Raw genomic sequence first — 144,179 nt, 5'->3', positions numbered from 1 at the left:
AAGTACGCTATACAGGACGTAAGTATGATGTTCTATGGGAGAAGGATAAATGTGCAATTAATTTGGTCAGAGAACTACAAACTACAAAAAAGATCAACTTTTCCCCAAATCACATCATTTTATTGCTTATGTTATTTAAAAAGACAGCTCTTTACACAATGCCTAGCATATAGCTGGTATTCAAAAAATGTTTGCTGATGAAAATGTAACCAGGTTGATTTCTATGTGTGCCTATACTCTTTAGTTTGATCTGAAAACAGCTTTTACAGTTTATCAGTTCATGAATAACCTTTAGACTTCTTTCTATGTTTATATACATGAATGTGTGCACGTATGATATGTGCATATATGTGCATAAATAAAAGCTCAAGCAGCTGCCATTTAAAAGTTGTGAGCTGCTTCTAAGTCTCTCAGTGATGATGATCTGTAACTTTAGACAGATCTTCATTCTTAGCTGAATCTTATCAGTGGACTATTTTAATCATGTTTTATAAGTAGAAGGTAAAACTAGAGTCTCTAGGCTTGACTAAATAATACTCCAGGTATGCAGAATTCAAGGATATCAGAGAAAAGGTGCTTGAATTCACATTAGGAGATTGAGAGCTTCCATATATGAAAGAGATTGAAATTTATTCCCCATCTTTTAGGATTCAGTGCAAATAGAGTATCTCAGCAGCACTGTTAAGGTCCCAGCTGAGGCCATCTATCTGTAATGTATACTAAGGGTTCTGAAGAAGTCATTCAAGTTGACAAAAGAGATAGTCAAAGATTGATGAACTTGGCTCAATGACGGGACCTCAGTCATCATGAGAGAGGCTAGGTTTGGGCATATTAAGTGGCTGAAATTAGAAACCCTTCTCTCTCTCCAATCACCCAACCACTCTAGGTTGGGTGGACTTTAAGGAGGGTGGTCATATAATTTATCATTCAAATCCAGACATTTTTAGAGTGAAAGGGAATACTATTAACAATTTTTGCTTTGTTAAAAGTGGTTGTGTGAATGACTGTCAAAGAGATTTAAGAGTGGAAGCCCAGAACCAAATGGATGTGTCCCACCTTAACAGTTTATAGCACTAAGCATGGGTGAGATGCAGTTTTCCTCTCAACATCTTGAAGAATTACTGCAATTTAGTGAATGACCTGCATGAATGGCAATAGAAGATGTAGCCAGAGTCAAGCCCAGCGACATTGTTTCATCAAAGTGGAGAGGATGAGAATTTAATGCAAGAAGAAACAGCAGCAGTAAGTGGGGGATTTATTTGGAATGCCCTGTTTCAGATACCTCATGCTTGGTGGCTGACTTAAAGCCAAAGCAGCCTTTTCCAGGGCTACTCATTCCCTATAGTGGTTGTACAGTCCTCTGGCCTGTAGAGGTCAGGCCCATACTCATCCTGTAGGTCTCAGCACTTAATGTCACTCCTCAGGGATCTTTTCTCTGGTCTTTCAATATAAATTGAGTGCCTCATCATAATGTCAGCACAGTGGGGACAGATAAAACCACAGAGTAGATTATACTGCTTAGAAAGGATATGTAAAGTATGACATAAGAGAGAGAGAAAAACCCTGGAAAACACCAATATTTAAAGGGGTAGAGAGGAAAACAGAAGTTAAAGACTGGGGGCCAAAACTGTAATAGCTAACATTTTTGAGTAATAGCTATATGCCAGGAAACAATAAATTTCTTTTCACATATTATTTTATCGCTTTATTAAATGTTTATTTATGTAAGGTAAAGTGCCACATGCTGTTTACTTACTTGTTATCAAGCAGACACATTAGCTGTCGTGGAGCTTGTACTATCTGGGAAAGAAGGTATCAAATAACTATTTATACAATTATAACTGTGATAACATTATGACAGAGAAATAGAGGATGATACAAACACTGAAATAGGGAGCTTGACCTAATCTAATAAGTATGGGAAAGATTTCTGGAAAGAAGTGATATTAGAAAACTCCGGATAAATCAGGGATTGGTGAAGGAAGAGAACAACTTCAGTTTTTAAGGCACAGAGAGTTTGTGGATTCCCTGTGATACACAGGAGTAGATGGATGGATACATAACTGTGCAGCCCAGAGGACAGTTCCAGCTACAAAAATAAATTTAAAAATCATCAGTAGATAGATGAGAACTGAATTCATGACTATGGATGAAATCACCTGGTAAAGAATAGAGAATGAGAAGACAAGAGGGTTTCAAGACACTCTAACCACTTCAATATTAAATAAATAAGGATGAGTCAGAAAAGGTGATTGAGGGGCTTCCCTGGTGGCGCAGTGGTTGAGAGTCTGCCTGCCAATGCAGGGGACACGGGTTCGTGCCCCGGTCCGGGAGGATCCCAGGTGCCGCGGAGCGGCTGGGCCCGTGAGCCACAACTACTGAGCCTGTGCGTCTGGAGCCTGTGCTCCGCAACAAGAGAGGCCGCGACAGTGAGAGGCCCGCGCACCGCAATGAAGAGTGGCCCCCGCTCTCCGCAACTGGAGAAAGCCCTTGCACAGAAACTAAGACCCAACACATCCAAAAATAAATAAATAAATAAATTTATTAAAAAAAAGAAAAGGTGATTGAAATGGGGGGGGGGTGGCAGAGAGGAGAAAAACCAAGAGGGTATGGTACCCAGGCAACCAAGAGAAGAGAATGTTTTAAAGATCGGCAAGAGTATTGAATACTGTGAGTTCAAAAAGATGAGAATGAAAAATGTGCGGGATTTAATGACACAGAGCTTCACATTGTACTAGGAGAGCCACTTCAGTGGGGCAGTAGGACTGAAGATTTTTAATGCCATGGACTAGAGTGAGAGCTTAGCAGGTACTGTTTTCTATTTTATTCTCACATCTACCCTATTAGGAGGATACTATTATTACCACTATTTCACAAATGGCAAAACTGAGGTTTTGAAAGGTTAAGCCTCACAGTAAGTGGTAGAAGTAGAATGCAAACCCCAGTCTAGCAGATTCCAGAGACTGCACGATGGAGTAATGCCATGAAACCCAAGAAGGGATTTCAAGGAAGAGTTGGTAAATGAGGTAAGTTATGCAGTGAGGAAAGCTGAATGATAAATGAAAAAGAGTCACTGGACTTAGTAATTAAGAATTCAATAGAGAACTTCCCTGGTGGCACAGTGGTTCAGAATCCACATGCCAATGCAGGGGACACGGGTTCGATCCCTGGTCCGGGAAGATCCCACATGCCATGGACCAACTAAGCCCGTGCACCACAACTACTTAAGCCTGTGCGCCACAACTACTGAGCCCACACACCGCAACTACTGAAGTCCGTGTGCCTAAAGCCCGTGCTCTGCAACAAGAGAAGCCACTGCAATGAGAAGCCCGTGCACCGCAACTAGAGAAAGAATAGCCCCCACTCGCCACAACTAGAAAAAGCGCGTGTGCAGCAACAATGACCCAACGCAGCCACAAAATAAATAATAAATTTTTAAAAAAAAAGAATTCAATGGAGACCTTTATCAGAATAAATTCATTAGACTGGTGGTGTTGAAGCCTGACTTTAATGAGTTAAGAAAAAAAATGGACATAATGAAGAAATAAGTGAGGATAGACTACTCTTTAAAGGTACTTGTTTGTGAAGGGAAGAAGTGGGATAACGTCACGAGGAGACAGGGAAATGTGAAAGAATTCTAAGATGAAAGACACCTAAGTATGTTTACAGGCAGAAAAAGGAGACAGCAGGAGAGAAACTGGCAGTTCAACAGAGAAGGTGCTAATAGATGGAGTAATGTCCTATATGTGGCTTGAGGGCATGAGATTAAAAGCAATGTAGAGTGGTTACCCCAAGAGTGGAACACCTCCTTTTTTGAAGGCTAGAGGAAAGAGGGGAAGGACCTTCATGATTTAAGGCAAAGGAAGGGACAGCTGGCTTGATTTTCCCTTTGAAATAGGAGATTAGATTGTCTTCTGAGACTGAAAGGTGAGAGGAGCAGGCATTAGGGATTTAGGATATTGGTAATAATGGAACATGACATTGGTGGTGAGCGGGGGTGTGCTATTTAAATTAGATGGGGTTTGGAGCTCGGGGATTTAGAGCATGAGCCACCTGTCCTCCTTGTATTAGTGCCTTTACAATAAAGATGCATTCTCCTTCATTGCAAAATAAAATAAAATAAAAATAAAAATAAAGTAGTTGGGGTTTGAGGAAACCAGCAAAGAGCCCCTCCTACCTCCACATAGGTTTGAAAATAACTGAGAAATTGACATGTAAGTCAAATAAATGGAGATCAAAACGTTTGCTTTATTACTTTGGGAGCTATGTGAGAATATGCCTTAGATCAGTAGAAATGAAAAAAAAAGCTTCAGAATACCTAGAATCTCAGAATTAGGTCTACCCATCCAGTCACAGGCAGCCTGGACAACCTCAGGTCTTCCCAAGGAGAAGGACCTGCCCCTTAAAATTGACATCGCAGAAGAGCAATGCAGACTGTGCACGCCTTCTAGGCAGGCAAACACCAAGACTCAGGCGGAGGAAGATGTGAGCCATACATGCCCAGTCTCTTGCCCCAGAGTCACCAAAGAACAGAACAAAGGGACAAGGAGAGGTCACATGTGTTACCGCAATGAAGGGGATCAGAACAAGTCTCCCCAAAATGTGCCACTTTAGCATGTAGACTATTTTGAGCTGAAGGCAATCAAGACCCAGCAGATTCAAGAAAATCTTTAATCTCTCCCTTAACTGCCTAGAAGATTTAGATAGAAGGCCTGGTCCAGGAAAAGCACTATCACCAGAGATAACTACAAAGAATATGGGCTAGGTGTGGTTAGCTGGAGGGGAGCTCAGCTGGGTCTGGAAATCAAATTCCTCTCTGTGTTCCACTGGCTCTGCATGGCATGGCAAATATTTGTTTACCAAACATTTGCTCTTCCCATCTTCCTGTGAATTGTCTTCTTCCCCTTTGAAGTCCCAGACCCCTACCCCCTTCTCCTTAGCTCAGGATGGCATATAAGCCTCAGTTGTGTGACTGCCTGTGGGTCTCATATTCTTATGAGGCTTCTGTACGTATGTAATTAAGTTTGTTTTTGTCCTGTTAATCTGTCCTATGTTAATTTGATTATTAGATCAGGCAAAGAAGGGTAGAGGAAAAGATTTTCCTCCCCTGCAGTAATGAATGTTTCTCGGCCTGGAAACAAGAAACCTGGGAAATAAGTATTCTCTATTAACAAAACAGACAATACTGACTGTAGCCCTTTGCTTTCTTAAGGAGGAGAAAGTCCTACCCAAGAAACTGAGCTGGCCCAAGATAAAAGAAAAACTGTCATTTCAAAGCTTCTGATGGTGCTTCATGCTGCTAACAGTACAGAAGTTATGTTTAGCAAGCTTTTTGTTGATTTGTTTTGAATATGCAAAAGTAGATCTGGAGATAAGTTTGCAGTCACGGCTGCAGAAAACTGAATTGCTGTGAATGACAGAATAGGATGAATTTTTTTGATCTGGGGAAAGTCAGCAAAGAATAGAATGGAGAGAAGTAAAATGCAGAGCAGAGAGAGAGTTCAGAGAGGCAGAGGCAGGAATTCACAGCCAGAGACGTTCAGGGAAATCATAATCTCTACCCCCCTGCCCAGCACCAAAAAAAATTTATTTGCCCAAAATATTAGGAATTGTTTTGCGTTCCCATCAAATACGATGTGAGGTTAGAGGAAGGGGGTTGTGTCAACTTCAGTGAAATCTAACAGATAAAATAATGCCGGAGAGCTGGAGTACTTGGAGAATATTCAAGCACGGACACTCTCACTGCTTCCCCACCCTCACTGCTGAAATCACACATGTGCAGTAGGGTGCAGAAAGAGAGAGGGATCAGGGATGGGGCGAGCCTCGAAGATCACTGGGAGTCAGACATACTCAAATTTTGATAGCTGAAAAATTGTTCTTACGTTTTGACATTAAACATCCATGGAGACCTTGGAAAACTTGTTTCCTGGGGTGCGGCGGGGGTGCTGTTGGAAAAGGAATAAAACATGGGGGCCACTCTAGCTGATGTCTCTGAAACTGCCCCTTCCCACCTGTTCCTCTAGGCACACAGCCTGTTTCACTTAATTTATACATCATGACTTTCTAATTATTAACTAAAGTGCCTCACATGGGAGGTTTCCTTAAAAACTGCTTTAGAAACAGTTTAATGGTACAAGAATCTAAACTTAGCCTGAAAATTGAGTAGAAAATTAAAAGACAATAAATTGGTGTCCTTATCAGAATAAATGCTGTAACTGGATCTAGCAACAGTCACTGGCATCGGCATCCAAGCCACCGCCTCACATTGCTGGGATTTTTTTCCCCATGTATTCGAAAGAATAAAGATTTCTAAGATTTTTTTTTCTGCCGTTCCCATTTGGAAATGTTTGCATTTAAAAATAAAAAAATCTCCTGCCCAAAGCAGAAACTCAGAGCACTCATAACATCCATTTAAAATCTTTATGCACCAGTCACTGTGCAAAACCACTAGGTCTCAAAAGCACTCTCACTGCAAACTTTGAACTTCTCCTTTCCTTCTAAAAAAGTTTAAACATTCAGAACGCTGTGGCAAAAGCAAGTTAGTGTAACAGGAGGTTAAAGAACTTGCCTTCAAATTTCAGTTCCACCATTTATTATGTTATATGACCCTGGGCAAGCTACAAAAACTCACCAGTCAACATTTCCTCATTAATAAAACAGAGATTAAAATGGTATCTATTATACTTGAGGGGTTTGAGAATTAAATGGGACAATGCGTTGTGTCAATCACAGTTTATGCACGCCTCTTTTCCAGTGACTCAAGCTAAAACATTTATTGAATTCCTATTATATAAATCCCCGGCACCATACCAGGGTACCTTTATCATACAGAGATGAAGATGCAGATCTCTGAGCTCACAGCTTTGTTCTCTTCTCCACAACCTTTATGATACTGATAGGCAGGTTAATAACCACCAGACTCTCTAGTGGATCACCTATAAAAATAAATTTCAGATCATCATCATCATCATCCTACACATGACTGCCAGTTATATGTATGTGCCAGAAGTTTTCAGGAAATGTATTTGGTTACGTAAAGGAACGTACTTGAGAGAGTAATAAAGTTTAATATAAAAACAGTGGATACACACTGATTGGGCTTAATCTAAATATGAACTGAGAGTCTTTTTCTAAATGCTGGGACTGGGCTTCCCTGGTGGTGCAGTGGTTAAGAATCCTCCTGCCAATGCAGGGGACACGGGTTCGATTCCTGGTCCGGGAAGATCCCACACGCTGCGGAGCACCTAGGCCCGTGCACCACAACTACCGAGGCTGTGCTCTGGAGCCCGCGAGCCACACTGAAGCCTGTGTGCCTACAGCCTGTGCTCTGCAACAAGAGAAGCCATCACAATGAGAAGCCTGCGCACTGCAAAGAAGATCCAGTGCAGCCAAAAATAAAAAAATAAATTAAAAAAAAATAAATTTAAATGCTGGGACTTTACAGCTTTACATTAAAAAAAAATAACTGGCATTCTGTGATTTTTTTTCCTATTCAGCTAACGAATATTTTTTAAAAATACGTATCACAGTTCCTCTGATTTTTTTGTCTAAAGGGAGAACTCAAAGAACTTTCTAGCTCGCACTAGAAAGAGAATTTGGGGACCTATTCTATTTTGTCCCTTTCACCCCTCAGCCTCACCCTCATTAAACCTTTAACTGGAAACCTTTCAAAACTGATAAAATATGCTGTTAACATCCCTGAAATAAAAACAGTAAAGTGGTTCTCAAATGAAGGTAATGTGCCCAACCAACAAGGGTTTCACTATAATATAATTAAAAATAGTAACTCTTTCCCCCATTGTAGACAGGAAATCACTAGCAGAACAAGCACCAGCTTCAGATTTACTTCAAGATAACACATGAATGAGGTATATGAAAAGGTTTGGTTCCCTTAATGATTAACACATTTTATATTCCTTCAAATGTTGGAGAAATACTACGCAACATCTTAATGCCTTCTATAGTTCCTACACATAAAACATCCCTTTTCCTGACACAGAATTTCTTTCCATCTTTTTCTCCCTGCTCCTTTACCAACTGTATCTTATGCATGTTCCCAATCACTTTTGTCTTTCAGTGTGAGTGCTGCTGCGTGAGCAGGCAAAGGGAAGAAACCCTAAGATAGATATAATTTGAACATGTGAAGGAAGAACTCTCTGGAGAAGAAAATTAGATTCATAACTGGTATATGCAAGGGTATATGTGTATTATACACAACTGAGTGTACAAATATACAAAATGTAATATTTAATTTTGTGTTGATAGCAAAGAGTAAGCTCAAGTACCCATTGTTTGATATAAATTTTAAAGAAAGAAAAATCATTATTCTGCTCCTAAACATCAAAAGAATGAACCATTAATAAGCTGAAAGTCTGCTTGTAAGACAAAATCACAAGGTTTAAAGGAAAGGACTCAAATATTCACAAATCTTCTTACCTGTCTCTCTCTAGTCCCATGCATACTATTAGTGTTGCATTAAATACCATCTACTCTGTTATAATATGATCCTTATGTTCCTAAGACACTTTAGTTATCCAAATCCATGCTGTAAAAACAACTGTTTTAGTGGAGGAAAAAAGAGATTGGGAGCTAGAAAATTCCAGAGTCTTAATAACAAATTTAGCTTTCCTGCAGGACTTTCAGTAATAAAGCTGACTTTTTAATGGCTCTCAGGACATAGCTACAAATGGAACTTTCGATTCTTGGTAATTACCAACTTGCTTTAACATTATTGTACTAAGATTAACACAATATTTCTTAGATTTTTACAACTGATTGCCCATTGTTATAAAGAACAAATCTCAAAGCCAGTCAAATAAGCTGCTGCGAACCGAGAGTTTTTTTTACCCATACATTCTGGGTGCTAGTTTTTCATTATGATTTATTGCTTTATAAACTTATGCCCTATATAAGTCTTATTCCTTTATTCATCATTACTTTTTAAGTTTAAAAAAACTGGCATTTTTTTCTCAAAATAAGTATCAGCAAAAGAGTTAAAGTATAAAAACCATCAACTCACAAACAAAGTCTCTCCTTTCTCCACAATGACCACAGAATTTAAGAATATGACAGATATCTATATATGTGGATATTTTTAAGTGCATCTCCTGCTTTGGAGTAGGGAACAGGTCATATGATATCTACTCTCTCAAGGAGTAATCTGGAAATCATTACCACTAGAAATCTGGAAAGGTGTTAAGATATTTGTAATTTATTTTAAAATAATTCAGCAGAGACAGTGTGGTATTATGAATGTGCCAGCTAGTTTAAGCTTCAACTCTAAGGTAAGCAATCACTCTATAAAATTCAGACTACAAGAGAGTTAGCTGGTGTTATTTCAGAAAGGCCACACTCCAAGGTGGCCACTGCAGGCAATTCGGTTAGCCACATCTCAGTCAACAGCTGAGATTTTGTTAACTAGTGAAGTAAGCATCAGTGCTTACTTACTTATTTGTCTCACTAATTTACAAACCAGTCATTTCTCCAATAAATTATGAAGTAAGCATAATTTATTGGAGAAATGACTGGCTTGTTAATTAGTGAGACAAATGTTAGAAATATGCTCAAGGTATTCAAGACGTGGATTAGCTAAAATATTTTCATGACCCTTCAAACATACTTGAACAGAGACTGAGAATCTTGGAAGCTTCTGGCCTGCACCTTTATGGGTAATACTCAGGCTTGGTTCCTAAAGGACCTGCTTTGATCCCTTGGATCAGAAGGAATTCAGTTGCCTCATTCCTGTCTCTGTACTGATGGATGTGTGCTTTGAGCAAAACATTCTTGTGATAAGGTGGCCAAAGCATCTGAGAAGACACAGAGCTGGGACTCGTCAAGCTTACCAAACAAAGAATATCAATTGTTTTGTGCCTATTTTCTAAAGAATGTCTATTTAACAAATACTTGAATGTGTGGCAATTTTTTTTCCTGCAAATTGCTTTCATTATAACCTAGTAGCCAGGTTGTAGGGGAGCAACTTAGAACAGGTCCCAGTAAAAAGTGTTACAAGTGGTCATATGCGATCGAAAAGTTTATGTCCTGGTTCCCAAACTAAACCTTCTATGTGATACTGACTAAAATAAGGAACAATATTGATTCCTTTATTTCTGGTGAAAGTAGTTTAGGAAGAAAAAGGGATTAATGAGTTTCGAAAAAGTAGACAATATATAGTTACTTTACTGCAAAGAAATTCTTTTTAGACCCCAGATTTTTAAAAAATTTAAACTATTACTCTAGAGTAATCTTCTGATTCTTTTATTTGGATAATGATGATATTCTCAGAATAACAATTTATCCCATGAGTTAAGCAAAGAAATGGTGAACAGAGTAACATAGAAAAACAACCTGAGGAGTCACATGACAAAGCCAGAAGGTAAAAGGCTGATATTGTTTTCATTTTATTCTCAATCTTCAACATATCTCTTAGTTTCCAAATCATCTATAATCTAACACTTATAAGAATCAAGTAAGTCATGTAATTGTGTGAAACAAACTGGGTGTAATATTGAAGGACTTTGGCGAGCTAGAAAGCACATGCCTTATTCAAAGTAAAAAAGCTGCTCAGCTCCCATCAGTGGCAGCCAGGTTAACATGTGGGACAGATCATCCAGTTTTTCAAGAGAATCCAAAAATCCATATTTAATGTGAAATCTCTTAAACCTCATAGGTTTTACGATTAATACTGTGCAGTAGAGTATTGGCTGGATACTCTGGATTGGCTGCATTGGCTCTTTACATTCCAAAGAAAGATTGGCCTTTGCTTGGTTCCAAGAAGGTAACCTCTAAGCCCTTGGAATATCCCGCCTGGTAAGACTGCTTTGTTTACCTAAGGGCCTTGGACCACATCAGATAGTCTATGCTAACAATGTGATTTATGATACGGAGGTAGTGTCATGTGATATCAGCTTGACCTCTGGAGAGAATGGAGAATAAGGCCAGCCACATAGGCAGTCAGTCACACCTATGTGACCAACCAAGGAAAACACTAGACACCAAGGTTCAGGTAGCTTTGCTGGTTGGCAATATTCCAAGCAGGCTGTCATACACTGTTGCTGGAAGAATGAGCACTGTCCCCATGACTCCTGGGATAGAACAACTAGAAGCTTCTGCCTGATGTCTCCTGAACTTTGCCCTATGCACCTTTTTTCATTGCTGATTTTAATCTTTATCCTTTTGATGTAATAAAACTGTAACCATGAGTAAAACAGTTTTTCTTTGTTCTATAAGTCCTTCTAGTAAATCACACATTGAACCTGAGGGTGGCTTTAGGGACCCGCAAATACAGATACTAATTTTTAAAATACCAAAAGAAACCAACTATGTGAGCCATATTTGGGTGCAGACCACCAGTTTGCAACTTCCGATTCTAGTTCTAACCCCTCACAAGGCCAGTGTAAGAAATAACCAAATGCAGGTGATAAAGGAAGACACTAATGTATGAGTAGGTACAGAGGGGCATAGCTATTCATTGTTTGGCTTTAAGAGAAAGTTTAGGAAAGAAATTCTGAGGAATAATTGGACTGAACTCACTGGAAGTTAACATTTTATCTTCTTTGGGTAGACACTGGAAAAATGTCAAGTTTTCTGTAGACTGAATATAGAAATGGACATTCTATATTTAAGCCTGAAATTTGCCTCTAAGTCTTCTTCTGCATGTTGATTCATAAAAACAGATGATGTTACTATTTATGCCACTGCTGCTTAGTTGCTTCTTTCTAAGTCTTAGAAGAATAACAATCATAGTAACTCTATGATCCCTCAGTACAGCAGAATAAGCAAATCTAGAATCAATAGCATATAAAAAGTAAGAAATCAGTTTAGTTTGCCCAATTTAACAAATATTTCTTTAGCATCCAATCTTATTACAAGACAGATGTGAGGTTCCAGATATACAACAATAAATAAAACACAGTCCTTGCCTTAATAAATCTGGGGAAGCAGGAGGGAAGAAAATGTTCCTGTGGAGAGAGAAATACTAACTCAACTATAGAACACTATATATTCAAGTTTTTAAAATCTGCCCTTTCTCTTTTAGCCTCTGGCAATAAGTGAATGTTTTTTCTAGAACAATCTCAAAATCTAAAAAAAAAAGAAAGGTTCTGATGAACCTACGGGCAGGACAGGAAAAGACACAGACATAGAGAATGGACTTGAGGGCACCAATAGGGGGAAGGGTAAGCTAGAATGAAGTGAGAGAGTTGTTAGTTGTGGTCATGGTAACTCCTGGCATGAAAAGTATAATTGGTCACATAGTTGAGACAGTCCCCATATGCAAAATAAACCACTCCAACACCAAACCCCCTAGAAGCCCCCAGATAAGGTCCATTCAGACCAGGGGGACATATCCTGGGGAAGGTTTGCAGACTGATTTCACTGTGATGCTGAGAGTATCGGGCAATTTCAGATATCTCTTGGTGCTAGTAGACACATTTTCTGGGTGGATAGAAGCATTTCCTGCTAGAACTGAAAAGGCAGCTGAAGTGGCTAAAAGAAATAATCCCCAGGTCTGGGCTCTTAGGATCCCTACAAAGTGATAATGGTCCAGCATTTGTGTCTCAAGTGATGAAGGGGATAACAAGTGCCCTAGGCATAAAATGAACCTTGCACTCAGCCTGGTGACCCCAATCATCGGGGAAAGTAGGGAGATTCAATCAGACCTTGAAACTGGCCTTAGACAAACTATACCAGGAGACTCAAGAAAATTGGATTAAGTTGCTTTTGACTGCCCCAAGGGAAAAATTAAAGTGTGTTTGAATTCAGGTATGGTAGACCCATTCCCCAAGCCCAAGAGAAGGGACACCTTAACCCCCTCAAAATGGAACAACTCAAGTGTGCCCTCCAGGTAGGAGAAACCATGAAAGCCCTCACGGAATATGGTAACCACGTGCTGCCCACACCCACTGACCTGGCTTTCCACTCTTTCTGGTCAGGAGACTGGGTGAACCTAAAAACCTGGAAAACCGGCAGCCTGCAAGATCAGCTCACTCCTAAGGGGAAATGACCCCACTTGGTGACCCCAACCACCCATTCTGCCCTGAAGTTGCAGGGGATCACTTTGTGGGTACATCACACTCCAGTAAAGAGAGAACCTAAGCCCCGAACAGCGGAGAGACAACCTGGGGCAACAGATCCCCTGGACTACTCCTTTTTTTTTTCTGTGGAATCATTATTAATTTTATTTGCCACTCTTTATGGACATTGGTCCACTTCCATATGAAAAGTTCCACTTAACATTCTATAGAATGATGTTGTACTGCAAACCAGAGTAACTTACACAAGGGGAAAAATTACTCAAATCATGCCCCAAGATGTCCCCCAAGTATGTTTTTGTGTGTATAATTACAAGCGTCTATAACTCCACAAAGCTAGTTCCTTCTTAGATCAATGTAGTATCTTTAATACCCACACCTGACCATTCGGATCACCAAACTTTCAGAAGAGGTTAAAAAACAGCAACAGACCCCCTGGACTACTCCCTGTGAACCTTTCTCTGCTTCCGAAATACAACAAAAGTGTGACTAAGGATATTCAGGCCATCGCAGTGAGCCTTCACATCAGGCCACACAGGTCTTGTGCCTACAGGCGAAAGACCTAGATACCTTTATTTTTAGAATAATTTGTCACTTGACCATTATTTTCTGGCTGATATTTGGGCCATGTATTTTATTTTTTAATTTAATTTTATTTCTTTTTGGCTGTGTTGGGTCTTTGTTGCTGCACACAGGCTTTCTCTAGTTGCGGCGAGAGGGGGCTACTATTTGTTGCAGTGCACGGGCTTCTCATTGCAGTGGCTTCTCTTGCTGCGGAGCACAGACTCTAGGTGTGTGGGTTTCAGTAGTTGTGGCGTGCGGGCTCAGTAGCTGCGGCATGCGGGCTCTAGAGAGCAGGCTCAGTAGTTGTGGCTCAGGGGCTTAGTTGCTCCGCAGCATGTGAGATCTTCCCGGAACGGGGCTCGAACCCGTGTCTCCTGCATTGGCAGGCGGATTCTTAGCCACTGTGCCACCAGGGAAGCCCTGGGCCATGTATTTTAAATAGCCTGGTGTTCTTTGTCTCCAAAAGGTTAAACAAATGGTGGTCGCTCAGGGATGCAGACAGGGCTGAGGCCTGGGGACAAACGTCTAAAGGCAGCTGCGGAGAAGCTCTGTTCCTCTCCCCGCGGTTATGACGATGTCCCAAACCTGCAGCAAATAGTTACAGACGGGCCTGCACCCCTCAAGAATGAGGAGCAGGACAAAAGACAGAGGGGAGGTTTGTCACCGGCAAAGCCCATTAACAATTCCCGGGAAATAAAAATAGAATCTGAGTAATAAAATCTTACCTTTCTTTTCCCTTGTGTTTCGTCTAGTTTCATTTGCTTGTAGGGGGCCGTGGGCAGAGGCCTTGCCCCGACCCCTCAAACCAGAGTTCCTAGTGCAAAACCATTGTGCCCGACACTGCAGCTCAGCGGCCCATGTGCAAAAGCGCTGTGCATGACACAGCAATACAAGATGGCTGCGGCGGGCCGTGCGCAGAGACACTGCACCCGGCACTGCAATCTGGAACCTGAGCAGCACAGCTGCGCCTGCCTCGCTCGCGCGAGAACTCCACTCTCTCCCCTCCCCGCTGATGAGATCCACATAAAGCAGCCCCGCCCACGGCCTGTCGGGTAGAGCAGCGGGAGGGTATGTGCAGCGCGAGCTCACACCTCTCCGTTCTCTTACCAAGGAATGAAGCTTTCCTTTGCTTCTGACCGAACTCAGTCTCATTCTATTGCCTCAAACGACACTGGGCAGAGGGACTCTTATTGTGGACTTACTCAGGAGGGTCAGGACATAAGGACATAAAAGTAGAACAAAAGTCTCTAGCTTTACACGAAGTTATCTGCATATTTTGAAAACAATTTCACTATTTGGTGGGAATTCAAATGAAGGCGTACGCAAATTTAATACTCAAAAGAGGGAAAAACTGGCATCAGGGCATTCACGGCTTGCCAAGCTGAAAGAATGTTATTGAAGATTCCTTATATAAATGTTCCTCGACCTTTGAGTGAACCAACAGATCTTAAAAGTTGCATTAGCCAAAGCAATTCCCATAGCAAATCAAGTTTTTAGATGAATGCATCAGATTTTTTCCTCTGCAGTCTAAAGAGGAACCAGCCATCATCACAAGCAGCAACTTAACTTCCAGGTTGTTTCTCAAAGACCACTGGGAGTCTGTGATATAGAGTGAACACTGTCCCAGCTCTAAAGGGTTTCAAGTGGCTGATGGGAAGATGACTTAAAGCTGACTATAAGATTGCTGCCTGAAACAATTACTGCTCAAAACGTCCAGTCCCCACATTCCATGATGTTCTTAGAACTCTGGGGTGTAGATTTTAGGGCCCCAGATGATGTGGGTATTTTAAAATCCATTACAGAAATGGAATGTTTTTAAGATTTTTTAAAAAATGTTTAAAAAAATTTTTTAAGTTGCACTGACTATAGTAGATTTTTATTATAAGACTATTTACTAGCCTAGAAGAAGATTAAGAATCAATTATTGTGGAATTTGCAGAGCTTTTTCATTAATGCTTTGATCACATGCTTAAAAGGGAGCATCCCATTTCCCAGATTGTCTCTGTACTCCTTCCCTGTTCTACTATAGTGTAGCATGAGAATGCATGGTGCTTAGCATTTTCAAAAGCATTTAAATGTCTGTTTTTTCATTATTTATGAAAAGATATGGTCCATTTTATCTTTTTGTCTATCTGGATTTAAGAATGGCGTTAATAGAAAAAAACTTAAAAGTCATGCCAATTAGGTCAACTTTCTCCTGAGCTGTTGTTAACTGACAATTTAATGGCAAACATTTTCATTCAAGTAACTAGATTCTGAAGACAACCATTAAACTTCAAAAGAAATCAAAGAGTTCAGAAGTGCTGGGAACATAGCAGAAAAGCTATGATTTTGTTTATTTAAGGCTTTTACAAAAGAAAAGATAAACTTTGAAGTGCTGTAGAATTAACGGTGGTACTGTATGAGGGCTCTTAGAGGAAATGATTAACCACAGGCCAAAACTCACTTGCTCTATAGCACTGGCATTGCCATTGTTGTGACTTAAGTTAATTTTTTATTCTTTCTTCCTCCGTTGGATGTTAGCAATTGCTAAGAATGAATTTATTGAACAAACAAATACTCCAAATCCAAAATACTTCTTGGAGACTTCACCAAAGTAAATAATAAAACAAATGACTTTCAACATGATGGCTGCTCCTTCTGGTTTCTTCGTTGCCCCAGATAAGCAGAAGTCAGCAACTGGGCCTCTCCTTTCAGTGGCCTCCACCTAGCTGTTGCACCAATCCGGACAATAACAGTCACAGCAACTTCTGTCCACCCCACATTTGCTTCTTCGAAAAGAGAAGTAGTATAATGCAGTGGTTAATGGCTTTGGAACCAGGCAATCATGAACTCTGAACTTTAAAATTTTCTAGACCTCCTCTGATCCTCAATGTCCTCACCAGTGAAAGGTCTTAATAGTCCTATCTCAAAGGCTTATCAAGAGGATAAAATGGGATAAGGTTTGGGAAGGGCCTGGCAAATGATCATCATTCATGAATGGTAGCTGAAAATACACAGCCTCTCTTGTGAGTTTCTTCTCCTCTCCCTTTCTCCTTGCCCTGGAGACATACAGAAAAGGAAGTGTTAGAACAAGGCATGATGGCACTTGCTTTTTCTGATGCATCAAGTCCTTCCCCATGCTATCATCTGTTCTACAACTTACATGTTCAGGCTCTTCCACTCTCTCAGCCTTATCTCCTGCCACTTTTCTACCCCACAATAAACTTTTCTCTAACTGTCCAGCCAAACACTCCATGCATCTTCAAGCTCTATGCAAGATGTTTTCCCTGCTTAGAAGGCTCTTCTCAACCCTATTCCACCAAAGTCCTACTCATCCTTTAGTAGCAATATCACAGAACTTGAAGTACACCTCCATCAGCCTTCTGGGCTTCTTTCCCATCTGTACTCCCATAAGCACTTTGCACTCAGTTTGCTTAAATAAGTCATGGGTCACCTTGGATTTTAATGAAGAATTGCTATGTCTGTGTTTCCTAAAAGAATGTGAGTCTCTCCAGGGCAGGACCCATGTCTTATGCCACCAGTGTTTAGCCCAGTGTCTGGCACCTAGTGAAGGTATGCCTCATTTTATTGCCCTTCGCTTTATTGTTTCATAGATGCCGTGTTTTAACCAATTGAATGTTTGTGGCAACTATGCATCAAGCAAGCCTATCAGTGCCATTTTTTTTTTAACAGCATTTGCTCACTTTGTGTCTCTGTGTCACATTTTGGTAATTCTCGAAATATTTCAAACTTTTTCATTATTATTATATTTGTTATGATCATCTGTGATCAGTGACTTTGATGTTACTATTGTAATTGTTTTGGGGTGCCATGAACATTTCTTTAAGCCAAAGCCTGATCCAGAGCAAAGCCCTAACTCTCTTCAATTCTGTGAAGGCTGAGAGAGGTGAGGAAGCTGCAGAGGAAAGGTTTGAAGCTAGCAGAGGTTGGTTCATGAGGTTTAAGGGAAGAAGCTGTCTCCGTAAGATAAAAGTGCAAAGTGAAACAGCAGGTGCTGATGTAGAAGCTGCAGCAAATTATCAAGGAGATCTAGCTAAGATCATTAATGAAGGTGGCTACACTAAACAACAGATTTTCAATGTAGATAAAACAGCCTTCTATCGGAATAAGATGCCATCTTTCATAGCTAAAGAGAAGAAGTCAATGCCTGGCTTCAAAGGACAGGCTGACTCTCTTATTAGGGGTTAATGCAGCTGGTGACTTTAAGTAGAAGCCCATGTTCATTTACCATTCTGTAAACTTTACTGCCCTTAAGAATTATGCTAAAAAAAAAAAAGATTTATGCTAAATCTACTCTGCCTGTGCTCCATAAATGGAATAACAAAGCCTGGATGACAGCACATCTGTTGACAACATGATTTACGGAATATTTTAAGCCCACTATTGAGATCTACTGCTCAGAAAAAATTCCTTTCAAAATACTACTGCTCAATGACAATGCACCTGATCACCCAACAGCTCTGATGGAGGTGTTACAACAGATTAATGTTGTTTCCATGTCTCTTAACAAATAAAAATCCACTCTGCATCCCATGGATCAAGAAGTAATTTCAACTTCAAGTCTTATTATTTAAGTAATAAATTTCATAAGGCTATAGCTGCCATAGATAGTGATTCCTCTGATGGATCTGGACAAAGTCAACTGAAAACCTTCTGATAAGGATTCATCATTCTGGATGCCATTAAGAACATTTGTGATTCCTGGGAAGAGGTCAATATACCAACATTAACAAGAGTTTAGAAGTTGATTCCAACCCTCATTGATGACTTTAAAGGGTTCAAGTCTTCAGTGGAGGAAGTAACTGCAGACGTGGTAGAAATAGCAAGAGAACTAGAATTAGAAGTGGAGCCTGAAGATGGGACTGAATTGCTGCAATCTCATGATAAAATTTTAATGAATGAGGATGAGCAAAGAAAGTGGTTTCTTGAGATAAAATCTACTCCTGGTGAAGATGCTGTGAAAATTACTGACATGCCAACAAAGGATTTACAGTATTACCTAAACTTAGTTGATAAAGCAGCAGCAGGGTTTGAAAGGATTGACTCCAATTTTGAAAGAAGTTCTACTATGGGTAAAATGCTGTCAAACAGAATTACATGCTGCAGAGAAATTGTCTGTGGAAGGAAGTGTCAATCAGTGCAGCAAACTTCACTGGTGTCTTATTTTATGAAGCTGTCACGGCCACCCCAAGCTTCAGCAGCCACCACCCTCATCAGTGAGCAGCCATCAGCATCGAGGCAGGACCCTCCACCAGCAAAAGATTAGGACTCACTGAGGGCTCAGATGATGGTTGGCATTTTTTAGCAATAAAGTATTTTTTAATTAAGGTAAATATATAATTTTTTTAGACATAATGCTGTTGCACACTTAATACACTACAGTACAATGTAACATAACTTTTATATGTACTGGGAATACAAAAAATTGGTGTGACTTGCTTTACTGCTGTATTCGCTTTATTGCGGTGGTCTGGGACCAAACCTGCCATATCTCCAAGGTATGCCTGTATTAAGTAACATGTTTGTAATTAAAATGAATGGACATTCTTCTTTCCAGTCCCCCCATAAATCCCATCCTTTCTCATCTGCATCAAATCTCTTATAATCTGTATTGTGATGAAAACATGAAAGATGCAATATATATGTGTATCAAATCAATACATTTTTCACCTTAAACTTACACAATTATATGTCAATTATATGTCAGTTAAGCTGGAAAATATATAAATTACAAAAGAAAGTCACTGACACCCTGCCTCAGTTTGGCTCCCCCCAAAGCAGACTCTGAAACAAGGATTTTTAATGCAAGCAATTTACTTGAGAGGTGACCCCAAACACTGGAGGGAGAGTAGGGGAAAGGAGCCAAGGAAGATGAGGCAGCCAATATAGGTGAATTATCAGGCCAGTCCCATGTGAGTGACTGGGATGGTTCCCATGCGAAAAGAGTGTAAATGAATATTTTCTCACCCAAGGAGTAAAGAAGTTCAAGAACTCATCCACCAACTCCAACAGTCATTGGTGAGGGCTGCTCCTGGAGTGTCAATCCCCTGGTCCTTCCACCTGCCACATGCCCAGGCAAAGTAGACATCCTTGGCTTTGGAGAAAATACTGGGCAGATATGGCTGGTCTCACTGAAATAGTGAGGCTTGCCCGAGAGATAAGAGCAAGGCACATAGAGCAGCATATGCCTCAGACACTGACTCCCAACTGGAAACTTCAGTATAGTCCCATCAGCAGCCAGGCTGATTCCAACCCACTCTCAGAGTGACAAACATGAAATTTCAGTAGCAAAATTTTCCTTCCCAGAGATAGCCAGCCAACACTGAAAGAGTATAAAAAGTATTTTTACAACAGTTGCTCCTTATTTATAGTTTACTTCTAGGATCGTGGACTAGAAAAGTACGTAAATGGATCACCTGGAGAAGAATGTTGCTTGCAGACAGAGATGACCCTCTCATATCCTCAGCTGCTCTCAAGGGAAGGATTTACTCCTTTGATGATCCTCTCCAATATTTAAATTGTCCTTGACTTTGAACAATAAAAGTAGCTTACATTTATTGGATGTTTGCTGTGCATCAGGGTGCAGATTTGAGCCCATTTAATCCTCCCCACAACGTGATAAGGTAATTATTGTTATTATCTGTATTTTTCATATGGGAAAACTGAAGGTCAGATAATTAAGGAATCTGCCAAAGTTATAATCTGCTAGCGTTTGGAGATGGGACTCTTACCCAAGTCTATTTGAATCCAGTAATCATATCCTTAACTTATATTCTTTAAGTTCATTATCCTGTACCCTTAATAAAGAGAAAGATCTAGTCAGCATACTAATTCCATATTAATTGGTCTTCAAACACCCCTTACTTAGGTTAAATTACATCCGTTTCTTTAGCCATTTCCCATATATGATTTACATGTTTTTTACTCATGTATGTTTCTTTCTCCCAACCTCTGAATTTTCTCTCTCTCAATAAAATATGTCAAACTGCTCTGTATATAGACTACATCTATTTCCTGGCAAGTTCATAAATCACAAAACTATTGTTAAAAAATTATTTATAAGCATTTATGTTTAAATCTTAAGCTAGCTAAATAAAAGCATCATGAAATTACTCCCAGCTTAAAAAATCAGAGCATATGGGACATAAGGCAATTCTAAAGCAGAGCAAATTCATTACAATCTGCAGAATAACCAAACAGTGCTTTGGGTGGTGAAAGTATTCTGATCATGCCCATAAAATAGGTTAACAAGGACATTCATTCTTTAACCATTCAAGGAAAATTATGTCTTAAAGTTGATTTATGTTTGCAAAAGTGTAGCGAGTTCTTTCGGTACAAGATCTTTTCCAAGAGTCCTTAAACTGGCAAAATTTCTATTAATTTCATTTTGCTTCTTTGCAATCAGATCTAGGGCATACGATGTACATTGTGTGGTAAGTTTCAATTTTTCTAAAGTTTCACATTACTGTCACTCTGTGGGTCTTAAATTGCCCCAGTTTCCAAAAATGTAACTGTATATTAATCAAAATCATTAGTTTTTATATGCTATTTTTAACTCCTTACATTAATAGCCAGAATATAAGAGGTTTAATGAGGGGAAGCACACTCATGCTTACACAGCCCTGAATAAGAGATGCAGCCACTTGCCCACTTACGACTTGAGTGACTCTTGGTGCATATGTTGGCTTTCTCAGTTCGCCCCTCCAGATCCACCCTTCTCCGTTCTGCTTTGTGCCCTTATGATTGACCTGGGTGGATGCTATTGAGCTCCCTTGCCCTCTGCCTTTTACTTGGGTTTGTGCAATAGAGAGCATTTATTCTATATTTAAGTCAGTTTTTAACATATTACAGTGGTTTATTCATTCACTCATGCAATAAATATCTGCTGAGTATCTACTATGTGCTATAAAATATACTAGTCATTGGAGATCCAGTGGTTGCTATATAGAGTTTATATCTCATAATCTTAATATTTTCCCTTTTGAATCCCATGTTGAAAGTATTTTTTATTGGGCTGTATTTATTAAGTAATTTTCCATTTTAAAAATTAATCAAAGACCATCAGCAGATGAGTGGATAAACAGAATATGGCATATACATACAATGGAATATTACTCAGCCATAAAAAAGGAATGAAGTACTGATCCATCCTACAATGTGGATGGACCTTGAAAATATTAAGCTAAGTGGAAGAAGCCAGACATAAAAGGTCACATACTGTATGATTCCATTTATAGGAAGTACCCAAAATAGGTAAATCCATAAAGACAGAAAGCAAATTGGTGGCTGCCAGGGGCTAGGGGGAGCAGGAAATGAGGAGTGACTGATTTATGGGCATGAGGTTTTGTTTGGGGTGATGAAATGTTTTGTAACTACATACAGGGAGTGTTTGCACAACACTGTGAATGTAGTAAATGCCAATGAACTGTACACTTTAAAATGGTTACTTGTATGTTATGTGAATTTCACCTCAGTAAAAAGAATTAATCAAAGATAAATTTACTCAGCATTCTATCAGCAGAGGTAAGCAGAGATTACTATAGTAAGATGGGTTCATACCAGCTAAAAGCAAAATAAATAAATAGATAAATAAATAGATAAATAAATAAATAATTGATGCTTTAATTTGTCTATAAACTGAAATTTTGTCATTAACCAGGCAGCTTTCTAACTATTGGTTCTATATCTAAATTATCTTTAAACCAAGAAATGAAGAGAGGTTACACAAGCATGCCAGGCACTATCCCATGTTTCATTATAAATTTACATTATATTAACTTTCTGGTTGATATGATATAAATACTCATGGTAGTAATAAAAAGATGAAGAACTACAACAGTCACAACATCATCAACAACAATCATAACATCTAACATTTATTAAGTCTTTAGTATTGCCAGCAGTTGTGCTCAGTGCTTGACAAGCATCATTTCATTCACACTTCATACAGATGAGGTACTGTTATTTTCCTAATTTTTCAGATGATGACACTGAGACCGACAGAGGTCACAAAACTTGACCAATGTTAAAGCCTAGTAAAAACCAAAGCCAGGGTTTCATCAAGCAGTCTGTCTCCAGCAACCTAGGTGATTAACCTCTCTACTAAATTGCTAAAGCTTTACATAAAGCTAAATTACTATATATAAAGGTAGGTGTGCTAAGTTCTGTTTAGTCTCCCTGATGCCTTGTAAGTCAAGCACTAAAAAAACTGAGCACCCAGGCCAAAAGGTGAGGCCAGACCATGTTCAGTGGTAGCCCAGAGTTAAGTCCTAAAAAAGCCCAGACTTGGCATGTTGATAGTTGATATACCCAGATAATGTTTTCTATCCAGTTGTTCTTTAATCGTAAATACATGAGCTTTCAAAATATTGAGAATGATATACCCTGTGCCGCTTCCCTGGTGGCACAGTGGTTAAGAATCCGCCTGCCAATGCAGGGGACACCGCTTCGAGCCCTGGTCCAGGAAGAACCCACATGCCGCAGAGCAACTAAGCCTGTGCACCACAACTACTGAGCCTGTGCTCTAGAACCCGTGCTCCGCAACAAGAGAAGCCACCGCAATGAGAAGCCCATGCACTGCAATAAGAGTAGCCCCCGCTAGCCACAACTAGAGAAAGCCCATGCACAGCAACGAAGACCCAACACAGCCAAAAATAAAATAAATTAATTTAAAAAAAAAAACTAGGAAATTAAAAATTACCCCTTAATAAACATTTTTATTTAATAATTTACTTAGTGAATCACTAAAATATTAGACTGCAATATCTATAAATAGGTTCTTCAAGTTTAGACACATAAAAGTATGTCTATTAAGATATATTCAATTTTACAAAAAAGACAAGAGCAATGTGGGGCCTATGAAGATATAACACCCTGGTCAACTGTTCTGATCTGCTTTGCCCTATAAAGGAGAGTGTTGGCCAAGAGAAAAAACTCTGTACATGTTTTATTCAATTGACTTAACAGCAAAGTTCTATTATACCCATAGCATTGGTTCTACATGATAACACACTATTTTAAAAAGTAGTTGTAAAATAAAACCTCCACTTATTTAATCCTTAGGAGAAATAGGTCAGTATTATTACCAAGCATTAGTTTATTGAAACTTTTAAATTGCCAGACATGTGCAGCTGGGTTTAGGTTTTATTATAGAAAGCAATAACATAAAAATATTACCCCTCAATTCACAGAAATTAGAGCATGAAATCCCCACTTGGAATTCACTACAATCACTGCTATTACTATTTAAATGCACATTTCCCAAGTATACCTCACATCATGCTAAAGAAAGATTCAGAAGAAAGTGTATTGAACAACCCAGATATGTCATCATGCAAATGATTCTTCATCTGAAACTCACAAAGGAAAATACTGATTACTCAGAATGCTTGGGGAATCGAAGTTCTGATTAAATATTCTGGATTATAAGAAATACTTCTACATTTCCAGAGTGGTTAAGATACTCCCTAAGCCATGTTTGTGTTGAATTTACTGTATGTGGAAACACAGCAAAGCAAAGTAATGATCTCTCTGGGTTAAGAATTTTTCCAGTTTCTAAAATGATTCTTAATATTCTCACCATGATTCACGCAAAGCAGATACTCAAAAAAAAAAAATTCTGTCAACCCATCGGAGAGGCTCTGTGTTTTTTATTTTTTTATTTTTTAAAAAATTTTTTGGCTGCGTTGGGTCTTCGTTGCTGTGCATGGGTTTTCTCTAGTTGCAGTGAGCAGGGGCTACTCTTTGTTGCGGTGTGCCGGCTTCTCATTGCGGTGGCTTCTCTTGTTGCGGAGCACGGGCTCTAGGCCCGTGGGCTTCAGTAGTTGTGGCATGAGGGCTCAGTAGTTGTGGCTCGCAGGCCCTAGAGGGCAGGCTCAGTAGTTGGGGCGCACGGGCTTAGTTGCTCTGCGGCATGTGGGATCTTCCCGGACCAGAGCTTGAACCCGTGTCTTCTGCATTGGCAGGCAGATTCTTAACCACTGCGCCACCAGGGGAGCCCTCACTGGCTTCTTTTCATTGACTTCTTTACATCCAGTTTGTTTCTTCACGTGCTGGGAAAGAGTACAAAATTCCAAGTTCCTGCTTTGCTTACAATCTCCTTCTAAGAACAGCAGCCCTAAGAGACACTTCCTACAAAAAATTTGCAATGATTTACACCAGATATGCCTTGTGAAACTTCTACTCTGGCCTCAGGAAAGAGTGCCCAAGTTAAAGGTAAGTTATCGCACAGTTTGGATGTGGAGGAAGCCACCACGTCTGAAGTGGTTTGGTGAACCTTGCCAGGCCAGGAACTTCATCGTGGGTAATGACAAGAGACCACATCAGATTATTTTTTTCTTGACAGTACTAATTCCAGTCTTGGAAATTTGGAGATGCAAAGTAACTATATAGTTGAAGACTCTGTAGTCCCTTGAATCCTTGTAATAAAGTCTCATTACCTAGAATCACAACACACTAGCAAAAGAGGAGTCCTAAATAATATATACAGGTTACTTCTGATCAATAAATTTTTAATGATTAATCAATTTAAACATAATCAACCCAGATGTTATTATGTGAACAATATCGGGGCAGTGGAAAGAATACGGACTTTGGAATCAAAACGAAGTTTAAATCCAGATAACTTGACTTTACCATTAATAGAATATCAGGTAATATTAGACAAGTTATAAAGACCCTCACTGAGCCTCAGTCTCCCTTCTTTAAAATGGTCATAATAATTCTTACTTCACAGATTCTAACAAGGAAAGGAGCTAGTAAAAGGGGTCTGTCACACAGGTAGAACTCAAGAAATATTTTTTCCCTTCCCAATACTCCCACTTATTCCCCATTTTAACTTTTAGATGTATTTATGTTCCAAGATCCAACTAACTAACATTCCCACTGCCAAATTTAAAAAACAGCAGTTAAGTACAATTAAAGGGAGAATTCTGAAAGTAGGCAAAAATGTTGAGAGTTCAGAAAGGGAGGAAAGCGATTTTAAAATGGTAACATTATTTTTCAAATATTAATATTGGATTGTCTTTCTGTTCATTTTAAAAGGGATACTTAAAATCAGGTCACACTTTCCAAGTCTAACGAATGGAATTCAGAATGGGAAAACAGTCTCTGTTGTTCTATCCATTTCCATAAGAATCCAAGAAAATCAGAGAGAAATCAAAACATGACCAAAGAGTATGACATCTTAAAAACTTTCCCCCCCAACTATGTCAAACTTTTCATAAGCTCACCTTTGGTTTCAGCTAAAACTTTCCTATTTTGTCTAAATGGGCCCATCTGATTCCTCCAACTGTAAATTCTCTCATGTTCTCAGAACAGGATCTTGTCTCCCTTGGGCCTTCACTTTCCATTTAAATACACTCTGCTACTTTTCTCCAAAATCCCTATCACATATATTAGCTTACATGCAAGGAAAGCAAGCAGAGTTTCAAAATGGGCCAGGGGTGGCATTCTTAAAAATAACTCTGAGGAACAACACTCACTTCTCCAATAAAAACACAAGCAGAATTCAGAATAGTTAACTGTGGGATTTGTACATTTATCTTTTCTTTGAGAAGGTAAAATAAACACGAAAAATTCCATAAAATCCAAACCGAAGTCACCTGCCATCACCACCACTCTGTCCTTTCCAATAAACACTTGTTGGCAGAGGCAGGAGGAAAATCGAAGTTTCTTGCCTCTTGAAGTGACAAGCACATTCTTTCCTCATTCGCCAAGCTGCTTTTCTCCCTCCGACGCTCCAGCTGCTCTCAACATCCAGACAGTGTTCCCTTCTCCAGCCGGCCTCTGGCTCTAACCCTCGGCCAAGACTGCTTCTCCCTGAAATCTCTCGGTGACTCCAGCAGCCAGGACTTGGAAGACGAGTCCAAGCTAGTTTGGTTTCTGGCGGGGAGAGAAAAAAAAGGAGAGAAAAGGGGCAAAGAGATGAATGGGAAATACTGTACGTCAGCACGAGAGCTCACAACAATTGTGTTTGGACGATGCCTGATCCGTTGGTGCTGCCAAGTGGTGGCTGATGAGTCTCAGAGTGGTTTCCAGACTTTGAGGCTGTGGGATCTTTTTCCATTGTTGTTCACAGCCTGGGACCCCCCCAAGTTCTGCTGGGGAAAATAAAATATGCTCACAAGATAAGTATGTCTCTTATAACTACAATTTCTTTCAGCTATCATATAACTGAGAAAATCCATAGGACCACGGGGGTGGCAGGAGGGTGAATTTTTAAACCCATTCATTTATATAAATAAGCTCCACAAAAGACAATGTGAATTAATTATTCCTCAGAGATTATAAGGAGTAAATTGTTTATGTTTCTCCCAATTAACAATGTTCCTGCCTTGGCCATAAGTGTGATAGACGGAGGAGAAAAGGGATATAAAGACACATTTGTTCACTTCCAAACTGCAGGAAATCAACAATCAGAAGAAAAGGCAAAAACCTGCAATTATTTAGAAATTCTGGTTTTAAAAACGTCAAAGCTGTCCTATATCCAGACTATCCTGACTTGATAAGGAACCAAGAGTGAATTTTTTAACTCCACACATAGCTGTTAATCACTGTCTGCAGTGCTTCTTGAAAGTACTACACATTAACCTGTCATTACATTTAGAGATGTTAGCCAAAGTCTAACCAGCTGAATTAGTTAGAATATAGATTTGGCAAAGTGTGAAAAAGACCTAAAAACAGAGGTCCCTGTACAAAACAATTGTAGTTTTACTTGTCATTCTCATAACAGTATGACTGCACATGGCCCAGAGGCAGGAATTCTGGCTCTTTCTATTTGTTATACCATACCAAGGACATTTCTGACATTCACACGGTCCAAGGTGATCTTCATTCTAGCCAGTGGGAAGTGAAAAGGGGGGGAATAAAAGGGGAGAATCCACCACTTCCCTTTAAGAGCATGACTCAAAATTTTTACATATCATTTACACCTAATTCCCAGTAACCATAGCGTGGTTACATGGCTACTGTCTGAAAAAAGTGTTGTCTTTATTTTGGGCATCCATGTGCCAGCTAAATATCAAGAATTCTATTACTTTAGTACAGGAATTGGCAAACTATACCGTGGGCCAAATCTGGCCCACTGCCTGGTTTTAAGTGACCTACAAGTTAAGAATGGCTTTTACATTTTTGAATGGGTGAAAAAAGCCAAAAGAAAAATAACATTTCGTGATGTGAAAATTATGTGAAATTCAAATTTCAGTGTCCATAAATAAACTTTTATTAGAACATAGCCACACTCATTCATTTAAATATTGTCTACAGCTGCTTTCATGCTACAAGGGCAGAGCTGAGTAATTGTCACAGAGACCCCATGGCCTACAAGGCCTAAACTATTTACTATCTGGCCCTCTATAAAAAGGGTTTTCTGACCCTGCTTTGGAAGAAAGAAAAAAGCAGGTATTGCTGGATAAGTAGCTAAGTCGGCAACACCAACGTGGTGAAATTGGGAATACAGGAGGGTGCGTTTTAAAAGAGGCTGTAAATGAGTTTTATTTCTTTCAAAAACTTTAATTGTTTTGTTATCCTTTTATACATTAAACATTACTCTGAAACTTAGTGGTTTAAACAGTAAACATGTATTATTCAGTTTCTATTCAGGGTCAGGAATTCAGAAGTGGCTTATCTGGGTGGCTCTGGCTCAGAGCCCCTCGTTAGGTTGTAGTTATGACGTTGGCAGATGCTGCAGTCTCACCTGAAGGCCTGACTGGGGCTGGAGGACCCCTGCTGGATGGCTCACGCACATGTCTATCTGCAGGAGGCCTTGGTTTCTTGCCATGTGGCAGCTAACTTTCCCACAGTGAATCATCTGAGAGAGAGACAGAAACAGAGAGAGAGAGAAAGAGAATTAGCAGTTAAGTCACAGTGCCTTTTATAGCCAGTCTTCAAAGTTTCACAGTCACTCCCATTATATTCTTTTTATTAGAAGAGATTCACTAAGTCCACTCCAGTCTATACTCAATGGAAGGGGAATTAGTTTCCCTCCATCAAAGAGAGAAATGTCAAAGAATTTGTGATTATTTTAAAACTACCACAATAGTATTTGAGGGGGAAAAAAATCACCTGTCTTCAGCTAATGCTAGGGAGGTGAGTCTGCTGATTATAAAATAATTGAAGTTAGTTGACCAGGAAAAAAGAATATTAAGTCTTACATTATAGATGGCAATAAGGTCTCTTGTCTACTCCAATCAATTGGTCGTAGTTACCTGGAGTACTATGTTTTGTTTTGTTTTGTTTTTCCTGGAGTACTATGTTGAGAAGGAATCTGATTGATAGCTATCAAGTCCACATATTTTCTGTCACTGGATTTTTATAAATCTCAAAATTCCAAACAATGAAAATTTGGAGAAAAAGCAGTATGTGAGGCATGTTCAAATCTCCAGAAAGCTAATAAAGCCATGGCTCTTGGACAGCTTTCCCAGGGTGTTTCTCTGGCGTACTGGTTTCTCAGGAGATTTCCTCTCTTCATTAAGCCTTCCTTCCATCAACAAGTATTTATTGAGCATCTATGTGTTACACAGGTACTCTGGCCATCAGAGATAAAGTAGAGAACAAAGTAAATATCCCACTCTCACGGTAAAATAGGAATTTCTGTCTTCTGTAAAAAGTCTTAATTTTTTTCCCCTTTTCCAAAAATCATATGTCTTATTTCTGATTATTATTTAACTGCATTAGACTTTCTAGGTCAACACTAAATAATAGTGGTAATTTTACATGTTTCTGGTCCCTGTATTATAGGGTTTCCCAGAGTATCCGTCACATATTTCCAATGGGTATTAATTGACGTAACTTGGAAGAAGGGTTTCATAATCACACAAAAGATTGGGAAATGCTGGATTAAACAAAGTTGAACAGATTTCTCTACTGTAGGCAACTTTAATGGACCTTGAACCACCAGGAAAAGAATGGTATAACACTCTGTATTTCCAAAAGTACTTGAGTTTAAAATCCTGTGTGTTTTGTTTTGGCTGGTTTGTGCAGAATGCTTATTCAGGTGGTCTGACAAATGTTGCTGGAGGGAATCCAAAGTCACTGTTTCCTTATCTCCCTTTCAGCCAATCAGTTCTCTTATGTTTGTCTAAAACCTTAGAGTTCACTGCAACACAAAAATGTCCACTATCACAGCCATATACAAATCCTAACTGGAAAGTAAATAAATAGTGGCAATTATTCTCATAGAGTAATTCTTTAATATCTGAGTATTTTAAAGCCCTACAAGTATTTTTAAACACATAATTTATAATTATAACTATATACAATGTTTGCTCACATATACATTTATGTAAAGATATGTGTGCGAATGTGTGTGTGTATATATACACACAATTTGCCAAAACAACTTTCCAAATTGCCTGTAAATATATATTTATTAAGTGCACACAATGTGTCAGACACTTTGGCATTAAATACAGTGATGAGCAAGAGGAAATACTTTACAAATGTTAACTCATTAATGTAATTAATAGCTCAGAGGCTTTGAGAACAAAAATCCTTAAACACATCATTATCGTAATGGATACTTTATAAATAAAAATATAGGTTACAAAAAGAGACTATATCAAGGGCTTTGCATCATTTAGGATTTGTGTGCACCGGATGTAACAGAAATCTGATGACAGTGGCTTAACCAAACAGCCTCACATAATTTGCCTCACATAAAACGAAGTACAGAGAAGAGTGGTCCAGGGGTTCCATGGTGTCATCGGTGCCCCAGGATCCTACTTCTTTTTCACTCCCCCATTCTCATTATGTAGCTTAATTCCTCATCCTTGCTGTGAGATGGTCTCAGGTTGGCCATTACCTTCACCCTCACTACCTGCTTTCCAGGCAAGAATGAGAAGGAAGAAAGAGCAAAGGGGCAGAACCTAGCAGGTTTTGTTAATTATTTCATCAGCTGAAAATGTCATGTAGTCACCCCTAACTGCAAGCAAGTCTGGGAAAGTATTTTATCTGGACCCATGGACGCACTGAGCGAAATTCGGTTTCTGTTAAACACAAAGAAGAAATGAATGAATATTTGTTAGTCTACTTGCCCTGTCTTTTCCAGACTCACCTAGTTTTGTCAGAGTCAGAGAGGGCTGAAGCTAATAATAATAATGTTTTAAAATAGATACACTTGTTTCTTTCTACATCATCTCCTAGTTATCATACTTTTAGCCTCCAAATACCTTTACACTAGCAATTTACTTTTGTCATAAACACAAACTTTCATGGAATGCCTACTACTTCCCTTGAATAGCAATGAAATAAATGTGTAAAAAATTTTCATTAAATGTTTGAAATTTTCAGCTTTACTATGTTAAGAAATGGTGGCTTGCTTCTACTTTTATTTGAACTGTTTCTGCCAGCAAAAATAATTGTTCACATTAGCAGAAGCAAAACATTTGCCAGCATGAAAAAGCACTGTATAGAACAGCAGCATACTGTAACACATATTTTCTTACTCTCACAAATCTACTTTAAAACCTTAATTTTTTTTATAGCTATGGCCTCAGGACTTCAGAATTTTCTTTTTTTTTTTTCAACTTTGTAGCACATAAAAGTACATGTGTGAGCTTACAGTGCCAAGAAAAGTTTTCTTAAAGTTATTCCATTTCTACTTGGAATTCTGGCTTCATTTCGCACAGACTATGCCGAATGTCTTCTTATATAGAACACGGAAATACATTATTATAGTCACTAATCTCTCTATTGATGTCTTAAATTCCTCATTGACTCTCCTTGACACCCAAAGAGCACTTTCCATTCCTTTATTCCTTTTTAATCTTCTTCTATTTTTTAGAATACTAATTCCATGTTACCAACTTTCTAATATTTATCTTCTACAAACGGCTGGTGGAATAGATACTGGGTAACTCTCATTTTTAATAAATCTATAGGTCCATTGAACCCAAGAGGGTTCCTAGAAACCAGATTCCTCCAGATGTAATGAACTGAAATACCACCTATGAAAAATCTATTTTAAGTTACCCATAAAACTGCATAGCTCCCAATATCCAACCATGGAGAAATGGTTTTTTATACATAATATGATGAACTAGTATGTTGCCATGTAAAATGATAATAATAAAGGCTATGTGGGACTTCCCTGGTGGTGCAGTGGTTAGGAATCTGCCTGCTAATGCAGGGGACACGGGTTCGAGCCCTGGTCCAGGAGGATACCACATGCCGTGGAGCAACTAAGCCCGTGTGCCACAACTACTGAGCCTGTGCTCTAGAGCCTGTGAGCCACAACTACTGAGCCCGCACGCCTAGAGCCCACGCTCCGCAACAAGAGAAGCCTCTGCAATGAGAATCCCACGCACTGCAACGAAGAGTAGCCCCCCCTCGCCGCAACTAGAGAAAGCCCACGCACAGCAATGAAGACCCAACGCAGCCAAAAATAAATAAAATTTTAAAAAGTAAAATTAAAAATAAAAAAAGTATGTAACAACATGGGAAAATGTTTATGATTTAATATTAAGCAGACTGCAACCTGAGGAAAACGGGAACAGAGAAAAATTAGAAGGTAATATGCAGTAATGAGAATAATTGTGGAAAAGGGCCTATAGTATATTTTTCTTCGGTTCCTTAATTTTTTCTGTACTATCTGATTATTCTTCAATGTGCATGTGTTATTTTCACAATTATAAAAAGGGGAGTAAAGATAATTTTTAGTGAGAATCTGGTGTCCTAGCACCTTCCTCTTCTGTACTTTTCCCTGTCTTTCGGTTCCTCCTTGAGATGCTCAGCAACCTCCTCTGTCTCCCAAATGCCTCCCTCGGCCACTTCCCTGAACAAGGGAGCCCCCACCGGCCCACCCCGCATCACAGGCCTTTCCCACCTTCAAAAGCTCAGCAGCCTGTCTGAGTCCCATTTCCACTGGCCCTATTTACTGGCTGGGTGCCTTTTAACTGTCCATTTCCACTTGCACACTTTAATAACCTACATGAGATTCAGTTCCGCAGCTGTAAAGGGTGATCATCCCTCTTCTTAGGATCACTGTTCGGATTAAAGAAAGTGACAGATATAAATCACTCAAACTGTGGTGCCTGTCACAGAGTTGCCCCCATTACACAATACCAATGACACTATTCATAACAGCACTAACAGTATTCCTCCCAAATGCATATATATGCATTTAAAGAAAGTTTTGGTCAAAAGAGCTTTCAAGCAAAAGGACAGACCCATGAAAAAGTTGTTTGAACCAGAGCCAATGGTAAAGAGCGTTAAGTTTGGAAGGAGAGATTCAAAGACATGAAGGGCTTGTACTCGATCCTCCAACTAGCTAATAGCAGAACAGAGACAAGAACCCCAATCTCTGGGGTTGCTGGGAGAGTGTGGTGCTCTCCACATTGGAACACCCCCATCAGTGCTCGGTGCTTGGATGACTTAAAAATAGTCCAGCTGTCTGCTTAAAAGAAATCCCTTCTTTCTTTTTCCTCATTGATATTTATCTGTCAGACAATCCCATGGCTCCATGGACCTCGGACCACCCACAAGAACAACTTCCTTTTTGCCTTTGGCTGGTAGCACATATGAATTGCTAAGCCTTTCTTAAATCTCTAGGCGAACTTCTAATTCTCATGAGACACATATTTCCTCCAAAGAACTCATTACATAAAGGGCCATCCCCTCTGTAGGGCTCTTTCCTGACTGCTGCTCACAAACAGTTCAACGTGAAAAATTACAACCACTCCTAACTTCATCCTCTTAGTTGCCTCTGTCTATCCTCTGGCCTTAATTTTAAGGTAAGATTACCATCGGGTTTTTTCCAACTTTTTGTAGCAAGATTAGGAGGGAAGGGGTGAGTTTTATTGGACACTGAGAGGAAGGTTCCTATAACACCCACATAAAGAGGTAATGTGGGAAAGCCAAAGCAAGCAGAGGGATTTAAAACCAGCTGGAATACAGCCGGGAAAGAAGTTAACACCCCTAGGCTTTCCATGAACTTTTCTACCATGAATCCTAAGCCAAAGGATCTTTCATGATCAGAAATTATTTGGAAACCTGGTTTCAAACTCACTGGAAAGATGATACAAGAAATGCCTAACAGGGAAGGTTTTACTTAGATTAATTGATTAATTAATGACCACATAACAACTCAAGCTTACTTTGTGCATGTAAAGGTATGAGTAATACCCAAAACCACAAACTCAGGAGCAATAAAAGACGTTAGGTTGAAAGCTCTACATTCAAAATTATCCTGATTTTCCTCTAAGCAACTAGGGAGATGAAAATAAAGAAATCAACAGGAAAACTCATAAATCTGTGACTCTGGAAGGAGAGGGTCACCACTCTACTGAGAAGACAGGTACTTTCCCTGGGTCCAGTAGGAATTGCTTTCTATGATGTGCTGGGAAGTGAATCCAGAGTAGAAATGTCCTTTTCAACTTGTGTCTGGACTCACCTACCTCTCCTGCTGGCTCACCCACACATTACCACTACCTTTACCCATGGTGAGCTCCATACGCCAAGCCACCTTGGAAGAGTATTATGCTTCTGATGGACCTAACCAGCCTCCAAGCAGTTCTCCAACCAAAGATGAATACCCAGGGACTCAGCTGGACTCCCAAATTTTATTGACTTAGAGCCTGAAAAAAACAAAACAAAAAAACCCAGAGAACATACAGAATTATCAAGGTTCTTGGTCAATTATCTGGCTATGAGTTAGCAATTTCTTTCCTCTAGAATTCTAACTTTCTCCTTGTTATGGGTTGAATTGTCACCCCCCTCCCCCCCGCAAACTCATATGTTGAAGTTCTAACTCCCAATATGTTAGTATGTGACCTTATTTGGAAATAGGGTTGTTGCAGGTGCAGTTAGTTAGGTTAAGATGAGGTCATGCTGGAACAGGGCAGGCCTCTATTCCAACATGACTGGTGCCCTTATAAAAAGGGGAAACTGAGACACAGAGACTGACAGAGGGAAGATGAGGTAAACACACACAAGGAATAGCCATCTGATAACAGATTGGAGTGATGCATCTGCAAGTCAAGGAATACCAAGGCTTGCTGGCAAACAAGAGAAGCTAGAAGAGGCTAAAGATTCTCCATTATAGATTTAAGAGAGAATACGGCCCTGCTGACACCTTGGTACCAGGCTTCTAGCCTCTAGAACTGTAAGACAATCAATTTCTGTTGTTTTAAGCTACCCAGTTTGTAGTACTTTGTTATAGCAGACCCAGGAAACTAATACAGGGTTCTGTAACCAAAATTTGTTTAATGATCTATCAACTGATTAGTTAAAGAATTGGAAAGTAGCTCACTTTGAAAAACATTTGTTACCCACTTTAGAGTCATCCACTGTCTCAATTTCTGGGAGGGATTCCAACAAAGACTCACCAAAACTTCTCAAATAACTATTAACTTTACCTTTTACTCTTACTTAGAGCCTCCTTGTTTACAGCACTAAAGTTAGATAAAACCAGGGCAAAACTGAAATACTGAAAAGAACATTTTACCTGGAGAAAGCTGAGTAGACACAGAACGGTTTTCCTGATCATTCTGAGGGAGAGTCCCCCATTTTCAGAATGGGAAGGTGACGAGGAAACTAAGGCTCAGATGAAGCAAGGCCCTTATCTACTGTTAAACAACTAGTGAGGAACAGAGCCTGTCTCCCCCACCCCCCGTCCCCCAAAAAACTAGGGCAAAACCAACCCTAAATATTAGAAATCAAATGGTTTCGTTTTCCCCTCCCCACTGGCTATGTTAAGGTATAATTTTTTAAAGACTAATATCATGACTCACACAAATATAAAGTTAACACATGTCAAAAATTTTATTAAACTGATTAATGAGGGCACCAATAATATGTAAAAAAAATACTGCTTCAAAAGAGAATTCAAATAGACACTAAAATGGATTTGCTAATAGATGCATACAGTGGAATCAATTATATCTTCACTGGCCAAAATTTCTTTGCATTTGAACAGGAATCACTATCAGTTTTCTAGAACTAAGTGTTGTAAAAAGGCAATGTGTTGTTCAAAGGCAATGATTCCTGTTCTGAGTAAGAAATCCACAAATTTATGACCTAATTTCTGCCCTTTGGAAGCTTGAACACCAAGGATATGGGTGCCAGAAATAAGGAGCACTGGAAATGAAGTTCAAAGACCCTTTAGCTTGTACATGAAGCAGGAGAAAACTGTAAGTATAGGATGGTACGGACAGAGGACAGGGAACATAAGGACAAGAGTTAAGGGCCGGGTGAGGCTTTCTTGATTGTGTGCATTTGAGAGGGAAGTGATGAAGACAGAGACAGAAATGGAGAGGCGGAGGAAAGAGGAGGGCAATTAATTACTCAGTATCTTTCTTTCTATTCTCAGGCTTAACAGTCAACAAACAGCAATTCTACGTTGCTTCCCATGTGAGTACCTGGCACATAGTCAGAATTTAGCACAGAAGATACAGACAGACACAGATATATAAAGACACGTGGGGATAGACAGGGAAGAAGTATAAGATCTTAAGGGAAAATATAGCTACTCCAAAAACACTTTTTCAAATTTGTGGGTGAACCCGGTTTCATGGACTGATAATTGTCAAACCTGGATACTTAGAAAGCAAGGTCAAAAGTTACCAGACAAAGAGCTAACTATGTCTCTTCCTCTTTCTCTTTTTTTAAATAAATGTATTTTTTAGATTTATTTATTTATTTATTTATTTTTGGCTGCGTTGGGTCTTCGTTGCTGCAAGCCACCTTTCTCTAGTTGCGGTGAGCGAGGGCTACTCTTCGTTGAGGTGCGTGGGCTTCTCATCGCGGTGGCTTCTCTTGTTGCAGAGCATGGGCTCTAGGCGCGCGGGCTTCAGTAGCTGCAGGACGCAGGCTTAGTAGTTGTGGTGCACGGGCTTAGCTGCTCCTCGGCATGTGGGATCTTCCCGGACCAGGGCTCGAACCCGTGTCCCCTGCATTGGCAGGTGGATTCTTAACCACTGCGTCACCAGGGAAGTCCCCTCTCTTTTTCTTATTTTATTTGTACTTATACATAAATAATGCTGCACCAAATAGGTCTGTGTACATAAGTGTTTCCATATATTAGATAACTTTCTTATAAACAGTTCCTGAAATTAGAATAACTATGACAAACTGTATGAAATACAAGGAACTTTTACACATATTGAACCAACTAAATTTCCCTACAACAGTGCAGGAAGTCCTATTATCTCCTTTACATGAATGAGACTCAGTTTAAGGTTTTGGCTAAGTGAAAAACAACGCTAGGATGTGACCTTATTCAATAACTAATCATGTCCTTTCCCCCAAACTGCATGGTACTAGCTTCTTAGTTCACTCTGTCTCCATTTTGGAGGCCTTGAAAGTGATAAATGCGTGTGGTGGGGGTAACTTTAGCCTGGAAAATACCAAGGCAGTGAAGTGGTCAGAGCTAGCTCCAGGTGTTAACCGGAAGTTCTAATTTGAACGGTTCCATATCTTTGATTAGTTAAGATTAAGAAACAAGTATCTTACAATAAATTCTCTCTGTTGGTAGACATTATTACTCAAAATACAGTTGGAGAAAATTGCTTTAAATCAATATTAAGTCAAGTTGCATGCATTTTAATGGAAAATAAAGGCTTTAACTTAGGATTGAAAAGCAAAGTATAGCATCTGTCAGGAGATTTTTTTTCTTTTTAAGTGGGGACAAGGGGAACTCTTCTGGAGCCCTGAAGTCATCTGAGTGAGGCTGACTCAAGCTTCTCAGCTTGTCAAAACTATTAAGATTTATGGAAGCTGCTTTTATTCCACAAGGACTTCTGTTTAATAGGTTGTGGGTGAACCCATTACACATGAATACCATGGCCTCATGATTCTTGTTTCCTTGTGAAAGTGTGTTTCTTGCACTGAATCATCCTGTAATTTGCTCCACAGGGTTTCCATCTGTTTAGATCAAGTGTGAAAAAGAATTGCCTGAATCACATACTTAATTTGGTGCAATGAAAACGCATATGGCAATGTAGCAAAGACATGCCACAGACTTTACATTCAGGCATACAGGGGAGAAATGCAGCTTCGTCTTATTTTGAAACTGATCTAATCTCCCATGCCACTTAAAGGCATCTGCATCTCTTCCTGTTTAACTATTTCTACCAGGTTAACTCTCTTTTAGGTAAGTTTTCTGCCTTTTTAGAATATTTCATCTTCCCCTCTCTCCTCTCCAATGTCTGAAAGTATAAGGGAAGTCATGTGATTTTAACCACCAGAGGAAAGTGGGCTTACATTCCTCACCTGTAGGTCTTTATGCCTTTTCTCGATACCTGGGTTTGGGAATGTAGCTGGATATGGTTTGGCCCCTGGGCATTTTATGATGACGTCTACTGAAATGTGGCTGGTCACTCCTAGCCCTACGGAGCAGACACCCACTGGTGAAGTCAGTGGACACAGCCATTGGTTTGTTCTTAGCAAGTCCCCACATGTTGCTGCCTCTTTGTCCTGAGCCCAGTCTCCAGGCCTTTCATTTCCTTCATATCTTCTACACTGTGGAACCAGGCACAATACCTCTGGTTCATTTCTCTAGACACCATTCTCCACTTGTGTTTCTTTCCTTCTCTCACCATGTTAGATGTGGCTCAAGCCAAAAGCAAAGCTTTGCATAAAGACCTGTACAAATAAACCAGACACTCTGTGATTCCCTCATACCTATCCAGACGGCTTTATGGGCATCCCTCAAGAGTCAAATCCAAAGGAGAGGATAACAAGTTTACTTGCATCTGACCAACTTGCCCTACTTTCTCCTCTCTTCAAATATTTCATACTTTCGTGAGCTCTAACACATATTATTTCATATTTTAACATTATATGTATCTTCATAGATATGTGCAAGAAATTCTCTGGGACAAATACCCAAGAATACGCTAGGCCACAGGGTGTAACAACAATGAACATGCCACTTCACAGACCCACAAGAGAACATAGTATTTATCACTACATATCCTGACCAACACTTTGCATGTGCATTTCTAATGTTTGTGTTCTGATAGCTTTAACATGGTGCCTCAGTGTTTCTTTAATTTAATTTCTCTGATTACAGCATTTGAGGACTCTCTTTATGAACTTGTTAGCCATTCAGACTTCACTCTCTACATTGCCTTTACATACTGTCAACCCATTTTTTCCCTGGGTTTCTTGTCTTTTTTTTGTTGATGTTGTTGAGCTTTTTGTATGAATATTTTTCTATTAGATTTACAAGATTTAACTTTCACAATGATGTCTTTAACTCATGCAGAATTGCCTCTGTATACAGTGTAAAGTAGGGATCCAAATTTCTCTTCGAGTGAAAATTTTCCCAATGCCACTAAAATAATCTGTTCTTTCATTTTCTAATATGTCACTTTATCTGTCAGCTGTGTAAGTCCCCCATATATACAGTTTAATTTCTGAGTCTTTATTCTATTCCACTGATCTATTTGTCTGTTCCATAACCAATAATGTGTTTTTTAAACCATATAATTGTCAAATGTCTTAATATCTGATATAATAAACTTTGTCTTTTCTCTTCTTTTTCAATTGTGGCTTACCTATTCATGGACTTTCATTTTCCCAAACAAATTTTAGAAGAGTTTTTCAAGTTCTTCAGAAATATAGATGGAATTTTGACTGGAATTGTACTGCATTTATAGATTCATTTGAGGAAAATTGACATCTTTACTACATTAAATTGGCCTGTTTATTCAAAACTTTTCTTATGTCTTTAATAGAGTTTTAAATATTTCTCCACAAAGATATTGGCTTTCCTTTTTAGGTTTGTTCCTAGAAATTTATTCATTTTGATTGATATTATACATAGCATCTTATTTCAATTATATTTTCTAGTTGATAGTTGCTGGTATAGGAAAATATTACTGACTTTTACAAGTTGGTCTTGTCCCCAAAACTTTCCTAAATTCTCTTTATAGTGCTAATAGTCTTCTGTTAACTCTGTTGGAATTTCTATGCATATGATCATTTCACCACCAAACTAACACTACACAACACTAACATTTAGCACTATGTTGACTGGCACATAGTAGGCATAGAGGAATATTCTCCCCTTTCCCTCAGCCCATACACTCAAAATCATTCATAATTGATAGTGAGAAATTTTTTAATTGAAATAAAAAAGAGCTAGTTGCCACAATGTGAAAAATTGTCTGCAATTCTTTTTCTGTTGCTTAGCTTAAGTTTTCTTTTATTTTTTTTTGTTTTCAGATTTTGAACTATTTGAATTTATTTATTTCATTGCTAGAACTTTAGTGGTTACCCTTATAATTTCCACATGCATAATTTGACTTAAAATCTAGAACAATTTATCTCTTCCTCCTGAATAATAAAAGGTTTTCAGAGTTTTTCATTCCAATCATATTCTTTCTATTTTACACATTATTATTGTCTGGTATTTTATTTCCACTTGTGTTTTACCTTCAAAGTAGTCAGTATTACTTTTATTATTTTACAGTTAGTGATTATTTAGATATTCTTTTATTTACCAATTTCTTTTTGTCACATCGCTTCTTGCTTCTCATTCCTTCCTTCTACTTTCAATGTTTTAATTCCTTTAAAGTGTGTCCTTCTCTTATCGATTACAGAATGAAATTCAAACTCTGTGGCTTAGCACTAAGACCCTCTATTGTCTGCTCTTCCCTAGCTCTCATTTCTTTTGCTTCTCCCAGGACAGCATGTTAATGCCACTGTTTGTAGATGACCACACCCCATGTTACCCATTTTCCTTATTTTTGAAACTGCTACCTGGCCAAATGCTCAGTACTGTGAACTACACTAGTAATTGCAGTAGGTGAACTACACTCCATTTAGGCAGGGGTTTTGTTTTGTTCATTGCTGTATTTCTAGTGCTTGGAACAGTACCTGGCATGTAGTCAGTATGTGTTGAATAAATGATTAAAGGATTGAATCAATAAACGTAAATACAGGAAAAAAAATAAAGTGTGTCCTTGAGTAATTTTTTCAATGAGAATGAATAACTAGTAAATTCTTTCAAGATTATTGTTAAATGTCTTCATTTTACCTTTGCCCTTAAATGATAGTTGAGTTGGGTATACTAGATTGTCAACTGTTTTCTTGAAAAATATTTTCCTTTTTTCTTCTGTCCTCGATTGTTGCCACTGTGAAGTCTGTTGCAAATCTAACCTAATTATCTACCTTTGTAGATAATGCTTTTTCCTCCCTGTTAGTGTTTCAGGTTTTCTTTTATGTTCTGTCTTTAGTGTTATGCAGTTTAATTATGATGTGTCCAAGTGTAGATTTAGTTATTTATTTACTTAGTCTTCCTTGGATCTAAGTTAACCACAAAATTCAAGGTTGAGCTGATTATTAACCTGCTCTACAGAAGTCCAATTAAAACACTGACATATGAAGAGGTAGCCTAATGAATGTACTATCAAGTCGTTCCTGTCTGGAATATTGTCTATTTAGACCTCATTAGCTTTCCACACTGCAAAATTATGTGAATTAAGTTACATGCTGGTTACATGCTTTTGGATGTTATCAAGGTTCAACATTATCCATATATATAATGTTTTTGTATTGTCTATAAATCATAGTTGAAAACAATATATATAAAACTAAGAGGTTAACAGTTCCAAACTTCTCTACCTCAACCCTCAGATATTAATCATTCTCTCCTTCCATCCTGGCTCTGAGAAACAGAAGAATCTTTCCCTTTCCAAGGTTCACCCACCTTTTCTTCCACTATCTCTGACACTTGGCTCAGTAATTATACCTTCACTCCAAGCTCATTTAAGTCTTTTCCATTCCACCCACTCATTTTTTTGCAGGTAAAGAAATTTCAAGTTTCACATTTTCTAAAAAATAAAAACTTTCCCGTATTCTTTCTTGTCCCTCCAGCTAATAACCTCTATTTGTCACCCTCACAGCCAAACTTCAGAAAGGAAGGAAAGGGGCTTTCCTGGTGGCGCAGCGGTTGAGAATCTGCCTGCCAATGCAGGGGACATGGGTTCGAGCCCTGGTCTGGGAAGATCCCACATGCCGCGGAGCAACTGGGCCCGTGAGCCACAATTACTGAGCCTGCGCGTCTGGAGCCTGTGCTCCGCAACAAGAGAGGCCACGATAGTGAGAGGCCCGCGCACCGCGATGAAGAGAGGCCCCCGCTTGCCGCAACTAGAGAAAGCCCTCGCACAGAAACGAAGACCCAACACAGCAAAAATAAATAAAATTAAGAAGTGTTGTAAGAAAGGTTTAATTTAAAAAAAAAAAAAAAGGAGGGAAACCTCTCTTATACCCTCCCGCTTACCCACATACACCAATTTCATCCTGGTTCTGCCGCAATTAAGCTTCTTCTAGCACCACTCACTGAAACCTCTCCAGGCAAAACTACTAACACTTCCTGACCTCTAAAGCCAAAGGAGTGTTTTTGTAACCAATCTTATTTGGATGCTATAAGGCTTGGACATCTTTGCCTGATTTGTCATTATTGACTTTAGGATTATCACTCTCTCAGAATTCTCCTCTGGCTTTTCAGATTGCTCCTCCTTGGATTACTTTTCATACTGTACCACTATTCCTCTACTCCCCTTTAAATGGAGGAGAACTATGGGGTATTCCTGGTCCTCTTCTCATACCCATTTCCATGTCTTCAGCTAGTACTTATAAAGTGAAGACTCTGAAATATCTCTCTCTAACCCTTGCCTCCATCTTGAGCACAGATCTAATTTCCAGTAGCATGTTTGACATCTTCAGCTGACTGCCCGACAGCACCTCAAACTCACTGTGTCCAAGTCCTTTTCTTTTTCTTTCAAACTTTCTCTTTCTCTTATATTCCCTATTTTGATAAGTACCACTGTCATTCACTGTTCAAATTTAAAACAGAGTAATTCTCTAGTCTCTTGCTATCCAGGATGTTCTGTGATGATGGAAATACTCTGTGTCTATGCTGTCCAATATGGTAATACTAACTACTTGTAGCTACAGAGCACTTGAAATGTGGCTAGTATGACTGAGGAAATGAATTTTTACTGTATTTAATGTTGATTAATTTAAATAGCCATGTGTGGCTGCCCTATTGGAAAGCACAGCTCTAGCCCTTCGTCTCACCTAAATTACTTTTGCCATCAGGACACATAGATTCTATCCCTTAAATTTATCTTGAAGAGATCCTTCTCAAAGCAATCCCTCTTTTCTATCTCCGCCGCTACCATTTGAAAACACCAACCTGATTATGTCTTCTCCCTGTCCCAAATGTCTTCACTAACCTCACATTTTATATTTTATATAAGATAATATCTGAACTTCTAGCTGTAGCCTATAAAGACTTCCACGATCCGGTCCCCCAGCCACTCTCATCCACACCACTCTCCCAGCACCCTCTATAACAAGCATACTCAGCTCTTTGCTCTTTCCCTACATGCCCAGTAATACCTCCAAGCTTGTTTACACTCTGTACTTCTAAGTAGTTTATACTCTCTCTCTCTCTCTCTCAGTTCCATGGATTTTTACCTAAACTAAAGGGACCAGATCAAATGCCACCTCCTTCCTATATTTGTTTGTATATCTGTTTCTTTTTCCTCCAGAGTAAGGACAATGTTCTATGGAACATTTTCACTCTCATATGTGAATGAGTGAGTGAATGAATGAATGAATAATAAAATTTCAAACAATTCCTTCTATAATTAAAGGCCAAAAGTGTATCACCTGAAAAACTTGAGTGCTTCCTTTTTTCAGATAGCTGAAATTATAAACCTATAGTTTTTTCTTATCTCTATAAGTCATCTATTCTCATATGTATGAAAACAGAGCTTTCTTTATTTTTCCTAACTGAATTTAGGCAAATAACATTACATCTCTAGATTTATCACTTATTATCCCTATAACACAATCCCTCTAAGTCCCAACTTTCCCATCTGAAAAATGGGGATAATTGTGTGGAAGCAGGAAATGGTGGAAAAGGGAAAGAGAGAGAGAGAGAGAGAGAGAAGGAGGGAGGGAAGAAGGAAGGAAGGAAGAGAGAGTGAGAGGTGGGGAGGGAGGGAAGAAGGAAGTATGCAGTAAATCCTCAGGTGGAGGTACTGATACTTTTCCAGGCCTCCCCAGGTGATCACGGGAATACACAGACACCAATGATACTACTGATTTAGAGTGAAGTTTCACCAGATCTAAGAAGCATCCCACTTTTTAATTCCCTCTGTGAAGAAAGGTGAGTTGTAGGTCAATTCCCAGATAACCCTGGGTGTTCAATCAGAACTTGGGTCTCAGACATACCTGAAAACCAATTCCCCAATCTATGCCTGACTACACTTTTACATGGATGGTTCTAATTCTGCATTTGGTCTGCAGACCCTAAATATAAATTCATTTCTCTACAATAGTAGTCTATAACTGATAGGATTTTCATGAGGATTCAACGAGATCTTAATGTGCTAATCCTTTCAAAGTGTTTAGCACAGCGCCTCACCCACAATAAGGGCTCAAACGTAATAGTTATGATTATTATTTATGGGATTCAATAATTTCGCATGTTCTGAAACTGCAATAATTTTGAGTGCCAAATCATAAATTTCTTCTGCTCAAGTGCTGGGAAGTCAGACTGGAAAGGAACTAGTAGCTAAAATATGTATATGCTCAGCACTTATCAAGGTTGTATTTTTGTTCGTGTGATTATTTGATTCATATCTGTCTCCCTCACTAGACTGTATTCTCCAATTACAACTGAGCCTTGTCAATTTTTGGTTGTCCTTGGATCCCCAGCACTTAACAAAGTGCCTGGCACATGGGAAGCACTTGATAAATATTTGCTGAAATAAGTTGTTCACTTATTTGAAAACATTCCAGGTACTATGCTAGAAATTTGGGAGACAAAATGTCTCAGAGAAGGTCTTCTGCCATCAATGAACTCTAATCTAGTCAACAAGTCCCTAAATCAAACCGATGATTATAATGGAGCAAAGCACGTGTTATGAGAATTGTTCACATGGAGTGCTGTGGGAAAATATAAGAGGGGCATCTAACCAGTCAGGAGATGGGGAGTTAGGAAAAGGTTTCAAGAGGATGTGACAGTTGAGATAATCTCATAATAGTCAAGAAAAAGACAAAGAGCAGTCCAAGGAGAGCAAGAAGCATAGAAATGAGAAAGAGGAAAGGCAAGTTTTTCTGTTTAATTGGAGAAGGATCTGCAAGAAAACAGTGGCAAGAAACAAGATGCAGAAGTAGGGAGAAATGAGAACATGTGTTGTGAACCATGTTAAGGATTTGAATTTAATTATGAAGGCAATCTGGAGACACTGGAGGATTTGAAACAGAGAGAGATGGTAACTGGAAAAATGAGTGGACTGGGCTAGGTCTCTAAAGTGTCTTCCAGTTGTAGAAATCAGTGATTTAGAAATTTTGAATGCTAAATTTAATACTCAAATACAGTAACTGTATGTATTAGAAGAGACTAAACTTCTGTAACAAGCAGACTCAAAATGTACGGACAGCAGAGGTTCATCACATGCTCAGATGGCAGCCGAGGGCAGGTGCTTTGATTACCTTGTGGAGGAAAGATAGGATCTGCTCCTAACAGTCATTCTAGGCTAACAAACCTCTGCCATATTCAATGCATGGCTTCCAAGCTCACTCTGGTCTCCACATCACCATTTCATCCTTTGTGAATGGGTTATGGCATGAGAAGCACCCTATAGGAGGCTTTATGAGTCAGGTCTGGAACTGGCACAGATCACTTCCATTCAGTAGGACTCACTGGCTAGAACCAAATCACATGGCCACTCTAACTGCAAAGAAGGCTGGGAATTGTAGTCTAGCTGTCTGCAAAGGCAGTCTTCACCACACTATTCTAGCTTAGAATTTGGGGTACATTTGTGTTCCCTTTCCCCTAGATGGTTTTATTTTCTATTTTAATCATCTTAGAGTTTGTGTATTTCATTGTAAGATAGCTCAAATTCATTTTAAAAAATGCATAGTGAAAATTATAAATAAAGCAAAAATCATATAGTTGGTGAATGTCAACAAGACTATATGGTATTTTACAGTTCATAAAGGCCTTTCACACTCTTTAGTTTGTTTTTTAAAAGCAACCCTTTGATATAAGCAGGAAACGTTACCACCATCGTTTAAAATATAAGCATGACTCAGAGAGATAAATGACTAACCTGAGGTTGTCCAATTTCACTCATTCTAACAGTTATTTACATGTAGGAAATATTTAATTGTCCTTGAAATCCATCTAAAAATGTAAAAGTATTTTTTTCAAATATTAAGAACTATCAAAAATAAAGGACATATTCATCCAGAACTCATGTTGAGGTCTATTTTGAAACACTTAGATTCACATAAATCAGCAAAGCTCACCTCAACCACCTATACAGAAAGGACATTGAAACATAACCACTCGTAACAATACTGCAAACAGACTCCATCTGTGAGCTAGCTATCTTCATGCTATAGAAAAAAAGAGTTTGCAAAAGAGACAGAGAGAGAAGGCACTTGAAGCATAGATTCTGGCACTTACTTTGTTAAAGGTTTTAGATGGCGTGTATTAGTTTCCTAGGGCTGCCATAACAAAGTACCACAAAATGAATGGCTTAAAAAACCATATATTTATTGTCCCGCAGTTCTGGAGGCTAGAAGTTTGAGATCAAGGCGTCAGCAGGACCACACTCCTTCCAAAGGTGCTAGAGAAGGATCTGTTCCAGGCCTCTCTCCCAACTTCTGCTAGTTCTTTGGCTTTGAGTAGCATAACTCCAATTTTCACAGAACTGTGAGACCATAAATTTCTCATTTGCTCACCTTTGGCTTGGATTTAGTCAATGAGACAAAGGCTTACATATTAAGGAATTAACAACCTACAAGAAAATGAAGAGAGCTTTCCTAAGCCCAAGAAGGAGTTGGAAAATGAGGCAACAGAAAGAAGCCAACAAAAAATTCCAAATGCTCAGGCCATGTAATGTTTGCCCTTCAGAACATTTTACCAGCATTTGGCCTGCTGTCCCCCACCAAGCCTCCTCTGGAAAGTGAACAATGTGTCAACCTCCCACATCTATGTAAGTTTCCCACTTGTCTCCCCTGAGCAATATTCTTCCCATGAAGTCATGTACAGCTCCTATCATTATTCCAAATGACTTTTCAATCCTTCTGACACCTAGCTTTTATGTATTTAAAGGATGGGCCCATGAAAACTAAACCAAACAAAAGATATAGTACAAAGACCTCAGCTGTTCTACAGAAAAACACTTTTGCAGTTCTTCTTTCCTTTTCCCAGTCCAACCCAACTTTCCCACCCAACCTTTTCTAATACCACCTCCCCCGCCAAAAAAAGGAGAATAGACAGTAAAACATCTTCACTATTCACCAGTGGACTGGGAAGGTATTCTTCCTTTAAAGCTCATGCCCAGTACCTGGCACACTGAACACTCTGTTGTTTCATTTTTCTGACTGCCTTAATCACACTTGCCAGGCTAACCTCTGTGGACTGCAAGACTTAACAATTAGAGGAGGTGGGGGTTGAAGAACAAGGAGGAGGAGGAGGAAGAGGAAGAGGAAGAGGAAGAGGAGAAGGAGTTGAGAAAGGGGGAAGGAGGGGGAGAAGAAGAAACAAAAAACCAAAAAGAAACAAAAATCTTTTTCAAAGAACACCATCTTCAGAGAAAACATCTGATAGGACTTGCACCTTAAACTTCCACCCACCTACTCACCACTCCAGGATTCTTTTCCCCAAATTTAACCTGAGATGGAATCACCTCTAGTCCAGACTGAGGCAAGTTTGGCAGCTTCAAGGGTTGAATGATGAAAATTTAGTAACAATCTGCTTTTCTCTGCAAATTGCTAAGGCAACGGTGTTCCTTAGCCAATTCAAAAATCAAGTGATGCCCAAATAAACTACAGCACATTCTCGTCTAGGCCTTTTACCCAGTAGCCAAAGCAAGGTGCAGCCAGAGGCTGCTGGTCTTGCCTGAGTCTCCTGCTGAAACAGTCCTACCATGAGATTGGCATTCTGGGGTGGTTTCTTCTAGAAAGGGATGGGAGTTGGGGCAAAAAATTGTATGGTGATAGGGTAAAAGGAAGAGGAGGGAGACAAGAAGAAAGTAACTGTTTGTACAACGTGGTGCTACCATGAATGTGGTCATAACAGAGGTCAAATTGGGCATCGGTTTTACAGGATTATCATACCCAGATGAGAACAGGCTGAATTCATTATTAATCTGCAAAGAAGATCTTCCCTGTGATTTTTATTTCAATTCTCTTCCTACTCCCTCCCTTTGGTTGAATGGTACCATGAATAATTGTATTAACCCCAAACCAGGGTATAATTAGCCTCTCTCTCAGCTTCCACAGTCTATCACAAGTCTTGTCAATGAGAGCTCCTAGATAGGTCTCTTTCAGACACATCTGTTTTTCTGCATAGCCACTGCCACTAGTATAGCTCAAGTCATCACCATCTTCTTTGCCTGGATTAATGGCAATGGATTCTTATCTCTCCCTCTCCCCTCACACATACTCTTCTCTTTCCAATCTATCCTGTAATCAGGATGATCTTTCTTAAATGCAAACACAAACACGTCACTCCACTGCTTAAAACTCTTCATGGCTCTCTGCTTTTATATTAAAGTTCGAACTTTCATCATGACTTTCAAGACCCTGCCTCCATGGCTTCTGCCCTACTCTCTAGCTTCTCCTCTTTTTCCTCCAAGTGCTCTATGCTCCATCCATACCAAACTCCTTGAGGTTCCTCTAATGCACCCTGTTTCTCCCCTGTGCCCCTCCTTGCCTCCCACCCACCCTTTCAGTTCTCTTCTGGCCTCTTGGGATCTTCCCATCCTCCCCTCCTTCTTCTCCTTCCCCACTCCTCCTCCTCTTCCTCCTTCTCCTCTTCTTTCTCCTCCTCTTCCTTCTTATTTTCATCATTTGCTAACTCCTACTTACCGTATAGTCTTCAATTGTGATTTCACTTCATCTGTAAAAACTTATTTGCCCCTGTGCCTTGCAAATCTGTGTTAAGTGCTCTTCCCATAAGCTTCCTCAGAACTGTCACTTTCTCCTTCGATAGAGTATAACATTCTATATTATAATTGCTTGGTCACTCATCTCTCTCCTGTTCTCCCCACCTGCCCCCCAACCCAGGACTACATACCCCAAGATCAAGGAGCATGTCTGTTTTGCTCACCATGACCCTAGCACCACACAGAGAGCACATTATAAGTGATTCAATCAGTCAGTCAATTAAAATACTCCATGCTGCAGTGGTGGAGGTAAGAAAAGTCTTTGGCTCATGCATTGCTTCCCAAGTCTTCCTATTTAATCCTTGTGGTTATACTTCGGCAAAAGGCAAATTCATTGCCTTTTCTGCCTTTCACTGCATAAAAAGCAACCGTGGGATAAAAGATGAACACCACCAACAAAAACACTTACTTCCCTACACAGTTGTTAGAAGACTCAGATAATTTTTTAACAAGTTATGGAGGCTTGATCCTTGCTTTAGACTCTTCTCAAGCTTAAATTGTTAGTGATATCAGATCACAGTTGGTTGGACCAGAATTCCTGAATCCTCAAACTCCTTCCATAACCACAGCCATCCCTAGGGGTTCAGGACCAACTTACCCATTAGACCCAGTAGTAACCCCATGCCTAGGGTCCACAATAGGTTTAGAAGCTCACGAAAATGTTTTAATTTATTTTAGAAGCAGAAGGAAAATAAACTCAGAGGTCAAAAAAATATTTTAAAATATAATATTTATCTTTATACCAACATAAAACATAATTTTCAATACTTTTTATGGAGGAAGGGGATAAATTAAATCAACAGTGCCAAATGCCCATGAAAATCATAACTTTAGTCCTGCTAAGTGCCTGGAAAATTGTATGTGCACAGAAGACAAGGCTAAGGAATCAAAATCATCTCACTATCTTGGAGCCTTGATGGAGCCCTTAGTCTTGGTGAGAAGGTTGAATCCCATGGAAGATTCAAGGATTGTTCCTGTGCCTCTGACCTGTATGATGAGCCAGCTGAGGTTTCTCTCACCCTTTTTCTTAGGTTTTTACAGGGACTATAGGCAATCCACCAAAGGAAACTAGAATATGTTGCCCCCAAATCTGCCTCTTTAACACAAAAATTCTTTTTTCAAAATGTGAAAAGTATTTAGCAAGAATAAAATGCACCCAACGGCAACATTAAAAACAAAGTAAACTAAATTTACAGAAAATATGGGCAAGCCTGTCTTTTTTTTTTTTTAATATTTTTTTTTGAATTTTATTTAATTTATTTTTTTATACAGCAGGTTCTTATTAGTTATCCATTTTATACATGTTAGTGTATATATGTCAATCCCAATCTCCCAATTCATCACACCACCACCACCACCCCTGTCACTTTCCCCCCCTGGTGTCCATACATTTGTCCTCTACATCTGTGTCTCTATTTCTGCCCTGCAAACTGGTTCATCTGTACCGTTTTTCTAGGTTCCACATATATGCGTTAATATACGATATGTGTTTTTCTCTTTCTGACTTACTTCACTCTGTATGGCAGTCTCTAGATCCATCCATGTCTCTACAAATGACCCAATTTCATTCCTTTTTATGGCTGAGTAATATTCCGTTGTATATATGTACATCTTCTTTATCCATTCGTCTGTCAATGGGCATTTAGGTTGCTTCCATGACCTGGCTATTGTAAATAGTGCTGCAATGCACATTGGGGTGCATGTGTCTTTTTGAATTATGGTTTTCTCTGGGTATACGATGGGCCAGCCTGTCTTGACTCCCTCTTGACCCTTCTAGGCAAATGAGAACTTCCTGAGCAGGCAGAGCAATCCACACAGCAGATGGCTCCAGTCCAAGCCAATTTACACAGGTCAGAATTTCCCAGTCCAGTGCTTTTTCTGGGCTATGATGGAAGAGATAATGTAGATATGCAACCACATGATTTACTATCTACCCTGCCTTCAGCCAGAGTCAGGAAAGAAACATTGCTATGTGCAGTGCTATACCCAGAAGCTTTCAAGCTCAGGGATATTTAAATTTTTTTTTTTTTAATTGAAATCCTTTCCCTTTCATGACCTCATCCTTTGCCTTTAGCAAACTCCTCCCCTAACTTTCCCAGAAGTAGGAGTTGACTTGAACACATATTTCTCTATCTCCAATTCTTACTTCACTCACTCTATGATATTGCTAGCATGGGAAGGGGGCCCTGTTGCCAGGGCAACCAGTAGTACGTAAGTTCAGCCTCAGTTGGATCCTCTATTCTAACTGATCAAATTCCAACTATGCTCTTGACTCATCTCAATTTTATAGACATAAGAAGGTAAAATATTTCATAATTCCCCTGACATATATTTTATCTATATCTTCATAAGATCCTGCTGACCTGTCTCTTCTCCTGAATTCATTAATTTAACTCATTTATTTCTACTAACCAGAGATGATATTCAAAGTATTTAAAACAGACATGGCATGAAAAATACATCAGAATGGATGTATTCACCAAATCAGAATGTATACTAGCTGTAAACAGGAACTGAACCAGAGCATACTAGCCACCAACTGGTCCAGTCTATAACTAAACTTGATACCTTTCCTTCCTGCTATCAAAGAGACTTCTCATCTGACCAGTTACTGTATACTTAATGTCCTAATTGCCCACCATCACATACAACTGAATAAGAATTTGATGTGAAATTCATCCGTGCCTTTTATGTCAATTCATAGTTACGATAATTTAAAAAAATTAGTTTAGATATTCCCTTCATAGGAAGAAAGATACTGTGTTAGAAGGTGGAGAAGGATGTTAAAGGCACTGTATGTAGGAAGGAGAAGGAGGATATCAGAAAGTACATAATCACTTCCTAGCTGAGGTAGGAGTGGTCCCATATAGCAGTCAGCAGTGTTGTTCCTGAAATGCTCCGGTTCCCCCTTACAGGTATGTGGTACAATTGCACTTCTCAGCCCCATTCTGCTTGGGTAGGGCCAAATAACTACTTCTAACCAAAGAGTTGTGGGCAGACATGATGTATGTCACTTCCAGGAAGAATGCTGAATTATTGCTGCGACCCCAAAGAGCAACTAGCAACCTTCCACATTCTAGCTGCTATTTCAACTTTGATCCCAGAGGGAGGGTGACTTGCATTAGAGACCTCCAGCTGACTCACAATGAAAATGTAGTGTGAGTAAAAAATAACCTTTGTAGTCTTAGACCATTGAAATTTTTGGCTTTGCTTGTTACTGAGACACACTTTAAGCTATCCTGACTGATATATTTTAGTTTTAAGATCTTATCATTAGAGGCTCCTGTTTAGTGCCCTCATTCTGAGACACCTACTTCAATAGTTTTTTTTTTTTTTAAACATCTTTATTGAAGTATAATTGCCTTACAATGGTGTGTTAGCTTCTGCTTTATAACAAAGTGAATCAGTTATACACATACAATATGTTCCCATATCTCTTCCCTCTTGCATCTCCCTCCCTCCCACCCTCCCCATCCCACCCCTCTATGTGGTCACAAAGCACCGAGCTGATCTCCCTGTTCTATGTGGCTGCTTCCCACTAGCTATCTATTTTACATTTGGTAGTGTATATATGTCCATGACACTCTCTTACCCTGTCACAATAGTTTTTAACGTCCATAAACTCCCTCATATTGTAAACAAAATTTAGGAAGCTCGTGAAGAACGTCCAGGGTGTTCATTAAATTCTCCAAAATGTGTGTGTGTGTTGTTTAAGAAACCTTTCCCTACATCAAGATCATAAACTTACTAAACGGAAAATGAGGAGTGCTAAGTTCCAGCTGAGCATGGTACTTCACTGGTTTGGAAGTCTCAGATACGTAAACAAATCTAAATTTCATAAACAAAGCAATGAACTTTTAAATATGAGTCATGATGTCTATAAATTGGCAAAGAAATTAAGAAGGCATTTTAATGATTCTTTCAATATTCAAGCTTTGAATGAAAATGAAGAATGACCATGAAATAGCTTTAATTCTTCAATATAGTACAAAACAGCAAATACAAATAACAGCTAATTAAAGTAGTGCAAATGATTATGGTTATCCTGCCTTTCATTTGCTAATGATATTTCACATTTCAAAAAAATTATTTTGAGTCCTAAAATATTTGTGTACTAAAGCATTCTTTTTCTTGGGCTGAAGGAAGCAATTTAATGTTGACAGAAATTGGTTTGAGAAGAGTATGCAATTTAAATTACTGACTCTGAAAAGTAATGGTTGGTTGTTTTCTAAGAAAGCTGACACAAAGGAGAAAGCCCTGAGTGTTGAAAATAAAAACATATTTGGGACCAAAAAAAAAAAAAGGGATCATAAACTTATTCTCCTACGTTATCTTCTAGGAATTTTATAGATTGCTTAAACTTTTTATATGCAATGATGATCAAACTCAGATACATCTTATTCTACTCTCAAGGTTTCTATGTGAAACAGTATGAAGCTGGCAAATCTGTGTGAAGACTCTTCAATAACCACAACTTTTCTCCTCAGATGGACCCAGTGCTTGAAGTCAGAAGCACGTCACTCCATGAGTTCACACACATCACTACCTGGCCATGACCCTGAGGGGAACTGGGCAACCTGGACAACACCCTCTCCAGACCACGGGCCTGCGGCGAGGCCTACAAACACCCTCCGAACCTAAATGCAAAATACAGAATCCTCTGTCATAGCATGTGAAGGGTACCACCCTTCAATCACAGCAGGGCAGTGGGTGTAAACTATAAAATACAAGCTTCCTCGTATTTTCAAACATGTAAGGGAGTCATTGCATACATGGAGAAAGCTTTCATCTGGAGAAGCTTATGAAAATGTAAATGTTCAGAGATCCATCTAGAAGAAGTAGAATCAGGTAAGTTATAAAATATAAAATATGTAAATATTACTTCACTGCAAGATTGGTTACTAAAATCTGCATTCTGTAAATGTACAACCAGGCTGATATTTGGACTGACTGGGTCACAGGCAGTCAGCCAACAGAATGGAGAAATCTCCTGACCCCTTGGAATCTACAAAGAAAATTGTCTGTTTACGTAACTAAGCTGTAGCAGTATCTGATTTTGCATTCTGTAGGCAACAGATACCAGATAAAAATTTGAATTTATTCATGATTAGACTACTAATAACACCATTATAAATATTACAAAAATGTCCAACAGCAAAGGAGCATTAGAACAGAGGAAAACAGAGGGAAAGATCATGTTCCCACTATGGTCAAAAACCTGTTCCGTATTTCCTTCAGAATAAAAGCCTAGATCTTTACGGTGGCCTACACCGCCCCCGCCATCTGGCCCACTTTACCACTCTGAGCTCATCTCCCCTGCCTCTCTGCTCCAGGCACTCACCTCCTCACTGTTCCTCAAATATGCCAAGCATGCTCCTGCCTCAGGGCCTTTGCAAAGAGCGCTCCTGCTGTCTGGAAGCCTCTTCCTCAAGGTGTACACAGGGTTGCTCCCTCATCTTCAAGTCTTTGCTCTAAAGTCACCTTCTCAAGGAGGCCTACCCTAAAAACATAAACCACATAATTTGTTACAGTTAGTGTTTATTGTCTATCTCCCTCTGCTAGAGCCACGGTCAAGGACGGGGACTTTTTCCAGCTGGTTCATAGATTATTCCTAATCACCTAGTACAAGGCCTGATATATAGAAAATACTGGATGATATATTGTTGAATAATTGAAAAAGCAAATTTAATTTAACCATATAAAAAGACCAAAGTGAGTAATCTGGAAGGAAAAATTCAAGAAATTTGATGTGATTTAATAATTTTTTCAAGTGACAGAAAAATTAAGTACATCTGATTAACACTTCAACAGGAGAAAGGTGCTTTTCCAAACTGACATCAGAGAACTTCAGAAAGATATGGTATATATCGAGAGAGGTTATCTATATTAGCTTTTGAATATATTTAACTTAATCTGACTTAAAAATAATTGCATTATAGATTACTTTAGCACCTCAATATGTGTTAAAATTATAATTAGAATCTTATTTTTAAAGAAATAATCATGATTCTTTTATAATGCTGTATTTTACTTGCAGGGTTTTCACTCAGGGACTCACTAGCTGCAGAATTAGTGAAAAAGTCTTGCCCGTCACCTGACATTTCCTCTTCATAACCCCAGATGTCGGGATCTTTCTATGACAGATCAATTTAGGAAGTGCAAAATCACCACATTTACTTAAGAAGGATGCACATAAGCATGATGGAGGCTGATTTTGCAGAGCTGAAAAGATGTAACCTCAACCTTTAAGAACCTATTTAACCACACTGCTCCAAAGAAGCTTTTGGATACTACAGTTAAATGTTGAGCTCCCCTCTGTGTCTGGGAAAAGCCATCCAACAATTTCTAGAAAAGCAGACTGGTGGTTGGAAGCCTTCAGTAATAAGAAACAATTTTCTTATTGTTTTGTCTTATTGTTTGTCTTATTTGTCTTATTGTTATTGTCTTCCGGGAAGATCCCACATGCTGCGGAGCAACTAAGCCCGTGAGCCACAACTACTGAGCCTGTGCTCTGGAGCCCGCGAGCCACAACTGTTGAGCCCACGTGCCACAACTACTGAAGCCTGCGCGCCTAGAGCCCGTGCTCCACAACAAGAGAAGTCATTGCAACGAGAAGCCTGCGCACCGCAGTGAAGAGTAGCCCCCACTCGCTGCAGCTAGAGAAAGCCCGCACACAGCAAGGAAGACCCAACACAGCCAAAAATAAATTAATTAATTAATTTTTAAAAAAAGCGAATGGTTATTCATATCCCGTGTGTGTAAGCTTGCTTCATGAGGGAAAGAACTATGTCTTCTGTATCCCTGTATCTCATGTATACATGGTTGGTTTTCAGTAAATGGTTGTTGAATGAATGAATGGTTCAAAAACAAAAGAACTAATAACTGTTCCCTAGGTTCAGAGTGGGACTACAGCTAAGTGCTGAGCACCTATTTCTTATCATTCTAAGCACACATATTTTACTTTTTCCTGTCTTTTTTTTTTTCATTATTAAACCCCATAAATGTTTCTTGAATTTTTTTCTGAGCTGCTTACTTTTATCTTTTTGCATAACTTAATTCTTTTATCTTTTCATTCATCCAACAAATATTTGTTCATCCTGAGCCAAACTTCCTACCTCAGAGATAATGAAAGAGCAAATGCCTTGGAAACAGACATATGGACCTATACTCATTCCATCAACCTCTTAAGTGTCCTCAAGCAAGCTGCCTAACCTCTCCCAGCCTCAGCAACTACATATGTTATCTAGAATCATACCCATTGAAGTAGATTGTTTGAGGGCCAATTGAGATCATATATGTATATAGTAGGCAATTGATAAGCGTTCATTGTCTTCTATGCTTCCATTTCCTACTAAAAGGTGGGAAATTTAATGACTGATGAGCAAATCCAATTTAAACTCCCAGAAATTAGAAAAGGTCAGTCTGAGAGATTCCTTCCAATGGCACAGACTATGCTATACGTCATTGAGACTCCACTTTGTTTCCCTCTGTGAACACAGAAGGACTGCAATTCTCAGACCACCTTTTAGTCAGTGGGTTATGTGGCCATTAGAATGTAGAAAAAGTGACATTCACCACTTCCAGACCTAGTGCCTAAAAAAATCTTCCAGGCCTGGCCCCTAACTGAAGCCCCAATGCAGAGAATCCAAGGGAGGACTCCAAGACCTTACATGATATAGAGGCATAGAAAAGAAGGAATCTAGGGCTCTAAACTACTGCGTGGACTAGACCCTTCACCCCCAATGACCTGCAAAAAAGTATGACACGTAAACTGCTCAGTTTGGGAGTTGTTTTGTTTTTACAGCAGTTAGCCTATCTTGAATAATTCATCACACAAACCACCACTCAGTCCTAGAACTGAAAACCTGGAAACAGATTAATAGTTTATCACTAAATTTGAGAGCTGAGACTGGGTCTTAACTTCTTGGTACCCTACTCGACACTTAGCACAATGCCCTAAATAAATCAGTTGCATATTAACAATGTGTGAATTGAGTACTGCCACAAGATAGGATTAAATATACTTATATATTTATACTTACACACATACATATTTTAAATAACATCCACCCTGTACACTGTAGCTATTTTAATTTAAAATATAAAGCTTTTTTCCTGAAATCATTCCAGTTTAGGAAACAATCAAGATATGATGACAATTAAAATGGCAATTAGAATATACCCCTGTTTCCCCAGGTCACTTATAAGAGGAGGGCTAGGGTAAGAAGGAGGCAGTTATAGGGACAATCAAGTGAATAGGTAAGAATCCTAGTTGTGTTTGAATAGTAAGCTCTGAGATTTCAAATCCCTAACACGTCTCTGTCTCACTGAGTCCTGGAGGGGTCAGGGGTCATTTTCTCCTTGGATTATAGTCTCCAACCAATTCTGTTACTGCTACTGTTACTTCCATTCTTTCTTCCAGCAGCCTTGCTTGTACCACTGCTGGCCCACTTTTTAACAAATTCTCGTATCTCACCTTTGATGAATTTCTCTTTCCATCACACAAGCAGCTATCTGCAAGTGTACAAGTATTTGTTTGACAACTAAAGTACAGATTGCTAGTTCAATTTTTATGGTCCCCTCCCTGATGGAACGTGGGACACATTCCCCCACAGCTACACTGGAGAATGTTTTTTAACTGACATTCTCAAAAACATTTCTCCCCCATAACAATCAAACAGTATTCCAAGCTTTAGGGCCACTTGTCAGCTATCTCCAGGTGAATTTCCTACCTAGAGGTGATATTTTCATCAGAAACCAGCAGTAACTATCTGTCTCTCTTTACTGTTTAAATGCCCTAATGCCAGTGGCCTGGGTACCTGTTAATCCCTAAATACTCTTCCCACTCTTTCTTAATGTAAATTTTGTTAAGTATATCGTATATTCAGAAAGATACATGCAGCACAAGTGTCCAATTCAACGAATCTCTTCACTGCTGTTAATCAGTAGGCCACTTAGTTAGCTGGCTTTTCCCAGAAGTCTTCAAGAAGCCTCTGAAAAAAGGAATTTTGATAACAGTCCCTGATATCCTAACATCTTTGATGTGAGCAGGAAGATTCCCCCACCCTTGTCTACTGCCACTCACACATACTCCTACATGCTTTTGCTCCATAAATAACAAACTAGAGTTAGCACTGGTAATATGTCATGAAGAAAATCTGAAGGTTTGATATCTAGTTTACACCCTTGCATATACTGATTTTGATAAAGTAGCACTTCTTATTTACACAAAAGCATCTCAGGGATGGAACACATATTGACACCGTGAACAATACTCTGAAGAAGAGAGATTTGCATGCTTCACTGGAGTCATATTTATGATGGATTCGAGACAACTCTAGAAATGGTGGGGGAAGGTGAGGAGTGGAGAAACTGGCCTCACATCAGACCAAGGAATCCTTTCGAGACTTCCCCGGTGGGGCAGTGGTGAAGAATCCACCTGCCGATGCAGGGGACACGGGTTCGAGCCCTGGTTTGGGAAGATCCCACATACTGCGGAGCAAGTAAGCCCGTGTGCCACAACTACTGAGCCTGTGCTCTAGAGCCCGCAAGCCACAACTACTGAGCCCACGGGCCACAACTACTGAAGCCTGCGTGCCTAGAGCCCGTGCTCCGCCACAAGAGAAGCCACCACAATGAGAAGCCCGTGTACCACAACGAAGAGTATCCCCTGCTCGCTGTTACTAGAGAAAGCCCGTGCGCAGCAACGAAGACCCAACGCAGTCAAAAATAAATAAATAATTAAAAAAAAAAAAAGAAATCCTTTCATGTCTCTATCCACATATTCACCACATGCTGTGCTCCCTCTCACCACCAGCTTCAAAAATCAAGAGGTAAACATACTGGATTTACACCTGGATATAAATTTCCATATAATCAAATCTTTCCTGCGTTCTCAAGCATATCCAAAACATGTTCTTATTTAAATGCCATAAAAAAAAATGGAAATTATTTCAAAAGGTGGCATTCTAATGTTCTTAAGAAGACAACTATGCCCACATTGAATTCACAGGAAAGGGGGGGTAATGGACGAAAGAAAAAGCATTCTTAGAATTCTTCTTTCATCCCACAAATCATTTCCTCTTTTTTAATACTCCAATTTTGGATTTTATTAAAACATCAGCTTTTCATTTTCCAAAACTATCCATGAACTTGGTCTGTCTTATCTATAATCCTACAACTGTCCATCTATCTTCAGACAGAACTAAAACTCCTATTTAAAGAATGCTATGAAAATTCCTTTTTCTCCCATTCATAACTAAACACACACACCACCCTACTGCAGCTGCTTTGCTGCAGTTGGCTGTGCTGGAATTTCTTAACTTATTCACACTACTGCTGCAGGGTCTGAAAGTATGGGTGATATGAGCACCTGGGGCTCTAAATGACTGTCCTCTTCCAACAGGAATATAGACATGCTGAAATTATTTAGACGTCCCTCACATGTTTATTTCACTGCTCTTGGGTGGAGTTAAGTGAAGCCTCTTCACCCATATATTTTATTGTAAATTTTCATGAAAAAAGGAACTGTCTCCTGACACAAGTAATCCTGTTTCAGCATTATTTAGGTCTAATGATGAAACATGCCCAGTGGGCCTGGAGTAATCTAGTAAAAGGCCAGATGACAGGAAAGGATGGTAGTACACCCTGCGAGCAAGCAATTATCTGAATCTATAAGCCACAGTCAGCACTCTTTTTTTTTTTTTTTTTAATTTTTTATTTATTTATGGCTGTGCTGGGTCTTCGTTTCTGTGTGAGGGCTTTCTCTAGTTGTGGCAAGCGGGGGCCACTCTTCATCGCGGTGCGCGGGCCTCTCACTATCGTGGCCTCTCTTGTTGCGGAGCACAGGCTCCAGACGCGCAGGCTCAGCAATTGCGGCTCACGGGCCCAGCCGCTCCGCGGCATGTGGGATCTTCCCAGACCAGGGCTCGAACCCGTGTCCCCTGCACTGGCAGGTGGATTCTTAATCACTGCGCCACTAGGGAGGTCCCAAGAAACCCTCCATATTCTGTTTAAATGAGCAGAATAACTAGGCTTGCCTGCTAACCCACCTCATTTAAGAAATTTGCCCTGGGACTTCCCTGGTGGCGCAGTGCATAAGAATCCGCCTGACAATGCAGGGGACACCGGTTTGATCCCTGGTCCGGGAAGATCCCATATGAGGTGGAGCACCTAAGCCCATGCGCCACAACTACTGAGCCTGCGCTCTAGAGCCCACAAGTTACAACTACTGAGCCCGCGTGCCACACCTACTGAAGCCCGCGCGCCTAGAGCCCATAGTCCACAGCGAGAAGCCACCGCAATAAGAAGCCTGTGCACCGCAACAGAGAATAGCCCCGGCTCACCACAACTAGAGAAAGCCTGAAAAAATAAAAATTTGCCCTTTTCACAGATTCTGCCACCTCACTAGCCATAGTTCATTGTTTTTTTATTTTATTTTTTTCAAGTTTATCAGATGACTGTTTTCTGCTTCCTTCCTGATGGCTTAACTGGACTAACAGCAGGCATCTGACTGAAGAATGATCTACTTCAGGCTAGCTGGTAATCTATGACTGACGACCTTACTTGAACATATGAGCTGAGCCAACCATATTTCTCAATCAGAAAGGTGCAATTGGTAAACAGAGAAAAACTGGTTTCATTAACTATGAATTGAATCTTTGAGGACCGTATATAAGATGAGATTACGAAGAAGCCTAGGTGTAAAGAGAGTAAGATAAGAAACAGACCATGAGTGAGAGATCATAAATCCGCTATAGAAAGAGATAGAGTTGCTGTATTAAATCCTGGACAGTTCTGAAGATCACACTGCATAGCCTTAAAGTAAACACCATTTTCCTTGAGATTGCTTGGGTTGGTCTATATTCCTTGCTACGAAAAGAGCCTAATTATAATTTCTCTTCTAATCTCTAATTATTATAATTTCTTTAATTAGAAAAAAAGAAGCAAAATCTAAATCAGCATCATGTTATTAAATATGCTAACATATATTACAGATAAAACAGGTTTTAGAGGTTTTGTGGGATCCTATATAATCTTGGGAATCTGTTTTAGAAAAAGAATGTGAAACTACAAATACAAAATCAGGTACAGGACCTTGGCAGGGCCCCTTGCAAATAAGATTATCCTGAAACTGAAGCTTCAGTAAATCCACCTCAGTTCTGAAATGACAACAGGGTCCTGAATCCAAATTGAAAGAGCAGTGTGACTTACAAATGGAAAAAGTGCTCCTGCAGGAAAATTACACTGTACTTTCATGCTTCAGTTCAGTGTTGATTAAACTCTAGTAGATCATGAGATGAATGTGGTTGGTCATGACTAACGTAAAAAACTTTTTTAAAGGTTAAAGAAAACAGAATAGAAAATACCAGCATGCAACATATATTGTAAGGATAAGTATTGTTTTGTAAATATATTTCAATCACACACAGGTACATGTGTACTGAGTCACGATGTAAAATTAGTTTTTTCCCTAAAACACTGTAATGCTTTTTTACTGCTTTTTGATCCGACAACAGCTTTGTAAGACTGAATGTCAAAATGGCCCACTGACTAAATTTGCCAAGGCCTGAAACTCACAGACCAGAGCCAGTAATCAGTGCTCAATGCATGGGCTGGTTGAATGTTGGGAGGATAGACCTTAGCAGTTTGAGTGGGATAAGGGCCGAAGTGATCTCTGACCAGCCTGTATGCAGAAGGATCTCGGGCATCACCAATCTGCTGTTTGGGGGCCTCAAGGAAGGTTCTTTGCTTTCTTCCTTTTTTTTTTTTTTTTTTGAAGGAAGGGACCCATGTCCCCCACATCCCAACTTAATTTGCCAGAGTCCTAATACCATGTCCTGATGTCCTAAAGAGGGGGAGGGAAAAGAGAAGTGGAATGTATGGAGAAGTGTTGATAAAACCTGTTCAAGTACAGAAACCAGATACATATATTGTGAAAAATAAGTCATGCTTCTGTGGTTAGTTCTACAACAGCACCCAGAATGGCAATTTTTAAGAAAAATATATATACTAGAAACAAAATTTTAAAAGACTACCATAAATAAACAAAAATATGAAATTACACTCGTGTGAACAGATTACCTAAAGAAGAGTTAGAAGTCAGATGAAACAAACTAAATGGTCATTAAAAAGTATTAAGATTTACATTAGGTAAGGAAAATGCAAACTAGTTAAAAACTCAGTATTAAAGGTAAAAGTCTGAGAGTCTTGCCTGAATCATCCTAACAGTTGCAAAATGATGACTCAAATTATAATTCCTCTACATTTATGAGTTGTCATTATACTGTAAGGAGCAACATTCCCTCTTCTGCATTTTAAAATTTTATTTACAATCATTATGTACACATGGGTTCTTGTTTTATTCAATGAGCTGACATTATTCATTTTGATGGTCAAACTGTCCTCAATTTGGCTAGTGGGAGCCCCTTTCAAGCCGCCTCCTGTGTCCTTCTGACATGTCCCAATCATCTGAGCACTGAATTACTTTCTGACACTATAAGACTTTTGCAGGCTCCCCTTATACTTTCCCTGCCTGAGCTCAGCTATTTCCCCAGGAAGACCTAGTTTCTTTTAGTGAACTAAAATATTTAACAGACAGATCTGGGCACTGAATATGCTTACCGCTACTGAAAATTCATTGCTTCTAGGCCCTTTCAGTAGGCAGTGCTGGGGGGGTGGGGGTGGGGAAATGGCAATTTTATATGATTCAATGCAACACATAACATCATTTTAAAATTATGAGTTCAGGGACTTCCCTGGTGGCACAGCGGTTAAGAATCCGCCTGCCAAAGCAGGGGACATGGGTTCAAGCCCTGGTCCGGGAAGATCCCACATGCCGCAGAGCTACTAAGCCCATGCGCCACAACTACTGAGCCTGCACTCTAGAGCCCGTGCTCCGCAATACGAGAAGCCACCACAATGAGAAGCCCGTGCACCTCAACGAAACGTAGCCCCTACTCGCTGCAACTAGAGAAAGCCCGCTCGCAGCAAGACCCATCGCAGCCAAAAATAAATAAATAAATTTATTTTAAAAAATAATAATAAAAAAATAAAATAATGAGTTCGTATTGATCCTCTAATTCCAATCCAATTCCATAGGGTTCTTCCTTGCCTTACTCTACTCTACATTTCTCTCTTCTTACAGTGAGAATCCTGGATCACATCATCATCAATATTTTTACTTATTCATTTGCTCAACCTTACAATACACCCCATATAGCTTTAAAATTGTTTATCCATAACATTATAAAAAAACAAATGTCCTAAGTAGAATTGCAGATTTGTCTGAAGTTTATTTGTCTTTAGACTGAAGGGTATACAAAATACTACTGTCTTCAAGAGTTTTTTGGATTGTTTTTCTTTTAGTAGGTTTATGTTAATAATCTAAAATACAGATAGGTTTACTTGTTTCTATTTGCATTCAATTTTAGTGTTTTTCCCTTCATCAAGGTTGGTTTTGTTTTAAATTTATAAACATTAACATGGTTACAAAACTAAAACGATTATTTCTACTGAGGTAAGTGCTACTTCTTCCCCCCCCTTCCCTTATATTCTGCCTGAAAGTCTGATGAGGAATAAGAATTGTCTCAAAGCAACTCCCCACAGATTAATTATAAATTACAAAGGGAAAAATGACAACTTGACAGTGTAGAAATCTGTGAAACCAAGTGATCAAAGTTAACAGCACCATTAATAGCACAAACTGATATTTTATACCTTCTAATGTCAGTGAGAACAGTGCAATGTTGACTAATACTAATATTCGTGTCAAAAATATATAACTTAAACTTAATCATGAAGAAATATCAGAAAAACAAACTGAGGCATTTTACCAAACAACTGACCTATAATCTGAAAAAAAAAAAAAAAAAAAGCTTTCTTTGAAAGATACAGAAAGGCTAAGGAAACAGTTCCAGATTGTCTGAGACTAAAAGACATGGGAATTAAATGCAATTTGTGATACTGATTTGAATCTTGAATGAGAGGAAGTAATAAAGGCATTATTGGGACAAGTGATGAAATGTGAATATGGACTATACATTAGATAATAGTAACGTATCAATGTAAAATTTGCTGAAATTGACAACTGCACTGTAGCTGTGGAAGAGAATGTTCTTGTTCTTCCAAAATATTATAATCTGGAGTATTTAGGGGAAATCAGCTTGATATGTGCAACTAACTCTAAAATGATTCAGGAAAATAAAAAACCCTACAATCCCCTACACATACTCGACACACACACATACACAGACACACACTCACTCACTCATACACACAGGGATACATGGTGGGGAAAGGGAGGAATGTGGCAACATGTTAACAATTAGTGAGTGGGGGTGGGGGGATATACACCGGTTCTTTGTGCTACTCTTTAAAGACCCTAGAGATATAATCAAATGCAACATGTTTACCTTGACTGGTTCACGGTTCAAAAGGGGAAAAAAAATCTCTAATGTATTTCCTAAAGTAATAAACATTAATATCAGTAAGTATGTTTTATTTTATTTTAAAACATTCTCTGCTTCTGAGAATCCATTCTATTTTAAAGATTAACTACCAAAAAATTTCAGGTAACACATTTCAATAGCAATGATGTTACAATTTTAACATCTTTTCTCCCAATTCCTATTTTTTTATGAACATGAAAATCAAAGACTATCCTTATTTTTATATATAAATAGGTGAATATGAATCACCCATATGTAGATATTTTAAGGAAGATGTTTTTATTCCTATAACGGTTTAGTTTCAGCTCAACATACTCAGAAGACACTGATCCAGATCTGTTATATACTTAGGAATAAAAACTAATTTTAAGAGGAGTCAAAGAAAAAACTAAGCAGGTAAAATCATTCAAAAATTATGTTTCAGACTTTTTAATCACTGGCTATTTATAAAAACGTTCGCTCTTCTGTCACCATTCCATTAGTACATTTCTGAAACTATTAGAAAACAGGACTAACACTTACTGTTCATTATCATCAAACAGAAGAAAGACCAACAGTAATAGTAGATAATAGTAGTAATAGTAGATAATAGTAGACTAATAGTAATAGTAGATTATCTCGTTTACTCCATAAACTAATCCAGTGTGGTAGATATTAACAGATCAGAAAATTGAGGTTCACTGAAATGACTTGTCTAAGCTCACCTAACTGTTTATAATAGGATTTTGCTGACAAAGGCAATCTGGGGGGAAAATTACCTTGAAAAGTATCTAAACGTCAGTAAATTAACTGTTGTTACTGTTATTATTATTATCATTTAACATATGGTTATTAGCTACACTACAAACAGAGTTCGTTGGTAATCCTCAATATTTTACTTTTCTGGGTTTCTTTTTTCTTAATTGTTGTAACTTGCCCTAAAATCTCTTCAAATTCACCTCCCTAAAGGGAGAGAATCCTGAATTAGGATAAAGTACCAATTTTTTCTTTTTTTTGCTGCACCACGTGGCGCGGCTTGTGGGATCTCAGTTCCCTGACGAGGAATTGAACCCGTGCCCCTGGCAATGGAAGCTCGGAGTCCTGACCACTGGACCGCCAGGGAATTCCCCCCCTTTTTGGGGGCCAACTTTTAAAATAAATGTATTTATTTATTTTTGGCTGTGTTGGGTCTTCGTTGCTGTGAGCAGGCTTTCTCTATTTCTCTAGCTGCAGCAAGCGGGGGCTACTCTTGGTTGCAGTGTGCAGGCTTCTCATTGCGTTGGCTTCTCTTGTTGCAGAGCATGGGCTCTAGGCACGCGGACTTCAGTAGTTGTGGCTCACGGGCTCTAGAGCACAGGCTCAGTAGTTGTGGTGCACAGGCTTAGTTGCTCCGCGGCATGTGGGATCTTCCCGGACCAGGGCTCGAACCCGTGTCCCCTGCATTGGCAGGCGGATTCTTAACCACTGGCCACCAGGAAAGCCCAGACCAATTTTTAATACAGAGTGAATTACCTTCCATTCAATATATACCTATCAATCTTCCTTATAATAAACTAAATAAATAAAACAAATATCCATATTCCTCTAGTACACAGAAATTTATATTGCATTGAATACAGCTTTAAATAACTGAGGCTATAACCTTTCCTTATAAGCCAGATAGTTAAGACTAAAATGTCATAATCAGTTATTCCTTAGAGTTATATTTAGTTTCAGTGTTCTGTTAATAGCTTATGTTTAGATAAGCCAGGCTAAGTAGCTATGTTATACTATATTCACTTTATCTCAGTTATGATTCGTAAGAAATTTTCTAAAGCTTTTTCAAAGATGGGTAAAGTATCCTCAATGAGAACTGCTGTAAACTTTTTTTCTTCTTACATTCGTACTTTATTTTCATACTTCTCACTTTGTTTCTGGCATGTTTTTTATCACAGTCACTTTGAATTCTTTCTTAAACCACTTCTTTTCACTTAGGGACACCTGTACAAGGATAATTAATATTCCAAGTGACAGTCCTTGTTATTTGACAAACACAAGAAAAACTATAAATATGTAAATTCACTATATGCTACACCTTACTTCATGCTTTCACTGGCAATGTACTTTCATATGCATCTCTCAAATACTAATTTTTTTTTACTCTTTCATTCAGTTAACAAGTCTCTATTAACTGGGCTCTAACATTGTTAAAAGAAATTTAGTAGTTTAAAAAAAAATGGATTCTTATTAAAATTTCCTCAAGGTGAAAGCAATTTGATGCCTTTTTCCTCGCTAAATAAATAAATAACCACAAATAATAGCCTCACTATGGAATTCTCTTAATGTGAGTTGAATTCCCTATTGATGAATGATCTTCCTTGGTTTGAAAAATCTGATCAATGCTTCAAAGTCTGACTACAGTTAAAAACACACATCTGGTAATGTGAAATCAGTTGTATTATTTATGTAATAGATGAGATTTAAAGGTAGACCAAAAGCACATGATATTTATACTACTTTTAAGGCTACAAATCTTTCTTCTTGGGAGCTATATTCTCAAACCTGAAAGTAAATGTAAATCAATAGATGATACAACAAGATTTTTTCTTCTCAAAAAATGATCCCTCTTAGAAATTAACTTCAATATAATATGCTAGGTTTGATAGAGCCGAAGTTGATTCTAATACTTTAAAAACCTGGAAATTCTATTTAAAGTCCTCCTGATTTCAGATTGCCATGAATACAAATTACATTTTTATAGAATTTAAATTATTAAGAGATTTAAAACTTAAAAATTCCAAACTTTGAAAAACTTAAAACCTTTTGTTTTTTAAGGGAACATACAGACAAACTCTTCCTCTGGAACTACAGTGTATATTACTCACCATTTGATGCTGATGAACACGGAGTCAACAAACTAAGCGGGGAAATATGTTGTCTGTTCAAGTTAGCAGCTGTGGGTGCTCCTCCAAGGGGTGGCCCAGGTCCATACATTTGACCTCCTGAAAGGTTTGAGGCAAAGTTTCCCAAATGTGTAGAAGAAGGTGTTACAGAACCATATGGTGAGTCCATATTGACAATACCTATAATGTAGAAGAGAATCATAATTTATAATAGTTACCCCTAGGAGATATAATTAGAAAAACCTAAAATTCCAAGAGGTCCCTAATATATCCAAAAATATTTTAGATTATTAAAAAAATTTCTCCTTGCTTACTTCTTCCAGTCATTCCACTCATTATTTCCCCCTTTATTTTATAAAGATAGCTATAAAAAAGAAATTACCAAGGAAAACATTTTACATTTACTTTTAATTTTGACATTTTATTACTTATTATAGAATACATATAGATTTAATATTAACACTAGAATTTAAATAGGTTTGGTGGCCAAGGAGTTGTATAAAATTTTACCTTTAAAAAACGTATGGGGAAGGGAGGGATGAGTAGGCAAACCACAAAGGATTTTTAAGGCACTGAAAATACTCTGGATGATAGTATCATGGTTACTATACCAGACTTTCGTTCAAACCCACAGAATGTACAGCACCAAGAATGAACCCTCATGTAAACTACAGACTTTGATAAGGATGTGTGACTGTAGGTTCATCAACTGTAACAAAAATACCATTCTGGAGTGGGATGTTGGTAATAAAGGAGGCTATGCCTGTGTGAAGGCAGGGGGTATATGGAAAACCCCTGTATTTTTCTCTCAATTTTGCTGTGAACTTAAGAGTGCTACTAAAATAAAAAAACAAAAACAAAACCGAAAAAACCCCACAAAACTGAAAACAAACCAGAAAAAAACTATAGGAGAAAAAAAAAAAGATTGTAGCTATACTTTATAATAGAGAGATCTGACAATCAGCATCTTAACTAAGTGGCCATGCTTTCCATAGATAAGAGAAGGACAATCTGTCATTGAGTGCCTCCTGATACAATACAGTGTGAGATTCAAACATTACCTATCTGATGTTCCTGCTAGAAATGTTTAACCAGAATGGAACCACAGATTGAGAAAACGGGTGAATCTGAAAGGCAGGACATTCTTCAGTACAACTGGACTCTTCAAAGGATTCAATGTCAAGAAGAACAAAAGAAGATGGTGAGATGTTTTAGACTGTGGGAGATCAAAGAGACATAATAGCCAAAAGCAATGTGTGAATCTTGATTGGTTGGATCAAAAGGAGAGAAAAAAGAAACATACAGGCATAAAGGGTATATTTGGGATGATGGTACTACATATTGGGTGCTATTACTGAATTAATGTTAATTTCTAGGGTGTAGAAATAGTGGTATAGCTGTAAAGGCAAACATGCCTATGTTGACCTGAATCTAATACTTCCCTCTGATAGACTCTTAAGTTAAACTTCATTGCTAATTTTGGCTCTAACCAACTGTACACCCCAAAACCTTACCTCCCGATGGAGCACGTCTTTTTTCTATACTTTTCCACAAAACAAGAATTTACTTCTTTTTTCTCTAAATCTTAATTTTAGTCTTTCTTAACACATTACCTAGATTTCACATTTTTTGAAAAGTGAAGTATTTTCACTAAATTCCAACTTTACAAAAATGAAATATAAAAGCATTTCCAATTACTCCCCAAAATATACAAACAGCTCATGCAGCTCAATATCAAAAAAAACAAACAACCCAATCAAAAAATGGGCAGAAGATCTAAATAGACATTTCTTCAAAGAAGACATACAGATGGCTAAAATCACATGAAAAAATGCTCAACGTCACTAATTATTAGAGAAATGCAAATCAAAACTACAATGTGGTATCACCTCATACCGGTCAGAATGGTCATCATCAAAAAATCTACAAACAATAAATGCTGGAGAGGGTGTGGAGAAAAGAGAACCGGCCTACGCTGTTGGTGGGAATGTAAATTGGTACAGCCACTATGGAGAACAGTACGGAGGTTCCTTAAAAAACTAAAAGCAGAGCTACCATATGATCCAGCAATCCCACTCCTGGGCACATATCCAGAGAAAACCGTAATTCAAAAAGATACATGCACCCCAATGTTCACGGCAGCACTGTTTACAATAGCCAGGATATGGAAGCAACCTAAATGTCCATCAACGGAGGAATGGGCGAAGAAGATGTGGTACATATATACAATGGAATATTACTCAGCCATAAAAAAAGAATGAAATAATGCCATTTGCAGCAACATCAATGGACCTAGAGATTGTCATACTGAGTGAAGTCAGATAGAGAAAGACAAATATCATATATTGCTTGTATGTGGAATCTAAAAAAAGAGTACAAATGAACTTATCTATGAAACAGAAATAGAGTTACAGATGTAGAGAACAAACTTACAGTTACCAGGGGGTAAGGGGCAGGGAGGGACAAATTGGGAGATTGGGATTGACATATACACACTACTAGACATAAAATAGATAACTAATAAGAATCTACTGTATAGCACAGGGAACTCTACTCAATGCTCTGTTATGGCCTATATGGGAAAAGAATCTAAAAAAGAGTGGATATATGTATATGTATAACTGATTCACTTTGCTGTACACCTGAAACTAACACAACACTGTAAATCAACTATACTCCAATAAAAATTCTTAAAAAATAAAAAAATGAAAAAAATAAAAGCATTTCCAATGTACTAATTAGCATATGAAGCTTTTACAACCAAATTATATTGATTCTATTTAGTATTCAAGAGAAAGTGTTTCTGAAAGTGAAATATGAAAATATTTCAATCAACCCCCAGCAAGGAAATATTTACTGACCATGTTCTTTACATTATATTTATGTGTTATAGAAAGACGTAAAAATAACAATCAGTTCCCATTATATTTAGAAATTTTTAGTCCCAGAATGTCATCTCTTCAATAACACGTAACAAGTTGGCAACCTTTCTGTAAAGGGCTAAATAATAAATAGTTTTAGGCTGTCAGCAGAGCACGGAAGCAGCCATAACACAATATGTAAATGAATGGGCATAGATGTATTTCAATAAAACTTTTATTTATGAACACTGAAATTTGAATGCACTGTTTTTTTTTAAAATATTTATTTATTTATTTATTTTTGGCTGCATCGAGTCTTAGTTGTGGCACGCAGGCTTCTCTGTAGTTGTGGTACACGGGCTCCAGAGCAGGTGGGCTCTCTAGTTGCAACACCAGGACTTAGTTGCCCCGTGGCATGTGGGATCTTAGTTCCCCGACCAGGGACTGAACCCACATTCCCTGCACTGGAAGGCGGATTCTTAACCACTAGACCACCAGGGAAGTTCTGAATGTACTCTTTTTTGTGTCACATATTATTCTTTTTAAAAATAAAAAAAAATTTTTTTTAAATCTTACACAATTGTTATAACTCAATTAAAAAAAAACCACAAATGTAAAATCAGGTAGTATGCCATACTTGGCACATGGACCATAGTTTGTCTATCTCTAGCATGAAATTATCTTTATTTATTCTTATTTTGTTATTGCTTTAATGGTAGACTTTTTTTTTAACATCTTTATCGGAGTATAACTGCTTTACAATGGTGTGTTAGTTTCTGCTTTATAGCAAAGTGAATCAGCTATACATACACATATATCCCCATATCTCTTTCCTCTTGCGTCTCCCTCCCACCCTCCCTATCCCACCCCTCTAGGTGGTCACAGAGCACGGAGCTGATCTCCCTGTGCTATGCGGCTGCTTCCCACTAGCCATCTATTTTACATTTGGTAGTGTATATATGTCCATGCCACTCTCTCACTTCGTCCTAGCGTACCCTTCCCCCCTGCCCATGTCCTCAAGTCCATTCTCTACATCTACGTCTTTATTCCTGTCCTGATCCTAGGTTCTACAGAATCATATTTTTTTTCCGATTCTATATATACGTGTTAGCATACAGTATTTGTTTTTCTCTTTCTAATTACTTCACTCTGTATGACAGACTCTAGGTCCATCCACCTCACTACGAATAACTCAATGAAATTATCTTTAATTATTTGAAATATTCATATTAAAACACAGAGCTCAAAATGCAACTTGGTATCCTGGACACTGCAACAGAAAAAGAACATTATTGGAAAAACTGTGGAATCTGAATAAAGTCTGTAGTCCACTTAATTGTACTGTACCGATATTAATTTCTTAGTTTTAATAAATATATGGTGTTTAGGTAAGAATGTTTAATTAGGGGAAATTGCGGTAATTATAGAAGAACTCTTCTATAAATCTAAAAATATTTCAAAGTAAAAAGTTAAAAAAGAAAAAGCAGTCACTCAAAACCAGATCTTTAGATCCTCTTTAGATATCAGCACTGTCTAACAGAACTTTTTATGTTAATAGATGTGTTCAATATCTGGGCTCTCCAATATTGCAGCTACCAGCCATTATGTGCTTATTAAGGAAGCACTTGAAATATGACCAGCCTACAACCATCATGGAAAACAGTATGGGGGATCCTTAGAAAACTAAAAATAGAACTACCACATGATCCAGCAATTCCACTTCTGGAACTATATCCAAAAGAAACAAAAACACTAACTCGAAAAGATACCTACACTTCCATGTTCGTAACAGCATTATTTACAATAGCTAAGACATGGAAACAACCTAAGTATCCATCCATGGATGAATGGATAAAGAAGCTGTGGTATGTATACATATATGTATATATACCACACACATACACACACACAATGGTATATTATTTAGTCATAAAAAAACACACACACAAAAACACGAGGAAATCCTGCCATTTCTGACAAAATGGATGGGCCGTGAGGGCATTATGCTAAGTAAAATAAGTCAGACAGAGAAAGACAAAAACTGTATGATCTCACTTATATGTGGAATCTCAAACAAACAAACTCATAGAAAAAGAGATCAGATTTGTGGTTACTAGAGGTGGAGGTGGGGTGGGGGGGAATTGGAGGAAGGTGGTCAAAAGGTACAAACTTCCACTTACGAGATAAGTAAGGATTAGGGATGTAATGCGCAACATAGTAACGGCAGTTAACACTACTGTATGATACATGGGAAAGCTGTTAAGAGAGACTAAATCCTAAGAGCTCTCATCACAAGGAAAAATATTTTTTCCTTTTTCTTTTTTTTTAAAAATTGTATCTATAGGAGATGATGAATGCTAACTAAATTTACTGCCGTAATCATCTCACAATGTATGTAAGTCAAACCATTATGCTCTACACCTTAAACTCATATACAGTGATGTACATCAATTATATCTCAACAAAACTGGGAAAAATTTTAAAAATGGCCAGCTTGACTGAGTTGAATTTTTAATTTCATTAAATTTAAATAGCACATATAGTTAGTACCTACCCTATTGAACTATGTAGCTCTATATTTTTCTCATTATTTTTAAAACAAAAAACAGTAGGAAGTGAAATCAAATTTTAAAAATCTTTGGTAATTATTTTTTATTTGAACTAAAAACAAACTTCTGATGTCATTATCTTATTAAATTAAAATATGAGACTTTTCAAAAAAATTTTTTTTATTTATTTAGAAAAAATATTTATTTATTTATTTGGCTGCTCCCGGTCTTAGTTGTGGCATGTGGGATTTATTCCCCTGACCAGGGATCGAACCTGGGCCCCCTGCATTGGGAGTGTGGAGTCTTAACCACTGGACTACCAGGGAAGTCCCCTTTTCTTTATTTTGAGAGAGAAAAATATACCTGATGAAGAAATTTATTTACAGTAAATTTAAGATAAAAATCCATTACAGCTTCTAAAAAGATTTAAAAAGTAATAATGCCCTACTAGACACACTCAATACTCACAATAGCATTTGAATTAGTACTACAATCTGTCTATCTGACCCAGTCACAGAGTAAAAATATTAGAAAATAACCAAGAGTTTCAACATCATTTGTAGAAACGAGCAGCTGAAGAATGTCAGAAAATACAAACTTATCTGAGGGACTTGGAGCAGGTCTCTGTAATGGTGGTTTAAAACCTGGAGCTTTGGAAGTATCAGACTGATGTAAAGGATCTGAATTTGGCAAATATGAGGATTTTCCTGATAGCATAAATTCTGGTGTTGACTGAGATGAAACAACAGATCCTCCCCAGAAGGCATGAGCAGGAGTAGGGCTACTTTCACACAATGTGCTAAAGGGCCCAAATGGTAAGGGGGCACTGAAATTGGGAGCAATCGGCTTATTTGCTAGATGTACTGAATTTTGACAAGCACTTTGTGTACTTAAGGTCGAAGGTAGCTGGACAGAAGAGGGGACACTGTGAGGTCTTTTAATGTGTTTGACACTGAGGACTGCAACAGATGAATTTTGCACAGGAGCTGGATTCTTGTGAGGGGCAGTTGTGCCATGAGAGGGTGGTCTCATAGCAGGGGGTTCCATTTGAGGTGGAGGCTGGGAGCATCCCATTTGTGTCTGAGGCATAGGGTAAGTCACTGGGGCAGTAGAAGGCACCGCCACTGGAGCAGAACTTGTTGTTCCTAAAGGAGGAACAGTCATTCTAACTTCCGGGGGAGGAACCTGAGACTGCTGAAGAGGTGGTCTTGGCTCCTGAGAAACAGATCCCGGAGGTTGCTGCTGAGTAGAATGAACTGATGAACTCCCAGAAGAACTGCTGCTGTTTGGAGGTCTACTGTTGGTTGTTTCTACTATTGGTGGACTACCTGCTTCCTGTTCAGAGGAAGATGCCCCTTTATTTGGAGATGCTGTTCCACAATCCAAAGGGCTGTTTCTAGAAACCCCTCCTGGCTGGGCTGGTGGTGATGGGGAAGATGGGGATGATACTGGGTAGTGTTCTTTGGCAGTAGGCATAGGATATGTGGCATTTGTGGGTGCAGTGCTGTTGTTACTTGCTGTGGTGGTGACTGTTGTGGTGGTGGCATTGGATGCCTTCACAACTGTGACAAAAAGCTGCCTTCCAACAGAAGGTGAACTTGGACTGCCATTTGTAGATGTACCAGGCACCGTTGAAGCTGATGAACTGGTTGTAGTTGTTGGACTTGAAGTTACAGAACCTGCTGAATTCACCAGAGAACCACTGCTATTCTGATGCTATGGCGAGGCACCATGTGAGGCTTAGGCGAGTTAGTAGCTCTGGCAGGGCTCAAAGGCCTGACAGGAAAAGGACCCCAAGTGGATTGAGCTGGTGGAAAAGTACCTCCAAAGTGCGTCATGGGCAACCTTGGTGGATGGATCTGCTGGAAAGTCTGAGCAGCAAGCAAAGCCTGTGCACACTGTGGAGGAGGCTATGCTAATGGAAGAGAAACTGGAAGACCAGGCCTCGCATTATTCATGGGTTCTTAATGGTTTTGTGAGTAGATGCAGAAGAAATTGCAGGCACAGTGAGTGCTGCGGCAGTCTGAGATGTTGATGACAGAGCTACAGTCGCCATTTTAATTCCCATTAAGGAACTGTTAGCAGCAGTGGTGGTAGGTGCTGATGACCCAATTTTGGAATTTGCTGAGGAGCTTTTCAAACGATTCTTTGGAATAAGTTCATCAATTTCTTTGTCTGGATCCTTGATCAGAGCATTGATCAACTGAGTTGCTTGTCTTGTTGATTCAGTGCCACCCCTATAAGTTGACAAAAAAAAAAAATTAGGTCCAATTTCGCCTTTTTAATATGTAAAGCCTAAATTAATTCGTGTGTGTATGTGTATGTACACACATACAAAGAACAGATAAAAGTTAAGAAGCAATTTTCTGACTATTTTTGAGGTATTATGCAAACAAAGCAATAAACTGTCCTGACACACCACTATATTTTTCAAAGGAAAAGTAAATGACTTCTTTTCCAAGAAATTTAATTTCACTATTGTTTCCTCAGACTAAGCAATCATCTTCCTACCGTGAAATACATTCTAGACAGAAAAACCATTGCACTTTAAAATCCTATGTAATCCATATTGTTACCATGAAGTTAAACAGCTGATCAATATCAAAAGCAGTACAAATAAGCAAGACAAATAATACCACTGAGTAAGAAAACAGTATTTTATTTTAAATCCTGGTAGCTTAGATGACCCCATTTATATTTATTAGTGGTTTCTCTATTAGTAGAGTGATTATTGTAACTCTTTTGGACAGATGTCTCAAAATGAGAGAAGAATCCTGATAATGACAACCATGGCCATAAGGTCAAACTCCAGTCTTGGATGTTCAGGAAAATATTGGATTGAACGGAAAGCCTTATGGAGACCCTAAGGGGGAAATTACTTATAAAGGGTATATGCTTCCCCTCTTCTCTGGGTAAGGCAAGTTGTGACTACACCTATCCCAGGGGAGGGATAAACAAGATAGGAGAAGGGGATAAGTGCAAAACAGAGCTGGTTAATTGCCTCCTTCCTCTTGAGGCAGGCTAAAAAACTATCTGCCCCTCTACCACCGGGAAGGGCACCTGTCTCTCACAACCAAATTTATGATTTCTTAGAATATCATCTTTACTCTAAGGGTATTCGACATAGACATGTTCAAATATTCAATTTAAAACAAATATCCACTTCAGATTTAAATCTATTACTGAGCTCATATTCTAAGGATACAATCTCAGAATAACAAATCTCAAATGCTAATTTAAGAGAAAGATGGAAAACTACAGATTAGAATGTGTTAGAAACCCATTCCTTCTTAAAAAGAAGTTTTTAAGAATGTCATATTAAAATTTTTTATAAGGAAAAGATTATTCAAACCTTTGCCATACACACACAAAAGAAAAATTCCTTTAAAGCCCTTTGAAATACTTCACAAGATCATATGAATAAGAAAAAAAACTGTAAAGCTTATCTTAAACACGAATCAAATTCCCATTTAAAAAAGTATGCTATTAAATACAAAGTTCCATTGAAAACTCAAATGCTTATATATATTGATAATTAAGCTCTAGTGCAACAAAATACAAAAGAAAAAAACCGTAAGAGACAAAACTTTGCCTTATAGTTATTATCCGGTCTCCTGTCTTGTCTTTCTGCTGATCAATATCTATGTGTGCACCAGTGAACTCCCGAATAGCGTTAATATGACAACCTCCTCTTCCAATCACTCTGGATATCACAGTTGATGGAACAGATACTTTCTTTGACCTGTTTAACAGTTGCAAAAATAAATTAAGATAAATCACAAGTATCAGTGGTTGTACTTAAAATAAGAATTATTACTAAATTATGTGTCTGTAAATGCAGAATATTGTCGAATAAGCCTCTTCTACCTACTCTCACTCTAAGTGATAAAAGGCAACTAAGAGCCACAGAAAAAAGAGAAAGACAGAGAGAGAGTGAGCTTTACCACAGCTTCTCATCTCATTACCAAAAACTGTTTGCTTTTTTGACTTTCGTCCTTCATTAATATCTGTGAAGCACATACATGTAGATATACACTGTGTTAATGCAAATACTAATGGCAAATAAGACAGACAGGGGCTCTTGCCCACATATACTGACTATGTAGAAACCAAGTAAGAAAACTACAACACGATGTTGTAAGTGCTCTAATAGGGTATCATAAAGACACATTGCTTGGGGCATCTAATCTACCCTAAGGAGTCAAGAAAGGCTTCTTGTGGGTACCTTTGGGTATTTGACTCACATGATTGTTTTTATTCCCTAATACATAACTGAAAGGATGATACTAAAAATTCATTGCTGCCTTGCATTCTTCTAGAGGCATTAAAATGATTATCCACAAATATGGAAACTTGCTAAGGGATGTTTAGTTGTGTGAGGAAAGAGAAAAGCCTGCTGGAATTCCAAAAAAAGCAAAACCCACCTAACACAAAATTACATTACAATTTTAAACACTCAGATTCAGGAAAGGTAGATATAAATTTCTGACAAGTCTAAATTAAAGAGTACTTCTAAAAGAAAAACAGTGTAACTCTCAATAAAAAGAAGGAGCCAATTGTGCTTCAATGAATAAGTAAATTATTTATTTAGAATAGATTAACCATGAAATTATACATTATTTTTTTAAATGGTAAGGTATGATCCCTGCCCTTTTGTATACATAACTAAGTTACTTGATAATTCCTTTTTCCCTAAAGGACATAATAATCAGTCAGTGATCATTATTTTAAGTTAGTTAAGAATTTGCTTGCATACTACAATATAAAATACATGCAGGAAAACTGAATTCTCTTACTTTTGTACAGAGAGTATTCTGATGTTGTGATTTCAGTTAGTTCAAAAGAATGTGTGTGAGACAGAGAAAGAGATAAAGATAGAGATGGGGGTTGAGGGGAAGTGTTGGCCCAAAATAAGATAAAAAATGTACAGTACGTCTTGAGATTAACAGTAATAAGCTTGGTTCACTACAGATTTTGTTTTAAAACAATCAAAAGTTTAATTATTTGATGGAATTTCTGGAGAGTTCCTTAAAATAGGTTATTAAAGATTTATAATGGATCACATCCTTTCTAGGTCTTTGGTATCTTACCACCTTTTAGTTTCTGGGATGTTGTTTTACTTTTTAACACATATTATTTAAAAGTTCCAAGCAAAATACAGCAAACTATTTTAGTCCTAAAACCCTTGAAATAAAGGTATCCTATGATTTGAAGACAAGAGTAGTTTAAAACCAATACTTAATTCATTCTCCAAATATTTACAAGTTTGTAGTAGACACTACATATTGGGCTCTGAGGTTACAAAGCTGAACAAGACAATCTATCATCTCAAATAAATTAGTTCACTACCAAATACCAATACCCATGGGGGTCAAGCAGACACCACAATGATCTAACTTTTTATGTAAAATTTCCCAATTTTAAAAGTGTTAACATATACTTTTTTTTTTCCCTCTAAAATATAGTATAGGTTGTCTCTGTTGGCCAGATGCAGCCTTGGGCCACCAGTTTGTTTGCAATCTTTGGAAGAGTTAGGGGAATTTAACTGTAAGGTAAACTATGCTTCATTGTGAAATAGAGCACATATAAAAATGAGAAAAACAATCAAAGAAATAATCAGTCACCTTCTTACAACTTCTTTCCATCCTTCTTCCCTCTTTTGTCCACGCTTAGGACTTGCTACTGTTAATTTCCCATTTGGAGAGGAAAGGGGAGATGGACCAGATTTTGTGCAAGTGGAGAGAGAATTACTGGTCACTTCACTGATAGTCTCTGACAATCTTTAACAGGGAGGAAAAACACATTAAATATAGAAGAGATGTAGAATTTTTTAATGATAAAGGCAAACTATTATATGATTTGATTCTTTATTTTAAGAATACTATGATGAATAAATGAGAAATTTATTTTTCACTTTTCAATACTTAGCATAATATGAAGGGCCAATTTTAAGAAGATATTATCTAGAGGTCAAATTTAGCAGAACTGAAATACAATAATAATCCCTGAGAAACCATAATCAATACTCTTCATGGGTTCAGTTTAACAACCAAAATGAAGAAATTACACAGTAATTCTTTAATTCAAATGAAATCATGCCTTCTTTAGAGCAAAGACAAACCCTTATTTTGTCAGTTGTTCATCTGCCTGCTTTACTAAAAAATTCAGCAACAAAGTGTTTCATAATGATACTATAAATCATGAAAATGAAAATTGGAACTAACTTTACTGAAGCCTTGCCAGAAACAGATTTTCTCTCTTCCTTTGGAAACGTAACCAGAACTGATGGCTGCTTCTTGCTGGTCACAGTGGTGGTGACCAGAGCAGGTGAATGATTGTCACTCTTTCGGCTGCTGTTGCTGTTGCTACTTTCATCACTGCAATTGGAAATTCTCATGTTATCACTGTCTCCACTCTCGCTGGTACTGCTGCTCTTGGACTCTCCATTCACCTTCTCTGGCTGACTGTATGAGATTGGTAGTGGATCATCAAATATAATTTGAACATTTTCTGGAGTAATTTTATTTTTCCTGTTTTTCCTCTTTGAACTGGTTGTAGTTATGCTATTGTTTCTTTTACCATGGGAACCTGCCAAAGTGGTCCAGGTTGCAGATATACCTATGGTAGTAGTGGCTGTGGCACTTGGAGGCTCTGTCGAGACTGCAGGCTCATCTGTAGAAGTAGCAATACTGAATTAGCAAGTTCTAGCGTTCTTGGCATATATTTAGCTTTAAGCACTCGACAAAATAAACGCTGAATTTTCTTTACTACTACTATTAGATATAAAGTTATCAGTCATTCCAGCATTCACTGGTAATGAGATGGATATGACTGATCTATTCTCTCTGTCCCTAAGTTCTAAACAACGCATAGTAGGCAGTTATAAAAAATATTTCAGGGACACTTTGGGAAATATGAATATGTACTGTATATTACATATTATTACATAATTATTAAATGTGTTAAGTGTAATAATGTTATTGTGGTTATGTAAAATAATGTTCTTTTACTGGGAAACACTGCTCAAGTATTTAGGGGTAATTTCGTATGATGTGTACAACATATATAAGACTATTCAAAAAAAGAGAGAGGAAAAAAGATAATCAAATGTGCCAAAATGTTATATGAATCTAGGTGACTTACAGGTGTTCATTATACTAATCCTTAAACTTTTCTGTAGTTTGAAATTTTTCAAAATAAAAGGCTGTAGGAGGGGGAAATTAACACACACACACAGCATAAATATTTGGTGGTTTAATGACAATGGTTCTTTCTAACAATATCCTCATCTCAAATAATTTTTTAGTTAGAACCTTGTTAAAAATAATTCCCTCATTTAAGAAAAATCTGAATATGGTCTTGACTGTAGATGAAATTATGGAATTACTGTTAATTTTTTAAGGTATTATAAATGGTATTGCAATTATGTAAGCAAATGTCATTCCTTGGATGTGTGCTGATGTTTTATAGATGCAATGTCAGATGTGTGTAATTTACTTTCAGACGGCTTAGGAAAAAACTATGTATGTATATTTAGAGAAAAACATAAAGCAAATATAGTAAAATGTTTATTTTTAAATTAGGTGAAGGGTATTTCAGGTGTTTGTTTCATTATTCTTTCAACTTGTGTGTAGGTTTGAAATTCTTTATAATAAAAAGCTGGGAAGAAGTCAATAAATGAAAATAGCATATAAATACTTTAGGCCTTAGTAACGTAGAGATCTTTTTTCACCTTAAGTTACTGATATTTAAGGAAATATAATTTTGAGTAGAATGTATTACATGAAACAAATTAGATGGTTTAGAGAAAATACCTTCAACTTTATGCTTTTCTTTTTCTTGAGCAGCTTGGAGTTCAAAGTTTTCTTTATTTTTGGCTTCGATCTCCTCTAGTTTTCTTCTTTGTTCTTCTTTTTTCTTTCTTCCCTTCTCCTTTCTCTTTTCTCTTTTTGCAGCCAAAGCCAGCCTCCGGCTTTCTTCCCTTAACTGTTAAAGAATCAATAAAACAGAATTATAACACTGGAATTTACCTTGGAAAAAAGTTGTCACATAATGTCATTTTATCATTAAGAGTACTGGGATACCATACAATTCAAAGTCATCTTAGTTCAATTCATTGTTTGATCAAGATCATACTCAAATCACTGTAAAGAGAAAATAATATTTTTAAATGTCAAGATCAAATTAATGATAAAAGACAACCTAATCTCAAAATGGATGAATGTAAAGATATACATAACTTCATAATCACTACGGAAATATAAATTAAACTATCAAGCTACCATGTTTTGTTCATTAATTTGGGAAAATTCAAAAAGATATCAGGTAGCAAAAGTTTGGGAAAATTAATTCTTCCCTACACTGCTGTCAGTATAAACATTAACATTTTTAGAAAGGTAATTTGAAAGCCTCCTATGAAAATTACAAAGTGCTTATCCTAAGAATATATTCTATAATATGACTACCTCTAGTGGAAAAATATAGGCTCAATACTTTCCATTGCAAAGCTGATTACAATAGTAGTAAATGGAAACTAGGTAAATCCATGGGGTGGGGTCGGGGGTGGGGATAAATTAACAACAGTATACATTCACAGAATACTAGGCAGCCATTAAAAGTTATAAATGTATAGCTGGGAAAATGCTCACAATTTACATTTGCTAGGGAAAAAAAGGCAAATTGCAAATCAATGATCTCATTTATGGGGGGGCCAGTGCTTTATGTGAATCTATCCGTGGGAATTTAAAAAAAAAGGCTAAGAGGATACAAATCAAAGGCTTCCTAGTGATGACCTCTAGAGCATGGGCTTGGTCAAGAAGTAGCAGAAAGATGGTGACTTTCAATGTTACTTTATGTGACTGTACATTGTTTCTATTTGTTAAACTGGATACATATGACTTTCACAGTCAAAAAAACTAGGAATAAGTTTTAAAGTCCAATAACATCTCTTAATAAGCTATTTTAACTATTAAATTTTCCTCTTTGGCTCATAAAATGGTAAAATCATCTACAAACTCTTTTGTTTGCGTGTTCTCTAAATGACATTTTCAAAGTACATATTCCTTGATATAATCTAGCTTGCTATATATTTTGTGTGTATTTTAAATATGTGTCAAAACAATGATACACAGTTTATGGAAAATGTCACAATAGCCTAACTGCTGAAACCAGCCCGTAAAGACAAACTTATAAGCCAAATCAGACTTACTTTTCTTGAGAAAAAGTCTGACGTTTAATTAAGTCTCTAGCTTTTGCTAGACACTCCTCCTCCCTTTTGAAATAATCCCTGTTGGGTGCCTAAAAGGTTTTGCCCACCTTGAAAGTTTTCACACCCTGGGGCAACGCACCATAATTACATTCTCTTGGGTAAGAGATATGACCTTTGCTTCTGAAAAGGTAAATAATTAAGGAGAATCTATAGAACACCAGATACTTTCTCAAGCAGATGGATTTTAGGAAAGAACACAAATGGAAACTGGAGATATAAAAATTGTCTGCATAGTACCTACCCCCTAGAAATTTTTGCTGGTCTTCCAGAAGTACCCAAGTTTCCTCTGAAGACCAGTAAAGGAGGAGCTTTTGACCTTTCCAAAGGACTGAGAAGAAAACAGTAATTGGTGACCTTCACACCCTAGTTCACTACAAGGGAGGAGTACTATCTGATTGGTGAGTTTGAAAGAAGGAACTGAGCGTGTATGACTCAGCTCATTCAGCCTTGCTTTAATGTAGCTAAGATGCCTGTCCTCAGGAGCTGTACTTTCTACATCTTTGCCTGAGGTCCAGTGAGGGAGGCCTGGGGTTGATGTGTTTTGCTGACTTTCACGAAATAAATAGGTAAGTGTAAAGGGAATAGAAGGAATAGAAAGGGGGGTGAAGGGTGTGCCAGAGAAACATTTTCAAAGCAACTGTGGCTATAGATAGATACTAACCTCTCCAATTTAGAATCAGGAATCATAAAACTGATATTTTATCTATATCACATCTGTATGGACAAAAAAGCCTTGAGAAAGGTACAGGAAATAGCTTTAGGGGGATAAAAATAACAAGTGAGGTTTAAGACTTTTGGCTCAGCCAGATGAGTTATTAATTTTGCTTGATTTTAAAAATGTGTCCAGTGGTAAGAAGTAATTATGATTGGTATTCAAGGGGGGAAGAACTTTTAAAAATAGAACAACTAGAAAGCAGGCTTTCCTCTAAAACCATCTGGCCTTAGGGGTGGGTAGGGGTGATGGGCTGGGAGAGGTCTTAGTGTATAGGTGTGGCTGGGTCCTTAGGTATGAATGTGCCTCAGAGCTTACAGAGTTCAGTCAGTGGAGGCTGGCCCGCTGGCAACAGTCTGAATTATCAAATTTTAGAGTTTAGCTCTAAGGGATAAGTAGTTACTCTTATTTCTAAATTTTGAAGTTATAAGGCTGGTATTTTGATAATTTCATAGATCTTACTAACCCTTTAGACTCACTAAAAAGTGAGATACAAATTCAGAGGTCCTAGGGAAACAATTTCTTTCTGGGGGAGAGATCTCAGACTATGGCTGCAAAAGGACCTACAAGGTATGAAGCTCTCTAAAACTAAGCAGAATTTGACAAGACAGATACAGACTTAAGAGGCATTATTAGTTTGCAGGTGGTAGCTGAAACTAATAAATTAAAGGAAATCACCAAAGGTAAAAGGCTATAACAATGTGTGTGTGTGTGTGTGTGTGTGTGTGCGTGTGTGTGTGTGTGTGTGTACACATAAAGAGGGGGAAGGTAGTGGGGAGGGAATATCCGTTATTAAAAGGAAGACCAAATGAGACTTTTAGAAAGGCATATATCAGGCAGAAGAAGACAATCAGGAGAAAGCAGCTTCAATAGGAGAAGAGTTTCATAAAGGAAGGCAAATCGACATTGGTAAGTATCACAAAGTATCAGTAAGGACACAAGTATGAGATGTCTAATCTTATTCTGGATTTGGCAATAAGATGCCATTGGTGACCTCTGCCATAGTTAGTTCACTGAATTAGTGGAGAAGTAAGCAAATGGTCCTGGACGGAGAAATAAAAAGAAAAGTAGAGTCAACAAGACATAGATTATTCCCTTAAAATATTTAGATAAGTAAACAAAATACTAAATTTGAGGTAAGGTTTCATTAGGAGAGTTAACTTCATGAAGTTGTACAAAGAGGGTAGGAGTTAATGAAACAGCAGGCACTAAAGTATGGGAGAGGTGGTAATAACTGATACAAGATCCGAAAGAGAAAAGATGAAAATAGAGTATTTAAACCATGAGACTCGAGTAAGTCTGAAGGTGCAGGTAAACAGGGTTAGAAATTCAGCCTACATTCTATATTTTCTCACAAGGTACATGCCTAGACCTCATTTCATTTACCGGGGAACTACTACATGTTTGTGAACATGTGTGGGGGAGGGTAGAGGTTTTGAAGAAAAGAGTCAAATTGCAGAATAAATAACCTCATTGTGGAAAAGGAAAGAAAGAGCACTAGTCCGACTGATTTTTTTTTTCTGGCTGCAGGATCTTAGTTCCCCAACCCAGGCCCCAGCAGTAGTGAAAACACTGAGTCCTAACCACTGGACTGCCAGGGAATTCCCTAACTGGTGATTTCTAATTACAGATTCAGGAAACAAATTGATGTTTGAGAGTTAAGCTTTTTAAGATGAGAATTTAAGGATTTAGGGAGAGGCAGTCCAGACTAAAGAAATACCATGTGCAAATCTGTTTTTTTCTTTTTTTGGTCGCACCTCGCGGCATGTGGGATCTTAGATCCCTGACCAGAGATAGAACCCACGCCCCCTGCATTGGAAGTGCGGAGTCTTAACCACTGGACCGCCAGGGAAGTCCCCCATGTGCATATTTGGATACAGTTACGTGAATGAGATATGTGAGTAGAAAACCACAGTGAGTGAGGAGCCTAGAGAAGACAGGAAGAGCTGAATGTCTGAAATTTCCCATGCAGACAATGAAGACAGACTGAAGGATTTCGAGTAGGGAGTAAAGGCAATCTTATCTGTGTATCAGAAACTATGGGAACTGGAAAAGTTACATCGGAACAAAGAAGGATTAAACTGAAGGCAAAGATGACAGAGGCAAAGGTATTTATTTATAGACAGACTGTTAAGAAGCCTACTGCAATACTTCAGGCGAGAAGTGATAATTTAGGAGAGGATGGAACAGAAGACATAAAGAGACTGCCAAAGCTCAATTAAAGGTGATGATGATGATACTGATACCATTAATATTTAGTGGGTTAATATGTGCCAGATACTGGATTAAGTTACTTTACTACACTAACTTATTTGATGGATATAGAGAATGCGGAGCAAAGATAATTGAGAATCTGAAAACGACATCAAGATTTCAGTTATTTCTGAATAATCAGTAGTGGTATCAATAACAGAAAAAGAGATCAAGGAGTACAGGGGAAGGGAAGGGCAGGATCCAGCGAAAATTTTTTGATAACTATGTACTAAGCATGGTTCTAGTCTCTTAGGACTCAGCAGCAGACAAAATATCCCTGCCCTCATGAAGCTTACATTTAGTTGCTGGGGGAGGCACACAGATAGCAAACATAATACATTATATAATTTTTTAAAAAGGTGTTAAGTACAATGTAAAACAGGAATACTGGAGCAGAGGAAGAGAAGTGTGTATATGGGGACATGTAGGGGAACATGAAGGTGAAGTTTAAGTAAACATTTAAAAGATTTGAAGTAGAGCAGGCAAAGAGAACAGTCAGTATATAAGCTGTATGTTCAAGTAGGCCAGTCTGGTTGAGAATAATAGAAAATGACTTTCAGAAAGCATATCAGGAGACTTCATCACCTAAGGTCCCACGGGGCATTTTAAAGACTTTTTATCTTTTACTGTGAGGGAAATGGCACTGTAGGGTTTTGGGCAAAAGAGTGATTTGATTTAAGTGATATAGAGGATCACTCTAAGTGTTAAATAGAGAACAGACTGCAGAGCAATGATGGAATCAGGGAGACCAGATAAATGACTACTGTGGAAATACAGGTAAAAGATGATATTAATGACTTGAATCAGGGTGAGAAGTGATAAACAGTGACTAGGATCCTAGATATAGTTCTAAGGCAAAGGTAACTAGATTTTCCAACACAATGGAGGACAGAGAGAAATCAAGCATGATATCAATATCTTTAGCCGGAGCAATTACAAGACAGAGCTGTGGGTTTGGAGTGGGCAAAGATGAGGAGTTCACATTTGAACAGAAGTATGAGATGTCTAATTAGGTATCCAAAAGGACATGTTGAGTAGCTAGCTAGATATAAGAGACTGGAATGTAGGGAAGAGGTCTGGGCTAAAGATATAAATCTGGGATCAGCTAGATTATATTTAAAGGTAAGAAGCAGGATGAGATGACCAGTGGATAAAGAAGATCATGTAATAAGCTAAATGACTTGCCAACTCAGAGGGGAGAAGAGGAGGAACTAGAGATACAGAAGGAACATTCAGGAAGATAAGAGAAAAGCCAAGAGTGTGTAGTGTAATGGAGGCCAAGTAAATAGAGTACGTCAGGTGTTATTAGGCTTAGTACAATAAGGATAGAGACATAATCACTGGATTTAGCTAGTGAGAGTCCCCAAAGACCGTAAAGGCATAGTTTTGGTGGAGCTGTAGGAGTGAGAACGTGGTAGGAGTAGATTCAAGACAAAAAAGAATTGGAATACCCAAAATAGACAAGTTTTGCTGCAAATGGGAGCAGAAATGGGCTTGTAGCTGAAAATGGGGCGGCGGGGAGGTACGTGTTGGAAAAATCAAAAGTTTTTTTTAAGATTGGATAAAGAAGCTTATATGATGATGAGAATGATCCAGGAGAGGGGGGAAAATGATATAGAAGAAAAGAAAACTGCCAAAACAATGTTTTTGAGTAAGGGATGGCAGACAGAAAATATGATGTAGTTCACAAATGGAGGGATTGGTTACAATTAGTAATTGGTAGGAAATATATGGGTACAGGGCTTGGTGGGTTGGGAAGATGAGGTAGGGGAAGTCTCTGGCAGTTTTCTTCTGGTGCTTCAGTTTTCTCACGGAAGTAGCATGCAAGGTCATCAACTGAGGTTGAAGAAGAGGATGTACGAGAAGTCACAGGATAAAGGAGAAAGAAAGAATGGTCTAGAAGAGTGGGAGAATAAATTAAACTACTAGGGAAATATATAGTATGACTACTGGACAGCATTAAAGGGTTCACTGTCACACATTTAAAGTCAAATTAGTCATCAAGTTTGAATGCTTTTTTTTCCTTAGACAACTTTAGTTACTAGGCTTCAGTTAAGAATAAGGAGAAAGAAAAGAGTAAGGCCAGTGAAGGGTGGTACGAAAAATGGATCCTACAATTTATTGGTAGACAGAATGTTTTTAGGATTGCTGGAGGTAGAATTCTAGAGGGAGTAAAGCTGAAAAGACAAGATGTGATAATCAGAGAATGAAATATATGAAACTGAGATTGTGAGGTGGGCATATTAATAGCTTCAGTGGTGGCAAAAAACCCAACTGAACACATCTATGAGGAATATTTTAAAAATATACCATATGTAGCTCCCTAAAAGATTATGAAAGTTTACAAAGAGAAAAAACAATAAGTGATAAAGTAGAGGGGTAAAACATTAAAAATGCAGACCAATAATACCCACTATGGATTCTAACAGCCCAAAATATAACCTAGTTGTTAATGTCCTAAGAGAAGATGCAATCAACTGCCAGAGTATTCCACAGTTAGACCAGATGAACTGCTCTAGAGCAGGGACTCTTCCACATAGTGTTTGCTGCATAGGAGATAAGGGAATCTGATGAATATAATGAGCAGTATTCTCAGCAGCAATGTTTACAAACCTATTACCCAACATTTTCAAATTAGAAAGGTTGATCACAGGAGCATTTTCACACAAGCAGTAAGTTACCCGTGCAGAGCATCCAAGTCAGACCAGACAAGACCACTGCAATGATACTTCGAAATCAGAAAGGGTGGAGCCAGAATGTACTGAGCCTCAAAAGGCAAAACAGTGTATTTTTCCAGATGTAAATCATACATAAAAAATAGTGAACCAAACCCTATCTCAATCTGATCATTTTTTAAATAGAAATAGAAAGGGGCTGGAGTTCAGGAAAGAAGAGTCTCGTCCACAGTCTAGAATTCTATCTATGTAACATCCCCATTCAAAACTGTTTATAAAGTATCAGTGCATGCAGAAGAATTTGCATCTAATTAATTTATGATTAGGAATTAATACTGGAAAATATGCAATGACATTGAAAGAAGTTCCTTTTGAATTGCTTTAAACCTGAGGCTCTGCAAGCATGAACATCTAGGTTAAGAAAGACTGGCAAGAATTCAAGGAAACAACACTTACGTATTGCTGATGGTAGTAGGAAAATATTCTGAAAGTATCAAATTTAAAATATACTGACCCAAGTGAAGAAACTTACTCCATAAAAATAAAAGCACCAAAATATAAAGAAATATGTATAATGATATTTATTGCAACATTATTTGTAGTGACAAAACTGGAAACAAACCTACTATGGAGTATATTATGCAGTTATAAATCACTATCAGTTGACAATATTCTTCACTTATTGAGAGAGGGAAAAGCAAGTATTAGAGTAATATGTTCGCATGATTCTAATTTTTAAAAAGTACAGTTTTCATATACATGGATATTTATTTGTTCAACAAATGTTTACTAGCATGCCAGGCACCATTTTGTAGTTCACACAATCTAGTGGTAGAGAGAGACAAACAAGATAACTAAGTAAAATACAGTATTTAGAATGTTAGAAGATGAAAATAAAGAAGGGAAGAAGAGTAGGAAGAATGTAAAAGGGAGACTAAAATATGAGGCAAGTGAAGTGACATTCAAGGCAGAAGGCATAGCAAGAGCAAAAAGGATGGTCATTATGGATAGAGCAAAGTGACCAAGAGAAAGTAGTAAAATAAGATCAGACAGGTGTAAGAAGTGGTGTGAGTGGGCAGAACATGTAAGGTCTTAAAAGGCTTTAAAGGTTAGAAGTGAGGACTTTTAGTTAATTACCATACCAGGTTTTGAACTTCAGTTACCTTACAATGATGGCGTATGCTTTTCTTTTAGTTATCTTTGCATAGTTCACAGTTTAAACTGAACACATTATTGTAATAAAGAAAAAAGAAAAAAAATCATTGAAGTTGATTGAGAATAGACATGCACAATTGGACATTCCTAAAAGCTGCTTCTTGACTTTGTGATCCACAGGTATGCAGTAAATCTCTAAATGTATTTCATGTAATGTATAAACAACAAAGGTACGAAACAATTAAAGATTTTATTTAAAAACAGATATCTATGTCTCAGCTATAGAAAGGATGCCTTCTAAGATTTATAAAAATGCAAAAAGAAACAATATTATGAAATAACTATTACTTAGCGATTCTAACATCTAAAAACGAGAGAGTAATACAAAAACAGGATATTATAATATTATAAGGAGAAAGCACTAAAAGGTAGGTTGACTTCAATTAAGGGAGGAGAGGAAAGCAGGGAATTTAGAATAAAAAAAGTGGATTTAAATCTTAGCCTAGCTTCGGCAAGTTACTTAACTTCCCATAGATTCAGTTTCTCCATCTGTAATATGAGGGTAATAATATTTCTTACAGAGAAGACTCAAATAATACATAATCTGTCATACAACTTGGCCCTATTTCATTGCCTGGTATTTAGTAAACATTAAATAAATATTTGATGAAACTGAATATTAAAAATAAAGTAACAGTTACAATAATTATAACAATATCTGTTCTCAATGTGTTCATATTCAATTAAAACTTCAAAGTGGCCAAAAAAGCTAATTTTCATTTGATCAGAATCTAAACTAGAAAGTTGTTAAAATGAAGAACTCTGATTTTAAATATATTTTTCAGAAAATAATAGTGTATTTTCACATTGACTTTAGAACAAAATGTTTCAAATAATTCATATTTTCTTTATGTGAGATGAAATATATAGCTTAACAAAGTCAGTAAGTCTAATTAAAAAGAATGGACCTGACTCAAATGAAAAATGTTATATATACAATTGAACTGTGAACAACACTGTGCAGGCCCACTTTATGCGGATTCTTTAAAATAAATAAGTACTACAGTACTACATAATCTGTGGTTGGTTGAAATCCATAGACTTGAAACTGCAGATACGAAGGGCCCAAGTGTAAAGTTACACATTGATTTTCAACTGCATGGGGGTGGGGGGCCCCAGCCCCCACTATCACTGCATATCCTTTATAAATCTAAAAAGTATATGTTAAACTTCATAGCATTTTTAACCTTTTTAAAAAAGATGAAATATGGCGGAATATATATTCCATAATATTCAATACCAACCAATTCTTTTCCTACTATTACATTCTAGAGTACAGTTATTGATAGGAACAGAGAGTAAAGAAGCAGCTATGGGACTGCCCAAACTGTACATTGTTTGGCGTGTTTTATTCCCCATGGGAATAAATGGGAATGATACTGTAGTGTGCCTGAAAGAGAAAAATACAAGAGAAATCATCCATTTAAAAAGGTACGCATTAAGGGGCAGGAAAGGAATAAAGACGCAGACGTAGAGAATGGACTTGAGGACACGGGGAGGGGGAAAGGTAAGCTGGGACGAAGTGAGAGAGTGGCATGGACTTATGTATACTAACAAATGTAAGATAGCTAGTGGGAAGCAGCTGCATAGCACAGGGAGATCAGCTCCGTTGCTTTGTGACCACCTAGAGGGGTGGGATAGGGAGGGTGGGAGGGAGACACAAGAGGGAGGAGATATGGGGATATATGTATATGTATAGCTGATTCACTTTGTTATAAAGCAGAAACTAACACACTATTGTAAAGCAATTATACTCTAATAAAGATGTTAAAAAACTAATAAGATATACAATAAATTTCATGCATTTAAATTGTACAATTTTATAAAAATAAAATAAAATAAAATAAAAAGGTACGCATTAAACATTCCATCAACTGGTCGTATTTCACTAGTTGGTCATGGCTTGGTAGTGTATGCCTTCGTAGTGTATTTGGTACTTCTGATAAATCCGTTGGCAACAAGTTACAAGGTCTAGGATCAATGAAGTACAGAGTTGGATGGGGATTAAGAGAACAGTTGAGATAACTGAGCATTAGAGGCTAGGTTCCCTGACTTGCAGATCAATGCAATTCCTACAATATTATTTTGTTAATTTGATTATAAAGAAAACTATTTTAACGATATAATGATGTTTAAAATACTCATAATTCTCTCCACTACTTGAGCCAAACTTGGAGAGAAAACCATGTACATAATTTAAAGCAAAACCAAAACAAAACAAAAAACCACAGATTACAAATTAGGAGGAAGAGAAGCTGAAAGGAAAAAAGTAGGTATTTTTCATATGTAAAGGTTACCATTACCTTTTCCAAGTCTAACTCCTCTAATAAAATGCTGGCATTTTTGTTTGCTTCAGCAGCCTGTCTATCTTTGGCTTGTACTATCGACTCATACAAAGGTGACACTTCTTCAGCATCTCCTAAAATGAAAAATTAAGATGTTTCCAGACTCAAAAAATTAACGTTTAGAGATTCCTGAAAACATGAAAATATTAATTAAGGTACTTGAATGAACATAAGCAATAAAGATCAGTAGTAGGGCAAAACAAGAGTGCAAATAAAAACATAATTTAAATGGTATATTTTTAAAAATACATAAGCAAAGAGCTTCTATTGTTCTTCAAAATAATATCCATTTGACTGGTACTAAAATTATTTACTCCTGTAATTTGAATATGAGAAATCATACTGCAAATAGAGCTGCAATAATCTGTCAGCTGGTTAATGGGCTAAAGGAAAAGGTCAATGTCAACAAAAGAAAATGGGTTTAAACAATTTAAAATACTTATTTGGCAAGAACTGTTCTCAAATATTTAAGCTTTGTTGCTATAACTTCTTGTGCTAGAATCGTTCATAAAAAGCACGTATTTATAGACTTATCTCAGTGATTTCATTCTTAGAACATACACTTTTTGACAGGAAAGGGATATTTCCCTATGAAGACAAAAGCTTTATTTTTAATCTCTGCCCCCCTTCCATAAGGGGTATCCAGGAATATTAATTGTCATAAAAGAATCTAGAGGCAGGCAAGACAGTGGATTAGCTATGTTAAATAAAACTTATGGGAAAAAGCTGTTCACTATCATGTGATAACTGCTGAGAAAATGAAAGACATTTTTAGATTTTCAGAGGCATGTCTTAGGATTTTATTCAAATATTTTGATCTCAATTAGAATTCTAAAGGGATTTATTTTATTTTCCGTACTTTCCCTGCAAAATTCCTAGCAAATTCATTCTTAAACTGACAGTTACTCCAACTTTTATATTATGTTGAACATGTTAAGAGTTTTCTTGACCATAATTAAAAGTACTGTGTTAATTTTTGTTTAGGTCTAAAAAAAATCCACTGACTTGTTCCTCTCAGAAGAGATATCTGTCTGGATAGATTATAGCACTAATGAATAGCAACAAGAATTTGCTTTAGATTGTTTAGTATTTACATTAAAATTAAATTAGCTTAAGTACTATTTAAAAAGATAAAGTAATTCTAAAACAGAAAAAGTTTTATTACTTCATGAGGTAAGTAAATCATCTGAAGAGTTTCTTAAATATTATACTTCATTCCCAAATACTAGATAAATGAAAATTGCTATGTACCACACATTATTGCTCAAACTAAGACTTGTTTTATCTTAGTGTGGAATATACATATATATAAAAAGCCAAATGGGATCCCAAGCTCATATAATGGGCATGAATTTAATCAGTATATTACCTTATCAGTGATCGTTGCTATGTATCTCATACATTCAGAATCTGATGGAAACTGATTGACTTCTTTGCCTAAGTAGCGCACCACCTTCACATGATCCTAAAAAATAGATATTAATGTCAGACTGAAAACAGACTCTATCAGGATTCAGTGAATCTAGTCTGTCTTAAGTAAGATTCCATTAACATTAGTGCCACAAAATAAAGACTTAAATTGGGTATTATTCGCACTTTAAATGAAAAAGAGACAGGCTTTGGTTCTAATAAGTTAGATAAATCTACATTGTTCATTTTCATCCTACCCTCCAAAAAAAAATACAGAATAACGTGACCTAAAATTCTAAACCATTCTGAATTTAAAAAAACAATAAAGTCAGTATGAAGAAATGCAGGATATGTGTGAAAGAAAAGAAAAACCTCACCTTTTTTTTCTAGCTAATTCGTTAGAACTGAGCATCCTGTTTCAATTTTAAGCATTAAGAGAGCAGAAATAACAATTTTGTTCTTTCTTTGAGATAAAAACTGAATGCATAGCACTATACTACGTAGTGGAAAAGAAATAACATACACTTTCTTAAAGCTTGAGCGATGATTATATTATTCACTGTAACACAGTTCACTAAGTTCAAAATCTTTAGACCAGCCTTCAAGAGGCTCTCTACTTTCTCTAATCCACACTATTACTGACACAACACATATAAACAGATGAATAAACATCTGTTTATATTTAGTACATTTCCTCTATTGCATTTATTTCTTCCTTCTCATCCGCATCCTTTTGAACTATCCCTATCTTTTAATGAATAGCTTAAATGCCATTTGCACCTTTCCCTGATATCTCACCAACACTTCTACAGTATTTAAACTATTTATATGGGACAACTCATACAGCTACCTGACTTTGTGTGTGGATCCCTGATTATTACATTTTGTACAAAATGCAACAGTTGGAATCTGTACAATGTAATATGCCAACAATTACAGTTGTACATGGCAGGTACTAAGAAAATAAATAATGTAATGAATACAAAGAGTATAAAAGATAAGTGCCTTTCTTAAGGAGCTAAGTCTATTTGGAAACATGAGATATATGAATGTTAGATGTTAAGGTAATAACAATATATATTTGTCAAAATAAATGATAAAGATAATAATGAATTGTAGAATTTCTACAACCTTTAAGAGATTAGGTATCTCAATGTGAGCTCAAATGGAATGGGAAGAGTTTCTGTAGAAGGGGAGATTTACACTGTACCCAAAGAGTGAGTAATTTTGGAAGAATGAGGAAGGACATGGGCATTCCCAAGATGAGAACAAAGGTGCTATGAGAGACAGTGACAAAAGACCAAGCAAGGAGAAGACTCCACATTAGGGACTCAATGGGAGATGAGTTCTAAAAGCACTAGATTGGGCTTTGAATAACAAACTAAGATTGGATTTCAAAGGATTACAGAGACTGGGGAGACATGAAAAGGTACTTGAAGAGGATACTAACATAGTGAAATGGTTTGGATGATAAACTTGATATGCTAGCTTGCTTGGAGAAGAGGTAGGTAGCCACTGAGAATAAGTTTGATTAGCGAGGAAAAAAAAATTCAGAGAGTCAGTGGGAAGGTAGTCTAGAACACCCAGGGAGGAGGTGGTATAAAGAACAAGAGTCAGAGAGAAGAATAAGAGAAAAAGGAAAAGATGATTTTTTACAATTTATGTATTAAAAATTTTCAATACAACAAAGTAATTTGGAATCTATAAGAGATTTTACCTACGTGAATGACAAAACTCAAAATTATACCTACAGAATGACAAAACTCAAAATTATAATCCCTGGAATAGTAGTCTGGCTTCCCCAATAACAAATCAAACCTGCATTTAAGAGATCAACCAGAACATTAAATTAAATTACTTATACACAGTTCTGTGCTATGCATTACAGAAAGTTTCAATTTCACAAGATTTATTTCTACTTCTGAAGGTTTCAAATACTGGCAGCTGAATTTTCATTTTTCCTAGAAATTAAATAATTAAAATAATCAATAATTAAAAATGTAGCCAATTTAAGTTAAATTTTTCTCTGCTGTGCTAATACAAGAAAACACTCATTCATAAACAAGTAATTAATTACTCTTAGTTGGATTTATATTTTGTGAAAGATTAAGATTGCAACTAGATTTTGCAAATACTACTTAGAACAACTTTTTAAAAGTTTACTTAGCTTTGACATCCAATATGGATACTATTAATGGCTTTTCTGGCATGCCTGTACCTACCTTTCAATGTTGCCATCAGAGTGATTATTTGCTTATTATTTTACTGCTTTCATCACTACTGTTAGATCCTAAAATAAGAGTCTTTAGTGATAATTAAATTATGCACTTCCTAGCCTAAGTGAAAAATATCCAAGTGACTGAGGATGAAAGACTTCTACCTCCCTAAATGCTGCCATAAGAGGAGTTATCTTGCGGTTATCAGCTGCATCCATGTCTGCACCTGCTGGCACCAGTAACTGAACCACGTCAAGGTGTCCACCATTTGCTGCCAGCCACAATGGAGTGTTCCCCTTCTTGTTACGTACATCAATGTGAGCACCCTTAAATGCATGACACAAATGTCACTTTTAAATGAAATGACACAGATAATAAAAATCAACTATGAATTTTGTGAAAATATTTTGTAAAGGAAAAAATTGTTTAAAATATATAGGACTAAAATATATTTCTCTCTCAGAATTACATTACAAAGAATTTCCAGTCATCAAATTAAAAGCCACTGAATCAAAACTAACGATACATCAATAATTGCTTTTCTTATTTTAAAAATAATGACTCCTTGTGCATAATTCTGAGCTTCAAATCCTGAGAAAATGTAAAATTTTCTTTAGTGAAAAATAATGGTACATCCTGTTAATATCATAATATATTAAACTATCCCAGAGCATAAACAGTATCCTATGAGGCGATTATATCTTTCAGACTATTTGTATTCATGTATTTATATTATGTGGCTTCATAAAAGAATGAATCTTAAAATAACATGAAGGTTTAGCACTCAGTGGGCATCATGGTAGATAAGACTCATGGTAAATAACTAGTTGATAGTAGCCACTACTCATTACTACTGTTAGGACACCATGCAAAAGTCTTTCAGACTGTTAAAGTAGGAAATCCAATTTAGCATACAAGCAACTTTGAAAGACTGGCAAGTAACTCCTAGGTGACTAAAACAAAAAATATCCTGGACTCCATCTTATATCTTGAACAGTTCCATAACTGTCTCTTAAAAGCCCTAATTACCATAAAGAACAAGAAAATCAACAATGAAGCCTTAGATTATTGCCAGACTTAACAAGACTTAAGGTGGTATCTTTGCAAAACTGTGTGGGAGATGTGAATATGGATGACAATAGCTGGATGTTCAAATAGCTTATTATAGTACTTGAAAAGTATATACACAGACAAAAAAGGAAGAAAAGAAGTATTTCAAGATTGCACTGAAATATATTAAACAATGCAGCATAGCTCTGGATGGGTGGAAAATAATAGAGGTAGGTTTAAAACATAAAAAAAATACACTGCAGTTTATAGAAGTAATCACATTTGATTTTTTAATAGTTCAAGTTGCACAGAGAATAGTAATCACTAGTAACACCATGTTCATATATGAAGGGTATGGTAGCATCATACCTGCCAATGAGAAGCTCACAGAATTTATAATGCCCTTTATCTGCTGCTATGGTTAAAGCTGTATCTCTCGAGGAGGGCACTGGAGGGGCATTAACATCAGCACCTTTATCCAAAAGAACTCGGCCCACCTCTGCATATCCACCAGAGGCAGCTTCCATCAGCGGTGTGAGGCCAGTCTAGGTTTAGTGAAAAACAAAAAACAACACGTAAGAGACCAGAAAGTACTAAAATGTTAAAGAACAATGATCTGGGGGAGCAATACGGTATAGCTATTACAAAATTCACGACTAAATTTCAGCACTGACACTGCTAACCTCTCTCAGTTACAGTGAGGTCTACTGAAAGCAGATGATTCTACCCAATGTCCATTTGTTGGTAAAACTTTTAAGACACGTGTACTTGGCATATAACTGGCACTTAATAAATGCTCCCTCTCTTCTCTTTCATAATACTACACAGTTTTCAGCTGATAACCCCCATGTCATTATTACCTATAAAAATCTATTGCTGAGGTATTTTCAAGAGTTCATGCTTAACTGAGTCATACAGAATGATTTCTGTTTAAATATATATGTAGGAGATAAATGTTACTACAAAGTACTAGAAGTATAATTAGCATATTGCTAATGTACACCTTAAATGCCAAAGCAATAAATCCATGGGTAAATCTCAGACTTTTTCTTACCTTAGCTCTGTGTTCCACATTTGCTTTTCTATCAAGCAGAAGACTAACCACTTCAGTTCTTCCTTGGAAGCAGGCTAAGGTAAGGGCAGTGTTCCGATTGGTTTCTCTCTGAGCATTTATGTCAGAGCCCATGTCTAACAGGAGCTTAACGGCAGCTGTGTGCCCATTCATAGCTGCTAACATCAGAGGAGAAATACCCAATTTGCTACCAGTTCTGGGGGTGGAAGTATGGGGAGAACAAAGGGAAAAATATATTTTTTAAATGTCCCACAAAAACTAGATGATAGGGCTTCCTTGGTGGCGCAGTGGTTGAGAGTCTGCCTGCCGATGCGGGGGACACGGGTTCGGGCCCTGGTCTGGGAGGATCCCACATGCCGCGGAGCAACATGAGCCACAACTCAGGCCCGTGAGCCACAACTGCTGAGCCTGCGCGTCTGGAGCCTGTGCTCCGCAACAAGAGAGGCCGCGACAGTGAGAGGCCCGCGCACCGCGATGAAGAGTGGCCTCCACTTGCCGCAACTGGAGAGGGCCCTCGCACAGAAACGAAGACCCAACACAGCCAAAAATAAATAAATAAATAAATAAAAATTAAAAAAAAAAAAACAAAAAAAAACTAGACGATAATATAGAATTCTATCTTAGGATTTAAGATTCTTTATTCTGCAGAATTATTTAAAAGAATCATTCTTCTCAGCCCTACTAAATCTTTGAGATATTACCAAGACTACACTACAAATCTTTTACTACCCAGAACTAGAATACTTTCTGTATCTCATTCAGCATTCCTAAATATGGCATTAAAAAAAGTGTTCTACAAATATCTTTAACATAGCACTGTTAAGGGACTTGGAGAGAGAGAATAAAACTTGCCTAGAATTAATCTCAGCTCCTGCATTTAGTAATATTTTGATAATGTTCACATAGCCACCAGAAGCAGCCAGGCTTAGAGGTGTGCAATCAGAAACATTCCTGTACTCTTTATTTGCCCCTCGAGCTAACAATAGCTCTACCACCTGGAAAAAGAAAAGGAAGAAATGTGTTTTCTTCTGATGGTGAGACAAGTTGCAAGGTGTATATTTCTGATTTCTCTTTTTTTCTGCTTTATTGTATAACAAAAGAAGGGGAAAGTCATTCATCCTTTGCACAAAATCAGTCTCAAATGAAAGCAAAAGGTCTTAGAGGCCAATAAAGGGATAGTTTCTCAAGTAAAATCCATTTTGGAATCTGCTGAAATGGCACAGTGTTTTCATTGAAAGATCTTGACCTCATGTGTTCTTGTGCAATGCTGTTTTGGAAATTAGTATTTCTGTATTATTCTACCACACAGTGGTAAAATAGAATAAGATTTTTTCATTTATACATGAAAATGTCTTTAAAATATTTTTTAAACTTAAAATCAAAAACTAAATGTTAATAACATTTTTGGAATAAAGCTAACACTTATCTTCCCCCAACATTTTACCATAAAAACTTTTAAGCGCACAGAAAAGTTGAAAAAAATTTACATACAATCATCACCTAGATTCTACCATTAACATTCTCCTCTACTTACTTTATCACATTTATTCGTCTGTCCATCATTTTTTGATGCATTTCATTTCTAAGTAAATTGTAGACACCTGCAATTTCCCTTAAACACATCAGCATGTGTACCATGAACTAAACTCTTATTTGTTTTTAGGCTTTTTAGGGTTTTTTTAGGTGAAATTTGTAACTTTCAATAAATGCACAAAACTTAAGTGTATATTCACTGAGTATCGACAAATGCATAAACCTAATTTAAATCTGTTATTTACTCATGTTCTTTCTCAGCCAATCCTACCCAAAGATTAGTTTCATTTACCATAGATCTTCATATAAGTCAATCACACAGTGTTTGACAATCATCTGTGTGTATTGCGTAGCATTCCATTATGTGAATATGCTGCTTTATCTATTCTATTGATAAACATCTCTACTGTTTCTAGTTTTGGGCAATTCCGAATAAAGTTGCTATGAACAATTCTTGTGGAAATATATTTTCATTGCTCATGGGCTCCACCTAGTAGCAGAATTTCTGGGTGCATGTTTAGTTAAGAAATTGCCAAACCTGTTCCTAAAGCGGTTGTACTATTTACACGCTCATCAACAAGGAGTTCTGGTTGCTCCACATCCTCAGCAAAACTTGGTATTGTCAACCTTTATAATTTTAGCCATTCTAGTGGATGTGGTTGGTGGTATCTCACTGGGGTCTTAATTTGCATTCCCTGATAGCTGAGAATATTTAGCATTTATTTAAGTGCCATTCATAGATCTTTTGTCCATTATGCCATTTAATGCACAAAACAACTCTTTGACACGGGTACTAGCATCTTCATCTTCATTTTACAAATGAGGCATAAGGAAGTTAAGGACTGCTCAAGATCATAGCACTTATCCTTGCTCTTACTGTTAAAAATGTATCTAACTGGGAAATAAATAAATGTTAATGACCAGTGCTTTGCCTTACTACCAGCTAAAACTTTACTCGTTTGAATAAAGCTATGACCAATTTTATTTTTTTTTTGTTTTTTGGGTTTTTTTAAGTTCACATTCATAAGCATTTTCTTTTTTAAATTTCATTAAAAAAAATTTTTTTTGAAGTATAGTTGATTTACAAAGTTGTGTTAGTTTCAGGTGTACAGCAAAGTGATTCAATTATACATACATATACATACTTTTTTTTTTCAGATTCTTTTTCCTTAGAGGTTACTATAAAATAGAGTCTAGTTCCCTGTGCTGTACAGTAGGTCCTTGTTGCTCATCTATTCCATACACAGCAGTGTGTATATGTTAATCCCAACCTCCTAATTTATCCCTCCCCAACTCCTTTCCCCTTTGGTAACCATAAGTTTGTTTTCTGTGTCTGTGGGTCTATTTCTGTTTTGTATATAAGTTCATTTGTTTTTTTTTTTTTTAAGATTCCATGTATAAGCGATATGATTCTTATCTTTCTCTGAAGCTATGACTAATCTTAGATGACTTTCTATCACATTTTTGCTTTTAGAGCCAGTAAGACTAACTGGCTTATGTAACAAGATCATAAAAACAAGCCCCCAAATTGGCATTAGGCTATTTTATTTTACAAACAGTCCCTTAAGCAATAAAGAAGAAAACCCTAATCACATTTCTTAAGTTTTCTTAATTCCTTTATGCAAAGATAACTGACCCTAGTTATCTCTCAGAGGGAATGGTCTATTCCCCAAAAGTAATAAACATTCAATATAAAAGAATTATTTTGTGATTTTATAGTAAAATGACTTTCTAATATTTTATTTTATTTTATATTATTTTTTGTTTTTTATTTTAATGTCAAATATTTATATTAACATATTTCCATACAAATAACCCAATGAAAGTTTAGTATTAGTTGTTTTGTTTGTTTGGTTTTTTTTTTTTTTATACTGCAGGTTCTTATTAGTCATCAATTTTATACACATCAGTGTATACATGTCAATCCCAATCGCCCAATTCAGCACACCACCATCCCCATCCCACCGCAGTTTTCCCCCTTTGGTATCCATATGTCTGTTCTCTACATCTGTGTCTCAACTTCTGCCCTGCAAACTGGCTCATCTGTACCATTTTTCTAGGTTCCACATACATGCGTTAATATACGATATTTGTTTTTCTCTTTCTGACTTACTTCACTCTGTATGACAGTCTCTAGATCCATCCACGTCTCAACAAATGACTCAATTTCGTTCCTTTTTATGGCTGAGTAATATTCCATTGTATATATGTACCACCACTTCTTTATCCATTCGTCTGTTGATGGGCATTTAGGTTGCTTCCATGACCTGCCTATTGTAAATAGAGCTGCAATGAACATTCGGGTGCATGTGTCTTTTTGAATTACGGTTTTCTCTGGGTATATGCCCAGTAGTGGGATTGCTCGGTCATATGGTAATTCTATTTTTAGTTTTTTAAGGAACCTCCATACTGTTTCTCCATAGTGGCTGTATCAATTTCCATTCCCACCAACAGTGCAAGATGGTTCCCTTTTCTCCACACCCTCTCCAGCATTTGCTGTTTGTAGATTTTCTGATGATGCCCATTCTAACTGGTGTGAGGTGATACCTCATTGTAGTTTTGATTTGCATTTCTCTAATAATTAGTGATGCTGAGCATCTTTTCATGTGCTTCGTGGCCGTCTGTATGTCTTCTTTGGAGAAATGTCTATTTAGGTCTTCTGCCCATTTTTGGATTGGAATGTTTGTTTCTTTAATATTGAGATGAATGAGCTGTTTATATATTTTAGAGATTAATCCTTTGTCCGTTGATTCATTTGCAAATATTTTCTCCCATTCTGAGGGTTGTCTTTTCGTCTTGTTTATGGTTTCCTTTGCTGTGGAAAAGCTTTGAAGTTTCATTAGGTCCCATTTGTTTATTTTTGTTTTTATTTCCATTACTCTAGGAGGTGGATCAAAAAAGATCTTGCTGTTATTTATGTCAAACAGTGTTCTCCCTATGTTTTCCTCTAAGAGTTTTATAGTGCCCAGTCTTACATTTAGGTCTCTAATCCATTTTGAGTTTATTTTTGTGTATGGTGTTAGGGAGTATTCTAATTTCATTCTTTTACATGTAGCTGTCCAGTTTTCCCAGCACCACTTATTGAACAGACTGTCTTTTCTCCATTGTCTATCTTTGCCTCCTTTGTCAGAGATTAGTTGACCATAGGTGCGTGGGTTTATCTCTGGACTTTCTATCTTGTTCCATTGATCTATGTTTCTGTTTTTGTGCCAGTACCTATTGTCTTGATTACTGTAGCTTTGTAGTATAGTCTGAAGTCAGTGAGTCTGATGCCTCCAGCTCCGTTTTTTTCCCTCAAGACTGCTTTGGCTATTTGGGGTCTTTTGTGTCTCCATACAAATTTTAAGATGACTTGTTCTAGCTCTGTAAAAAATGCCATTGGTAATTTGATAGGGATTGCATTGAATCTGTAGATTGCTTTGGGTAGTATAGTCATTTTCACAATGTTGATTCTTCCAATCCAAGAACATGGTATATCTCTCCATCTGTTGGTATCATCTTTAATTTCTTTCATCAGTGTCTTATAGTTTTCTGCATATAGGTCTTTTGTCTCCCTAGGTAGGTTTATTCCTAGGTATTTTATTCTTTTTGTTGCAATGGTAAATGGGAGTGTTTCCATAATTTCTCTTTCAGATTTTTCATCGTTAGTGTATAGGAATGCAAGAGATTTCTGTGCATTAATTTTCTATCCTGCAACTTTACCATATTCATTAATTAGCTCTAGCAGTTTTCTGGTGGCAGTTTTAGGATTCTCTATGTATAGTATCATGTTATCTGCAAACACTGACAGTTTTACTTCTTCTTTTCCAATTTGTATTTCTTTTATTTCTTTTTCTTCTCTGATTGCTGTGGCTCGGACTTCCAGAACTATGTTGAATAATAGTGGTGAGAGTGGACATCCTTGTCTCATTCCTGATCTTAGAGGAAATGCTTTCAGTTTTTCACCGTTGAGAATGATGTTTGCTGTGGGTTTGTCATATATAGCCTTTATTATGTTGAGGTAGGTTCCCTCTATGCCCACTTCTTGGAGAGTTTTTATCATAAATGGGTGTTGAATTTTGTCAAAAGCTTTTTCTGCATCTATTGAGATGATCATATGGTTTTTATTCTTCAATTTGTTAATATGGTGTATCCTATTGATTGATTTGCATATATTGAAGAATCCTTGCATCCCTGGGATAAATCCCACTTGATCGTGCTGTATGATCCTTTTAATGTGTTGTTGGATTCTGTTTGCCAGTATTTTGTTGAGGATTTTTGCATCTATATTCATCAGTGATATTGGTCTGTAATTTTTTTTTGTAGTGTCTTTGTCTGGTTTTGGTATCAGGGTGATGGTGGCCTCACAGAATGAGTTTGGGAGTGTTCCTTCCTCTGCAATTTTTTGGAAGAGTTAGAGAAGGATAGGTGTTAGCTCTTCTCTAAATGTTTGATAGAATTCACCTGTGAAGCCATCTGGTCCTGGACTTTTGTTTGTTGGAAGATTTTTAATCACAGTTTCAATTTCATTACTTGTGATTGGTCTGTTCATATTTTCTGTTTCTTCCTGGTTCAGTCTTGGAAGGTTATACCTTTCTAAGAATTTGTCCATTTCTTCCAGGTTGTCCATTTTATTGGCATAAAGTTGCTTGTAGTAGTCTCTTAGGATGCTTTGTATTTCTGTGGTGTCTGTTGTAACTTCTCCTTTTTCATTTCTAATTTTATTGATTTGAGTCCTTTCCCTCTTTTTCTTGATGAGTCTGGCTAATGGTTTATCAATTTTGTTTATCTTCTCAAAGAACCAGCTTTTAGTTTTATTGATCTTTGCTATTGTTTTCTTTGTTTCTATTTCATTTATTTCCGCTCTGATCTTTATGATTTCTTTCCTTCTGCTAACTTTGGGTTTTGTTTGTTCTTCTTTCTCTAGTTTCTTTAGGTGTAAGGTTAGATTGTTTACTTGAGATGTTTCTTGTTTCTTGAGGTAGGCTTGTATAGCTATAAACTTCCCTCTTAGAACTGCTTTCGCTGCATCCCATAGGTTTTGGGTTGTCGTGTTTTCATTGTCATTTGTCTCTAGGTATTTTTTGATTTCCTCTTTGATTTCTTCAGTGATCTCTTGGTTATTTAGTAATGTATTGTTTAGTCTCCGTGTGTTTGTGTTTTTTACGTTTTTTTCCCTGTAATTGATTTCTAATCTCATAGCGTTGTGGTCAGAAAAGATGCTTCATATGATTTCAATTTTCTTAAATTTACTGAGGCTTGATTTGTGACCCAAGATGTGATCTATCCTGGAGAATGTTCCGTGCGCACTTGAGAAGAACGTGTAATCTGCTGTTTTTGGATGGAATGTCCTATAAATATCAATTAAGTCTATCTGGTCTGTTGTGTCATTTAAAGCTTCTGTTTCCTTATTTATTTTCATTTTGGATGATCTGTTCATTGGTGTAAGTGAGGTGTTAAAGTCCCCCACTATGATTGTGTTACTGTCAATTTCCTCTTTTATAGCTGTTAGCAGTTGCCTTATGTATTGAGGTGCTCCTATGTTGGGTGCATACATATTTATAATTGTAATATCTTCTTCTTGGATTGATCCCTTGATCATTACATAGTGTCCTTCCTTGCCTCTTGTAACATTCTGTATTTTAAAGTCTATTTTATCTGATATGAGTATAGCTACTCCAGCTTTCTTTTGATTTCCATTTGCATGGAATATCTTTTTCCATCCCCTCACTTTCAGTCTGTATGTGTCCCTAGGTCTAAAGTGGGTCTCTTGTAGACAGCATATATATGGGTCTTGTTTTTGTATCTATTCAGCAAGCCTGTGTCTTTTGGTTGGAGCATTTAATCCATTCACGTTTAAGGTAATTATCGCTATGTATGTTCCTATGACCATTTTCTTAATTGTTTTGGGTTTGTTTTTGTAGGTCCTTTTCTTTTCTTGTGTTTCCCACTTAGAGAAGTTCCTTTAGCATTTGTTGTAGAGCTGGTTTGGTGGTGCTGAATTCTCTTAGCTTTTGCTTGTTTGTAAAGCTTTTGATTTATTTCTCCATCAAATCTAAATGAGATCCTTGCAGGGTAGAGTAATCTTGGTTGTAGGTTCTTCCCTTTCATCACTTTAAGTATATCATGCCACTCCCTTCTGGCTTGCAGAGTTTCTGCTGAGAAATCAGCTGTTAACCTTATGGGAGTTCCCTTGTATGTTATTTGTTGTTTTTCCCTTGCTGCTTTCAATAATTTTTCTTTGTCTTTAATTTTTGCCACTTTGATTACTATGTGTCTCGGCGTGTTTCTTCTTGGGTTTATCCTGTATGGGACTCTCTGTGCTTCCTGGACTTGGGTTGCTATTTCCTTTCCCACGTTAGGGAAGTTTTTTACTAAAATGTCTTCAAATATTTTCTCGGGTCCTTTCTCTCTTTCTTCTCCTTCTGGGACCCCTATAATGCGAATGTTGTTGCGTTTAATGTTGTCCCAGAGGTCTCTTAGGCTGTCTTCATTTCTTTTCATTCTTGTTTCTTTAGTCGGTTCCGCAGCAGTGAATTCCACCATTCTGTCTTCCAAGTCACTTATCCGTTCTTCTGCCTCAGTTATTCTGCTATTGATTCCTTCTAGTGTAGTTTTCATTTCAGTTATTGTATTGGTCATCTCTGTTTGTTTGTTCTTTATTTCTTCTAGGTCTTTGTTAATCATTTCTTGCATCTTCTCAATCTTTGCCTCCATTCTTATTCCGAGGTCCTGGATCATCTTCACTATCATTATTCTGAAATCTTTTTCTGGAAGGTTGCGTATCTCCACTTCATTTAGTTGTTTTTCTGGGGTTTTTTCTTGCTCCTTCATCTGGTATATAGCCCTCTGCCTTTTCATCTTGTCTATCTTTCTGTAAATGTGGTTTTTGGTCCACAGGCTGCAGGATTGTAGTTCTTCCTTCTGCTGTCTGCCCTCTGGTGGTTGAGCTCTAATATTTTATTAATTACTTCAAAATACTTTACTGTTCTAATGACACCAAATAAAAGCAAGAGTGTTATAGGCAAAATTATTACCCTAAAAGACTTCTATAATTATTATAACCTCATCTGTTATATTTTAGTAAGAATACATAAAGATTACAGTAGGCTTTACCATTGCTTTGAAAGGAAGAAAATCAACTGATTTCTTTTTGATTCAATATTGAAAAATGCTATGAGACAAGTATTATTTCAAACCACACAGTGATTGAAAATTTCAGTTAAGTCAAAATTTTACTTTCATTATATACCAAAACCAGAACATTTACATTTCTGACTGACAGAATCACCTCCACTGTGGAATACAGAGAATAATTAGAATGGTGAAATAAAAAAGAAAAAGATTTTTAAGCTGAGAGTGGGAAACTCACCTGGAATGACCTAAAGTGCTTCCTAAATATAAGATTCAACAACTCCCTAATTGAGAAGTTACCAATCCACAGAGACAGCACGACTGGTGAATAGAACTGGATTTAAAAAACTGATTTAAAATGAGGTTATCCAACTGATTATTAAATGCCAGCAGAATGAGGTTATCCAACTGATTATTAAATGTCCGAAGAAGACACAGAATGGAGCAAAGCTATGACCTCTTGGGCCTACACCTAAGCACACCAGCTGTTCTACCTAAAGAAACTAAAAGGTCATATAATATAACTGAGAACCTTTCCTCCGGAGTTGAGAAGGGCTGGGGAACAATTAAAAGACAAAAGTACTCAGGACAACTAAAAATTGAACACTCTTAATTCCCTACTAATCTTACATACAGAGCAACAGAGGCTGAGCTTAAGTACCTTTCCCACTAAGTACTCTGGGACAGGAAAAGATGAGTGAATATAGGCCCCACTTATCAGGAGCTTGTTGGTTTGATTTGGGATGTCTTAATCATTCTCTTAGCCTGAATGCAATATAGAGGGATTCCTATGGCAGTTCGTACTTTTACATGAGTAGGATAATAAACAATGTATGATTTTTCTGGCAAGACAGCTTATGCTAACACTGATTCTTATCCTTTTGCTAAAAGATTATAGTTTCAGTTACTGTGATAAATCTTAATGTCTGTCCACTGTTACCACAAAATCATATAAATTGAAGTGCACATCTGTTAAACAGAGAGAGACAAAAAATTACACTTGGGGACAATAATACCTCCTATCTTCCCCCAGAACAAGCCAAAGATAGTGGTGTGTCCTTGGTTCTTTCTGACCGGGCTTCAATGTCTGCACCATTGTCCAGCAATATTTCCACAACACCAACATGACCAGCTGTAGCAGCCAAGATGAGCAGAGTAAAACCTGGAGTAAAATAAAGATCTTCTTAGCTAAGCAAAGGAACAGTGCTGTTTTCCATCAAAACAGGGCTACAAGTAGTATTTCGTCACAGAACACAAATAATTCAGAAGAAAAGTTAACAAAAGTAGGCCTTACCTTTCTTGTCTCTGTGCTCAATACTAGCTCCTCTCTCTAGCAATGTCTGTACCAGTTCCTCATGACCACCAGCACAGGCAAGCGTTAGTGCCGTGTCATGATTACTCTCAGTCTGTAAAAAATTGATTAGCTCATTAGACAATTAAAAATGTTAACATCAATTACATAATATGTACATATACCAAATACACACACACACACACACACACACACATATATACCATTCTACTATATCAAACATTTGGATAGTAAGTTTCTTTTTTTTTCCCACTAATGGTCAACTTGTGATTTTTTTAAAGACTACAAATAATATTTGAACTTTATGGGCAATTCTTAAAGCAAGCAAGAAGAAAAAAAAGTATGATTTTCAACATATGCTGTTTTCAACTACATGCTTTAAGAAATACTACTGTGGACTCACTTTCCCTTCTACCCATAAATGGAGTAGCATAGACAAGATTTATCTTCCTATCCCAAATGACAAAAAAAAGACAAACTATTTGAAATGATGTTAGTTAGACAGGCAACACATGACAGTGATCACTGAGGACAGAAATGATTAACTTATTGTATTGCCTGGAGAGTTTCCAGGCTAAAGTGCAGGAAGAGGGTACCCAAACAGAGCCTGGCATTCTCCCTGAGTTGAAAAGAGAGTTTGGAGAAGTGAAGGTGGCTAGAATTCATGGGGCAGACTACTGGAGAGGAAGGCACTACATACAGAGAGTACTCCAGAGATCTGCAGAGGGCTCCCCTTGAGTCTTCAGCTGAGTTCTGATCAACACACGTGCATAAGAAAAAATTACTGGAGGCCAGGGAAAGACTACCAGAAGGGACTGAACAACACCTAGAGCTTACACAGAACTGGGAATAGTTTGGTTCCCACAGCCAGAGCAGAAAGACCCTCAAAACACACAGAATATCAAGAAAAATCCTCAGCCATTAGGCCAAATTAGCTACTCTGGACCGATCTAACAAAGCTGAAAAACAAGGCTTGAAATGAAAAAATTACTTCCAAGTAACTTAACTGCATTCGAGGAACAAAGCCCCTAAAAATTTAAAGGAACAAAAAAATATAATATACAATGTATTTTGAAAGACAAACACAATTATAATTGAGACATGACACTGTTTATATACAGTTTACTTCTGACTTATGCCAGTGATAGTGACCAATGATAGATTTAACCAGTGGTCACACTCTATCATAGTTTAAATACTTATTTAGTGAACTAAGTCCTCATGCTTTTAGTACTCTAAGCTTGTGCTATACCAGAAAGGTAACTACTAGCTACATGTGGCTATTAGTACTTGAAATATGGCTAGTGTGACTGAGGAACTAAATTTTAAATTTTATTTACTTTTAATTAATTTAAATTTAAAATGTGATATTCGATTTGGTTATTGGAAACCTTTTCTGTATGTCTGGAGCAAACTGAGTAATGAAATCTACTTTTTAGCCATACATTTAATCAAATCTAAATGCAAAACAAATATTTCCAATGAAGTCCAAATTGAGATATATTTTAAACAGGGTGGCAAACCATCTGGATTTGCCCAGGATGGAAGGGATTACTGGGATGAGAGACTTTTGGTGCTAGAGTCAGGAAAGTCCTGGGAAAACCAGGATGATCTGACCACTCTAACCTGTAACTGTAACATACACACTGAATTTTGAAGACTTTTAGTATGAAATAAAAATGTACAATACCTTAGTAACTTTTTAGTTTTGATTACATGTTTAAACAATATTATGGATATATTAGGTTAAATAAAATATTCTTTAAATGAATTCCTATTTCTTTTTGCTTTTTATTAAAATAAATTTATTTATTTATTATGGCTGCGTTGGGTCTTCATCACTGTGTGCGGGATTTCTCTAGTTGCGGTGAGCAGGGGCTACTCTTCGTTGCTGTGCGCGGGCTTCTCATTGCGGTGGCTTCTCTTGTTGCAGAGCACGGGCTCTAGGCACGCGGGCTTCAGCAGTTGTGGTGCATCGGCTCAGTAGTTGTGACTCGCGGGCTCTAGAGCACAGGCTCAGTTGTTGTGGCACACGGGCTTCGATGCTCCGCGGCATGTGGGATCTTCCCGGACCAGGGCTCGAACCTGTGTCTCCTGCATTGGCAGGCGGATTCTTAACCACTGAGCCACCAGGGAAGTCCCTCTTTTTGCTTTTTTTAATGTGGCTACCAGAAAACATAAAATTATATGAGTCTTGTATTATTTTTTTATTGCATAGCTCTGTCTAAGCCATCTTCCCGCTTTTACATATTCACCTCTATTACAGCATTTATCACCAATCTTCCTTATGTTAATATTATTTACGTGTCTATCACCCTCAGGGGACTATAAATTCCTGGAAGGTAATGAACATGTCTTATTTATGTTTGCATTCTCTACCTATTAGTGATGTCTTGCCTAGGAAACAATAAATGATAGTTAAGTTGGATGAATGACAGTAGCTGTAAGGATCATAGAATAAAAGGCTATCACTAATAAAACAAAGGATTACATATATGAAATATATATTTACTGTGTTATATAATATTATAAGGAAGGAATTATTACGTCTGATTTCAGAGAAAAGGAGACAAAGGTCAGAGAAATAACCTTCCGATGGTCACACATGCTAACAACTGGTAAAGACTGGTGTCAAAAAAAAACAAGAGGATCATGGATAACAAAATGCTGCTTACCCTCTTACATCAGAGAGCAGCCCTAAGGCACAGCTGACTGAGGTGAACAGAATGCTAAGTCCATCTGTATTATGTGCGCTCCATGTTAGTGCATAGACAATCAGTAGAAGAGTCATCTTTATGATGAAGAGTCAACTTTATGATGAAGTTTATGAGGTTTCTAGAAGTCTTCTAGGGGTTAAAGAGTAATTTAGGAAACTGGTGCCAATCGTAATAGAGAATGAAGAGATAAACAAAACTTGGCAAAGGTAAGCATGAAAATTTTAGAGGATCAGTAAAATTTGGGTTTTTTCCACATTATAAAACATCAATTCAGGGGGCTTCCCTGGTGGCGCAGTGGTTGAGAATCCGCCTGCCAATGCAGGGGACACGGGTTCGAGCCCTGGTCTGGGAAGATTCCCACATGCTGTGGAGCAGCTAGGCCCGTGAGCCACAACTACTGAGCCTGCGCGTCTGTAGCCTGTGCTCCGCAACAACAGAGGCCGCGACAGTGAGAGGCCCGCGCACCGCGATGAAGAGTGGCCCCCGCTTGCCGCAACCAGAGAAAGCCCTCGCACAGAAACGAAGACCCAACACAGCCAAAAAGAAATAGATAAATAAATTAATTTAAAAAAGAAAAGATGACTACTATCTTTAAAAAAAAAAGATAATGGATACATGTTAATTATTAAAAACAGGAAAAAAAGGCAAAATTACATGAGGAGGTATTTATTTTTCTCATTTTTGAGATGTGCTACAATAAGTTACTCCAAGTTCAAGGAAAGCCTTTAGAAATTTGAGAATAAAATGTCAAGCAGTTCAGAACTAGAACACAAGTTCAGTTCATGCCAGAACACAGGTTTTAGAACCTATGAACAGAACAACTAATTCTTTCTCACTTTTAGTGGCTAGTAGAGTTAATAAAAAGTTCACACTATAAAATACAGAAAATATTTAATTAATTCAGGGGATTCAACTCTAACCTTCAACCAGATTTATTGTTTCATATAAAACCACAGTTCTCAAAAATCTATATGTGATTCCTAATTTCCATATCTAGAGTACCCAGGTATAAGTTGTATTACACCACTCAAAATAAAAATAGAGATTAGAGCTATGTTATCAGAATGTATAGTAAAAGAGTCCCAAATAATTACTTCAAACTATCATTTATTGATGTTTCCTAAAATAAATTTTGGTAACAGCACAGTGGGTAGTATTAATCTTAAAAGTTTTGATAGTATCCAGACAAACTTAATTCAATAAAACCATTACATGAGAGGGGGAGAGCCTGTGGCACACAAACCAAGGGTGATTTCTAGTTATAGAACATAAGATTTGAGGAATGTTATAAAGAATGCAAACTCTTATCGTCAGCATTCTTTAAGGGCCAGAAATTACACATATGATTCCAGCTAATCCTTGTTTAAAATATTAGTTCCCTACTATAATGATCAACTAAAGGATCATTTTTCAAGAATCATTAGCATTTTAAAAAAAAGACTTACACACTGAGGCATTAAAAAATCACACTTCTTTTGTTCTTCCTTAAGTTAAGATTTGCGGTAAATATGCCGTATGGCCAAGGCAATATGCTAAACAGATGTAAAGATTAAACACACATGACCCTTTGCTATCTAGGCAGACCCATTTTCTCGATTTTAGACCCAGAGTCTTTTTTTCGTTTGTTTGAAAGCTGGCTCCACTAAAAATTGGCTGTTAGGCAAGGCCTCTTTCCTTACCTGTAAAATGGTAATAGTAACAGTACCTACTTCATGGGATTGTTACAGAGATTAAGTTAAAGAAGTAAGTATCTGTAAAGAGTTAAGAATGTACATGTTAAGTTTTGTTAAATAAACAAATGAAAGATCCAATTATTAGAGGATTTTTAATCTTTCAAAATAGAGGAAGAATCTTAGTATGAACTTTTTCATCATATCACCTGTCTGTAATGGCACAGTATTGTCACACATAAACCAAAATATCCATTATGTAAAATCTCATGGAATTTGTATTGAGAATCTAGAAAAAACTTCAGGTGGATGAAGCATAAGAGAATCTTTGTATTTATCACTTTAAGTACCTTCTTGGTATCATAAAAACTAGTAAGTTAAAAAAACTAACACTGAAGGTTAAAGAAAAAATGGTGAACAATTATTTCCAAATAATTATTTTGTATTATGTGTTCCAAAACAGGAAATTTCTAATTTCTAACTATGCAATTATGGTAAACTCCATGAAAAGTATTGTAACTCATATTAGGCTAACCCAACTGAAAAGCCTCAATGTAAAGACCGGATAAAGAAGCAGATTTTTAAGGAGCCATAGTCAAATCTTTTTACATAAGTATGTCTACTACATTTAAAATGTACGTCATTTTTTCAAATTAACTTTTTAAAAGTATTTATATGTAACTTCTCAGAAATTAATTTATGGTTGGTTGAGTGGTATAGTCAGGTAAAATTTCATTATCATGATAATCTCAAATTCAATAAAATCATGATCATACTTGATGGAACCTTTTCTGTAGCTGATTGATTGATTGATTTAATTTTGGCTGCACCGTGCAGCACGCAGGATCATAGTTCCCCAACCAGGGATCGAACCTGCCCCACTGCAGTGAAAGTGCAGAGTCTTAACCACTGGACCACCAGGGAAGTCCCTGTGGCTGTTTTATTTTAAAGCATTAAAAAAAAAAAAAAAGAAAGAAACCCTTTATATTTTGGTCAAGTTTTACTTTTGCTTATGGATCAATTCTTGATCCCACAAAATTAGAAAATATACTTCTGGTTAAAACATTAACAGACTCAGAGCAAAACAGATTAGAGGAAAATAATGCAAATTCAATAAAAAGTTCAATCCAATTCTATAATGCTATCAATATGAAATGTAGACCATTGTGGTTCACCAAATGAATGTCTAATTTTTTTTATGAGACTAAAAATGAAGCTCTATAGTATGGTATTTGGAAGGGTGCCTTTGAAGTCAAACCAACCTAAGTTTGACTCCCAGCCCCACCATTTCTTAGTTAAATGAAGTGATTGTAAGCCAAATGCTTAATCTCTCTCTTAGCCTGGGTTTCTTCATCAGGAAAATGGGTGTTTAAGAGGAGCTACCTTATCTGTGTACTCTGAAGATTGAATAAAGTTATTCCTTAAAAAAAGCCCCTAACTATTTTAGGTGCTCAAAAAAGTTAGCTCATATAAAATAAGGGAAGCAAGTAAGAACAGAAATGAAATTCCTTTTTCATAGTATTACCAAGAAACATCTTAATGAAAAGGAGGCTTTATTTCAATAGCTTAATAGTACAGGTCCTTAAGGATGCAATAATACAAACACACACACACACACACACACGCACACACAAACACACACACACACACACAGTCTCTCTCTCTCCCCCCATCCCCCCTCCCTAAAATTGATGCTTATAAAGAAGTGATCATTTATAAAACTGCAAGTTTTATAATGTACACCACCACCCTCACACTAGTCTCTCCATCAGGCATTAATCAAAACACAAAACTAAATAAACTGCAAACATTTCTCAGTCCTGAAGAAAGCCATATACCCTTACCTCATTCAGCAGTCTTCTAAGCTAGGCTGCTTGGCATTTCTTCAGGACAAAACACAAGCTACCGGGCTTCCCTGGTGGCGCAGTGGTTGAGAATCTGCCTGCTAATGCAGGGGACACGGGTTCGAGCCCTGGTCTGGGAAGATCCCACATGCCGCGGAGCGGCTGGGCCCGTGAGCCACAACTGCTGAGCCTGCGCGTCTGGAGCCTGTGCCCCGCAACGGGAGCGGCCGCGATGGTGAAAGGCCCGCGCAACGCGATGAAGAGTGGCCCCCACTTGCCGTAACTGGAGAAAGCCCTCGCACGAACCGAAGACCCAACACAGCCAAAAATAAATAAATAAATAAATAAAATAAATAAATAAAGTAGCTATAAAATTAAAAAAAAAAAAAAACACAAGCTACCTTCTCTTTTCCAACCTCACTTTGCTCTGACATTTCATGGTAAACTAATTCTTTTAAAAAACGTTTTTTTAAACTTAACAGTGTTATAGAAACAGACACATAGACTTACTACATATTTCAGTCAGCAAGATCAGAATTTTCAAAGAGAATATAAATGCAACTGAGTATATATGCTATATAAATGGAATCCAATATGAATTTTAAAACACATCTTCTAATTTGAGTTTAGAAGAAAATACATAATCTTAAATAAGTTCTTTCTTTTTACATCCCTTTTGAAACTAAAGTTTAAGAAAACAAGATTACTTGATGACATCAGAAACCAGATCTTCACAATAATTATCACTAATAATCTGTATTTGGCATTTTATTTCTTTAAATGTGGATTCTAATTTATAACTGTGGCTCAGGTCTTTGCCCAGAGACAAAGCAGTCTAAGATGATTTAAATAACTGATTAATGTTTCTAATGATGATATCATTCCAGTTAAAAACTATCACTCCTGAGTTTGGAGCTTGCCTGTGCATCAGTATCAATGGCAGGGTAGATAGGAAGCATGGCTGAAGGAGAGATGATAGGACTTGGAGTTGGAGTCTGAGGTTGGGAAATGGAAGCAGCGATACTGTGGGTAGGAGTGTTTGACATTGCAGATGCTCCTCCACTGACTGCTGTTGAGCAAAATAACTGTACTTAATGAGGATGAAACGTTGTTAGGTAACAGCAAGAAACAGTTGTCAGAAAATATTTAAATATCTTTAAAAACAAAATATCTACAGGTAGACTGCCATAGCACTAATAACTCATTGTTCTGGTTATTTCTGACACTGGACAACAGACCAAAATTTAAACATATATTGAGAGTAACCCATTTGCTAAACAGTCAACCATATGAAAAACAAATTCCCCTCTTACGATATGTAATCACAAAAATTAATTCAAAATAACCCTGAAAACAAAAATATTTTTATGAATTAAAATTAAATATATATGCAAATGGTTACCCATTTTATCTTCTTAATCAGAAAAGGAATAAAAGTTAAAATAGTCAAGTTCAGAAGGAGAAAATGTGTCTTTTACCTGCCAATTTCACACCTTATTTTCTAGAACTAATGAAAGTAATATCACTGTTTGGGGACATTCGTTATTGAATATTTAAAATACTTCCTATTCTTTTATTAACTGCAGACAGGGGGTGGCCCTCAGTATGACAGCATATATATATAAAAATTGGATCCTCACACAGAAACAGTTTTTCACATACAGAATTATTCTGAAGGGCACAAAATGCTCACCAACCAATCTAGCAATCACACTGACTTAGGAGGACAAAATTAAAACATTAGGGTAGAAATAAATGTATACATGCAATCAGCCTTCAAATATAGATTACTGTTAGTTCTTCTAAGTATAATTTTGCCATGATATTATTTTCACCAAAATAAGCAAATTAAGAAGGGGCTAATTAGGTCAATACTTGAGATGGGAGAATTCCAAAGGTGGTAGCAGTTGAGGGTACTTTATTCCCTCATCAACTCACTTCTGGAGTTGACATGTGAACATCAATCCTTTTTCCCCCTTATTCAAAATGCTATAGCACTAGAGTCTGGGCATTAATCTTTGAATGATCAACAGTAGTGTGGATGTATGTTACCAACGTAGTTATCAACTACATCAGACAGAAAACAATCACGATTCACAACTGGATCTGAAACCAGGCAAAAGAGGTTATGCTCCTACCAAGAACAAAACTGAAATAGACCTTATCGTAACAATTATAAACACAATTGTCAATTAAGAAATCTATTTTACATGAAATCCTTAGTTCACGCACAAACATACACTATACATTATAGCAACACTCATTCTATAATTATACATTTTTAAGTCCACTTAAAAGCCAAAGGAAGAACAAAGGAGGAAACAAAACAAAACAAAACAAAACACACTATTTGAATCCTTAGGGATCCAGATCAATAGAAAAGGGCATGTATTCAACACTAGTATGTTAATCATCTAATGATCTTGATATTGTTACTACACATTGATAGTTTTGTATGTTAAGAAAAAGATCAAGATAATTCAAATGTACACATTCTAGATATAAATTTCAAAACCATATAAAATCTATGGCTCTTAAAATGGGTTCCATATTCTCCTCTGATTAGACTGATTTTCACAAATGAAAATGCTAAACACAAAATTAGCTTCAACAGAATGAACACCAATCTGTCCGAAAAACTGAATTTTATTTCATGATACTGAACAAAAAAAATCTAAGCTTTATTGTTAAACGACTAAATTATAATTTACATTTCAATTTGAATAAGTTCTTTTAAAGAACATTATTAGTTTTCTTATTTTTGGTCAAACTGGTTGTTCTTATCACCTCTTCTAGAAGGAGATAGGAAAAATCAATTCCCTCATTTAATTCCCTTGGGGTACCTATGAAATTGGTTTACTAAAACTGAATAGCTGCCTGTCACTCATCCATTCTCTACAATTAAAAGTAGCAATTGTAAATATGTAGGTACCTGAAGGAACCATGGTACAGACCAGATCCTTACATGTGGAACTTCATTTTAGGGTTAGATTTCAGAGAGGGAAAACCAGATGCTCAAAGAAGTTTTAACATCAGGTAAGGAAAGAGGGAACTTGACAGCACAGCAAAGGCAAGTTGTTAAGACTGGTTAAATAGGGAACTGATTTTGCTTTGGCTAGTACAGAAAACAAGGAAGATAGAAGATTCTGACCAGCCAAGTACTAGAGAAAAAGAGACTGAATCTTATAAAAGCAGTCTAATAAATGGGGACTAAGGAATAAAGAACAGAAATTATGCTGAAGGAGAGAAGCAAGACTGAGCCTAATGAAGTTGTAAGATATTAAAAAACCCAAAGAAAGAAATGGAAATGGTCATTAGTCAACTGAAATAACAAGTACTACCATAGCAGAAGTTTAAAGGCTGTGGAAGTGAGTGTATATGTGTATGTTTGTGCCCGTACACATGCATGATGCAGGAATGGGTTGCAGGGAGGTAGTTGGATGTTTTTCATCCTGTTCTTTCTTCTGGCCATCTCTCCTCTCCCCATATAAATGAGAATAAACAGGTAAAGTATTTTTATAATATGACAAGTATCTGTCATATTTCCTAAACAGTTATAAGCTTTAAAAGATAATTTTATATGAAAACACCTGGAACACATAGGGAGAATTTAATTGTTTTTGTTTGGTAAACAAATCAACAGAAAAACTACTTTACAAACCTCCGATAATTCTGATCAGCATAAAAATTATACAACTGGCAAATCATTATTGATAACTATGCCCAAGAACATCAGGTAAATTCTGATAGCATATCAAAATTTTTTAAATATTCACTGGTATGGAATTTCCATTCTTCATTTAACTAAATAAATAACACTTAATTCTACACATTCTTTGGTAGTTCAATTGACATAATATAAAGAACACCATTATGATCTAGATTAATGGCCATGAAAGTAATATCAAATTTGGCATTTGGAGCTACTGTGCTTCAATTTTCATAAGATATCTACTTTTTTTTTTTTTTTTGATATCTACTGTTTTTAAAATTACATTCCCAATTATTATAACCCACTAATGGTGATTAGTAGTAACTTTCAAATCTATAGGACAAATGTATACTTCTTAATATAAGAAGCTTTATAGTTCTTACTAACAATTAATAGCATTTTTTCCGATGTAGTTACTGTACCCTCTAAGATTAGCAGAGACTTTCACTCCACATACTATTGTTGAGGTGATACTAAAAGAGGACTGGGAAACTTTAGAGCAATTTCTAAGTACAAAATCTGTCTCATTAGCTAGTTTCTTAGTTTCTGAATGTTAGCTAAATATCTCAACACTATGCAATTTCATTTTCTTTTATTCTTTTAAAAGATTAAAGTTAAATTATGTATAATCTCATCATAATATATAGTGCTACTTAAACATAGTTTCAAAATAAGAGAAAATTCAATCAACCTTTAAGTACAGACCAAAGAATTAAAAGGGGGGAAGAGAGCAGATGAAAATTATCAAAATTCACCTATTTACTCCCTTTGTTTTCCCCTGTTCCTTCTTTTTCTGGTTTTTTTTTTTTCTTTACGTTTTTTTTAAATGAAGAAAATTATTCTTTTCAGTACAGTATTCTTATGGCTTATAATCCTGTAAAATCTCATTCTACTACTTTGTTACAGAACTCACAAAAACTAAGTACCCAAAACTAGAACCATCAAAACAACCCCAACCCCTAAAATATTTCTTTTTGCCAATGAAACTAATTAAAATGGAAAAAATTTCTCTGCCTACCCATTTAAAGATATATCATTTATGATACTATCAGGGGACCACACCTTCTCATAATACAATTAGAAAGAAACTATACATTAACATTCACAGGGGATAAATCACTGACATACAGTATAATCAAACCTTATTTGGTTTGGTACTTTATTATTGTTGTAAAAGTATTTACGTTTTTTGTTTCTTTTAAATATCCATCAGGTTTGAAGTCTGATCCATTACAATATAAAGTATTTCTGTTCACAAATAAGCTTTCCGATATATCCTACTAGTTTTGCACTTCAACTTCTATCAGTTTCCCGGTTTACTGGTGTGAATACAGAAGCAAAAAAGCCAAAATTCTATCAGTATTCTGAACTTAAAGGGAAAAAACAAAAACAAACAAAAAAAATCAAACATCAACCTGACTACTGAAAAACCTAGATTCCCAGCCTACCCACCTAAGTCAGGAAGTTTCAGCCACTTGCATTGAATGAACTAATCTTTCATTTGACCTGTATCCATCTGAGAACGTCTGAGATTGAACTAATATTTCTAAAGATATACATGGTTCAAGAGTCCAAAAATAGTTCTCAAGTTTGGTAACGGCAAAAAATTCTGGCACACTCTTACTCGCCTTAAGTAAATCATATTTGATACCTGCTCATAACAATATAACCCACCTGCCACGATGTCATCCAGCGTGTCATTGAGGGTCTGAGCAGGGCTGGCTACCATTAACCCTTGTTGTGTTTCTGTCAGAATTCCTTGCCCCAGCCCTGCCAACTGTGCTTGGCCCAGTACTGGCTGTCCAACTATCACTCCTTGCAGTTCTGTAAGATTTGCGATGGACCCTGGAGGCAAGGGACCTGCCGCCAGAGGCAAAGCTTGAGGCATGGCCAGAGGCTGGACTGGTGCAAAACCCATCTGAGCAGCAGTTTGCTGGGGTTCATCTTTAAGCAGAACGGGATTCACTTGCTGTAACCGTGCATAGTCTCCCTCGGAAAGCTGTTCTCCAACCCCAACAGGAGTTAATAGTCCCAGATGTTGGCAAGACTGTTGCTACTGCTGCTGAAGTTGAATTCTTTGAGCTTTAACCTCTAGATACTGCTTTTTTAGCTGCTGCTGAGTTTTCAGTTGTAATTCTCGTTCTACTTTCTGTAGTTCCTCCAAAATCTTTTGTTTCTTCTGAATTTGCTCCTCCCTTGTTTTGTTCAGCTCCTCGATCTTCTCCTTGGTAAGTTGGTCAGCGTGAGCCAGTTCCAAGGACTGCAGCTGTGCATTCTTTTCTATGGCTTCTTTTATCCTCTGTTCCAGTTCTGTTAACTTGCCCTGAGCCTCTTCTACAATGCTCTCTGGAGACTGATTGGTGATGTAACCCTGTACATCCTGGCTGTTTGCTGGCAAATGGCTGCTGGACTTTTGTTTGGAAGCAGCTGTGTGAAAAAGAAACCCCCTCAGAAGTGCACATGAATGGCATCCTCATTACAGAGTTACTGTTGGGAGGTTTAGTGCCAACAGTTATGCACCAAGTTATTATGTCACAGAAGGTGAAAATGCGCTGTTAAGGAGTTAAAAACAAATTCACCTTCTTTATCATAAATATAAAATGTATGTATTTTATGTGCATAGAGTAATCTTTGGGAAATTAATTTCAGAATTTTAAAAATATCACATGGTTAAAATTAGACAATAGAGGGATGCATGTTTGTGATATCTAAGTGGTACAATTAAAGTAAAATCTAAGGCTATGTGTAGATAGATACCTCATCTGGTCATAAAGATGTAAAAACTTATCATAAGAACAGAAAAATAATGCTAAATTATTAAGATGTAGGGAAAACTTAAACCTCTAAGTCAAGGTTTTTCTACATTTAATAGTCTGTGCCTTTTCAACACACACACATGCACACAAAGAGTACTCAAACCACTGAGAAGTACCAGGAAATTAAAATCTAACTAAAATATATGTCTTTGTTGGGGCCTACCATCTTCAAGACTGATAAAGGTTAAGATAGAAATTCACATATTCACAAAGCTACCTGGCCAGTAGGCAACTGGGATTCAGTTTCCCTGGAAGAAAAGATGCTGAACTATGACATCCACTGTATCTTCTGACAGCCAGGTGAATAAACATATCTGGCTATCGGTATAGCAATCATTTGCTTGCTATACCAACTGAAAAAGGGGCCAAGGCTCTAGACTGGTAGTGGTGATTGAAAAGAACTGGTGGAAATACTTAGTATTCTTGTTGGTAAAATAATATAGGTAGCCAAAAACCAAAAACTTAAAAACACATTGGTTCCTCAGGTAAAACTTCCTAAAAGGAAAAACTGATTCAAACTGGTAGCTGTAATCTTTTGGGACATAACTTATGAACATGCATGATGTAACTTCCACAGATCAAATATGGACCTCAGAGTTCTAGAGCAACAAACAACTATATCTGAAGTAACTTTGAATTCTTGGTTGAGAAAAGGTATTCCAGATATAAAATCTACATTAAAACCAGTTATTCTAAAACAAAATTTAATTTTGACCTAGCTTATTAATCTTATGCCTCATCTCACTACAGAAATTTTAGTAATTTACAAAAATGTCACCCAATTATACGCAGCCTAACATTTTAACATGAATAGAAATGACTAGTTATTAGAGGAAATCATGGATAAGCGGAATTGCATCAAAGATGAGCATCTGAATTTCTACTGCTAATACTTCTGATTCCAGCACAAATTAGTGTTCTTAACTATGTTCTCTCCCAATAACATGCTTTTTTCATTGTTAAAAAAAAAAATCTTCAATTATGCCGACCTAGTAAAATTCAATTTTTGTGGAATAATAATTTTAAATGGCTAGTTTTTGGTTTTTTTTGCAATCTTATCATTTTTACTTGGACAACTTGTAAGTCTTTAGAAGTACAACTGACCTTTATTCCTGATGGGAAGAGTAGTGGCAACATTGGCAGGTGATTTGTCAGGCTCCTGAGGTGGGACAACCATGGGCAGTGCTTGAACCGGTACACGAGGAGCCTAAGACAAATGAAACTGATTCTATATCTGCTTTTCCTACACCTTCCATTATATAATTTGCTTTAAATGAAGAATAAGTTACAAAGATCCATTCAAAATATTTTTTCATATGACAATCTCAGGTGACATATTTACTTAAAATGTGCTGGTATCAAATTATTTTCCATGACTTTTTTTTTCGGCCATGCCGCACAGCTTGCGGGATGCGATCTTAGTTCCCCGACCAAGGATTGAACCCGGGACCCAGCAGTGAAAGCGCTGAGTCCCAACCACTGGACGCCAGGGAATTCCCTCCATGACATTTTTTTAATGAACTTTGAAATCAAAAGATTATTCTGGCCACAGTAAGAAAGCAAAGCAAAATCATATCAATCCAGAATCTGAATATTACACCAGATGTTCATTAACTATATCAAGTATGTTATCTATAAAAAGAACTACATATTATAACAAAAAACAATCTAGTTTAATCTTGAACTATGACCGAAAAAGGGAAAAAGATGATATAACATAAAATGCTTTAGTTTAGAAGCTTACCCTATTTAAATCGTGGGATGGGGGCGTTAACTGAGTGACATCTGGTGGAGGGGCTGAAAGCAAGTTATTAGGATAGTCCAAAAGATAGCAAACAACGCTTGTATGACCACCTTTTGCTGCTTCTATCAACATAGTCGAGCCATCCTAAAAGAGTGGATATGGAAGGGGAAAAAATTTTTTTTTAAAGTTAATTTACAGAAACATAAGGAAGATATAGCCAACAGGCCCCAGACACACTAAAGTTTTAGGTTTAGTAAAGAACACTTTCCTCTAAAAACAGAAGAAAATGAACACATTTCGAATGCCAATATACAAGTGGAACTTATAGATAATAATTTGTTATGCTCAAGAGTGAAGATTAATTCACAATGCTACCTGAAACATTTGAGTTACATACTTTTAAACGGTGAGTAGGATCTGCCCCATGAGCCAAAAGTAGTTCCACCACTGCCAGATGACCCCCTGCACAAGCCAGGGACAGTACAGTATGGTCATTGTTAGCTGTGGTTCTATCCACATTTGCTCCTAAAACAGACAAGGCATGAAAAATCATGTTAATAGAGTGTTGTTTCTTAAATTATGGTAAACTTCAAAATCGAAGAGTAGAGAGAACAGTATAATGAAGCCCCACATACCCATTACCCAGCTTCAATGATTATAAACATGGCCAATCTCATTTCACATATACCCACATCCATTCTCCTCTCCCATCTTGAATTATTCTAAAACAAATCCCAGACGAACATGATATAATTTTATCCATAAATGTTTCAGTATGTACCATTAAAAGATAATGATAAAAGTATATATTATTCCTAATATAATCACTGTTTTAAAAAAGTAAAATATAAAATTTTATCTACATTTTAATATCTTCAGTGGGAAAGATGACTGAAAACCAATAAAAAATAAACCACACTGCCCTCTATGGGCCAAATATGGAAGGAATTAACAAAAAATAGTAAGTAATAGTAGTATAATCTTTTTTCATTGGGAAATATCTGAGAATGAAAACAGGTACATTTTCCCCTTAATATGAATTCATCCCTGATTTGGAGCACTGTGCTATGCATGTGGGAAATGGAAGTAAAATACCAGGAAGAAACTGGAATCAGATTCATTAAAATTAACCAAAGAAGAGAGAAGATAATAACTGAAAATAATTTCATTCTTAAGAATACTATGTCTTATTTATAAACATATAACACAAGGAAGTGTTCAAATTGCCTAAAATAATTTGACCAGTAAGTTATTTCTGATTTCTTTTCTTTACCTACAAATGATTTCAAACTTTAGTATTTTTGGTAAGAAGGAAATGGCATATGTTGCCTTTTTAATTGTATATGGTCTACACAGTCTCACTTTTACTAATGTTGAATCAAAAGTAAAATCTTTAATCTCCTATACTTAAGAATATAATGAAATCTCTAATCTTCTAAAGTTCATGACAAACTTTCAACTTGAACTTATACAGTGAATACCTAAAAAGTAATTTAAAGGAAGTAATAATATGCTACTTTTGTTATTAAGGATTTTGGTATTCAAAGTAGAATAAATGACCATGAATGAAAATGCATTTTTGGCATATTTGTTCCATTTCAATTTTGATTTTTTTGGGGGGGTGCTATAGTTATGACCACCTCTCTATATTTTACAAAGAAGGAAACTTAGGCCCAAGGAAATATAAAGAAGAAAAGTGACTTGCCCTCAAATTAATCAGTGGCAGAAACAACATAAAAATCCAGGTTTCAAGATATATTATTACATGAACAAAAAAGACTTCAAGGTATCTAAACCCTCAAAGTTTTTTACAGAGAGAAATTTTTCTGTATTGAAATGTTTTTTAACAAGGGTGGTATTCGGTATCAGAATTCCTCACAGTTTGGAATGGTTCTATGTGTTGCAGGATGTTTATCAACTACCCACTCACAAAAATCTCAGTAGCATCCCTCTACCACGTGACACCTCCAAAATGTCCTTTACCTGTAAATCTCTTAATACGCAAGGGCAGGGGATAGATACCTGTGGGAAAAAATTACTGCCTTACACAAACCTACCTTTACTAATTAGGAACTGAACGTTACAAACATGACCAGCTCTTGCAGCTTTCATTAAAGGAGTTCTTCCACCTTCAGATTCATGCTCCTGTTTAAAAAACACAGACTTACTTGATATTTAATTTCTAATGAACAATTATTCTTTTTCATGAAAATCAAAAGGAAGAGAACTGAACAAATTTCAGAATCTAAATATATTAAATAACATGCTTTGAAGTAAATCAAGGAATATATTCTTTAGTTTAAACAATCTCGAATTAGAAGCATGTTCTATGGAAATACAGATAAATTAAGAACTGGGGTTATATTCATGTGATTGTTACACCCTCATCGAAATCCATCTGGGTAATTTTTCCTCCTCTCTACGAAAAGGACTGTGGAACTTGAACAATGAATGGCACTCTAGCACAGCCCTCTCCAAAGAATCAACATTATCCTAATCCACTACAAGTGATTTTCTTTTCATAAGTTTGTATCCTACGTGTATGAATTTCTCTAAGTATATCACTCTCTGCCTTTACAGACTTCCCATTATCTCTATTTTACCGTACATAAAAATAACAAGGCTAGTGATATTTAATACCATCAATTATAAGGTATTACTAGAGATTTCTGGGTTTCAAAAGGATGGAGAACCAGCTGCATTTTTGCAATTCAGAATATCAGCATAGGAAAAATTTTCAGATCTTACAGTATAAAGGTTGGAGAAAAAAACACCTTTTATAAAGCATTTTATATGTCAATATTTTTTACACTTACATCTGATGATTCTTCTCTTAAGTCATACACTAAGTTGTTTTAACTGCAATTCACTAAGCAAGATTACATTGCTGTATGTTTCACAGTCACTGTAGTAAACACTGGAAATTTAGTTCCTAAGCTGAAGAAGCTCAAAACCTAATAAGAGGAATATGCACATGACTAGCTAGAATATAATGTGCGTCATAAGTTCTCCAAGCGTTGTACCAACACAGACAGAGCTGAAGGAGGCCACAACAGTAATCTAATTTAACCCTCTGCTTTCATAAATGAGGAAAGAGAAGTTAAGTAAATTTTAAGTTAAGAAACCAGTTAATTGAGGAGCCTGTTTCTGCCTGCATGTGAGTTTCTGTCATAAACTATGAACTTCTACAGGAAAACACATTTACTTATTAATCTCAGCCCCATGAACACACGGGTGCTTATGTTTTAACTAAAACCTACCTTTCTTACTCCCTCACAGGCTAAACTGGAAGAATGACTATTTTCCCCACACACAATTGCTTTATTCTTCCCTACCTCTCAGGCTGTACTCATACTATTTCTTCCAACTGGAGTATCTTTTTTGTAACAAGAGCACAGTATCTACCTTTCTAAACCTTACCCAGCCCCAAACATAACATCTCAGATGACGTCTTCACCTCTTCTGAGCTTTTTGACTGTCTGTCCTTTCCCTATGACATCTCTTTGTAATCTACCTTAAAATAACCTCAGTAGGGACTTCCCTGGTGGCGCAGTGGTTAAGAATCCGCCTGCCAATGCAGGGGACACGGGTTCGAGCCCTGGTCCGGGAAGATCCCACATGCCGTGGAGCAACTAAGCCCGTGTGCCACAACTACTGAGCCTGAGTGCCACAACTACTGAAGCCCACGCACCTAGAGCCCATGCTCCACAACAAGAGAAGCCACTGCAATGAGAAGCCCACGCACCGCAACGAAAAGTAGCCCCCGCTCACCGCAACTAGAGAAAGCCCGCGCACAGCAACAAAGACCCAATGCGGCCCAAAATAAATAAATAAATAAATATTTTAAAAAATGATCTCAGTATTTCATCCTTCTCACTAAATAAAAAGTTATTTGAGGGAAAAATATTATTTACTGAATACTTATCTTTTTAACTCCTTTATTTAATAATGCTTTGAATGGTATAGGTACAATTTATTTCCTAAACGACAGTGAAATGCCGCCTCTAAGCCATATTTGCCTTTTTATGACAAATCAGAAAAGCTTCTAAAAATAGCTAAGTACTTAAGAGAAAATTTGTATTAATTATTACGATTAATTATTAACATATCAAACACAAAATTTTCCCTTTTTTGTAGGGGAAAAGGGGTAGTACACTGGATAGTCCTGCTAACAAGGAAAATAAGAATGGACACCAAACAGCATAGAAAAAAATATGACTAAATGAGATAAAGAATGGCAAAAAGGCCAACATAAAATTAGAAGTAAAGAAATACCTTTTGTCTATAATCTCCTTTCAATTAATTTCTTGTCTTAGCTTTAAATATGAAGATTTAGAAAGTGACATAGCTTACCAGATCTGCTCCTGCCTGAAGTAAGACATCTGCTACATCGGTATGACCATTTTCACAGGCGCATGTTAGTGCTGTATCCCCTGTTGCTGTTGTTGCATGAACATTAGCTCCTGCAGTAGTGTTAGATACACAGCCTTAATAAAAGAATCATAAGACACAAATGTGGATACTGAAATTTCTTCTCCATAAGCCATATCTCCTCAAATTAGACAAAACAGCCTTATCCATTTCTAGAAATAGAGAATATTGTCAGCATCTTTAAAAGCAAAAAAGAAAAAAAATTAGAAATAGATTACTGCTTAAAATTAAAACTGCAGATATTTCAAACAGCAATAAGGTAAATTATTTATTCAGAATACACTAAAAAATTCATCACATGATTTTTCTATACACATTCAGTGCATCATACATCAAAAAAAGCTATTTGCATTGTAATATTTTTACTTAAAGAAATCATGTAAAAAAACTCCCAAATGCAAAAATGCCTACCTGCAGCTAATAAGTATTTAACTAAGTCCAAATGACCCTCTTGAGCAGCTTCCATTAAAGGGGTAGAACACCCTACTTCTATATCAGCTCCTGCCTTAATTAGAAAGTCTGCCACTTCCAGAAAGCCTCCACAGCAAGCCAAAGTCAAGGCAGTTTCTTGAGTTTCTTCTGTCTGTGCATTGATATTTGCTCCTAAAATAAAGATTCCAATTATTTAAAGAAAGTCACTAACTTACTCCAGAGATAAGCAAAACATGATTATTTCCTAGTAAACTATACTTCAAAAATGAACATTTATATTAATTTACTAAATGATGAAGTACCTCTCCCCTATTCTAGGAGGCAGTTAAAAATAAAACTATCAACACCACATTGACTAGTCCATATTTGATGTATACTGCTGGAATAAGATTTATTCAGCCAGAAGGTACAAGTCATGTGATTTAAGGCCTTAGAAAATAAACCACATTCCCTCGTTATAAAGATTCAAAATAATGATGATAAAGGTGTTGATGAAAATGATAATAGATAATATTTAATATGCTGTTATTTGTCAGGCAATATTTAAAGCATTTTACATATTTTTGTTAGCTCCATTTTTTACAGCTATGGAAATTGAGATTAACTAACTTGCTCAAGGTCACAACAACATTATCATCATCACTACTACCACCATCACCACAGTTAACACTTAACAGGCACTATATGACAGTGTTCGAAAAGCTTTATACACATCTATAAACTCTCACAACAACCCTACAGACAACAAAATTGAGGCACAGAAGGTTAGAAACTTGCCTAAAGTTACAAAATCGGCAAGCAGTGGATTTGTGATTCAAACCGAAGAAGTCTGCTCCGGAAACTATGCTTTTAAAATTCTAGTCAATATTACCTCTCAGTAAAAGGTTTTTGAAAAATGTGCCATTCCTCTTAAATTTGTACAAACAAAACCTTTATTAGTAAAAGAGATATAAAACCAGGCTACCAATATGGATAGAGATGCGAGATTACTTCTAAACTTAAGGTATCTTAATACAGTCAAGTAACTGTTTCACTTTCCCCAAAAGAGAAGCCCACTGTGTACTGAGCTCCTTGACAGCTTCTTATACGTGCATTCTTGCATTCTCATCAAGTTAGTCCTTATGGCAAGATTTCCCATAGTGTACTTTATGAAACACTAGAAACATCAAATAGTTATTAATAGGTATTCTGCCCTATGAGGCATTCTCTCAATATATTAGCTGCAGAAATGCTGAATCTCATACATGCCCCCACATAACCTACAACCCTATCCCACCCCCACTTCTTTCTATTTTTATTAACACAGCACAAAATGGCTCTGAAAGCTCTTAAATACTAAAGAAGTCCATCTGATTTTATTGAGTACAGTATGAGAGCTGTTTTCAAAGAAAATATTTCATCTTTAGTTTTTGTGATAGCACCTCATTACAAATCTACTAGAAAAATGAAATAAATTCAATTTTATAAAATCATAATCTTACATTTTACACATTTATGCGTTAGTGTCTTGATTGGTATTGGTTACCTTGGCCTAAAAGTAATGCCACCATTTCTTCATGTCCTTCACGAGCAGCTTCCATCAATGGTGTATAACCTTCATCATTGACCTCTTCCAGGCTAGCTCCTCTTTCAATAAGTAAAGCCGCAAGTTCCACGTGCCCACCACATGCAGCCAAAGTCAATGGTGATTCAAATGAATCAGCAGGCATGTTCACTTGGGCACCACTGTCAAGAAGTAACCTAGCTACTTCAGCGTGGCCATCCTGATTACAATGCAATTAAAAAAACTGAATCAGCACCATTAAAAAATCTTTAAAAATACTTCTCAATTGCTATACAATGAAGTTTACTGATCTCAATTCAAATAAGAATTAATAAATCTACATTTAACAGGTGAGTAAGCAAGCATTAATTAAGACATATCTACAGTTTACTCTAGTAGTAAATAGCAATTGAGGATACAAAATATGTAGAAAAATACCTTCAATCAAAAAGCTTATTAACCATCAGAAAAAAAAAACCCAGTAAGCACATAAAATAAGAGATTACTGTGAGATAACATTAACACTGCATAGTATAAGCTTAAATGCTAAAAGGATAAAGTTTAGAAAGGGAAAGCAGGATTTTCATAGAAACCTTAAGGATAAGCAAAGTTTTGGCTAGGTAGAAAAAGGAAAATCCAATACTTTTTAGAGGAGTGGGGGAATTGAGCATGATGTGTTAGGGAAAAGGGAACACGATATGTACATGGTAATTCCTTTGTTGTTCGACAATCAAATGCCAGTGAAAATTAAGAAAAAGAAAAAGAAGTTCTCTCTTAATATCTTCCGTCTTCTTTACCGGCCTCCCTTTCTCACAGTTTCCCTAAATATTGGCAACCCCAAGGCTCACTTTTCCATTCTTTCTTCCTTTGATACAATTTTTCCTTCTGTATTACCTCACAGACATTTCATCTTCTTTTGAACATGTCATGCCCATTTTTGCCTTGGTACTTGCCATATTACACAACTTTCAAGTCTTACCACTGTGGTTACTTTGCTGTTCCTTTAGCTCAGAATTTTCTCCCTCCATAAGTAGTCAACTCCTACATTTCCTTTAAAGTCCAGTTTAAAACCTCAGTCTCTTAGCAAGTCTCCAAACGTATGGCCCCTACTAGTATCTTTCATCTACTTATAACACTTCCATTGCATGCAGAGTAGGTCTACAGAATATTCCACTTTAATTTTTTAATCTACATATAGTTTGTTTCTCTAATGGGGGTGGCAAGGATGTTTTAAGTTCCTTACACACATTATGTCATTTAATCCTCACAACAACACTAGAGAAGGATATTATTTTCACAGATGGGGAACTCAAAACCCTCCCAGAAAACTTGTTTAATCAAAAGAATAAGTTACTAAAGCAAACACTGGTATGGCAATAAGAAAAACAAAAAATAACTCAAGTCTTAAATGGCTACTTAATTTTTTCTTAAATTAGTAATTAAAATTTAACATCCTTTCAATAATCATTCTCTGAAGGGAAGTTGAGACAAGAAACTTAAAATTAATTTGGGGTCTGTTTTATCTTTGGTGTGTTTTTCTCATAAATCTGTCTATAACGTTATTCTGATTCATTTCTGTGCCACAAGTCATAGACTGAGCTACAAAAGTTTAAGAGTACTATTATTACGCATTCTCAAGTACAAATTTAAAAAAAAGGAATTCAGGGCTGAGAAAAGACCACGATAGAGGATCTTTGGGAAGGGAGAATCTTTGGAAAGGGATCCTTGGGTAAGGAGAATGACAGAAGGAGAATTATGTAATGCAAATAATATTCTAATTTCAAATTTTTCATAAATTTTACATTACGGGTTTGATGAACATGTTTTACTTAGTAGTATTATGTGCATACTCTGTGGATTATGCTCTCATTTTTAATATCCTTGATCCATCTTTTAAAAAGTCACTTTTTGTGCCAATTACATAAAACCAGAAAATGAAGGTAGTGCTACAAAGCTTCAGAAAGCACCTCTGATAGAAGTTAATATTGCACAACTGGCTCTTATTACTCAGATAGCTGAGGTTCTGATCCACAAGTCATGATAAACAGAATCTTTGAACCCAAGGAAACGGCACACACTCACTATACACTGGCTCTGTCTCTACCTAATACATAAATATATTTCATGTATGTATTTCACCAATCTTACCATGCAAGCCTCCATTAAAGCAGTGTGCATTTCATCTGTTTTATGCTCTTGATCTGCGCCTGCTTCCAAAAGAAATCGCACCATCTCTAAATGTCCTAAACCAAAAGTTTATAAGATTACTTAAAAATATTTTATTATTCCCCAAAAATAAAATTACAATATTTTGAAAAGTTATATTTCACTTATAGCAATACATTTATTACCATAATACTAAAGTCAGCTACAAGCCACCCTCAACTGCCCAACACAAATTATACAAGTGATCTGTGCTGTTCTACTCCTTACCCTGTTACCCCAGAAACTGCTATTACTAAAATCCTTGCTGTAGGTGAGCAAAGGTGGCCCTAAAATGCAACACCCAGAATATCCCCTCTACAACATTTTTAGGGCCCAGGCATGCCATAGTTATTTTATTTATACTATAGACTAAATTCGTTTTTGTGAACTAGTAGCCTGGGATGATAATCATCACTGAAGTTATTTCTATGAGGAAATGAGCTTTAAGTTTCAATAACTAACTCACAGACATTTTGGGAACAACCTGCTTGTAAGTTGGAAACCGTGTATATAAAAATATTCTTGAAACAACACCATTTATATTTATTCATTTATTTAGATATAAATATATATATACAGATACATATATATACACACACACATATATTTATGGAGTTTCAAATAAACCCTATACTTCAGTTCAGATAAAGATTACCTTGTGAGTAGTTACAATGAACATAAATTATATTTTAAAAAGGACTTCAGATACTATGTAAAAAACAGTAGAAAAGTGACTAATTTTTTTCCAACTTCATCTGGAATGAGCTGCAGTCAATTTTCAGTCAACTGGGAATGGAGGAAGGAGTGGATGGCGGAATCATGAACAGTTCAAATTAACTCTGGTGAATAAGTGTAGCACCTGCCATGCCTTGTTTTTGCTAACAAACGATCTCTCCTTCCTCTCTGTCATTCTCCCTTCCCAAAGATCCACATCAGTGTTTAGTCTCAGCCTGAATTCTATCCCTTCCCCATCTCCTCCTTGTCAATCTGTATCCTAAGAGACCTCACCAGAAATAGAGGAAAGTAAGAGTGTCCATGGATCCTTGGAAGTAGTAGAGATGTTCTCCACCAGCTCAGTTCTATATCCATTTTCTCTAACGAAAGCCTGCAAGCCCCAACCTCAGCATGGTGGGGCTACAAGCATAGGACAGAGGGAAGAGTAGTTAAACATAGCCCCATCTCAAAGCTCATTGGCCAGCTGGGTCTCAGTAGCAAAATGGAGCTAGTTCCGGTTTCAAAAGTATTTGATGGAAAGGTGAGACAGAGCCACCCAATCAGCCTGCCCTGGAGAGGCTGTCCCAAGGCTTAATTCCTCCCCTCCCAATGAAGATCAACCTCTGCGTAACTACTAAACACAACTGGAGAAGTAAGAGACCTCAGGTGTGCTTCCTAAGTACCCTTAATCTGAATTATCTGTAACACGAGATAATCAAAAGTCCTTTAGAGCACATTTTTACATTTAACTTAAATTTTAGTCATTTATGTGGCTAAGGAGTATTTTAGCCATGTTTTTTAAGTGAAGTGATTCCAAAAGACCTAACAAAACCCTGGCCACTCTGAAGTACTGATAGAATGAAACAAAACAACAGGAGCGCCAACACAAGGGGGAAGGAATCAAAGCCCTGGGTGCAAAATTTAAGGAGACATTCACTCACAAGCTAGTGTACGTGAAGATTCAGCCATTGAGAGTGAGTGCCTCTTTCACTTTTGTACCTTGCCTTGCAAGAGCTTTTTCTTGATGCCTCTGGGTCAAAAATGTATCACTTATTTTATGATGCAATCATGACACAGCTGCAGATGGTAGAAAACATTGAAGTGAATGGCTATGCAGGTATAAAATTTCATGAAATTTTCTTTTTAAAAAGTTTCTTAGTTTATAGCAATTTATCTGTCAAAAAGGTTGATTCCGAAAAATGTCTGGCTCTGTGGCTGTCTTTTTAGAATCTAGAATCTAGATTAACTAGCTGAAGACCAAGTATCTTTCCAGACAATTATCTTGCCCCCCGCAAAAGAAGATATTTGTCTCTATTATCAATATTTTCAGGTTGATCGACATCATTTAGAACACTATGTACCCCCTTTATACAGCTATATATTGGTAGGTATTCTCAATTTCTACCAGCTCTTCCTTCTAACTTTATTAAACGTGTTGATGATACTCTAAAATTGTTCTTTGGAATACAAACTCCCTCCACACCACTCTTTATTTTTCTTTTCATATATCCTCCTTTCTCTTCAATTTTTTTCCTTTCTTCTTGGTATCATGAGAAATAGCTTAAGCACCTTCTTGTTAATAAATCATTCTAGCTTCTATTTCTTTCTTTCTTTACTAGCCGCATCGCGCGGCACGTGGGATCTTAGTTCCCCTACCAGGGATCTAACCCACGCCCACTGCAGTGGAAGTGCGGAGTCTTAACCACTGGACCGCCAGGGAAGCCCCTCATTCTAGCTTTTATTGCATTTACTTTACATTTACAGGCGAAATACTTCTGGATTCTTTTGTGTAAACCAGGCAAAATACTCTGACAAGCAAAATCATTAAAAAATACAGTGCATATTAAAATTAAATAACTGTTTCTAATGAAACAACTGGATCAATAGTCATTTTTCATTGACAATATTTATAATATTGAGTGTATATTTTAAAAGTTTAATATATAAAGTTTATATATTAAACTTTTAAATTCTAAAACACTTTATACACTTATTTATAATGTACTATTACCATATTTTATTTTTTATTTTAAGTGACTAACCATTCTATATGAAGTAACTGTCATTTCATGAGTTTAAAAACTTTGTTTAAAAAAACAAGTTCTTTACTGTACCTTTGTAACAAGCTAACGTAAGGGCACTCTCTTTAAATTCATTGGAATGCGTATTAATGCCAGCCCCATTTTCTAGCAGCAATCTGGCTACTTCCACATGTCCAGCACTTCCAGCTTCCATAAGAGGAGTATGACCATTTTCATTATGGTCCTCAACACTAGCACCGGATTCCAAGAGCACCTTTACAACATCTACATAACCTCCAGCACAAGCATATGTAAGTGCTGTATTGCCTATTTGAATGAAGAAAAACAAAGACATTAACATAAAATACCAAAATAATACAGAGGTTTATCTAGTATCAAAGACAATACTGAAATGAGAGACTATAATCTTAATAAATTTAGCTATTACACTTATATATATAATTCTTTTCTTCATTACATTTTATCTTACTGAAATCAACTCCCTATTCTTTCCATTTAAAAATCAGGGTCAAACACATGTGGAAAATCACATACACTTATCACAATTGTAGAGTTATAAAAGCACTGAGCAATTCTGAAACTAAGTTCCCACATGAGGAAAAAGTTACACTGATTCTAACTTTAATCAGAGAAATGTTTCCCAACCTTTATTTTTTCTTTGGATTATAATTATTCATCATATATAGATATACCTCATACCGTTACTTTTAATCACGTACTGTTTTCACTACAACTTTACACATCAGTTAACTGGTGACCAAAGTTAAAATAATTTCAAAAACATTCCCTCATAATGATAAAAATCTCCCATGTTACAGGGGAAAAAAAGTTAACTTCTGGGTAAAATAAGAATTCCTAAAACCCCCTCAAACCAGAACATGCAGACCTTTAAAATGATTTAAAGTATTTAATAAATTTAAAAATCTTGCATGAAGGAAATGCACCAAATATATTTTCATATATTTTAGAGCTTTTACACAAATCTATCTATGCCCAAATTTGAAAGGAAAAAAAAACTGATTTAGGTTAACATTGTCTCTTGTGTAACACAATGTTTTCATAATACTTTCTTTTTCTATAGGCCGCAATTTATTAACACTAGGCAATGACAGACCTGCCTTCTGTTGCATATCCTTCTTATTCTCCCTACCTTCCCTTCCATTTTCCCCTGATAAATAGGAAACTTGGGTTTGAGAGGTGGAGACCATCCTCTCCACTTCCAAGAGGATGGTCCTTTTAACTGGGCCAGTGTTTAATAGAAAAGAACCAAGGCCAGTTAATAGAACTCATACACAAAACAGGAGAAATTTCATTCAAAATATATTCTATGTACTTTAAGCCTAATGCACAGATATATACAAATGTGCAGCATTGATAACTGCAAAAGCATCACTAATGATCACTTTCATGTGAATTAATTACTATCAGAGGGTGTTAATATTTAAAAACTGAAAAAGAAGTATGCATAACCTGTTGAAGACTGTGCATTGACATCAGCTTTATGAGCTAGCAGCAACTTCACAATTTGGACATGTCCTCCATTAGCAGCAGCCATTAAAGGTGGAATGTCACCTTTGATCCCCCTATCTTCCACATTGGTATGCATTGCCAACAAAACCTTATGAAAGAAAAAGTTGAAAGGATATTAGAAAATGATATTTTCAAAATTTTTTGAACATATATTTATGTTAACACCTACCTAGTCATACTACAGAGCCAATAAGCAAAAGAGCCAATAAACAAAAAAAATGTATCTAACAAAACTATTTCTTGAAATGAGCCTGATGGTTGATTTTATTTTATTATTTCCTTAATACACAGTCTAAATTAAGACAAAACAATCAAAAAACTGTGAGCTTTATTTTGATAATACAAACCTGTGCAAGCTCATAATATCCAGCAGAACCAGCTAAACAAAGGAGGCTCCCCCCTTCCTCAGTGTGTTCATTTACACTTCGCCCTTCAATGAGTAACTTTCGCACAGCATTTACATCTCCTTCTGAACAGGCTTCTGCCAAACTGCGGCTACAGGGGGGAAGAATATTGTAATATCAGGATATAAGAATATAAAATATTGCCCAGCATAAGTGATGATTTTTTGAAATTAATCTGGACAGTAGTGCTAAAAAGAATCATTATTTCAATATGACTCATAACAAATAAAATGATTCAGTTCACTGAGTTTTTAAAATCTACATATAAAAGTCACTGAATTAAAATTACCCACATTACAAAATGTTTTCAGTCATGTAACTGAAAGATAAAGTCTAATTTACTATAAGTAGGGAAAAAATCCAAAATTTTAAAATATAAAATTGTATAGAAAAATCACATGAAGGAAATACAAGTTATAATTACACTTCTGTTTGTTTAGTCACTAGAAAAATTTTATAAGATTTAATGAAGTGGGTAAAACTTTTACTAATTATAAACGCCTATCTGAGTTCTTCAATCAAGTAAAGGGAAATCAGATAGGAAAGTTGTGAGCATGTAATTTTGACTAATCTATGAATAACTGAGAAGGAGATTCTTTTTTTGAAGTATTTACTTATGCCATCATGTTTTGGGGAAGTATGAAAAATATCCAGGTAAGGCAAAGGCTTAATTCAAGCAAAAGGAGAGTGGAAAAAGTGGTGGAACAACAGAAAGTTATATTTAGAGTAAAGCATTTGCCCTGTAAATCTTCCAAAAGAATTTCAACTACGGACATTTCTAAAGATCCCTTCACTTGCGGCTAAAAGTCATTCTTAGAAAAACACTAAATCCAAGTCTCTTCATTAATATTCTCTTTATTTCAAATATACCTCAATTCTTACAACCTCCTCTTAAAACATGGCCCTGTCACTTCAGGTACTAAAGCCATCATCCATGGATAACCTGTTTTCTACACCCATATTATCACGACCACCCAGTTTTAAGAACATCATCCTTAGCCAAGATTATGGCGACGTCTCCTAAGCAGTCTCCCTGCTTTTACCCTTGCTCTCCTTCAGGCTCTTTTCAGTGAAGGAGCCAGAGAGATCTTGCTTAAAAGGAAGTAGACCTGTCACTCCTCTGCTCAGAATCCTCCACTGGCCTTTAACCTTACCCACAGTAAAAGTCAGAATCCTTTTAAGACCTGTCCAGTGGTAGGATCTCAAACTCTTCCTTTTACTTCTCTGGTTTCATCACCTACTATTCTCACTTACTCTTTCCGCTTTAGCCAAATTGGCTTTCCCGTTTTTCATCAAAAATGCTAATTAAGCTGTAACTCCAAGATTTATGTATCTGCTATCCCTCTGACAAAAAAGCTTCCCCCAGGCGCAGCTCACTGCCTTATCTATTTCAGGTCTTTGCTAAAAAGCCACCTTTTAAATGAGGGTTTCCCTGACTACCCTCTTAAAAATGCAACATGATCCCTAACCCCAAACACTGCCTTAGCACTTCCCCATTCAGTTTCTTCTGCCCATAATCGTTATCATTGTATGCCATACTATATATTTTGTCTACCTGTTAACTGTACTGTCCCCTGCCAAAGTGAAAGTCTCAAATAGCACTTAATAAGTTTGTCTCTTAATTTCCCATTTTATAGGCAATGACAGTCTCTAGACTCAATGTTCTCTATCACCTTTAAGTAAGTTCAGGACAAATCCCTCCCACAAGACATTTCATGTAGAAGAACATACTTTTTCTCCCTTTCGGGTGGTCTCTCATTCTCTCTCTCCCCCTCAGGCACACATCCTCCTTTATTTTCTCATTTGAACTTTCATTCAATTTCCTTAGGTGTGTTAGCTTTAAAAGAGCCTTTCAGGAACTACTCTAGCAACAGTTGAACTTCACAACTTCTGAGCAAAGGGTATGTTAAATCTGGCACATGGCACCACACTTAATTAATGTAAAACCTGGCACATAACACCCACTGCGCGCCACTGTTTCTCAAGCTTTGCTGAACAAATATGACTGTCACAAACATAGTCTAGTGTTTTGCTGATCACTTTTAGTAGTGTCAGTGCCAAAGAATCTATGACTCTTTATTTTTCTATTCTATTTCCTGCTTGAACTAGCTTTAATATACTCTTCAAGGTGTCTTGCCAGTCCCAGAAGGCACATTAAAAAATATCTGGAGAATATCAATACTATCGTAGGCTAGAAAAACTGTTAACTAAGGAATAGAACTGGAAGTTAACTAAAGAAGGAGAGTCAATCTATGAGAAGGATGGTAAAATAAATTAATAAAAATGGAAAACTTAGATGAATGAAGACAAACACAGAGTTAACAGAAACAGCAAATTCACACTCTTGTTAATACTAAAAGATGTTGCATAAAAACACTATTATATAAAAGACAATTCTTGAATGCTATTTTTTATTCTCTAAACTCATATGTAGAAGAGTATTCTCATTTTTTCAACTATTTAAAGGTAACTGCTAAAATACAGTTGACCCTTGAACAACACGGGGGTTAGGGGTAACCACACTCCACTCAGCTGAAAATCTGCAAATAACTTAATCAGTCTGCCCTCCATAAGTGCAGTTCCTCCATATCTCCATATGCACGTTTCTGCATCCATGGATTCAACCAACCACAGACTGTGCAGCAATGTAGTATTCACCACTGAAAAAAACCTGTGCTGGGAGTTCCCTGGTAGTCTAGTGGTTAGGATTCGGCTTTCACTGCCGTGGCCTGGGTTTAATCCCTGGTCGGGAAAGTGAGATCCACAAGCCACGTGGCGTGGACAAAAGAAAAAAAAAAAGAAGAAAGAAGAAAGAAAAAAAACCTGTGTATAAGTGGACCTGTGCAGTTCAGACCTGTGTTGTTCAAGAGTCAACTGTAAATAAAATGGCTTAATGGCTTCTTTGCAGTTAAAGGAAAAAAAAAGAAGCCTCTGAAGGGAGAAGACAGTAACATGTATTAATGGTTCTTTTCCAGCTGCTTCCTTGGCATTGTATGTTTCATTATACTATCCATAATTGTTTTATATACAACATGGTGTGATTGTTTTTTATTGCATAACATCATCAGAAAAACTTTAAAGGCCAAGTCAGAAAATATTTACTGAGTTCTTATTAAACGTGAAATATTATATAAAAGGAATTATAGGACAAATAAAAATAACATCCCTGGAACTCACTTACATTCAAGTTACAGAAACTAGATCTTTGACGTTTTTGAACATTCATAAAACAAATAAACAAATAAAAACCCTGCCCTTTAAAATGGTCAGAACTATGCACATGAAGTAGAAAATGGCATGACTAATTAGAAATCATTTACTTCTTTGTCACCAAAATATTAAAAGAAAACAAAATCTAAATAAGCAAAAGGTCTTTTATAACATATTGGCTAAGAAGTCAGCCTTGTAGTCAGACAGACACTGGTGTCCTGCCTCTGCTACTTGTTACCTATTCAATCTTAAGTTACTTCTTTTCAGCTGTTCATGAGTAAAATGGGAATAAAAACAAAATCCATGCCTAAGGCTTTTCGTGAGTATAAGTAAGATATCACAGGTAAAGTGGTTAGCATAGTGCCAGGCACAAAATACATGCTCAGTAAATGTTAGCTATTTTAATTATTTTTAAGAAAATGTTTTTATACTGATCACAGTGGAAACCCACTTACTTGTCCGACTGCCCTGCGTTTGCTGTGCTTTCAGCTCTCATACGGGGAAGCGCAGCAGCAGCTTCATCCAACGCACAACTAACAGATGATGTCAACCTCCGAAGCACTTCAGGATCTGCAAAGGCTTTACCATCAGCCGTAGATAATTTGCCTATTCCTATTCTATTATTTTCACACCAATTCAGATATACCCAAAAGGAGAAACAAAGCAAAATTCAAGTTACTTAACTCTATTTATGTTAAACTCCAAATGATACACTGGACATATATATTGCCTGGCCAGAATCTTCTGGGAAATCCCTGTTCTCCAGTTTTCTAGTAGTCTTATTCCTTCCATGTGGTCCATAAGTGCTCAACTCTGTGACTCTCTGCTTCTAGAAATGGGTCGTTGGTCTATGCTGGGACAATCGGGTGTCCTCACTCAGACTTCTGCCGTACGTTTGCAAGAAGAACCTATGCTCAAAGGTTGCTAAATTGTGAGTCATGAGCTATTTGGTCACTTTTATCACCACAAAGAGAAAAAGACTACCCAAAATAAGTCAACATAGAGGAGAGGAGAGCAGAGAAATAGGAAGGAGACAGTTCTGATAAAGTTATATTTGACTCATTGACACCAGTAGTGCCAGAAGCCAGCACCATCCCTATACCTTTGGTAAATGCCCATTTTCGTTTAAGAATGTTTAGTTGGGCTACTACCACTTGTGACCAAAAAATGGCCATATAAGACATTATAGGTTATAGAAAAGATCACCTATCTATGAGTACCTATTTGTTTCAAATTACGACTACAATTTACTACATACACCCAAAATCATGTCTAAAAACACCATATCTAAAAAATATTCAGAATAGACAAATTTTTTTTAAATTTCAGAAGCAGAAATGGTTAGTTACCATGTACATGAAACACAACTTGTTGCTATTCTACATATCACTATAAAGCAAGCTGATCTCTAACCTTTATTATTCTAAACTCAGTGCTGCTTAATCCAGGCTGCCCATCAGTGGAGCCTTTCAAAAGTACAGACCGCTGAACTCTTCTATATCTAAAGATATAATTCAGTAAGTAAAAGGAAGGCCTAGGGATCTACATACTTTAAAGGCTCTAAGGAGATTCTGACGCACAGCCAGGATTAAGAACCTTTGCTCTAACTTGAAGATAAAACATCTAATGTTATAATGGATATTACAGAACCCCACTACTCAACATGTGGTTCATGAACTACTGATAGAAGCATTACTGTCACTTGGGAGCTTGTTAAAAATGCAGAATCTGAGACCCTAAAATTTACTGATCAATAACCTGCATTTTTAAAAAAAGATCCCCAAGTGATTCAAACCCAATTAAGGTTTAAGAAACACTATTAGAGGTTTTAAAACAAACTATTTAACTAAGACAAAGACCAAAAAGATCTCCCAAGTGATAAGAAACATATCTGTACAGATTTCTTTTAATAGTGGAAGGACTCAATAATATAAGTTTGTGTTTGAAGTTTATTTTAAAAAAACTTTATACACGTTTGCTTTTCCTTCTGACAAATCCAAGATATGAAATATTACATCTTATGGAATAAATATGGCAAAAAGCATTTCTGATTTTAGATATTTAGATATAACAAATGTTCAGAGCAGTCAAATTTAGTGGCTGCTACAATCAAGATGTACAAAGGATAAAAACAGTCTTAATCTGGTAAGACTGATACCTACTGCATAATTTGTGTCACTAATATTAGAAGCCAACTGTAGTCTGAACGTGCTATAGTAGTATTTATTCAATAAGATATCTGTGGTTAGTTAAGTATCCTAACATTATTGAGACCAATATCACAGATGCATTCTCACATGAGAGAATTAGCTCCAATATTTTAGCCAACTCAGATGGGCTATATAACAACTATTTGTCAGTGACAAAAAAGAACTAAACAAGAGGATACATCCGGATCAGAAGAAAGTAATCCCTGTTTTAAAAAAAAATAACATTTAAAATAAAATATTCCATATTAAATTTTTATGAACTTCTCATATCTTCATAAGTAAAGATAACTAGTTTAGTAAAAACAGCTAGGAAGTAACCTAAGAAATACATACTAACCTTTCAAATAAATAAACAGTGATTGGAAATGAATTTATCTAGCTACTCTGGATTATGGTGATCTTTTTTACTGGTCTTATTCAATTATTAGATATTAATCAGTGAAGATCAATAACAGAAAAGATACACGATGACCAAATTATTCTTTCCAAGTTATGACATTTAATCAATTGAACAGAACCATATAATTTCAGAGAAAAGGTGTATTAAATGATTACCTAGATTTCTGATTTCAAGATGATTTTAAGACAATTATTTCCCCCCTTTTTCTTCTCAGAACTTACTCAAAGGAGAACTAAAATACAACAGGAACTCCATCTTTGATAAAACTAGAAGAAATTTGTAAATCAAAGCTAATATTCATGAAGACATAGTAAAGAGGAGATTAACTGACTTAGCAGAACAGAATAAGCAGAAACATAGAAATCAGTGAGAAACAAAGTGATCAGCCCAATAGGACTCAGGAGTTATATACAGGTTCCAGGTTCAGGGTGAGGCTTGGGTTGGAAAACAGAGAGACTGGCTGAACACCTGTGAGGAGCAGTCTGACATTTAAGTCTCCATCCCAAACTGCACAGCCAGATAATTATTCTCTAAAGAGACTAAGCCAGAAAGACCCTGGGCTAGAAGATATTGGCTATAGATGAGGAAGAGATAATACTAAATTGAAAATGAGGATTAAGTGAACGTATGCATGATAAACAGTGAGATCCTTAGCCCCTTTTCTACTCTCAGCTCCCCAAATGCTGGCAGCCAGCATTTATAATTCAGTAGACAAAAACAGACAGATGTGTCTCTCAAGAAATTAAACAGCCACAGAGAAAAGACTTAAAAATATTGACATTTGGGGGTTCTCAAAGAAATGGAGAGGCTTCTGTCCAATCACTGGTAAACTAGGAATTCTAAAATGTTCCCAAGATTACCCAGCTCTGGTGTACACACTCTATATTTGGGACTGTGAATTTGATAGATTTTATCCCCATGATTAGGTTATGCTATATGGCATAGTTGACCTGAAGATAAGAAGGTTATCTGGGTGGGCCTGACCTTATCACATGACCGCAGGAAGACCAAAGAGATTTCTTTGGCTGGTTGGAGAAAAGGAAATCAGAGATTCAAAGCACAAGGATTCCACATGCCATGCTGATGTGAAGATGGGGGGAATGTGGGCGACCTCAAAGAGGTGAGAGCAGTTTCAACTGACAGTCTGTACGAATATCAGGATCTCAGTCCCACAATTCCAAGGAATTAAATTCTGCTGCCAACAATAATAAACTTGGAAATGGATTTTCTTCTACAGCCTACAGATGAGAACTCAGCTTAGCTGACACCTTGATTGATTGTTAGCTATTATAAAGAAAACGGGGAAAAAAAGGGAATAAACACAGAAATGAGAAAAATGAAGCAACTATTAGCATCCTATAAAAAGGAACTCTACCTCCAAAAGTAGCTCCTTTCAGCTGAAATCTACCTTCATGTAGCCTCTTTAAGCCTGGTTCTGCCTCTTCAAACCACAGAAAACAAATATCCCTCTTATATTCAACTTGAGTCTTCTCATCTTCAGGAGAAACATTCCCTGTTCCTCTTATGACATGGTTTCAAATAATTTCACAATCCTCATTTCTCTCAGGTAAACTCCTAAAGCAACATCAAATCTCAGGCAAATGCTAAATTATATCACTGCTACCCTGTACAGTTTTCCATACTCAAGGTAAGAACCTTGCATGTGCCCCTACTATGTTTTCATCGGTATTTGGTCAAGATTCCCTTAATAATCCATTCTAGAATTTTACCCAGGATAGAAATCAAACTTAACCATGAGTCCTTCAAATATCTAGATGCTGTGTTCTGAGATATTTATTGAAAGGATTATCAAACAGCAATAGGTCAGTTTTATGCTATAATGAAATATCAGTTTATATGCATTGAATGTACAGAATCTAGCATTGGTTCAGGGTGCTCAAGCCATGAACAATTAATGTTCACCATAGATTTATGTCCACTTTAGGAAAGTTAAGAAAATATGGTTATTTTAAATGATCATAGAGATTTAGAGTTACTGTTCCCTTATATTTAAGGCATATTACATATCATGATGCTTACTCTTGGTTATGTATATAAACTCTAATTAAAACACTTCTTATGAGGACAATATAATGATGAGCCACTTTACAAAAATATAATGATGATTCACTTTACAAGGTTTTAAAAGACAATCTGTGACAAAAAAGTAGAGGGAATTATACACAGTCGATTCTTATTATTCATGGTAGTTATGTTCTGTAAAGTCACTGGGAACACTGAACTAATGAATACTGAACCACTGCTCCAAGGGGAAATACAGGGCTAGGTGCCTGCAAGTCTCTGGCCACAGCATTTGCATTCACCAGTCAATACATAAGCTTGTTTTATGTGTGTTTTTGTTTAAATACAATCTTATTTAATATATTATACTTGATTTATTAACATTGAACTCACAGCCAACAGCACTATAACTCATGCTGAAGAGGCTTATCTAATACACGTATATTCTACAAAAGGCACATCACAGCCTTCTCACATTTAGTAACACTAGATAGCACTTCAGCATTATACTTGGAGGCCATTTGAAATCACCAACAAAAGGCACAAAAATGTGGAAAATGTGGCACTAAGTAGACCATGGAAAGGACACTTGTTTACAGTATGAGAGCTGAAACAAGAAGGCAGAGAGCATCACTTCAGCAGAAAACATGCACGCAGAACAACTCAAAATTTTCACCATTCTGTGCATTTCTATGAAAGACTGAGAAAGCACTATAATTTGGGGGTATAAATACATTTTATAAAGTAGGTGAATTTGCAAAGATGGAATTCAGGACTAATGAAAACTAACTGTATAAGAAGTCTCTGTTTGGACTTCCCTGGTGGCGCAGTGGTTAAGAATCCGCCTGCCAATGCAGGGGACACAGGTTCGAGCCCTGGTCCAGGAAGATCCCACATGCCACGGAGCAACTAAGCCTGTGCACCACAACTACTGAGCCTGTGCTCTAGAGTCCATGAGCCACAACTACTGAGCCCACGTGCCACAACTACTGAAGCCCACGCACCTAGAGCCCGTGCTCCACAACAAGAGAAGCCACCGCAATGAGGAGCCCACACACAACACAGTAGCCCTGCTCGCCGCAACTAGAGAAAGCCCACGCGGAGCAACGGAGACCCAGCACAGACAAAATAAATAAAATTAAAAAAGAAGTCTCTGTTTATAAGGTTGACAACAACCTGTCAATTTTATTCTGGTAATGAAACTATGCTTATATGAAATGTTGCATGTAATGCTCTAGAAAGTAATCCATTAACCTTTATGAATAGTCTTATACTAAATATACAACATCATACATTGATAATAACTGAAGTTTTTAAGAGTTATGTAGAACTTTGGAAAATTAGGCTTATTATATATGTAGAGTTTGCAGACTTACCTGCAGCTTCTAGTAAAGCTTCCAGGCTAGCTTGTGTTTCTGGATCTACTGTCCTGAGGTCTGCACCATCAGCAGCACCTGACAAGGGGAACTTGGAAGCCGTTTCCAGCATTGGATTTTCCAAATCCTCCTGATCCAAAATGAAAGACTCCACCTAGAAAACAAATACCAAAAAAAGAAGAAGGGGAGGAATGAAAGGAGAAAAGGAAAGTTGGAAGAGAAATAAACAGAAGAAAAAGGAAGAGAAGAGAAAAATATTTTAACATCAAAATCAATGATAAATACAATGCAATCCTGAATAATTTCAATGGGATAGATAAGCCCACAGTTTAAAGGAGAAAATTACATTTGTAGAATAATTTAAGAATGTATTATTCATATCATATGTAGTCTATTTTCTTTTCTTACTGAAATCATATGTATTCTTTTCTATTCTAATTTCATGGGGGAAGGGTAGTGGATGGGAGAGGTTATGAGGTTAATACTTAGACATGAAACCTTTGACTTTGGTAGAGGACCTAAATTAGCTGTTCTTAAATCTTTTGTTCTCAGGACACCTTTATACACCTAGAAAGTACTGTGCTGCTCCCAAGGACTTCATATAAGGGTTATATTTATTAATATTTACCGTATTTGAAATCAAACTACAATATCACATAATCAAAACATTAATATCACTACTGGCTTCATTACAAAAGTTTTTAAGTACTGGAACGCTGTCAAGCCCAGGCAAATAAAATTTCCAA

General features: G+C 37.0%; 1 protein-coding gene across 1 annotated transcript; it reads right to left on the bottom strand.

Moving 5' to 3' along the window:
- Positions 1-26,193: 26,193 nt before the first annotated feature.
- Positions 26,194-143,581, bottom strand: LOC132369743 (ankyrin repeat domain-containing protein 17-like). The gene is given in 33 exon segments (XM_059929418.1): positions 26,194-26,477; positions 66,810-67,007; positions 72,777-73,952; positions 73,955-74,194; positions 74,197-74,474; positions 75,830-75,979; positions 77,862-78,017; positions 78,462-78,909; positions 80,052-80,223; positions 90,664-90,752; positions 90,755-90,779; positions 92,075-92,170; positions 94,496-94,657; positions 95,744-95,926; positions 96,436-96,649; positions 97,306-97,448; positions 106,116-106,261; positions 106,394-106,505; positions 113,563-113,711; positions 118,029-118,781; positions 120,275-120,377; positions 120,915-121,058; positions 121,312-121,439; positions 122,972-123,059; positions 125,268-125,401; positions 125,757-125,948; positions 127,303-127,540; positions 129,469-129,563; positions 132,354-132,587; positions 133,752-133,899; positions 134,159-134,306; positions 137,881-138,037; positions 143,434-143,581. Coding segments are annotated over 33 exon segments (7,095 nt in total). The 5' UTR covers positions 143,546-143,581.
- Between the last annotated feature and the right edge of the window lie 598 nt (positions 143,582-144,179).

The sequence above is a fragment of the Balaenoptera ricei genome, chromosome 8, assembly GCF_028023285.1.
Source record: "Balaenoptera ricei isolate mBalRic1 chromosome 8, mBalRic1.hap2, whole genome shotgun sequence".
NCBI lineage: Eukaryota > Metazoa > Chordata > Mammalia > Artiodactyla > Balaenopteridae > Balaenoptera > Balaenoptera ricei.
The sequence above is the reverse complement of the archived record's forward strand: the minus strand, read 5'-3'. Positions and strand labels throughout refer to the sequence as shown.